This window comes from Mytilus trossulus, chromosome 13, assembly GCF_036588685.1.
Source record: "Mytilus trossulus isolate FHL-02 chromosome 13, PNRI_Mtr1.1.1.hap1, whole genome shotgun sequence".
Lineage (NCBI taxonomy): Eukaryota > Metazoa > Mollusca > Bivalvia > Mytilida > Mytilidae > Mytilus > Mytilus trossulus.
Window position 1 is genome coordinate 54,294,868 of NC_086385.1, and position 144,179 is coordinate 54,439,046.

At 31.8% G+C, this 144,179-nt stretch overlaps 1 protein-coding gene across 1 annotated transcript; it reads right to left on the minus strand.

Moving 5' to 3' along the window:
• Nucleotides 1–52,644: 52,644 nt before the first annotated feature.
• LOC134694807 (cardioacceleratory peptide receptor-like) lies at nucleotides 52,645–117,520 on the minus strand. The gene is made up of 7 exons (XM_063555869.1): nucleotides 116,863–117,520; nucleotides 65,874–66,009; nucleotides 62,132–62,329; nucleotides 61,283–61,422; nucleotides 59,661–59,823; nucleotides 54,825–54,941; nucleotides 52,645–53,679 (listed from the first exon to the last, which is right to left on the minus strand). Exons 1-7 carry the CDS (start codon nucleotides 116,950–116,952, stop codon nucleotides 53,438–53,440), a joined length of 1,086 nt encoding a protein of 361 aa, XP_063411939.1. The 5' UTR covers nucleotides 116,953–117,520; the 3' UTR covers nucleotides 52,645–53,437.
• Nucleotides 117,521–144,179: the final 26,659 nt, after the last annotated feature.

Sequence of the window (144,179 nt, forward strand, 5' to 3'; positions counted from 1 at the left end):
ATTAATAATACTTCTCTACGAAATGTGTTATCGAAAGATCCGAAATATCGTGAGCCTAAATCCATCAATTGGAAAGCAACTTTAAAATTTTGATGGATTCAGTGGAGGATGTTGCCAGGCAATGGGCTTAGCGCTAGAAGGAAGACGTAGACACTTTTTGCAAATAGCTTACGGCATTAAGGTCGTTGATACAAATCAGAAGAAACTGAATGGGTCTATCAATGCCCATGCTACGTCAATGTCTAAAGACCCAAATGTTGCAAATACCTATTCTAATTTTTCTTTAAAAAGGTCCTGTACCAAGTCAGGATATGGCCATTGTTATATTATAGTTCGTTTTTGTGTGTAACATTTTAACGGTGTGTTTCCGTTGTTTCGTTTGATTTCTCTTATATTTGAGTGTGAATTCACATTACTATAAGACGCGTCACGGTACTTTTCTTTTCTTATTCATGTATGTGGTTTTGGTGTTATATTTGTTATTCTCATCGGATTTTGCCTAATGCTTAGTCCGTTTCTGTGTGTGTTACATTTTAATGTTGTGTCGTTGTTCTCTTCTTATATTTAATGCGTCTCCCTCAGTTTTAGTTTGTTACCCCGATTTTTTTTTTGATAGATTTACGAGTTTTGAACAGCGGTATACTACTGTTGCCTTTATCTATTCTACCTCAATGACAAGTATGCCGTTGTCTCCGCAGATAAAGTCTTAAACAACATCGTTTTATTGTGTGAAACTTATAACATTAACTGCTCGATAAATGAATATGGTGTTTACAATTCACTTCGATACTCAACATATACCCTCACGACACTTATAAACAATGTACCACCGAGGAAATCCGGAATAATCATAGGTCTGTTCTATGTCCTTTGGAATTTCAACCAAAGATTAAGAACTGGATCTCCCATCACTGTATTGGATACCTAAACTACAGAAATGTCCTTACAAACAACGATATATATAGCTTGGTTGGGGCCCTTTATAGCTTGTTGTTCGGTGTGAGCCAAGGCTCCGTGTTGAAGGCCGTACTTTAACCTATTATGGTTTAATTTTTAAATTGTTATTTGGATGGAGAGTTGTCTCATTGGCACTCACACCACATCTTCCTATATCTATTCAAAGTGCTCCACGAAACCCCGATCTAAGTTATTAACATCTATTTTATCAGCAATCAAAGACTGGCTTCAAAGTTATTGTGAAATTTCCTATTTTAGAGGTGGTGTGAATCAGATGTGGATACTAAAAATTTCCAAAGATATTTTAGAGTACATACAATCTTACTCTCTTTCATCCAGTAACAGTATTGAAACATTTTACTTTTCTACTCTTCATACAAGTATTACAATTCCAAACTAAAAGACAAATTGAAAGAGTTGATACTGCTTTGCCTCATAAAAAAGAATGGCCAACGTAGATATAAATATCTTTTCTTAAGGAGGGATAAATCATACTTTGTAAAGGATCACTCTGATTCAAACAAAAAAATCTCTGAAACTGATATTATCAAAATGCTTGATTCTTGATTGATAACATGTTTGTTGCGTTCGGAGGACGTGTTTTTCAACAGACTGTCGTCATTCCAATGGGAACACACTGTGCCCCTCTACTTGTCGACTTGTTTTTTTATTATTATGAGGCTTCCTTCATGCAGAAACGTCTTATGGAGAAAGAGGATATCATTAAACTAACTCTACTTTCCGCTATATAGATGATGTTCTTTCACTAAATAATTCAAAATTTGGTGACTATGTGGAACGCATTTATACTATCAACCTAGAGATAAAGGATACTACAGATACAGTTAAGTCGGCCTCATATCTTGACTTACATCTAGAAATTGACAATGAGGGTCGGTTGAAAACAAAACTTTACGACAAAACAGATGATTTCAGCTTTCCAATTGTGAACTTTACATTTCTGAGTAGCAATATTTAAGCAGCACCTAAATACGGGGTATATATCTCCCAATTGATACGATATTCCCGTGCTTGCATTTCCTTTCATTGTTTTATTGATATAGGGTTGATGCCCACAAGAAAACCAAGAGTTCCAAATGGTGAAGTTGAAATCATCCCTTCTCAAATTTTACGGACGACATCACGAGTTGGTTGACCGTTATTGAATAACCGTTTCACAAATGATATCGGATATGTTCCTTACGTCCAACTACAATCCCCTTCCCTTTCATGAATGTGACTTACTGAATTAGGCTATGCCGGATTTGTTATCATATAAGCAACACGACGGGTGTCACATGTGGATCAGGATCTGCTTAACCTTCCGAGCACCTGAGAATACCCCTAGTTTTTGGTTGGGTTCGTGTTGTTTATTCTTTAGTTTTCTGTGTTGTATCATGTGTACTATTGTTTGTCTGTTTGTCTTTTTCATGTTTAGCCATGACGTTGTCAGTTTGTTTTCGATTCAAAAGTTTGACTGTCCCTTTGGTATCTTTTGTCCCTCTTTAACAGTGTTATCTGCCTATAAATACTTTCAACTATTACTCAAATACTCAAATTTTTTACATACTTTTTATTCATATTTGATTATTTTTTTTATATAAATGCTTGCAAGCCTCATAGGGTTGTTGTCTCTTTGAAACATTCCTCATTTTCATTCTCAATCTAATTATAACAATAGCTAACAGAAAATATGTGTCTTTGATAATTATGAGATAATATATTGGTTCAATTTCAGTTATATGCAAATGAAACATACAAATGAAATTGTACTAGGAGAGTTAACTGCGTAAATATCTCTTCAAATTGTTTGTTTAAATATTAACCTTTGCGTATTTCTTTGAAATAAAGCTTAAAATGATAAATCAAAGTAGGGATCTGGCACAGGTTTACCGATCATAATTATAATATACGCATGCACAATAAAATATTCTTTATTATATAGTCGCCTCTCCCACTGACTTAATGTAATACAGAATATCAATGCAATTATCTAAATTAAATGAAATGTTATTAGATAAGTAAATTAGTGAAATATTTTTGAGTTGGAATAATTTACAAAGAGCAAGTCTATAGTTCAATCTTTTTTCTTAAAATAAAATTGAGAATGGAAATGGGGAATGTGTCAAAGAGACAACAACCCGACCATAGAAAAAAACAACAGCAGAAGGGCACCAATAGGTCTTCAATGTAGCGAAACATTCTCGCACCCGGAGGCGTCCTTCAGCTGGCACCTTAACACAGCCTAAATACAGCCGAATTTGTCATTATAAATACACAATCTCTTGTTTTATCATCACGTTTATAAACGTATATATATATCGGTATATATATAATGTCTAAAAATAGCAAAAATCAATATTCAATCTAATTAAGCGTGGATCAGTTTGTGAAAATAAACTGATACAGTTTTTTTTTTTTTTCTTTAATCCTCTTCATGTTCTTGAACACATAAGGCATCAACAAAACTGATACAGTTACTGAATTAAAATTATATAAATGTCTAAGAATATAACTAAAACACACTAATTGATACATTAAAAAATTCTATTATATGTTAAATAGAAATACGCAATATTTCGCTAAACAAATTAGCTTCATCAGGCGTTTGCATCTCTCAAGGTGAAATCGGATGCATGACAAAAAAATATTTGTGTAGCTTAATCTATACAAGATTTGAGGGACAGTGTAACATATTAATTCGGTCATAAAATATGTTTGTTGCTACAACTAAATGAAGTTGGAATAAAAGTTTAACACATTTATAGATGTTCGATTAATTGTATGAATTTTTATAAATTAATTTGTATGATTTCAAGATGACTATGGTTTTGATTTGCTTTGAAATCTTTTTTCGTCTCTCTCATTGAGTCCATCAGGTTCAAGAGTTCGTAACTGGTGCATCCAAAATCTCTCTCTTTTTTGTCTTCCTTGTGTATCCCAATTTTGATCTTTCTCAATGATTTGAAATGTCATGTCCTGCTCTTAAAAGGTGTCTTGTAATTGGGCAGTTCCTTTCTTTTGTATAATATGACCGATGGTTATTTAGTCGGATGTTAAATGGGGTTTCTGTTTCACCAACATATTGTAATTTACAAGTTCCACACGTTAGAACATAAATGCAATTTTGCGTTTTGCAATTTGATGTTATAAATATGTTCTAATTTTTTTTGTGACTGTGCTGATGAACTGGGTTTATATATTGGCGACTTACAATTGCCCCTTCCGCATTGTTTATAACCTTCGATGGTTGATATCTCCCGTTTAGATACTTTGGATGATACTAGTATATCTTTGAGGTTTTTTGGTCTGCGGTAAGCCATAACGGGAGGTGATGGAAAAATCTCGTTTATATCGGTATATATAAATATATATAAGAAGATATGGTATGGGTAGCAAGAGACAAATATCCACCAAAGTCACAATTTGTAAAAATATGTCAAGGGACGGGCTTCAACACACAGCCTTCTCTCATACCGAACATCAAGCGATAAAGGGCTCCAAAAGTATTTGTGTAAGACAATTCAAACAGGAAAAGAAACAGTCTTATTTATAAAAAAAAACGGGGAACATGTATGAACAATATGAACGACGGACACACACTGAACATCAGGTTCGTGTATGTTAACAAGTCATAAGCATGTCGTATTACGTTTCAGTAAGTTCATCATTGTACAACTATATGTTGGTGCACATATAACATAGACGTTACAGGTAACTTAATGTACATCAAAAATCTTAACAGTACCATTATGTTCCGTAGGTGGTCTTACAAAACAAAATATATCCTGTGTAGGACAAAGATTATTAACAACCGTAGAACACCTTAAATATTTGTAGTTATATACAAACATTCACCTATTATGCATTCAGTAATATTATAGAAAATAAAAGAAGTAAATACACTACGGATTTTGGTTTCAATTATACTGAATTAGCATAATTTGTATTAAAAAATTAGCAAACTGCGATATGGTTTAATTATGTGAACTGCCGATACTAAGAAAGAAATATGCCACTTGTGTATATCCGTTCTGTTGGTGGTTAATGTTTGTCAGTGGTGATTGACCTCTCCTCGAATATACCTTGGCGTTTGATAGTGTTGTTGACTTTGTTTTTACTTCATACTGACCGATATGAAAAATTCTTAAATCCTAAATCAATAGCTCTAATAACCAATCGGATTTAGCTTATTTGTTTGAAATAATTTTGTCTTCATACAAGAGGACTTTCGATTGATGCCACTTACACTGTTGTGGCCTTAATAGAAGTAAATCCTCCAATGTTTGTACTATGTAATTATACCTTGAACTACTAGACATTTGCGGAAACTGTCATACACCTACGATTAGGATGACAATTACACTTACAGGTAGCATTTAAATCTTGGGCTTTCTCAGAGTGTAAATATAAACCGTTGATCCAAAACAATGTAACGATAGAGAAGTTTTCCTGTAGTTAAATACTTTTCTTTTAAATATATTTTCATGCAATCTGTTAACATTAATTATTGCATATGGTGTTATCCAAGGTTGAAAATGCTGCCATTGTACGAAGTATGATAGAATAAACTTACAGTATTTTAGAAATAAATTTAACATGACAGACACACAAAATATCGCAATTGTCGTCGCAGTTGATAGATTGTGACAATTGTTGAAAAAAAAGTCAGCAATACTTTGTGTAAGCTTGTTTATGCTAAGACATACTTTCTCTCTTTTATTTTGTTTTAAAGAAATGATGAAATACAGCAACGGGTGTTTTTGAGCTATTTATTCCTCATGAAAGTTCACTTGCCGTTCGGTATGATTTTTAAATCTTTTATTCTTCCTGAATAGGACAAAAAAACACACAACTATTCAAGAGAAAAAACAGTTATCGACGAACTTTTCTGTGTCGGAAGTATATTTTATACTGTTCGCCAGACTCCGTTGAAATGTAAAATAGTTGTATTCAAAAAGCTTAATCTTTGCTATCTATGTTATCAACAGCAACACACAGAAAATGACAAACGAGTTCCAATGCAAGTTGTTGGTTTTTTACATGCAATTATTACAACAAGATCCCTGGAATCATTAAGTATGGAGTTTTTTTTCGCGGTGTCGATAACTATCCTCCATGAACATTGGTGGAACTAGTATGCTCGAAACATGAGATAAACCTAACCCTGTTCCGAGACTGGTTCTGTTTTTATGGAATTGTAATATAGAGTGCACTGACGACGCAGGGGTCGATCCAGCCATTTCTTGAAGAGGATTCCAACCCAAGATAAAAGGATGCGACCAAATGTCTTTAATCAAAATCATAGATCGGCAAGAAAAGGGGTGTTCCAACCCCAAAAACAGTCCGTGATCTCTCACTGCGACGTTATTTATTTCAACACAAAGTTTATACTCAAATCTATTCAATTGATTGTTAGGAATAAAACAAATGAAAAGAGTAGCAGTCGAGAAGAAATTGTTAACAAAATCACAATCTATTTAAATCGACAACGCAACAGTTGCGAATACAAAGTTGTAATCGTGCAGTAGAGTATCATCTGAACAATATTTTTGCTGGTTTTCGTATTCTAACCATTGCATTAAAAGACCCCATTTTCGCGGGGAAATATAAAAAAGAAGATGTGGTATGATTGCCAATGAGACAACTATCCACAAAAGACCAAAATGACACAAACATTAACAACTACAGGTCACCGTACGGCCTTCATCAATGAACAAAGTCCATACCGCATAGTCAGCTATAAAAGGCCCCGATAAGACAATGTAAAACAATTCAAACGAGAAAACTAACGGCCTTATTTAAGTAAAAAAAATGAACGACAAACAAATACTAGTATGTAACACATAAACAAACAACAACCACTGAATTACAGGCTCCTGACTTTGGAACAGGCATATTCATAAATAATGTGGCGGGGTTAAACATGTTAGCGGGATCAAAACACTCCCCCTAAGTCAATTTCACTTGCTGATCATATCATACATGTCCATCTACACATTCGGTCCTTAAAAATCCTTGTCTTCAAGTATTCGGCTTTGAATGGTAAATGCAGAAAACCGCTTCGAACATATGATTTTTTTTCATAGAAAATTCAATTTGCTATTTTGTATATGTATTGTTGGTTTGTTTTTGTATTTTGATATGACCCCTTGTTTTTGTTACCTGTAATCGTAGGTCTAAAGTGTAATACTAGAGTTTCCACAAATGTCTAGTAGGAGATTGATACATGTCACAAACCATTGATAATCTGTCAGATAATTTGATAGATTTTCCCTGTAAAGTGGTCTGATATTTCTGTATTTTGAATTATTGTTCACCAAGCCATAGTTGCAAGCCATCTTTTATAAAAATCTGTGAGATAGCCTATCTTTTAACCTATTGACCTTACTTAAGAATTCATAAAATCATATTTTCTTTTTTCTTAAAAGCCAATTAGCCTAGAGCGCAGGTTTACTTGTTAGAAACTTGTTGCTTTCATAATTGGAGAGAATGAATTTGTTCACTTTTCGCTACCGCGGCAGTTATACAAATGAACTATACAATGACATATGAGGACAAAAACCAAAAGAAACCGGTCATATATATATTCTTATGTAAAGTAATCTAATATTACTGCACTTTTGATTTATAGTTCACCAAGCCAAAGTTGAATTCCAACTTTCACTAACATCTGTGACAACATGTTTCTTCTTACTTATTGACCTTACTGAACAACTCATCAGTCTAAATTGTTATTTTTAATAATAAATCAGTATAAAGCACCAGCTTACTTGACGGAAAGGCACTTTTTTTTTATAAATAGAAGAGTTTTAATTGATACCATTAACGCAACAGCTTCAATGATAGAAGTAAACCCCATAATGTTAATACTATATCGTTTAACCTTGAACTATACAACATGACTGTACTGTTTGATTTATAGTCAAACAAGTCAAAGTTGTATGCAATCTTTTACCAAAATATGTGACATTGCTGATTTACCAACTCGTTGGCTTTACTTAACAATTATTCGGATTAAACATTATTATTTAAATAGCCTATAAGCATTAAGCACCAACATACTTGTTAGACAGACATTTCTTTTCCTAAAAGGTGAACTCAAACTGATTCCATTGACGCTTATACATTGAAGTAAACTGTACAATATTCGTGCTATGAAATAAGGGCTTGAAATCTAAAATGATTGGTACATGACAAGAAACATTAGGAACCGGTCAGATAAATAAGATATATTTTTCTGGTGAAGTTTTGTAATATAACTGTTCTGCTTGATTTATAGATTATCAATCCAAAGTTGCATGCCATATTTTACCAAGAACTGTTACTTAGCATAACTAACAACTAATTTCCCTTACTTAAGAAATCGTAAAATCATTAATGTATATTTTTGTTTTACAGCAAATGAGCATAAAACACGAATTTCCTCGGCGGTCAGTATTTTTGTTATTAAGGGGGCTCCTCGGTATAAATAAAAAAAAATATAATATAGGATTTCGCTATAAATATTTAGAAATGAACTTTATCATATACTTAAAAGGGAAATGAAATACAAAAATGGGGTCACCGTTCATTTAAGCTCACAATCTAACTCCGGAAGAAGCATACATTTTTGTTAATGTCCTTGTTTCTGTTGAACTAAAAGGCGACAATGAGGTAATTTCGAAATAAAAAAATAACCTAATATAAGAAATGGCTTACATTTTACAATCATTTAGTTTATTTGAAAACATTAATAAAAAATATAGGTCACCGATGAGTTATAAAAGATATTTCAAATTTAATGACAAACAATGGCATTTGTGTACCAAAGGGAGATAATTTTAAGCTTTTTCAATAGTATAAACATTTTAAAAGTCATCTTGGGTCAAACCGAATCGTTTTTTTTTATTTTTTGCTGAAATTTTTGTACCCACGAGCCACCTTAAACATTTTAACTTTTTAAAAGGACACTTATTATCATAAAAAAGAAGCTTGAAGTGATTCCATTTATGCTATTACAACAAAGACACACGTGAACTCTGCAATGTCATGCCATGTTATCAGTCCTTTAATTATAAGAAGATCAATACATGACAAAAAAAATGAGTAGCCAGTAATACAAATTTGATAGATTTTGATGTAAAGTGGTCTAATATTGTTGTCTTTTAGAATTATAGTTCAACAAGCCAAAGTCGCATGTAAACTTTTACTTAAATCTATGATAAAGCCTATCTACTTAGAAATTGACCTTACTTAACAATTCCTCAGTTCATAAACTATTATTTATAATAGCCAATTATCATTAAGCACCAATTTACGGGTAAGAAAACCACTTCTCTTCATAACATCTGAGCTTAAATTGTTTCAATTTACGCTGCCGCAACACTGATAGATATGAACTCTACAATTTTCCTTCCATGCAATTAGACCTTGAACTGTAAAGAGATTGATACATGCCAAAACCAATTAGTAACCGGTAAGACAAATCTGATATTTCCCTGTAAAGTGGTCGAATATTACTGTTCAACAATCAAAAACATATGCAGATTTTAAACTGATAATTTATAACATGCGAGTATTTTCTCACGACAGTTGTCAAACGTGAAACATCGATTGAAGATAATTCCATTTGACTTACATAGTATAGTTGAAAATGACAATCAGATGCCATGTTAAGCACTAAGAGATAAGGCATACCATGATGTTTAAATGCAGCTTCAGTTCACTAATGTAAAATATAGTCTGGAACAGAAAAGAATGCAATCAAGGAATGACAATCCTGATTTAGGAAAAGGACCTCTCATTCAAAACAAAAACATTGTTTGAAATTGTCAAAAGTAACTGAAGAATTGGTAAAAACAAGCCTTATAACATGTATAAAGATTGTTAAGTTTTTTGAAAAAAATAATTTTGGAATAAAATACTGTGGATTCATTATTTTTCGTTGGATACTAACTTTCGTGGATTTCGTAGGTACAGTGGAACCACGAATTTAAATATTCGACGAATCACAAATTTTCTATAGGTTTTGCATGCATAGATTGACAAAATCACGAAATCAAATATCCACGAAAATGCAAGTTTTCCTCAATCCACGAAAATTGGTACCCACGAAAATAAATGAATCCACAGTATTTAAAAAATTCAATATGAGAATGATAAAACATCTCATAATTTTCAAGGAAATAGATATTAACAATAACAGATTATTGTTCGGACTTTAATAAATTAAAATTAACAAGAACAGATAACATATAGTAAGCTATAAAGGACCCTGTGTCTTAAAACTTTAAAAAACATCAAAATATACAAATAAAAGGCCTTGACAATGCTTCAACACATTTAGTAGACGACAACAAAGGATGATTATTAAGTGACAAAACTTAGATTGAGATTGACTAAAACTTGACAAAAACTTAATGAAATTGCGATGATCTCGGCTTTCAGTGGTAAATCATCCGTTTTACTTGGTTAGGGGCATTCGGTAGTTAATAGTCACAATAGTCAAAATACTGTATCACTAGCCAATCAACCCTGCGGTTGTTAGGTCTAATCCCGCATAAGACAGTTGTTCACACAGTGATGTCAATAATAGAATTGTATGGAACGTTAAGTTACCTATAACATCATGTGTTGTTTTCCATTTTTCATTTTGATGAAATTCATTTACCAAGTCAGAAACATGACACCATATCAAGCCTATATTGTCATTAACAATCATGAAACATATTAAGTTCACCGTTAATTGTGACAAACTCATTTTGAGTGATCAGACTGTGCATAGATCTCTGCGATATTAAATCCCAGATGCCATTAATTGTTAAAAAGTAAAACGGAATGTTTAAACACTCTAAGCTGAATAGCAATTGGGTATCCCTGTAGCCAGTTCTTCGCTACTGACCTGAAAACACAGATATTGTTAGAGTTCAACTGACACAATACGATCGTGTGGAATAAATCTCTTCAGAAACCAATGATTTTTTAAGTACTGTGTATTTACGGGAAAAAAGTTTTCGAGAGATTCTCATTTTTAACATTGAAGCTGTTGACATGTACAGGATATTCAACATTTAAATATAATTTTATTTGGTATTAAATAAAGGAATCCACACTTTTACAATACAACCAGTAACAGAACACACATATTCAAGAAGCATAACGTGATCTCTCAACGATTTTACAAATCTGTCAGACAATTCTTAAATATAGTATCAAAACAAAAATTCATACAAAAACAACCGGTTACTACATGTACTATGTATCGATCAATGAAGCTTGATACAAAAGCAAGATTATGAAATAAACTATGCATCAAATATCAGTTTCTTAGTAATAAAGATTTTGGAATTTACAATACGCTTAACCTTATCTACTATAAATCAACTTATTTTCGCGACCGATTTATTTTCGCGACATTCGGACGTAGAAAAATAACGCGAATATAAATATTTGCAAATATAGATTTTAAGTTTATAAAACTTCATCAAGTAAATAAGAAAATAACGAAATTGAATACTGGCGAAGTGGACTAAAAATCGTAAAACGCGAAAAAAAAGTATCCGCGATAATAAGATGGTTTACAATGTACGTTTATATTCAGCCGACAAAATAATGCCGAGATAAGAATAACTTTTATTATGAAATATTGGGTAACAATCGAAAACGAAATGAAAAGCAAAACAAAAAGATGATTGACACAAAATGTGTCGATAATATTAGAGAAATTACTTTACAAATGGTAGAGGCTACATGGTGAATGGAAAAACTTTGCTGAAAGCTGACGATGTATTGTTTGCAGGATACAACATCAAAAGTCATATGAATGGTATTTTGAAGAGTTCGAATTTATTGTTGACGGATGTGTCAACATAACAATAAATCAACGCCTAACTTGTGCATTCTCTATGAATCGATGATGGTAACAAAAGTATATAGAAATCGTTTGTCATAGTCGTTAAAGAAAGTGGGACAAATGTTAAAAATAGGTTAACTGAAAACAATGTTGTATGAATAATGTAAAAGAAAGACGAAAGATATTAAAAACACTCAAAAACATAAAAAGGAAATTGAATTGTATTGAAATGTTTCCTTTGTTTTGGACCATATAGTTCAGTTCGGTAAAGTAAAGGTGTGCGTTGATGTACAGGTTTTCCCTTATGTATTGAAATCACTAGTAGCACGATTTCAGTCTGAAACGGTCATTTTGGTCTGATCACATCTTGATTGACTGGATTTACCGCTAGAGAAATTCGTCAAGATATTTCAGATCGTTTAGTCGCCGTTCAGATCGATAGCCTCATCAGGTAAATCAGTTCGTTAAGGCGTATCAAGACGGAAAAGACTGAATCGTCTAGCGGGTTGTTTGGACCTGTTAAGACCATGTCAGACCAAAACAGACCATGGATACAAAGTTACGTCAAGATGTTGTCAGACCGTGTCCAGTCGTTTTCAGATTTTAATCATTTGGACACAAAACGAGTGAAACTTTCCCATTGTTTATCAGGGGTTGCTCCCCTTTTAAAAATAACTGAAAGTCTACCACGTCCCTTTAATCATGTTAATTAAATAAAAAAAATATTCAATTTGAATTCTTACTACATCCTATTTAACATGTTTTGTATATATTTTAAAAAGTAGCTCACAGTCTTACTGCTGAACAAACCGCCGCGAAATGACTAAAAAAAAATTCAACAGATTGCCGAAATAACATTTATTCATTGAATGTAAGCACCTAGCCTTTATATTAAAGGTTTACAAGTGATTACAATACATGTTTTTGCAATTACAGACTGTCGTGGGTGGTGAAAAATTTGTCATGTTGACGCAATAGATCATTTTTACACCCGTATTAAATAATTACGGATGTCGGCCGTGAACACACAGGCACTTGTCTCAGAAAAAAAATTTCCTATATACCTTAATTATTATAATAAGGTATATATAATTTTTTTTTCTGAGACATATACCTTATTATAATAAGGTATATAGGATTTTTTTTTCTGAGACAAGTGCCTGTGCATGAACACTTGAAAACGCGTGATCTTAATAATTATGTTTAATTAAATTTATGATGTAACATTTTTTAATATTGTAAATGAATGCATTCATTTAACTTTTAATGTTGGCTATATAAATTGCATTTGAGTGAGGCAGGGAAAAATATATATATATATAACTAGAATCTATGTCTTTTCTCGTTTTCCGTTTACTGTCATGCCATTGTCCGTTCATTTTTGCCAGACTCATGCGTTTGACTTTCCATCTTCATTTTTTAATTAGTCTATAATTCGAGAGCCTTTTTATAAAAAAAATATTACACACCAGAAGACTTTGTTAAAAGATAAAGTTTGAATATTATAGCAGAAAAAGGCCAGTGTACCTGAAGTACATTTGAAGACCAGGTTATATATATTACATGAATACAGCATAATAAAGCTGGTTTAATTTGGAGAACTATCCATTAGGGACATTTTCCGACGATAATTAATCAAATCTGACAAGTTTGATTAAAAACGGAAAATACGCCCGTAAACGATTTAACGTTACCGTACCCTCTTTACTTGTCGCATGTCGGCATCTTCAAATGGCAAATTTATTTTACACAAATTCGTTGACATGCCATGATGGTAGATGGACACTACAGCACAATATAAGCTGAGCTGGAAATTACAATTGGTGAGTAGAAATGAATAATATTTTAAAACATGCCTATCAGACATGAGAATAATCATTGATCCGGCCAAGAGTTTGAAGGAAAGATGTTTACATTTGTTACATTTGTGCATACAGGTATGAATAGGCTTGGGTTTGCATATGCAATAACCTCTAAATTGCCGGGGGCAAAAAAAGAGTATATTGATATTGTGCCTTGATTCCAAATGATGTGACAGCTTTGCGTCCTTAACGACAATTTTTTACACTTTTGTCATGTTTGTGATAAGAAATTTAAGATAATTTTCCAGGCATGTTTCATTAAATTGCAGGCGCAGATCCAGAGGGGGGTTCCAGGGGTTGGAACCCTTTCTCTTTTTGAGGATCAATGCATTGGAATTGGGACATGTAATTGAAACCCCCCTTTGTCCTGGTTTTCAAAATGGCTGGACTCGCCCCTGAATTGTTATCAATGATTTGTAGAACTTAAATATAGCATGTTATAATCTATGCATACCATTGCTTTGTCATGTATGTAGTAATATTCTACAAATTCTATTTTGAAATAAAAAAGTATTATTAAAAGAATTTGTTGAATTATTATTACTACAAATATCACAAATCAAATACATCTAGTTACTGTAAATTCAGAAATTATTGCTTGCAAATTATTGCGAATTTTTCATTTTAGACTTAAATGCGATTTTAATTTTTACGATTTTGTGAAAATCCTGTTTAATTCATATAAAATATCACAAAATGTGCGTTTATATTATTGCGTTTACAACTCAGTCGCATTTTTCGCAATAATAAAAACCTCACATTAATTTCTGAATTGACAGTAGTATATAAAATAGTATTAATGCTATTGACTTATTTAATTTTATACATGTTATAGCTAGAAGTCGCATGTAATACAAGTTAAAAATACTTAATTCTTAATGTATATTTTTTTTGTAGATAAGATATCACATTGGTTTGAGCATGATTCCCAGCAAGATTATGAAGGGGCATATATATCATATATACATAGGAAATATATAGTGTCACTAAATTACTCTCATACGGTACCTCACCTCTGTAGCTGTAAATTGCGAAACGGTGGATTCATTCATAATTTTGAGTTACTTATTGCAATTGGAAATAACGTTGATAAAGCTAACAGCATTATGCCATGATGTTGATGGGATGTTCTGATTGGACAAAAAGGAAATTGTGAATTGAACAAATAGCAAACTTGAAATTCATAGGAAAAAAAGTAGGAAATTGGAATAATGAAAATTCATAGTTTCAGTGATTATCTTACAATCATCATGATCATTGTCAATACTACAAGTGCATCATCATGATCATATTTATCTGAACTCACCTTGGATAATTATACATTTAAAATAAGAATTTGGATATAATAAGAATTTCTGTGCTGGCGTTGCTACTGTTGGCTTCATGTACCACCAGCTGGGAGTGTTAAACCTTTTTGACCTTTCGTGAGGGTCTGTCACGGTCCGTCACTATTGGTTAGTGTCATATATGTATGATTATGGAAGTTTCACCAACCTAGACAAGCTTTACAGCCCTTGCACGGTTGTTGGTTGGACTTAGAGTCAAATGACAGCTTGCTGTATACATTTGTAGTTCAAATAGTCTGAATGAATCTACATGTATGTTGACAATCTTCTAAATTACTGTTCATTCTGAAACTGGCATTTTATACTAGTACATGTAGTAGTCGAACATATTAAACAATACATGTACTTCAAAGTATCAATTTATTTTGTCTCGCCTTACATGAAAGTCATGAAAGTTGGTTGTATATATGCAAGAAATATGTATTACAGTCTTGGGGTGATGATGTAAGCTATTTTTAATAGAGGTTTACATTTATAAAAGCTAAAAGAGCTGGATGTGTGGTTCAGTGAATGAGTGTAAAATATACTGTTACATTTTATTACATGTAATTGGATACATTTTATTGTATATGAGTACCTTGCAAGGTCTACTTGTCTATCAGGTTAGGTTGACCTGACCTTAATTTTATTTCATGGATAATTTAAGTGATTAAGGTTATTTCAGTTTCATACAATGTTAACATGGTTAGGTTTGTTTCTCAGATACTTCGTAATGAAATTAGAGACTGGAAATGGGGAATGTGCCAATAAGACAACAACCCGACTACAGAGCAGACAACAGCAGAAGGTCATCAATGTTTGAATTGTTTCTCAGAAGCTGTAAGCTACATTGAACATGTTGGAAACAAACATATTTTTTTTTTGCCTAAGGAGATATGGTATCAGGGGTGAATCCAGCCATTTAAAAAAGGGGGGGTTCCCAACCCAAGACAAAAGGGGGGGGTTCCAACTATATGTCCCCATTCCATGATCGTCCAAAAAAGGGGGGTTCCAACCCCCTGAACCCTCCCCCTGGATCAACCACTGGGTATGAATTTTGATGAGACGACTTTCATAACTTAAACTATAAACCATGTAGACCAAGTGATTTTCTTTTTAGTCACTATATAAAAGGTCACTGCAGTGACTGCACACCCTTCAGCAAAGACCAAAAACTTAAACTTCATGATGAGCACCCTATAAATGGCCCTGCTTGGAAAGAGCTAGGCTTCTAACAGAGTTAATGTAAAAAAATCAGACGAGAAACCCAACAGTGATGACAACTTGATTTATACTAGTATACATGAGCTACAAACAAACAAATATGTGATAAACAGCAATCAACAAAAACACTACAGACAAAAAATTAAGGGGAGACTATTTAAATATAAAAAAGAAGATGTGGTATGATTGCCAATGAGACAACTCTCCACAAAAGACCAAAATGACACAAAAATTAACAATTATAGGTCACCGTACAGCTTTCAACAATGAGCAAAGCCCATACCGCCTAGTCAGCTATAAAAGGCTCCGATAAGAAAAAGTAAAACGATTCAAACGAGAAAACTGACGGCCTTATTTATGAAAATAAATGAACAAAAACAAATATGTAACCAAGGATTTGTATAGTGTCTCACAATACAAATCCTTGATGTAACACATAAACAAACGACAACCACTGAATAACAGGCTCCTGAATTGGGTTTATTTACTTTAATGTCCTGCGTGTCCGATAGTGATACACTAGTCATTACTGTTTATAAATAACATTTCTGGTGTAAAGAATATTATTCATAAAAATTTAAATAATTCCAAAAAAGAGATTTGATAAAATAAAAATTTGCTTACACATTTTTTCCAATGGTAAATTTGGGGAAATGTAAGTGCTCGTTGTCAAAAGTGAAGGCCAGTTTGAAACATACAAGAAAAATTGATTTAACAAAAATATATATATACGCACTTAACGACCATTCTTTTATACGCCTTGATAGAAAGTTACGGAACTATAGATAGTTGCAATTTAAAATTATATACATTTTTACATTGAACATGAGAAAGAAATAAAATTGAGAATGGAAATGGGGAATGTATCGAAGAGGAAGCGGAAGGTCACCAACAGGGTCTTCAATGCAATGTAACGAGAAATTCCCGCTCCTGGAGGTGTCCTTTAGCTGGCCCCTAAACAAATAAATACAAGTTCAGTGATAATGAACACCATACTAATTTCCAAATTGTACACAAGAAACTAAAATTTAATAATACAAGACTAACAAAGACCAGAGGCTTCTGACTTGGGACAGGCGCAAAAAATGCGGCGGGGTTAAACATGTTTATGAGATCTCAACCCTACCCCTATACCTCTAGCCAATGTAGTAAAGTAAACGCATAACAATACGTACATTTAAAATTCATTCAATTCAAGAAAAGTCCGAGTCTGATGTCAGAAGATGTAACCAAAGAAAATAAGCAAAATGACAATTAAACATAAATAAACATGCATTTTGCCCCCTCCCTTTTTGGGAAAAAAATTGGTTGCTTATATAGGGAATCACTGAACCGTGACTGGAGCGGGCTCTCTCTTAGGTCAGTCAGTGGGCCATCACTTACGAAAATTCCTGGATCCGCCGCTGAGCATGTTATCATGGGATGTCGATGGACTATTGTATACCAAAAGAAGAAGAAGAGAACCAATTTGAATTAAAAACAGGTCGATATTTAACCTGCTCTGGTTCGTCGAAGTAATTTGAACTGTACTATCAGAAAGGCTATATAAAACTGAAGTCTGTGCTGGCATTCAAAGGTGGTGTTTAATAAATCAAATGCAAATACGCATACAAAATATAAATATGCAAACACGCATAAAGAAACAATGTTATTTCACCAATTGTCATATAAAAGTGAACACCACAATTACCTATAAAGGTAAAATAATTTTAAATTTATACAACAAAAATAATACAACAAAATAATGCAAACAACATTTAACTAAAGTTGCAAGCTAAGACATGTCGAGAAAAAAAAAAAAAATTCAACATAATGCATATGAAATAAAACAATAATTCTAAAAGGGGTGGGTGGGAGGGATAAAAACGTGGTTTCCAAATTGGATCGATAATTGATGTGCTAAACTTATCTCTTTTAAGAAAGAGCTATATTGGTGAATCTAAAACATGGAGTACGCCCCGAACAAATTAAACAAAATGACTAGCCATTTTTAACCAATTTGAACTGTACTATCAGAAAGGCTATATAAAACTGAAGTCTGTGCTGGCATTCAAAGGTGGTGTTTAATAAATCAAATGCAAATACGCATACAAAATATAAATATGCAAACACGCATAAAGAAACAATGTTATTTCGCCAATTGTCATATAAAAGTGAACACCACAATTACCAAGGCAACGCAATGCCAAGCACAGAAATCAGAAGAGAGGACAAAATAAAAATTTATCATGGATGCTTATCAGTTGGAAAGTTTGCAAAAAAGTCCCATCTTGCTTGAAATGTAATAAAGTTTGTCAGTAGAGTGTTTGATGTAGCCCTTGTAGCAAGAGGAAGTCCAATTGCCTATTGTACAAATTTCTGAGTCTGAGCATCCAGCAGCTGATGCACAAGTTGCACCGCCTCTACGCAAGCTGTGAAACGAGTATTGTGAAGTGTCTATACCACAACGCACTAAGAGTTTGTGAAGAATTTTGTCTATGTCTGACTTTGAAAAGGCACAAATCTTTCCCTTACTATCACTTAGACCAAAAGCGGGTTCTCCTGGTAGTGCAGGCAACATTGTTACCATTCTAGAATAAGCCAGTACCGGGCATAGAATACAATCCTCGACTCTTTTAAGAGGAATCTGGTGAATATTTTTATGTTTTTGACTAGTTTTTGACCACTGTATATCGATAATTAATCCTTCCTCAGTAATTTGAATATCACCTCTGGTTAACTGCTCCTTAGGGTTAAACGTTGTCCTTGAATTGTTAGCGAATTGTGATTTTCTAAGCATAGCATAAAAGCTTATCATAATAACAGCCCACATCACAGCATCCTGTACACTTGTCATATCTAGGACTTCAAATATGCGGTTCAAATGATATGGTTCAAATGGTAATTTTATATTTGGAATATTAGTATTAAGCTTGTCAATACCTGACAAGGTTAGCCTGAGCGACGGTGAATTTAACTCCTCAGTATCAAAATTTAACAGAATGGCCCACGTTTTAACACCTGATAAGTAATTTCTAACGGATCCACTATTCTTTAAAAAGTTATCTGACAAAAAACACACATATCCGCAGAGTGTCTCTTGATCAACAGGAAATGCTGATCTACAAAATTTTTCACAAAACAAAAGGTATGTATTTAGTTGAGTCCTCAAATTTTTAAAAGTTCCCGGTCTGAAGGCTGCTTTTAAAACTGTTCTTGCTTTCCGACGAAGTGATAGCCATTCGTTTGATCTGGTTTCTGAAATTAAATTGAAAAGTCTAGCTTAAATAATTTGTCCAGCACTTCAATATCTAACATACAATTGTCATCTAAAGCAGTTGACAGTTTTGCATAAGGGTTTTCAATTGATGTCCAACGCGACAAAATATCTGCTGCTCGATTGTTTATTCCTTGAATATGAATCGCTTTGATTTGAATGTTATATTGAGCACAAATTAACCAAATGTTTCTTGCTATGCTAAGCATGATTTTATCACGACATCTACCTGTATTAAGTAGACTGACTGAAGATGAATTGTCACATTGCAACACAATACGTTTATTTTGCAGTTTTTTACCCCACACTTTAAAACTGATTAGGACAGCCAGAAGTTCATAAACACTAATATGGTGACCTGACCAAGATGTATGTATATCACTATGAAAGTACTCAGTGATGCCACTATTATAAAAAATACCACCTATTCCTGATAAAGACGCATCAGTTTGTATTAATTGGTCCGGTGTGGTCCAGATATGCTCTGGAATTGTGGTTTTTCCATTGAACCTTGTCATGAATTTTAAAAACCATTTCAAGTCTTTTTTGGCTTCGCCATTCAAATTAATATGATGACCTTTGCGTGATACAGTTCTGAGTAGAGCAAGCAAGCGTGCAATGAATAACCTTGCAGATCTAATACAATCAGCTATGTAGGACAACTTTCCAATAATTGATTCAAGCTTTTTTCTTGTGATAGTTTTCTTAGTCAACAATTTCTCAATAACTCCTTTTATTTCACATAATTTGTCCATAGGAATAGAAATTGTCATATTTACAGTGTCAAATTGTTTTCCAAGAAATACCATATTTGTGTTGGGTGCACAACATTTTTGCTCTGCAACTTTAAAACCAAGATCATCAATTAAATTTTTGAGAATGTGAAAACCATTCCCCGCAAATTCTGTCGTTTCAGCTGAACCTATATCATCAATATAGTTAACACCATTGTAACCCATGTTTCTGTACATGTACATTATAGCATTTGTGGTCCTTTGTGCTGCCATAGCCCCTGTACGCAAACCGAAGGGAATTTTAGTGTCAAAGTATAACTGGTCATTCAAGACTAGTCCTAATAAATGATAATCATAGGGATCAACCGGTAACCAACGGTAACATCTCTTTATGTCCACTTTGTACAATAGACAGTTGGGACCCTTTTCGTTTATAAGCTGTACTAAGTGATCAGTGGCAGGGTAGTGTAATGTGAATGGGTCAACCATGTAAGTATGTTTTGGTATGCCATCATTGACTGAAGTACCTATGGGAAAGGACAAGTCCATGATAGTTCTTCTCTCTATTGTATCTTTTTTGGGAACAGAAGACAAAGGTGAGGTAGCTAAAGGAACTTGAAAAGGGTTGACCTTAAAAGGGCCAACTAAGGCATTATATGATAATTCTTTGTTTATGTATTCGTCTATGTGCTCACTAAAAAACAATGCTGACTTGTGATTTCTAACAATAGTCTCTGGAAATTCATGTTTGCTATAGCCAACAGGCCAACCAAATTCTAAAAAATCAACAATTTTATAGTCATGATAACCATTTAAAAATTTTCTCCATATAGGAATGTTCATTGTTGAAGGAACATGTATTTGTGATCCAATATAATTTGGAACCCCTGATTTAAAAACAATATCATGAAGAACAACAGGATTTTGACACACCTGATTAATATCATCATTAACATTATTATCTACCAGTGTAAAGTCATTTACAATTTTTCTACATATATGATCTACACAAGTACCAATAACAGTACTTTTAAAACATTTATCAACATTTGATCTGCTTTGAAATTTTGAAGGCATAATAAATGGTTTTGATTTTACATTGATTTCATTATGTGTATAAGAATTGTCAGTTTGTGTTGATACATCAATAGTTTTAGCTGAATTACCACATACTTTTCCTAGTCATCTGTGTGCAGGAAAGTCATGTTGCCAATTTTGGACAAAGTCTGAACCTCGACCTCGACCTGCATTACCCTGGAACTGTTTTTGACTTTGACAGTCTTTAGCAGCATGATTCATTATAGTTTTTCGTTTAATCCAGCATGAACTACAGAAATGTTCCTCCAATAAACCCAGAGTATTTTTGTGTAATTATTTTTTGTTGCATGAACCTTTGTTGTAAGCTGAACAATAAAACCTAGGATGAGACTGATGCAAGCGACGTGCTTTGCAAAATTCAAAATTGTCATTCCATGAAGCACGACCAGTTTCTATTTCTCGTAGTACATCTTTGTGAAATGCAAGCACATCAGACCATATAAATTGTTCACTATAAAACAGAAGCTGTGTCAGATGTTCGGCACGTTTGTCTCTATATTCTGCGGGTTCAATATTATGTATAATGTAATTTTCTCCTCTGACAAGAGCAGGCATACTTAAGGACATGAATTCGATATCGTCACTCCCGGCAAACTCATGAGGCCATGCGATATGAAAAATTGCCTTATCACTAGATTTTCTAGACGAACCAGATTTTGAAAGGTTTTTATTCTTTTTGAGTTTGAATTTAGGATAGTTAAGTGTTTTGAATGTTTGTGTGAAATGAATCTCACCTTCTGATTCTGTATCACTATCGGAATCATCAGATATGAATAATTTGCTCACTAATCCTTTCTGTTTTTCTGTTATTTTCTGTTTCAAGTCTTCGTCTTTTCTCAAGGATTTTAAATCAATTTTGTTAGTTTGGTCCTGTTTTTGTTTCACGTTAAAGTCCGCTTGCTTAAGTTTCTTTTTCAGAGTTTTGTTCTTTTCGATAAGTTCACGCAATTTAATTTCTTCTAAAAGTTTTCATTCTCTTGCTCTAGAGCTGACAAAGTCTCGTCAAGGCTTTGTTTCGGGGTTTTGGGTACATTACCCGCCATGGTTTCCAGCGCGCCATTTTCACTTTTATCGGGGGTGGAAGAAAGATTTTCTAAAGACATAGCATTAGCACCCTGTCCCTGATTACGTGTATCAAAAGAAAAGTCATAAGATATGTTCTTTGGACATCTGATCCCCGTTGGTCCTCTATGATCAACAACTTTGATCCCACAAAAGCTACAAATCCTTTGAGACATAAAAACGTGGTTTCCAAATTGGATCGATAATTGATGTGCTAAACTTATCTCTTTTAAGAAAGAGCTATATTGGTGAATCTAAAACATGGAGTACGCCCCGAACAAATTAAACAAAATGACTAGCCATTTTTAACCAATGGACAAAGTAAAATCACAGATTTCTATTTAAATAAAATTGTTCTCGAACAAAGGAAGGAATTCGTCATCACAATTGTTGGGTATAATGTATTATAATGTGAACATCGTTCTTAAGAATAAGAATAAGAATAAGAATAAGTTCTGAAGTACTGTATGCCAAATTTTCTGTTCCAACATGCACGTTACATATATGCTACTGGACGTCCAAAGAGATTTTCTGTTCCGACATGCAGGTTACCAAGAGATGTGAATATTTTCTTGGAAAAGTATTCAGTAACAAAGTTTCAAATTAATATCGGGATTTATTTTCTTTCTTGGTATATTCAGTAACAGCAAAAAGAATAACTTGACTGCTTGTCCGCTAAATTGGGCTGTTCTTGCCAGATAAAAGACTTATAGTTATATAACTCGAAAAACTTTTAATTTGTATTTTTTTTTTTTTTTTATTTTCATCACTAGATAGCTGAAATTTATTGGGAAACTTGCATTTCGGGCATATTCTTTGCTTCTTAGCTCGAATTAAAGAGTTTTATAAACTTTTTCAAATGTCCAATACGTAACCAAATCTCCAAGTATTATTTATGTTTCTGGTAAAGGCGTTTGATTGGGTATTAGTTTGAGGTAGGCGTGTTTTCGGAAACATTCCTCCAATCAGACCTATTTGACATACATGTGTGCGCTGATGTCCATCTAGTAGTAAAATACGGAAAAATGAAAATAAATATATGCAAAATTTTCCCCTGGATACTGTGTTTTGGACACAAAGAAGCCAATGTCCCAATTTCCCGAAATTCCATTATGTTTGACAACGATTTTGATGTAAAACAAAACTTTAACCACAGACTGAACCTAAATGCTGAATTAGTCGGCGTGAATGCTGACGACGGAACCCTTATTTTTTACCAATTAATTAAATGCAATTGCGCCATATTTACCTGTAAATATTTTTTACCTATAGCAAAAGAAAAGCAAATGATATGTTGTCAGAGGTACCTTAAAAAAATAATAAATCCAGAGCTCTTCAAAATTGGAGAAGAAAGTTAAGAAAAGAAAGATTTAAAATATGTGCGTCAGTAAATGTATATAGAGAGAAGAAAACTTCACCGGCTCAACTTAAATTCCAGCAGAATTTCACTGAATAGTGGATGCTATTGGTGTTGTTACAAACAAAGATGATGACTTTGTATCGTGTAACGGGATCATTTTATTAGGATGCGAAGCTAATTTAAAATTTAAAATTTCTGTGTACAATTTCAGAGGAAGTTTTTGCTGGTATCTATAAAATTTGTCCAAAATATTTCAAACAACTTTATACTATACATGCATGGCTTCAAGATAGGACATTATATATGTGTCTATTCTCAACTACAAATACCAGCCTTTAGTTCAATGATGTACAGAGACATTTTAAGGTGTAACTGTGTATATATATACAAGTGAACGTTTTAATTCAGCATACTTTTTATTATTAAAATGACTTTAACTCCGCCAGTCGATAAACTGCCGATCCCAAGCCCGGATAAAGAAGGAGGGAAGTCAATCATTTAGTTATTTTATATAAATAAAAAAAAAATTAGATGATTATTTTATTGGCGCAAATGATACCTATAGTTTTGAAAATTAAGTGGCGCCAAAGAAGTATTGGCGCAATTAAGTTGTGGCGCAAATGAGTTACTTTTTGGCACAAATAGATATCGCCCGAAATAATAGCTTAAACCCTTTCAAACTATTCTAGTAATCTCTCCATGCCGTATGGCATAGGTTATGATTAGCCCTCGGGGAAAAACAGTCAAATGAATGGATAATTATTACAAGTACGTGTATTCCCGACAAACAATGACAATTACCAAATTCGTTCATTACGTGTAAATGAATGCATTTTGTAAAAACATTAAATCTGTATTTATATAACTGTACAAATCACCCATGCAGAAACATATATACACATGGAAAAAAGTATTGCAACACCTTGATTTTTTAAAACATGAAAAATTAGTCTCTTATTTTGGATGGAATATGATAAAATATTTGTAAAATAATATTGAAACGTAGTTAATGATAACATTGGCTTTAAATCGAACAAAAAATGTATGAAAAAAAAAAGGTTTTATCGAACCAAAATTTTTATCACAAAATGAAGTGTTTTTTGTACAAAAAAATGCATTTTACAAGTTTTACTGTAGTCGAACTTTACAATGTCAGACATTTCAAAATTAATCTTTAGAAGATTGTTCACATCATGGTTGGTCGTTGTACGCCAAAGAATTAGTACTTTGTGCGCAGCTTCCATTCAATACGACGAAAGCAAGCAATCCATGGTAAAAAAGACATTTAAAGGGCACATATTTATCTTTCGTCTGACAGCACGTATACACCGCAGTTATCGTAAATTATATAAACATATAAAAACAACAAAAAAAAAACCACATTATTTTTTAAGACAAAACAGAGAAAAGTGCGGGTATTCCATGCGCCTTGCCTCCTTTATGTTTCGATATTTTAGAAATTAATTATTCTTTTATCTATTATAACACGTGAAAACTACACCGGTGAGTTCCATTTATGTCTTCAACTTACAGCTGGTCCTGAAAATGCATGAAATATTTGCCACTGGACTTTTAACAACCAACAATCAATCACACTACAACTTAAAGTATATATAGTAGTGAAATACAAAATGAATATTATAATGATACAAATAGCAAAATAAATAGAATACAAATACACACTACTTTATTTAACTGACACAATTTAAAGGAATACTCTGTAAACTATATAAGTAGAGAAGCGAAAAGTTTCTTTTGAATACTTAACAAACTTCCGAACAGTTCATGTTTTTTTGCTCAATTTAAAAACTTGAAAACATAAGCATGTATATTAAAAACTGACGATCAGACATCACTAATACGTGTATACACAAATTCATTAATTCTTTATTAACGTTTAGCCCTACGGCACCTTTCTATTAAGAATGATGATGAGAGTAATTGTATTATATAATAGGCATGTACTTTCTTACGTAACGGATCATTGATTTTGTTACCTGTTGACCCGGTTGATTACTAGCACGTGCCATCGAACTCGACCATTTTAACTAAAATAGATTTTGTTTAAGTTAACGCCATATGTATACTAAGTACAATATACCTATCATATGGATTAGAAAATAAATATTATACGGTGATACTTTAACACTGTCCCGACAGAGACTGAATGAATGCAGTATGATGATCAGGTTTCGGGATCCGAGAAGTCTTTTTTCGAATTTCCGGATGTCGGGAATATTTTTTTCCAACTTAAATAGAGTAAATCGCACTAAATTAATAAACATGCAAACAAAAAGCAACAGCTTCAACGGTTAACTAGGACATATATCAACAGAAAACGAATTAAAGCAAATGTCATACATAAAACAAAAATATGCATGTGTTAATTTGCCTCCGGTGCATTTCTGTGGATCCTTAACTTTTTTAGGTTACGTTTAGGATTTTCCGTTACTAATCTTCAAACACGAAAAACATTTTCACCGGTGTTCACAACATTTTAAGGTTTATGGCATACATTCTGGTGTGTATACAATTAACATACTTCCTTGCATTTAATTACCAATATACATTTATATAAACTAACATTTATTAAAAAATAAACAACATATATAGACGAATAATTTATTAGTTCCTCGACAAAACAAGAAAAGAAATAAAGAATCAACAGAAGATTTAATTTTTCTTTTTAATTAATCAAAATATACTTCAAACAAATCCTAATATAAAAAAAAACAACATATATACAAATTAATCTAAAATGCATTATCGAGTAGAAGGGGCGCAACTCGTGTTATCAAACCGGTATACTAAACGGATCTAAACAGGGTCTGAACATGCTGAACGTAATTTTGTATCCATGGTCTGTTTTGGTCTGACACGGTCTTAACGGGTCTAAACAACCCGCTAGACGATTCAGTCTTTTCCGTCTTGACGCCTTAACGAACTGATTTACCTGATGATGCTATCGATCTGAACGGCGACTAAACGATCTGAAATATCTAGACGAATTTCTCTAGCGGTAAATCCAGTCAATCAAGATGTGATCAGACCAAAATGACCGTTTCAGACTGAAATCGTGCTACTAGTGAATGTTTCCTTTGTTTTGGACCATATAATCCAGTTCGGTAAGGTAAAGGTGTGCGTTGATGTACAGGTTTTGATCCGGTCACAGTTAATTGTAAACACATTAAGTACAATGCAATTATTTTGAAAAAAATACAACAAAGAAACTATAACTTCTGATGCCAATATGTATCCTGCAATTATGTGAATTACGTAAAAATACATAATATTTAGAAAGCAAACTACGAGATAATTGTTATTTTGAAATGTTCCACTTTATAGCAATTGTTTAGTAACGTTTTCGTTCAATCAATACGTCTTGTTGTTTTATGTCTAACTAATAAACAATTCCTCTCTAAAAAAACATAATACGATTAGGTTTGGTTTTATCAGCAATACGAGTCATTAGTGTTTCATCTTTTGAGAATTGAAGCGTATCGTGTGAATGAGGAAGTCTGTCATATTTTACAAAAAGCTTAGTTAAGTATCAAAATAAAGTGCATTGTGTTTATACATATTCTTCAATACATTATGGTTATTTTGGAATAATTGGAGGGGTGATAACAGTCAATGAATAAAAAACGCAATTTTAGTAACAAATATGCAAAACAAATAACAAAGTCAGATCATCCTATCATTGCCTAAATAAATATCCAGTGGAAAGTCGTGACATAATTCATGAATAAATTACAGGTGACATTTAATAAACACAAATGTTCTGAATAAATTACATTCCCATTAACAAATTACTTTACCAAACTTCAAGTGTCATACATGTACACAATGAATTTAACTTCATGAGACTATTGTATTTAGTGATATAAGAGTCACACGAAAGACATTTACCTAGAAGACATCGTTAGATACGTATTAATTGGAGACGACTAATTGATTTGAACAAACGTAACACAGAAAGTTTTACATGCTCAGCAGCTACTGCTGCACTTCAAAATAATAATGCTTTTTAAGTTATCAATTATTCATTTTATTATGACTTTTAATTAGATTTGAATAATGACTATCAAATAACAAACCGTGTGCTTACTTCAAATACATGTTCAACATGCTTATCAGCTACAACTGTGTTTCCAGAAATACATTATTATTATCACAATTTTAAGCATCAAGTTTGATGTTTTGTGGATAAGTGATTATTCTTGTTGTACCAGCTCCTTTTCCTTTTGAATACCAATTAGAACATTCATCATTTCAATATTTTTGATTTGACATAAAAGACGTGTAACAGGATATTTGACAATTTTTTGTCTGTTTACGCATTTCTACCTATTGTAATGTACTCAAGTCTTGTCATTGAAACAAAAAAAGTTATATATATACAACTCATTGAAGAGGTGTTAATTTCCTGTTTGATAGAAATGGTTAGACACCAAACAATATGACTAAGCAAACCAATAGCCTGCCAAGTCCAGAAACAACGTTTGAGTACTTCATTATATTTGTTAACTAGTGTGAGGTTTATTATACATTAACCTTATTTAAAAATTCAAAATTAAACATAATCTTGGAAATAATGTGAAAGATCATCGATAAAGTAATTCCCCAAATCAGCTCTAAAGGGCTTTGTAATTGTCTGATATATGTTAATGTTTTTTATACAGGCACCAGATAGATATGTTAGAATTTGGGTTAAATATATTTTCTTAACGTTTCGATTAAATCGTGATAGTGAAACTATCATATAACAATGTGTAATGGATAAATTCAATTGATCTTGTAAAGCTCTATTGGTCTTCCACTACTACTACTACCACTTTTATGTCTTATGGTGGTATTAGAATAGTTCTATTATTGGTAAAACTTTAAATTATAGAAAAATCAGTAGATTAACAATAGCATACATAAAATAATCTTTAAAAACTGTCTTTAATGATAAAGCGTATCTTTATTCATCAAACTTATGAAACCAATTTTCTTGAACTCATCATTTAAACTATGTCGATTGAATGCGGTGTTAATTGAAGAATATGTATACGTAATCTGTAATTTAAAATATGTTTGTAAAACATGTTGAAATTTCATCAATTTTATCAAGGATTAATTATATCTTTTATAAATCAAGGTAAAATGTTGAGGTCGCATAATAGCACTAAACAACTGTAAATGATCTTTAAATTGACTATGTAACAGGATAAATCTCTAATCATCTGATTGCTGTCGTGCAGTGCAAACAACATTTTAACAAGTGTAATCATTGTCGAAACAGGTATTCTCACTTAAAAGATTTTAAGTTCTTGGTAATGATATTGAATACGATTGAAATGAGCGAAAGCAGTTTCGTTGTTAAAAATGTCAACATATTTCAGACTTTTAAATATTGAAGAAGTGTTAAATTCTTGAACAAAGTAAAGACAATTACAAAAAGCCCGTCATCAAAATTGAGGATAAAACATCATTAAAATTAGATTCAAAATAAAGTTAAGAATTAAAGTCAAAGATTGCATATTTTGGTGTTAATATTGAGTCACTGATAAGGTCTTTACGTCGGAACTAAACACATTTATTCTAAAAACAGTTGGTGGCATGACACGGGTTATGTTCTTTTCATATATTTTATGATAGTATGATACTAAACCCCTGACGAAAGGATTGTGCCTGATATTCATATGATGAAGATATAATCTTCCAATCAGTTTAATTGAGGTTTTGGAGCTGGCATGTCAGTTAACTGCTAGTAGTCTGTTGTTATTTATGCATTATTTTCATTTTATTTAATTTCTTTTGTTACATCTTTTACCATTGGACTCGGACTTTACTTGAACTGAATTTTAATGTGCGTATTGTTATGCGTTTACTTTTCTACATTGGTTAGAGGTATAGGGGAGGGTTGAGATCTTATAAACATGTTTAATCCCGCCGCAATTTTGCGCCTGTCCCAAGTCAGGAGCCTCTTGCTTTTGTTAGTCTGGCGTACTAAATTATAATCCTGGTTACTTCGATAACTATTTAGTCTTGCATTAATTTTGATTTTAGTTTCTTGTTTATAATTCGGAGTTTAGTATGACGTCAATTATCACTGTACTAGTATACAAATTTTTTAGGGGCCAGCTGAAGGACTACTACGGGTGCGGGAATTCTCGCTACATTGAAGACCCATTGTTGTCTGATCTATGGTTGGGTTGTTGTCGATTTGACACATTCTCCATTTCCTTTCTCAATTTTATTTTAAGGTTTTATAAAATCAAAAGTCAAAGCACTATCAAATTGTTTTTTCAAAGCAAGAACAAAATCAAATTTCAAGGATCATCAAAATTACATTCAAAGCATTGACAAAATTGAAGTCAAAGCATCATCAAAATTAAATTCAATGCATCATGAAACTTAAAGTGAGACAATCATCAAAATAAAAATCAAAGTTTCATTAAAAATTAAAGTCAAGGTTTCATCAAAATTAAAGTTAAAGTATTTTTTAAAACCGAAGTCAAGGAAACATCCAAGTAAAAGTCAAAGAATAAATGTCAAGGAATCATAAATATCAAAATAAAAGTATCATCAAAATCAAATTCAAAGCATCACCAAAATCAAATTCAAATCGTTGAAAAACTTAAAGTCACAGTATCATCAAACTTAGAGTCAAATTATTATAAACAAAATAAAGTCAAAGCATCATCAATCAATCAATCAAACTTTAAGTCAAAGTATAATTTAAAATTAAAGGTACAATTCAAGTTATCATCAAGCTTAAAGTCAAAGTATTATCTAAATTTAAAGTCAAAGCATCATCAAAAGTAAAGTTAAACCGTCATAAAAATTAAAGTCAAATTATCATTAAAACTTTTAGTCAAAAGTCAAAGCATTATTGAACATTAAAGTTCAGGGATAAAACAACTAAGAAGTATTCAAACTGTTATAATCAATTGTTAGTTAAAACTCATTCGATTTGTACTTAGCTATAACAAAAACTACAAAATGCATAACAAGAACATTCGCTAGCAATGTTAAAGTAAAAACGTTTACTAAGATAATCAATGTTAAGGAAAAGATATAAAATGATTTACGGACTTGAAATATCAACCAGAACATTAATTGAAAACACAGATCCTTATTGCAGGATAAACAGTATAACGATTCGATTTCAAACCGTAGTGAAATAGTAATGCAATACGCAAAGGCTTGTCTATGTATTCTATCTTTGAAAGATGTGTTTTCAAGATTGTAGTGATTATCGCGAATAAAAAGACATTATATAACATGATTTAATTTAATTAAATAGATTTATATGAATTAATGACAATTTAATTTGCCTGGTAGTCTGTTTTAACTGCCCACAGAGAGCCTTTACAGTTCAAATCAAATCAGCGACAAATCACGACAAAGGAACCAGGACTGAAATTCGTGTTCTGAAAACATATACGACCCGAAAACAACATAGTTCTGATTCATTTTCTATCCGGAATACACATGTGTCATTGTATTTGTGAGTATATACCAACAATTAATTAAATTTTTCAACCGATTCAACGACATATTTCATTTAAAAAATTTAGCATGGAAATGTGGAATGTGTCAAAGCGACAGCAACCAGTCCATAGAACAGTCACCAACAGGTTTTCAATGCAGCCAGAAATTTTCGCACTCGGAGATTTTTCAGCTTGCCTCTAAACAATTATATATACTAGTTCAGTGATAATACACGACATACTAAACTCCAAATTGCACACAAGAAACTAAAACTAAAAATAATACAAGACTAACAAAGGCCAGAGGCTCCGCATGTGCATTTTTATAATCGAACATTGATTCGAATAAAATGGAATGAATAACGAGATGTAATGTTTTTGATTATACGCTTATAATTCCACAAAAGAATCACGTAGTATTATGACATTATTAGCCGTGAGTTATATCAACCCGTACACTAAACATAACCTGTTGAATTCAATTAAAGAATAATGATATATCTGGTAGCACTAATTCTCTGGTGAAGATCAACTATGTAATGGTTTTTATTCATTCATTAAGAATTAAGAAAAAACGTAAGCCATACAAGAATAAAAGGTTATGTAACTAAAGGTAAACCAATTACCACAAATTTACAATTTATCCCTCGTTATCGCCTTGTTTAATTTATTTTAATTGAAAAGTGAGAATAAATAAAACATCAAGAGATAATGGGTTTCTTTGAACTTGGTATTGTGTTTCAAGGTGCAGGCTTTTAATCACAACGACGTTCTGACTTCACAAAACAATGATTACATCACATTCACTGGTTTACTATCATGACTAATGGATTACATATGGTTGTTATTAGATAAATTTTTAAGATTCTTAAAAAAACAATTCTCAAAAAAACCTTTGAAACTCATTATTAGCTATCGATTCGTATCTAATAATATAGGTTTATTTACCCCAATTAGCCTTTGTTCAATCTGACGTTTTTCAAAAATATTTGGAGAAATTATCTTTGCTTCAAATAAAGTAATAATTGGCATTAGGTACTTTTATCTTGTCAACGTTTCACAAAATATGTTATTGCATATCAGAAATCAACCATCATTTGATGTTGCAATCAAAAGTTGTTTTGGAATTACTCCACTGTACACTATGTACAAGACATTAAAAATATTAAATAGGCTTTGAAGATTGCAATTGCAGAAGCATTGGTGCTAAAACATAATTTTATAGAGGAGGAAAATAAGAATTTTCTCTTTGACACCTCAAAAAAGAACAGAGAAGCTTTTTAATTGCCCATGATACAACTCTCAAAACGTTGAGACACGAAAGACATAGATCAAAAAATTTGCAGGTCACCGTACGACCGTCAACAGTGTACACCCTTATGATTTAAATATCATCGATTACACTTGAGTATTAAAGAGGGGGCAGTGTTTGACTCTGATAAAAGGCACACACATGCATAAAGTACACCATACAATTGCTTATGAACTTAAACATTATGGTTAAGGAGTCTTGCGGGTATACATTTTTTTATATCATTTTGTTTTCAAATCAGCTGTACATAAACTAAATAATTGTAAAAGTTAAGCGATTTCTGTAATTAATTTCTTTTTTTATTTCGAAATAACCGCTATAATTTTCTCCTGTTAGTTCAACAGAAAAAAAGGACATTAACAAAAATGTATGCTTCTTTCAAAGGCAGATTGTGAGCGTTAATGAACGGTGATCTCATTTTTTTTATTTCATTTTGCTATTTTAAGTATAAGATAAAGTTAATTTATAGAAAAAAATAGAGATTTTAAATTTAATAAGAACAAATTATTTAGACCTGCCAGCCCCCTTAAGTATAAATGCTATACCATTTCGCTTCACCAGAGAATCAGTAAAAGTGACTTCCCCGTAAAACTAGTACATTCTTTCCCTGATTTATTCTTTCATATTTGAATGTTGAACTAGTTTTTGATTGTGCATGCTGTTATAGATTGCATTTTAAGTTAGAATTGATAAAAATGTTGAGATAATTATCATGTGATCCGTATGAAATCATTATATTGACAAGCAATACAAGCTTGCATCACTTGTGTTTTAGTGTAAACGTTGCAGGTTCGGAAATAAATTGTCAATCAAATATATTCTTAGATCTGTGTACCAACAGAGTTTAAATCAGTTCACCGGATCCTTTTTTTTCAGATAAAGCAACAGTTTTTGAATAATGACTGCACATATTGAGATGGTTATATACAATAAACTCTAAATAATATAAAAATAAGAACATATGATAGGATTTTCAATGAGACAACTATTCACTAAAGTTCAAAATAATTAGATGTCAGCAATGTTAATCAACTATACAGCATTCGATAATTCGAAACAGCCATACCGTATAGTCTGCTGTAAAATATGTTATAAGTTGATCTTAGTCAAACAGTCATACAAATTATGGAAAAAGCTTCAGGGATCCTGAGTGGCGGCCAACAGACTGAACTGACTTTTATGAGGTTATATTATTCATGATCCACAAATTTAAATATCGTATAATGACTTAATCGGTTATCTTACGTCATTATTATTACCAATGTCATTTAAACTGATGGGGCGGAGCTTGAAGATGTGAGTGATTAGGATGATTGCCGTTATAATTATTACTGAATTTTAATCACCAATCAGTGCCATCAAAGGAATTTGCAAAGAATGACTGGACACTTCACTGATGAGTTTATCCTAAAACACCTATCTATAGATGGAACGGTTTATTATGAGCGAAACGGTTAAACTCCGCCCAGTCAAGTGAAATAAATGGAGTAATATCTATATATCAAAAATTAACCTATTGAATATTGTTTAATATCCACTTTGAAAATGTAGACTCAAAGTAATATATTTTGATTTCAATTTTTCATCAAGGGAAATAATGCTTAGATTTATTGTTTTGATTATGAGGTTTGTTTGTGTTTTATAACTCTAGGGATATTTTATAGTTAATATTTATACATAAATATAAAAAAGAAGATGTGGCATTATTGCCAATGAGATTACTATCCACAAAAGACCAAAATGACACAAACTTTAACAACTATAGGTAACCGTACTGCCTTCATCAATAAGCAAAGCCCATACCGCATAGTCATCTATAAAAGGCCTCCATAAGACAAAGTAAAACAATTCAAACGAGAAAACTGACGGCCTTATTTATGTAAAAATTTTAACGAAAAACAAATATGTAACACATAAACAAACGACAACCACTGCATTATAGGCTCCTGACTTGGGACAGGCACATACATAAATAATGTGGCGGAGTTATACATGTTAGCGGGATCCCAACCCTCCCCTAACCTGGGACAGTGGTATAACATTACAACATAAAAACGAACAATAAAAATCAGTTGAACAGGGCTTAACTCATCAGATAGACATAAAATACAAGGGGACGTGGCCGGGTACTTATACATCCCGACACAAAAAGACACAATGAACAGATCTGACAGCCAGAACATGTTTAAAGTGTAGGTATGAATACAGTTATCGTTACATTCCTGACTATGTATTACACGACAACCTTACTAAAAGTAAGAGAGTTTAATACTGTAAACAGGGAAATTCTCGTGATATATTTTATTTTCTCTATTTTCGCGATCAGAAAACAAATACTGTAAATTCAGAAATTATTGCGTGCATTTATTATTGCGATTTTGTCATTTAAAACTGAAATGCGATTTTAATTTTTACGATTTTGAGTAAAATTCTGTTTAATTCATAAAAAATATTTTAAAATGCGAGTTTAAATTATTGCGTTTATAACACTGTCGCATTTTTCGCAATAATAAAAACCTCGCAATAATATCTGAATTTACAGTATAGGCTTAGTTTAACCAATAAGCAAAGTCCACGCATGTGTATGCAAACGCTGTGGTCGATAGTTATAATTGTGTTTTTTTTTCTTTTTATAATTTCTGCAATCTGTTTACTTTCTTATAATTATCTGTACAAATATTCATAATTTTCATTAAATAAAGTTAAAATGCAATTTTTGAAAATCTTATAGAATCCTTGTTTTTTTTTTAACTATTTGATAAATATCCGTGTATCCAGCCCCTCTAAGCTTTGTTTGTCACGAGTTTGTTGACCGTCATAGAATACTAGTGTAACAAATGATACAATACATATACCCTTTACTTTTCATATTTAGACCGACCAAAATTCAACTATTCACCCAGGCTTTTAATACAATGAGCAGCACGACATTTTCAGAAAGATTTGTGTTGCTCAGACTTTTGTTTTCTATTTTGTGTCTTGTGTACCATGTTTTGTCTGTTTTTCTTTTTTACAATTTTAACCATGGTATTGTCAGTTTGTCGATCTATGAATTTGACTGTCCCTTATGTACCTTTCGCCCCCCTTTTTAACAACTCAATTTGTGAAATTAAAATCCACTTTTACGACGGCATAGCTTAAAAATCAAGATAGTTATCTCCTTATGAGATGATAAATAGTAGTCAATGAGAAAAGACAAATAGAGGATCAACATACAGTTTACAACATTTCTTGTATATGTAGAACTATTGATTCCTTTTTTTCGTATTCAGCACTGATCACATTTAAAACAATCATAAGACTGACATAATCAAATACGACGAAGTTACTCAATGTCCCATCTTTATCTTAAAAGCTCAATGAAAATACATTCATTCCAGTTCATTAGTTCACACTTCTATTTGTTCTGTTCTACAAATCATTGATGAAAACCATAAAATCTATAAAGGGAAAATGAACATTGATAATCAGCCTTGTTTGGTAATCAACATCAAGGATTAACAACTTAGGCTGTCATAAACAATTCTTTATAAAAGTCTGATATTATATAACTTCAACTTTCTCATTTATTCCTGTATTGGAAATTTTTCTATTATCTAACACGGGCTATTTCTTCCAATCTTATTACGCTGATTGAAAAAGTCCCCCAATAGAGTGCTGCTGAATTTCATTTAAAATTACAGAAAGTTTAACAGAACTCCTGTTCGTTTATAATTAAATTGATGGGTCTTCACATGTCAAAAGTTGCATTAACTGTATCTGCCAATTTAATCAAAGACATCTGTAATTGACTTCAATGATATGTGTTATATATAAGGTTCCTGACATGTGACACAATAGAAGTCATTAACTAAAATAATTAATATCAAAAGCAAAATTATGTCAAAACTGCCATTGCTTATACAAAGTAAAATCACAAAATGACTGAACGCTGAGGAAAATTTAGAACAGAAAGTCCCTACTCAAACGGCTAAATCAAAATCTCAAATACATCAAACGAATAGATAAAAATTCAATAAACCCATCATTTCATTTGCAATAATCATAATAAAATTTATAAACGGTCTATGTGAATAATAAACTCTCTTCGTCTAGATAAAGAGTGTATCCATCATGTACACCTTACTTGGTTCGTGCAATTTCATCCTTTTGCTCAGTCTATGGTTTTTATGTGCTATATTCTGTGTGCTGCAATTTGCTTTTTGTTTTTTGTTTTGTTTTTGCCATTGCCAGTTTATGTTTGAATTGATGAATTTGGATGTTCCTTTGATTCCTTTGCCTAGCTCTAAACTAACAATACATGTTATATTATAAACATGAAAACTTGTGATCATTTTTAATAAAAAGTTACATTGAAACTGCATATAGTTTCCAAAATAGGACCAAACTGTGTGTAACATGTAATTTGTGTTATAACTAAATAAATAATACCGATACAGCTTTTAAGAATATGTCTATTTTAATAAAAACTCGATATAGTACTAGAATGCAATTATTATAGCAGTGCAATAATTATGGCAGTAAGATTACGATTACCGTTACGATTTAAAACCAAATGAGTGATGAAAGTAGGATGGACAAAATAACAGATTTTATATTTTCTAGTATCTTTGATGAGCTTTACATTAATCTTTGTTAGAGCATATCCGATGTTTATTACTTGATGGAAAACTAAACGCAAAGAATTGCGTCTTTTTAAGGTGGTTAAATATTTTTTTCGATTTTCAATATCAAATCGTTTCTCAAACTGAACTCGCAGTTGATATTTTTATATTATGTAATTTATTATAAGGAATTCATCAAAACGATGTAATGATTTACAATATTCTAGTGACATATACATATGAATTGCGCAAAATGGTGCAGTATAAAACATGGAACAAGAAATCAACACCAACAGAGAAGGTGTAAATAAGTAAACTCATCATAGATACCAGGACTAAATTTAGTATATACGCCAGACGCGCGTTTCGTCTACATTTGTTTAAAAACAGAAATTGTTACTGATGTGTTTTAAAGGCCCGAACAAGTTTCTTAAAAACCTCTTGTTTATTTACCATATACTTATTTCATGTTATATATCATAGTATTCCAATATGTATTATCATATTTGAACTGACGGTTATGTAAAGATTTTTTCACTGTATAAAAATCCTTCTATCTTCCATTATTTCTATAAGATATAGGGCTTACTCATCTAATTAACATATCAGTCTCTCACACTTATCTTATAACGGTAATCTTAATTTCTTTATATTCATTTAAGTGATCGATTCTTTCATAGCAAGTCTGTTGATGACCCTTTAGACTGTTACCTCTTATGGAAACGTGTCCAATCCTTAGACGGGAGCGATATAAAAAAGTCCATCAATTCTAGAATCAGCATTACAAAAATAAGAGGAGATCATACTAACAACTCTTATCTAACGAATAAATATGACAACTTATGATGGTTATAGATGCATTCTTAATGTGTAAGATAAATCAAATATTGTCATTGTCGTAGATAATATTATACTGGAAAAGTCGTCTTATCTTTTTTATTTTATTGTTGCATTCTTTTCTCGATTGTAACATTTGGACTGAGTGTGAATTGGACTGCATGTGATGCAAACATCTTGTTCATAGCAGAATACTGTACTTTTTTTACCTGAATTGTGTTAATGATCCCTTCAATTTTGTTATTAACCTTATTTCTTTCCTTATATGAGTTGTATGAGACACTATCAATCAATTGAAAATATAAACAAGTCGTCCATCTTATACAAAATTAAAATCAAGTTAGTCAGGTGAGGTGCAAAATTATGTTCCATAGAAATGCCTTTTGGTACTGACCGTCTGCTCATTATCGTGTTATAACTTCCGTTAACTTACAACCATCAGTATCAACTTTGTCTGTAGCAAACGCATTGAGACAATCTATATTTATATGTTTTATTTTGTTTGATTCGAGCGTCACTAACGAGTCTTTTATAGACGAAAAAGGCGTCTGAAGAACAGAATAAATTACAAGCATTTTGTCTTTGATGAGTTATCTACCTAAACCAAAAACAGTTTACACGTCACTAACGAAAGATATATTGTCCCATTGAAATTAGGTAAAGACGCTGTGTAATTTGTTAAAATAAATAACGCCGCTGATTTTTTTTTTATGTCAAGGTTTCAATGATATAACGTTACTAAAATAGAATTGACAATAATCCAAACTTGAAAATACTTTGTGACATGGTTGATATACATGAACGTACGTATCATTTAAGTGCCAGTCTTTGTAAGAATCAGGCAATTTAGGTAAAAATCAAAACATGATCAGAAAAAAGCCACCGAAATAATCATACTATATAATACTAACCATCATCTCATCCTGAGTTAAAAATAATCGGTCTTTCGTTTGTGTATGCCTAGTAATATCAAATAACTGTTTAGAATGTTAGCAAATAACATAGTTATCTCCCCTTATTCGTTACTTTCTAGTGCATTTCAACCAAATTGTATCTTCTATTACCAGAACAGAAAACGGAAATGAATGTTTTTTTGTGCATGACTACATTTTATGAACAGAAATCAATGTAAAATTGGGTGGGTCTTTTTTTTGGATCATGTTTTCACCACTGCCTGATTCTTATGCAAACTGGCACTTAACACTTGAAAAAATCCAAGGAAAGAAAAATATATACGGAGAGAGGACTTTAAATTTGCAACAAAGTCAGGATACTATACATTAATTTACAATAGGAAGATGTGCTGTGACTACAAATGAGACAACTATCCACTTATGTTCAAATGTAGTACTAGTACATATAGCAATATTGACAAAAACTGAGGGTTATTAGGTAAATAAAGTGTTTTTATATTGTTTTCTCAATTTCAGAATATATTAATATTTATGTTGTCGTTTCATAGTCAACGTCTTTTTTTTAAATTTTGCAGATACATTCAACAAATACAAGTGATAAATATGTAAATCATTTATGACGTATATTCAAACATACGTATTGTTGCCTTTGTGTAAACTTAATGGAAACGTTATCAACATTGTGATATAATACTACACCAAACTATGCATGTTTCCAACTGGGAATGCATCTCTAAAAATTTAAGCCTGTATATGACTTCGTGTTTTGTCTTATTTAGATGTAGACATTCAGATAAATCAAAACATGAAACGAACATATAAGGGTATCATAACTGATAAATTCATCATATATATCATGAATGATTGTAATTGTACGTTCGTGCATTTTTAGTTTTTAATTAAGGAGTTATTGCTTTATAGGCTAATATATAGGTTTAGAAAAAGTGCTGCATATTATGACTTCTTATGAGTCTTAATTAATTCAACGTGTTTTCGATTGATGTTAAACCAATTTACAATTCGACAAGTATATCAAATGTAAAAAAAATATGTAAAACAAAATATTCATTATCTGAACATAGTTTTTAGTGTCAATTTTTTGTCTTTTTCTCAAGCGTTGTTTTTTTATTATCTCAATGGCAACTTCAATTCACTATTGGATTATGATATGTGAATGTCCCTTTGGTAAGTTTTCTTCTATTCTAAGAACTTTATGATACAAAGAATTTCATCCCAGATAAATTGACGTGGGACGTGCTTATTACATAATATGAAATAAATCAAATAAGTGCGCGTCGGTGTAAACAGCAGTTCGGGAATTAAAATCTAATAGCGCATGAAACATCAATGAGACATTTAAACAGCAATATCTTATTCTGAATTTTGTGCGAAATCTACTTATCTTAACCCTGTATCAAAGTTGCCTTAACTGTTATCAAAATCAGTTTTGTATTTGTTTTAAATCGGTCGTTAGTATTCTGATAGCAATCGAATCCATGATCAAACTATAATCAACAATTAAATACGCATACATACATCATGTACTATGAAGAAAATAGGATTAAGGTAAAGTACAATTTATTTTGTGAGAACCTTCTACTCTGCAGTCATTATAGATACAATAACTTGGTACATGTAGATTAGTTGGTGTTTAAAGCCTTTCGACAATTGTGTGCTATTTTGTGGCTGTAACTGGCTATTGAAGCCAGACAGTCCGAGGAGAACCACCGACGTTTGGTAGACAAATTAACAATCCTTGTCAAGTACGATTGGAGTTAAGTTCACTTCACGTGACCCATGCAGAACTTGAGAACATGATTTTAATTCGATAGTCCTTTTCGGTGGTTTATTATAATATTTCAAAGACTGAACTTATCTGATGTAAATGCTGATACATGTTTTGATCAGATATGCAGTTGCATCAAATCCTCTTCGATACTCATGTCTGTTTATAGAGAATTAAGAGATTAAAACGTTTCAAAACATCCTATTATGTATCATGTTTATTTAAAATGGTTTTGGTTCGAAGGCAAAGATTTTCAAAGATATGCAGATAAATGGCAAATACGTTTACCTCATGCACTATATGTTGATTATGTATAAGTCAATTAAAAACAGGAAAGATTAGGTCTGTATACCTTTAGGTCAGATTAAATGGAAACCTCATCAACACTGTGATATAATACTACACAATATGTTGAATTCTCCCAACTGGAAACGCAGTTTGTTGATTTTAAGCTTTGTATGTCTTCGTGTTTTGCCTTGTTCAAATGCATACTGTAATTTGTAAATGTTGAGATAAAACAAAATACCATTGCGACAGGCTTTCGAAATTATTCACTTATCATAAATAACATAACCGGTTGACGTTGGTGCTTCAACCTTTTTAGAACATACATTTGAATTCATTAATGACTTTGTCAAACGATGTCTGGGGCTTTTGAATAGAAACGTTAAAAGTAGTCATAAAAAAGCATGGGCTATGGGATATCATACATGTATTTTCGGCTCTAATAATGATTTGTAGCAGACACTATTTAAACACGTCAACATTTAGTGTTTAGGTCAATGTCTAATATAAATATATTTATGATCACATATAAAACAATACGTATTTGAAATAGAGTGCATGTAGTTTTTCTCTGTTCTTTTAATTGCAATTATACCCATCATATGAATGGAAACAACTGGTTTGTCAAAACTAGCTTTAATCAGACTTGGTTATACAGGCTAGCAAAGCCTCCCACTTGTATGATCGTCACAAAGAATTCCATTATAATTATCACAATGTATAATCAAAGTAAAATGTCTACAATATCAAACAAGGAAGTATAGTGTCATTGTTTTCGTCTGTAAAATTCATTTGATCCTGATCTATTGTGAATCATATACAAATAATACATATTGGTCGGTAAATGTCAACAGTCGTAATTAATGGTTTTTGTCTTTGCATTTTTATGAATCTTTATTATGCAGTTAATTGATTAATAATGAAGTTACATGTCTTGCGTTTTAGACATCACACAGCCTTTGTTGCAATATGGGTGCTTACCGTAACTAAACCTTCATGATCGAATTTCCCTACTATCCTTTATTGTAATTATATTATGTAGTTTAGCACATACTCACAATACTTAGTTGATCATTGCATAATGACTGCACTTACACAATTTAAAAATATATACAAGATTTGTGATCGATCTTTACTTATACAAAACTATTTTATTCAATAATACTGCTTTTTCTGTTAAGTCTGTTTTCTATGATATACATTTGACTTGAAACTGTACTTATGTATCTAGTCATACTTATAAATTTTATTGTTAAGTATTTTTTTTTGTTATATCTACTTTACATGACTCTGCATATATGTATGCCGGCATACTTTGAATGACAAAATTATTTAATGTCTACCTGTGCGAATTTCAAACGCGCAATTTTACACCAGTACTGAAAACCTTCCACCCGTTTACGGGTAGACTTTACATAGATATATAAAGTCGTATAAGATAAGCAAAATCAGTAAGTTAAATTTGATATATGCATGTTTGTGCTTCTTCGTTTCATTTGTTGTTTTTATAGTGATTAAGATGATAACACAAAATTGACTGCTGCAACCATATTTTTGACATTTTTACTCTTTGAGTATGTTTGTTTTGTTCATGCATCGTTGACAATGTAATGCAATTTGATGCGACTGTCATACAAGTGAGAGGTTTAGCTAGCTATAAAACTAGGTTCAATCCATCATTTTCTACATAGATTTGACTTTTGATTTTGGACTTTCCTTTCTGAATTTTCCTCGGAGTTCAGTATTTTTGTGTTTTTACTTTTTATATCTTTTGTTGTAAGTAATTTTTCTCATCTTCTGACATTACATATTAAGTATATAACGACAGGGGCCACATGTGTACCTCACCGCAGTTTTGAATAAAGTCTAGGCTATATGCATTTAATAAATGTACAATGCATTTCAAGTTCACTGTCTAAATGCATTTTTGAGAATCAGACTAAATGAGATGAAAAAGTAACATATTGTTTCATTTTCGTTTTGAGCGTCTTTTCGACTTAAGAGTTTGAATATCAAATTGGCATCGTTTCCTTCTCGGTTTGACTATTTATCCGTCATATACATGTATTTTTCTTTATGGTAATTTGTATTTCCCTCACTTTACAAGCAATTAAGTTGATATATGTGGTACTGTGAGTTAATCTTATTTACAAAACATAAAATAAAACAATCCTTCAAAATGAAAGCTTTAAGTTAAAATGGTATTACTTTTCAGCATTTTCAGTGACAGTTTATTCTTTAGTAGATTGACATTTGACGTTTTATCACCCACAATTTTAAATTGAAAAATTACTTCCGTATTCAAGTGATTTTGATAAATCAATGGATATTTAGCATTGCTTTATGACGTCGTTACATGATTTCACACGCACAAGTCAATTATTTTTCAAATCTTCAATTAAAGATGTACTTTGGTGAAATTAAAAAATCGAGAATCTACAATGCAACCATTCTTTTTGCGATATTTTACAAAAAAGGAAAAAGACTGACGTGGAAAATTACATTAAATTTGTATGTGGGTCTGACATCAAAAGAAAAAATCGCTAGAATCTGCATCAATTTTGGCTAATGACCTTTTATGGGCTAAATGAAAAGACAAAATTGGTGTTTTAGGCCACAATATTTAACCCTGTATGTTAAAAAAACAACAACTGAGGAGTCCAAACATCTGACAAAAATTTCTAAAACCTGGCAAAAGACACCAGAAGGACATTTAAATTCATATATCAAAAAAATAATTGACAAAGCCATGACTAAAAACGTAAAAGACAATCAGATAAAAAAAAAAGTACACAAGACACAACGACACACAGAAAACGAAATAATAAGCAACACAATCGCCACAATAAACTGAGGTTGATATCAGGTGATCCGAAAGGGTCAGAAGATTATGCACCACATTTGACACCCGGCGTGTTGCTAGTGTTATAAAAAAAACTTTGTAAATAATCTAACTCGGTAGATCACATTCGTGGAAAGTGAACGGGATTGTAGTAACGATATAAGAAACAGATCCGATATCATCTGTTAAACAGATATTCCATAACCGTCAATTAACATCCTTAACAGTAGGTATAAAATATATTGGTAACATTGTGATATTTAACTTAAATCCGAGGCATAAATTATCATCACAGTTATTTCAAATTACGAAATACATTTTCGTTTTTAAGATATATTTTCAATTAAAAGATTATTTTACTGAAGAATTGTATCAATTAAACCAGCTTTAATTAAATATAAATAAATGTTAATTATGTTAGTAGCTTTTTCATCTGCCTGTGATCATTGGATTAGAAACATAAACAGAACCTCTGCAATCCAATTCTTCCTTAAATTTTAAGGAAGGTAACTTATAATGAAAAGGTAATCCGAAATATTGGTCACATGGTACATGGAAAAAAACATAGAAAGACACATTTTTTTATTCCTTTTTTACCATTGAGGTATATAGATGAATAAAATAAGCACTTTTACATCAACTACATGTATAAAAGAGTTGCTTCAAAACCAATCATATAAATAGCAAAAGATGTTGAGTTATTTCATTAGACAACTGATTTGTGAGTTTCCCTCTTTTCTTACAAGCTCCGTGATTTTGTAAAGGTAGAACCAAATGCTAGCCTGAAATGTCTGTGTGTATAATATAATGTGCACAAATGAATAGTTAATGTAAATCAATTTACATTTTTTTTTTAAAATGGTTATGTTAACGTTACATTTAATTTGATTCTCATACATCTAGTTAAATGTCTTAATTCGGAAGATACCGAACAAGAATGTGTGTGTCAATAGGAATAACCAAAGTACCATACATAATTCGTTCTTATGTTGTACTGTAATACCACTGTCCCAGGTTAGGGGGAGGGTTGGGATCCCGCTAACATGTTTAACCCCGCCACATTAGTTATGAATGAGCCTGTCCCAAGTCAGGAGCCTGTAATTCAGTGGTTGTCGTTTGTTAATGTGTTACATATTTGTTTTCCGTTCATTTTGTTACATAAATAAGGCCGTTAGTTTTCTCGCTCGAATTGTTTTACATTGTCTTATCGGGGCCTTTTATAGCTGACTATATGCGGTATGGGTTTTGCTCATTGTTGAAGGCCGTACGGTGACCTATGATTGTTAATGTTTGTGTCATTTTGGTCTTTTGTGAATAGTTGTCTCATTGGAATCATACCACATCTTCTTTTTTATATGTCATTTGCATCTTGTTAAATATAAGTAAAAAGTGGTATTGCCAAAAATATTAAAGTGGTTTTGCAAATTAAAAAAACCTGACAAATCTAAAAGCTTGACTATAATTATTAACTATTGTACAAGTATGTTTTCTTTAATGAGGAATTTAAAAATAGAAAACGCACAAACATATTTGTTTGCCCTCCCTGTTGTTATATAAATTGAAATCAAAAATTACGATATCGGATAAGCTGTACGTATCAAACATTTACTGTGCATTCCTTTTTAATGTTTTTTTGTCAATATTTCATTCAAATCAGTCTGTAATAATCTTTAAGATACGGAAGTTGATTTTCAATACACTTTACATAGATATATTATAAAAAAAGCAATGTTCGTTAATAAAATGGTATGCACGAAATTTGCAAAATCTTCCCTAATTAGATAGAACAGATTAAAATTCCTTCCTAGAATGAGTATAATTCATATCATAAATCAAATTAGGAAGCCAACAAGAAACCTTTCATCATATCATAGGTTTTATAACGGCGTAGATGTCAAACTTAACAAATTACTTATTAATAAAATGAACGCATTTTGTTTTTATCGCAGAGCCGAAACACGGAATCCTATCATCAAATTATAGTCATACCAAAACCAATGGACTTTTATTCAAAATATGCAACGATTAACTGTCTAATTTTTCAGAATTATTTTTCTTTACTGACTTTAATTCATCAGTTAGGTTTATCTTCAGTTTTGTATTAACATACCTATTCACATTTTCTCTTATTTTCACATTTATATCCCCTTTGCCAACACAATCCAATTAGTTACTATTTGTTCACAGATGTCAAGCAAACTCTCAGTTTCACCATTCGCCGACCAAGTCGAGTGTCTTGCTTTTGCAATATAATGAACATTCTCTGGATGCATTGGATAACTGAAGTGTGTTGGTTGGGCAAATAAAGGCAACAGTACTTTACCGGTATTCAAAGTCATCAATCGATATAGAGAAAAAAATGACAGCAATATGTTATCCTTTTAAAAGTTTTAGATTCTCATAAATTCTATGTATAACTTTTGGACTAGTTTGAATCTCGGTCTATTTCTGTAATTTATTCTTACATACTTTATTTTTAACCCTGTATGCGTACATTGCCTATGAAAATTTTAAATTTTTTTGTATGCACATTGAACGACAAATTTATGTGACGTATATAATTTTTCTGACGTCAGACACTCAAATCAATCCATGTGTTCTTAGATAGTAGATGTTTTTTGTCCTGTTAAATTGTTCCTTTTAAAATTGTTATACGATGATGACTGATGTACCCATATTTTGACTATTTTATTAATTGTGACTGTTTATTTATTGCATCATGTAAATGTAGCGGAATTTGATGAGACTGTTATTAAAGTGAGACGGGTTAGCGCTATAGAACCAGGTTTAATCCACCATTTTGTACATTTGAAAATGTCTGTACCAAGTCAGGAATATGACAGTTCTTGTCCATTCGTTTTTGATGCGTTTTGTTTTTTGATTTTGCCATGTGATTATGGACTTTCCAATTTGATTTTACTTTTTAGAATTCAATAACAGTTAAAATAACTTTAAAACCCAAAGCAGATGTTTCTAACTGAACGCTGTTGACTCGAAGTAAGATTTCGTTACCCTAAAATTTGATTTACAAATAGAACGTCAAAAATCATACAGTCATAGTATGGTTTTTGTTCGATCAGTTTTTTTGCTGTAAACTTTTATCATGAGATATTACTTTCTCAGAGCGTTGTAAACGACATAAACTTCCATTGAAATTTAAATAACGGTTGAAACAACTTTAAAACCCAACGGTGTAATTTCTAACTGTACACTAATGATTCAATATACGATAAAATGTCTGATACTGTACAAGCTTCCACGCTTTCATTGTTTTGCTCATAATAGCATTACCCTTCCGGAGCACCTGAGATCATCCTTAGATGTTGGTGGGGTTGATGTTGCTTAGTCTTTTTTATGTTGTGTCATGTGTACAGTTGTTTGTCTGTTTGTCTTTGTCATTTTTAGCCATGGCGTAAACGTTGTCATTTTTTCAATTAATGAGTTTGATTGTTCCTTATTTATATTAGATGTGTCTATTTATTATGTAGTAAACTTTTTTTAACATCAATTCAATTAGAAAATGAACTGGCTTGTATAATAACTGTGTCAAAACAGGATGTGTTATTATTGTATTAGAGCTAACGTACGTGTAAAGCCTGACTTCGTTCTGATTATTTATAGCTATTAAATGAATCCGATCAACAGAGAAACTATTGTTCAATATAATCGTAATTTGGCACGACATAAGAAGAAGCCATTCAAGGCTTTGTTCAACATATAGATGCACAAAACTGGCATAAGATACTATCATGGTATTGTATTCAAAGCGGATACGTCGAAGTGAACAACACTATAGCATAAACTAGAACAATGAGAAGACTAATTATTATAAGAACATTCAGAGTACATCAGTATCTCAACGAAGTTGTGTTCTGTGAAGTGTTTAGAGAAGATCATATACATTATAATAAAAGTTATAAGCTGGAATTATTCTGACGACATTATTTCAGCAGCTCTACTTTTTCAGGAATCTACTCCACAAATGTTACTCACCACTTGTTTTCGTATACACTCATCAACAATATGGTGGTCATCTTTTATGTCTTCTCAGTATTAGTAGTGTTTTTATCAGATTGAATATATAATGACAATTTATCAAATAAAAAAAAAATCTCCGTATCCTGTTTGGTGGTACACATTTAAAATTTAAATTTCTTCGAAAACAGATGAAATACACACATGGTAAATGGACTAACGGGTATATATCAATTGCAATTATTGGTATTTGAAACTTTATTTTGGCGTGCGTAATCAATACATAAATCGTGACACAGAAATACCAGAAAACAAAATATTTATGTAGAAAAAAAGAAATGAGTAACTTTAATTTAATGTTAAGTCTGACGTAGAATAAAAAGACGGCACGATATGTAGCCAATAAGACAACTATCTACAAGAGGTTTAGAAACATATAAGTTAACAATTCTCATATGACGTGCTTCTTTCGCTTTGCAAACAACACTGTGATAAAATGCTTGATATATCTATACTTAGCGCCGATTCCGTGGTAAAAAAAATAATGGCTGTTACAATATACTTCCCACGTAAATCCACATGTATTGAAACCTATTTGCAAAACCCTTTGCCGATTGTATTGTTTTAAAAATTGCAATTTAAAAAGAAAAAATCCCTTTTATTCTTATACGGATGCATAATAAAAAGAAGTATTGCACAAGACCTCGGAAACCAACAACATAAAGATAAAATAAATTTCCGCGAAAGTCTAATAATGTTTTTGGCGCATTTAAGTCATATCAAAACATGACGTCATGCATATGAAAACCCTAGAGTTGAAAGTTTTCTGTTAAATACGTGTTGAACCATTGAAATGTTGTTTACTATTGTATTATTATTGATTATCAAGGTAGGTTTTGTTTGATTTTTTTTTCTATTGCATTTTTCGCATATTTTCTGATTTCAGCAAGTCAACATGGCGGCTCCTTAGTTACGAAATGTCAATTTGGAATTTGACGGTAGCTTACGAGAAAAACATGTAAATCAAAATGACAATTGTTGGTTTTGAAAATGAAACATATTTTTATTTTAGCGGTAACGTTGTTCATGAAATAATCCATGCAAGCTACGGATTTATTATAATGTTTGTGCTTCATCTAACAGGGAGTAAACCAGAACAGCCGCACACACAGCTTTCCCCACCCTCGCTTCAGTTTTTTAATGATTGTATTTGTCCTATTAGAAAGAAGAAGATAAGGCATGAGTGCCAAATGGGATATATTTCTATCCAAGACGCAATCTACTAAACTAAGTTTGTCTTATGGATTATTGTGTTGATCACTGTTGTTTGTGACTGTCTGTTTGACGAATATATAAAATATCCGTGTCATCACCAAACATATTTATGGCTATATATCGGGTAATTCAAATCGTCCTTCTTTGCATAGAAACAACTATTCGTTAATCTGAGCATGGAATGAATACTTTATATCACAAACTATAAATGGGGATGCAAAAAAAAAAAAAAATGTTAATCTCGCATTGCACGAAAAAATGTGTTGTATTTCAGTAATTAACACGTGTTCTTGTTTGATTGTAATCACGTGGTAGTCCATCAAGCAGTGTTACTCATTCAGTGGATTGGTCAAAAACCAAGGTAAAAATAAAATTGCGTCACACGTAAATAAACAATTACATGTGCGAGAACATATGTATGCTAATTCATGCATTTCCATATAACGTAGTGTTCCCGACCTGTTTAATAACAGATCTAGAGAATCAGTAGAACATGAACTCATGACAAAGCATCTATAAAAACACTGCCGGTTGGTACTTTATTTTCTGAAAAATTACTAGAGAACCTCAAGAAGGAAGAACATGTTCTTATATAATAAAATATCTACAATGATAAATAAAAAAAGTTCTATCAAATTAATTAACTTAATAATGAAGCGACTTGGTTCTTTGTCAGCATTATGAAAGACTGTCATACGGTTTTATCAGGAAGACAGCGCTCTTAGGTTTCTAGATATAGAAAAATGGTGCGAGTGCCAATGAGACAATTGTTCATCCAAATAACAATTATTAAACCATTATAGCACGTATAGGTCAATGTACGGCCTTCAACACGGAGCCTTGGCTCACACCAAATAACAAGCTGGCCCTAAATTACTAGTGTAAAACAATCTTAAAACGGGAAACCAACGGTCTGATCTATATAACAATACGAGAAACGAGAAACACGTAAAAATTACATAAACAAACAGATTCCTGACTTAGGGCAGGTGCAAACATTTGTATCGGGATTACACGTTTTAATGGTACCAAACCTTCTCCCTTTTTCTGAATTGTAGTATAACATCACAACATGAAAAAAAAAAACACACGATAAAATTTCAATATCAAACACAGCACTCTTACGTTACTTTTCATTTTTGTTCTATTAGCGATAATTACATAACATGTGTGTTTCCTAAAGATCCGTAAGTTTGATTGGTTGACAACAAACGCGAGGCACTCCAAATTTTATTTTTTTCATCTACATATCAAACTAGCCAATTCCATCTGAGATCAACTGTACCAGAGTGGGTTGAAACCCTGCTTTTCTTTATTATAATTTCTATACAATTCATCAAATAAAGATAATATGAACTGCATTAGAGTTAATTGATTTGACTTTTACTACTTTTAAACACTAAGTTTAGTTGGATGATTTGTTTTCCGACAGACACTTACATTTGAAAGAGTTGGAAGATAGCAAAGTAAGATTCAGAACTCTTTTGTCGGTGAGAGGCAACACAATCATAGCAAACAAATGCTTGTTTTATTGTCATCAGTCCTATAGAATATTATTATTCCGAAAACTTGTACCAGTTCAATAAACAGTACTACTTCTTGTTATCACAAATACACTGATTTCCGTAAAGTGAAAGTAATACAATCTGTCTCCGTTGACAATTGTTAAAGTTCTCTCAAAACGAAGCTATTAATTATTTGAACTCCTTCGGCTCAAACAAAATCAATAATTTTGACTGTTTTCAGAAGGTTGAAATAAGATAATAAATTAAGTAAGTGTCAGAAAGGTTCCGAATGAATTGGTTAACAAGAAATGCTGACAATATCGTTGTCAGTCAAACTCTTTTCTTCTTGCTTTTCTCAAGAAAAGCAATTTCCACTTGTTTGGATTCCACAAGATATATAGACTCGTGTGTTATTACTATATAAAAGAGGTGTTGAAGTAAAAGACTTAATAGAATTTCTCATCGATGTGGATCAGCAATCTCAACAAGAGTTTGAAAATAATTGTTTCATCCTTTTTAACAATTTTGTTAAGACGGAATCTGCCTTCAGACAGACGAGTTTTGTTAAATTCCTCTTTTGTACAATGTACAATGTTGTGCGATTATAATTATAATGATTAAAAGAAAATATCATACTAATGATGATAACATCAATAACAATTTTATGATTATTATAATCATTACTATTATATCAGTTATAAAAGAATATGGCAGTGAGTACAATAAGTCCCGAGATAATGAATATCAGCACGATATACAGTTCTGCTAATACATTTTAATGTGAAAGTGTTGAAATCCAATCTCATAGACTGTATAGACTTCCTATATGTTTTATATTGTGCGTAAAAGAATTCAATCACCGTGTATATGTCATTGATAAGACAGTCAAACAAAACACTATATATCAGGGCCAGTGATCTTTTTTTTAATCGTGTTGACTAATACTACGTAACAATAATGACAATAAATCAGAGACCAGAGATGAAATTTGTCCTGCCCCATTTATCCTTTCGAAACACCACAGATAGCAGCCATGTTCATGAAGTATTCGACTTGCTAAGTTGTTACTCTTGAAAAGGATTTGTTTTTGCCTAATTGCTCTTTTTTTAAAAACTTTTAGTCAACTGGCACGTCTTGCAAACCTCTTTCCTGAGCATGTCATATAATTTCAAAATATATATACTGTTTATGGCTAGTTACACTAAAAAAAGCCGTCAAGTAAATCGACTAAATATTCATCAAAATACAAAACATCGTTTAACTTTAATCCAATAAATCGGAAGTCAACACTTACAGCATACTTCGTCTCAAAATTTAATATCAATCTAAAAACCAATTTGAATCTTTATAATAAAACTATATAGTCATGATAGTGTAGCACCTAAACTCTTATATATAACTTAAAGATAGTTTGTCTGTGTTGAGTGATTTCGAGATTTAATAGTGGGGGTTTTAGTTACTAAATGGAAACAGATATTTAGTACACCAACTTTAAGTGATATCAACTCGTTATTTGATTTAAAATTGGAAAACAAAAAAGTTAAAATGTGTTTCGCATTGTGATATAAATGTTCGGCTTTACCACTTCTGGAAGTTAAATACATATGACCAGCACTAAACTAGTAAATATTTTGTTTATGGGTCAGCTAGCTGTGGCACAAGGTGTAGGATTGTCTCCCTGTACTCAAACCCATTAGTGGCCTTCAGCTTTCTTTTGCTATATGGTCGAGTTGCTCCCTTAAATCAGCAACTCCATCAGAGAAATATTTGGTTTGAACAGTCTTTTCAAGCTTTACAATGAAGGGTTATTCACGTATATTGGTGCATATTATCCGCTTAGTACTCATAGAATATGCATCGTATTCGCGATTTCGCAGGTATAAAACATCGAATGTCAAATATCATTAACAATGTCAATTACATATAAATATATGATAAAAAGTCAAATAAAAAAAATACTTAACTCAGAGGAAAAATCAAATCGTAAAGTCCCTAATCACATGGCAAAATCAAATAACAAAACACATACAAAACAAGAACTGAAATATAAGATATACAATACATGCTTTACAATCTTTCTTTATTAAAGTATAATTATCATGTATATTTCGATAAAACAATCTGTCGTTATTGACATGGTGTTGGACATATTACATATTGATGTCATGTGATATACATTGTTGACATGGTGTTGGACATGTTACATATTGATGTCATGTGATATTTACAATTTGACAATTCATGAAACACATCAAGTGGAATTAAAGACTATCCTTTGACTGCAAGAAACAGTGACACTTATTTATGTAAAAGGTTTTTTTAAAAAATAACTATTCATCCTTATTTTAGAAAGATACGTGATCATCGTCTAGTTTCCTGGTAGAGCACTCTCCACATCTTACTATATAAGCTGAGTGTCAGTAGAAACCAATCATACGCCAATAGTTGTAATAAGATGAATTCTTGGTAAATGACTGCGTTAATTTCAGGGATATCTGTCTTATTGTAATTATAAAAAAACAATTGGGTAGTTGTTGATGATCAGTAACAAATTTAACTCATGTTCGTTGTTACGCGGGATCGTTTGGAAATGGCGACTGTTTCCTCGCACTTTTTAGAGTTATTATACTAATTGTTGTAACATATGCGATTGTGCATTTGATCGAGTAAAGATGTCAACTGACAATCACCTGCTTCCCAGAAGTTTGTTGAATTCTTTGACTCATTGTTATTCTTTCTTCCTTTTTTAAAATTCTTTCACTATCAGAAGCATCACAGGGTAACTGTGTAATCCGAACAAAGGATTTTAAATATATATCAAAGTATAAGTGTTCTGCATGTGCGCTTGTGGTGATAGCTGTGAGTAAAAATGGCGACTCTTTCCACGTTGTTTTCACAGTTAATTTCAATTATAAATGCGAATGTGTAGTTGGTGGCGAGTACAGGTGGCGATTATGTCTTCCACATGCAGATTTGACGGTATTAAAATTGAAGAGCAGGAATATAAACGGATTGGCAGCGCTGTTAAGAGGTGCCAAACTTTGTATAAAAGTATTTATAGCAGTAATGTGTTGTGAATATGGATCAGGGATTTGTTCGTAAACAAATAAAAGGTCAAACACGAAATATGGACTCCAACAGAAAATGAAAGCTGTAAATATAACAAAAGAATATATAAAAATACAACATTTGCTTTAAATAAAATATATCTTTATATACTTTTCTTTAAATGTATAAGAATTGTTTGTCAAAGGTTCACATGTATTAATTTTCATCGGAATTTCCCTTTTACAGAATACGCTTATGTATTCTGTACAGCATGATAGTTCAACACGGACATCAATTTATTTTAGTTTAACAAAAGAACTCATTACTTAATTTTTAATGAATGAATGGCTTTAATAAAGACTAAACAAATTCAATAGTGCTGTTTGTTTAAATTCGCGGGAAGTTTCTGCGCATGTATGGAGATTATCATGAAAAGACTAATTCTTAGAAAGGTTTACACAAGCCCAGTTATCAACACTTGTGTCAATAAAGAGCTTGTTTTTTTTTATAAATTTCCTGTTTACAGAACTTAGGATTTTCTTACCCAAGCATAGATTACCTGAGCCGTTTTTGGCACAATTTAATGGAATATTGGATCTTCAATGCTCTTCAATTTTGTACGTGTTTGGCTTTATAAATATTTTAATAATAACGTCACTGATGAGTCTTATGAAGAAGAAACGCGCGTCTGGCATACTTAATTATAATCCTGAAACTTTTGATAACTATTTACCAGATCATGCGATGTTTACTCTTCTTTGTCTCTGTTTGTATGTTTGTTTAATTCAGAGGAAAAAACTTGAAAACAAGTTTATTTCGTTTGTTCTAACATATACAACAACTTCAATGTTTAGTAATATGCTATCATATTTTTTTCCTGAGAGTAAACATATTATAGTGGTTGTTTTCTTATTAGCTACATGTATTCTTCATTCTTTTTGACTTTTAGACTTAGACACATTGTAGGTATTCTAGTCTGGTTATACAGACGATTCAATCATATTGTAAATTCTTATAAATATACTTGTTTTTTATAACCCAAGTAACAGTTGCTCGAATCATCTAACTATTTTATATATAAATAAGGAAACACGTTATGATTGCCAATCCAACACAAACCCGCCAACATTAAAACGAATTGAATTCAGGGAATTTCAAAGCAATCGTACAGTCTTCAGCAATGAGCAGAACCCGTACCACATGGTCGGGTACAATAGAATTACTCTATAATAAATTCATTTTACTTACCTAATACAATAACGAATGTCATTTTGATTGTTTTGATTTTAGCCTTTGGGATAACACCTCTTGAACTGCTGTTCCATGTAACTTTCTTTGCCTTTTGTTGAAGTACAGTTTGTCCGTCTGAAATAAAAACACGGGAACATTGATAATATATCAAATACTTTATATAGTTATTTTAATAGTTGTTTTTCTTATTCTGAGTACGAAAATTGGTCTCCACATTTTTATTTCCGCACAAAGGAAGTCAGATAATATAATGCTATTGGAATGATAAGGAATATGTTATTCCTTTTTTCAATTTGTATTTAACTAAATGTGTGTACGTGTCTATTTGATGATTTATTATTTTAATTTTGTTAAATTCTGTACTTTATCTGTTGAATCGGTAAAATGTAACGACTTTTTATAAGAACGAACCTCAATTATTGCTTTTGTGAGATATGTAACAAAAGTATTGATTTGTTACTCCACTGATCTGGTATTGATCAAGTCTAGTCTATTCGCTTGAAATATTTGTACTGGTCTGATATTTGTAAGACATAATATAAAGATTTGCAATATCTTAATGTATTCATGGCGGAACTAATAGAAAACGATCTGAAACTAGGTCCGAAAAGTTATTAAAAACTTATGCTTTGAAGTCAAGAAAACGTGAAGAAATGGCTAATGAGACATATATCTACCAAAGACCGACTGATGTGAAAGTTCTAAAAACGAATCTTTAAAAACGCGCAAAACCCATACCTCATATCAAGCCATTCAATGCCATTAATGACAAATATAAAACCAAAACAAACGAACAAAATATCTATATACGAACAATAAACGAAAAACAACTAAAAAAAAGTAGACTTCAACCAAATTGTGTTGTACTTTGTTAGTTCCATGAAAACGCAATTTAAATAATTCCTTTATCGTCTGTTAAAGTTCAATTTAGAAAAAAAACATCGTATGAACCGTCCTTGATTTACTCATTTTTTTGGTATCCCCCCTAAAGACAACGTACATGTACATGTAGTGTTTATCAGTAACAAAATCAATTTCATAGTATATGATATACACCAACAAACAATCAAAGAGCAGAATGCTCTGAGGGAAACGATTGCCATAGTTTTCATTGACATATGTATAGCAGTTCTGCCAAATTTTCATTAAGCAAATGCATAAGAATTTGCCAAAATTGAAAAGATCAAAGAGGAAAAAAATAGATCTAAGGATACTGCCGCAAAAAAGCATGAACATGCGTGAGTCTCAAGCATTTTTGGCCGGTAACCCTGGTACAGCTGGGTAGTATAAAGTAAAATCACAAAAATACTAAACTCAGAGGAAAATCAATTTGGAAAGTCCATAATCACATGGCAAAATCAAAAAACAAAACGCATCAAAAACGAATGGACAAGAACTGTCATATTCCTGACTTGGTACAGGCATTTTCAAATGTAGAAAATGGTGGACTAAACTTGGTTCTATAGCGCTATTATTTTCTAAACTAATTCGACTGTACATGCAAAATGTAACAATCTGAATAGTCACTCAACTTTAAGAATAGCCAATCTCGGTTACAAGTGTATGAGCCATGTACTTATTTTGTTTTATCGAATTATAGTTATCATGTACCATTCTAAACTTGTACCACTAAAAAAACCTTGTACCAATGCAAACTCGTACCACTGCTAACTCGTACCAACTTATTTAAATGCATTTAAAAGGTGTTAAATGATGAATATACATGATATACGTAACTTTCACTCAATACTTCTTAAGTCTTAAAATTTATATAATTTGAAAGTACAATGACCAATTTGTAGCTAATGTTCCTTGTATATTGGATAGAAAATACTGTGGCAGATGTAGATAATTAAAGTATTAACAGTTTCACCTGAAGAAAATTTTTCATGAATAATTAAATCTTAGCAGCTAGTCAAAATGATTGCCAAATTATTTTTACTGTCTATAAATAACAATGAAATGTAACTGATTCCTGTTAAGGGGTCGGCATTTTCCCGCCAAAAAAGCACATGGCTTTCAACAATTGTAAACATAGCATTCAATTTGTGATCATGGATTACAGCTTTAATTAACATAAATTGGATATATATATATTCAATTTTAAGGTACAGTTAAACCAATGTTTTAACTTTCTTCTGGATTAAGTTCTACAGTGGCGGATCCAGATCTTTTCCTAAGGGAGAGCACGCTGACTGACCTAAGAGGGGGCCCGCTCCAGTCTTGCTTCAATGATTCCCTTTATAATCAACCAAATTTTTCCCACGAAAAACGGGGGGGGGGGGGGGGGGGGGGCTCTTTCCGCCTATGTTCTAGTTTGAAAGATCAGTTAAAACATTAATGCTTAAAAACATTCTTTATTTGTGTCTAAGTTTTCATTAAACTCCTGTGTAAAATTCAAGTTATTCAACTTTATTTTTATTAGGTTTACAAAGAAAAACCCATAAAACATCATATTTTTTAATATATTTTTCTGAATGGTACGACTTCCCATTAGTACAAGTTAACTTTTGTTGGTACGAGTTGCCGTGGTACGAGTCAACTTGCTTCTGTATCTAATCACCGTAATTCTATGAGAAACCCTAAACTGGACCCCTGTTGTGTTCACTTATCGCTACACTGACCTTCGGTGCGAAGCTATATATAGAACGGTGGACAAGTTTAGGATGAACCCCATTTCTTACTCTTTAAATATTGAAGTTCCTTTGGGTCAGAGGGCATGACTCCTTTTCGTACACACTCCTCCGTTTTAATTGAAATCGTTCTTAATATAATACGACGTTTATCGTTTATTCATTATGAATCAATGAAGCGGGGAATCACTGAATCTGATACCCCTTGAAATCAGGAAAACTACACGCATGCGGGGTCTCACTAATTAGCGACAAAAAGCGTCAAGAAGCGACAAGAAGAAATAATTTTGTGACAAAAAGCAACAAGAAGCTATGTAGCGACAAGAATACACTTTTTTTTTTTATCAAATACATCAAAATATTTTTTTATTATAATATTGATAGATGAAGAAATAAACAATTTGTGAGGAAGGGATTGTGTCCTTTTTATTATCATATTGATAGATGAAGAAATTAAACATTTGTAAGAGCAAAGGAAATGTAAACGCTATAAAATGAAAATGAAAACAAAGATTTGTCACCTTCCTTCCCTTTGAAGGATTTAATGAAACAAAAACATGAAATATTATTTCCTTTCTAACCGTACAATTATTTTTTCCTGATAGGACCAACATTAGCTGACGCTTCACTCTAAGGTAAGACACAATTAAGAGCATCAAATGAGATTAACGAGGCGTGTGTCCCTTGTTTTATTGCTACAATAACATCCAATTAACACGTTCATCAATCACACGCGTCAAAATATAAAATTATTTTACTGAATAGTGAACACCTGTTGAAAACTCAAGATTGTCATCAGTTTCCTTTAATCTTCAATCAATATGCATAAACATGATAAATATCCTTAAATGAGACGATATACTAAATAAAATGATGAAAAATATTCATATTTTAATTATGTTTTCCTCTTGTTTGATTTCAGTTCTTAATTTGTATTTAACAATTTGTGTATGTATTTTCTGGACAATTATGCACAAATAATGCATTTTGCAAGTTTATTATATATTGTACAAAAATAGTTTTAAAAACAAATTATAAGACAAAATATATTATTGTTCTAAAACACAAGTAAAAGTAATACCATAAAACGACAGGGTAAACATAATACTCCCTGTGATACCTAATAAAATATCATGTAAATAAATGTAGCAACTGAATTAGATTTACAAGTTTCATTTTTTCCCTATCAATATTAACTTTCCTGTCGTTGAAATTGTTTTCATTTGCATATTCTTTTAATATTTATTTCGAATAAGTAATTTAAATAGAAAAAATGTTTTCTTGTCACTAAATAGTTTCTTGTTGCTAATATTATTCTTCTTGTCGCTTCTTGACGCTTTTTGTCTCTAAAATTCTTTTTGTCGCTAATTAGTGAGACCGCGCATGGGTATTAATACATAAACAAACCGCAACTTGCTATTTGGGACAAGAACGTTTATTAAATGATATGATGAATGGTTCTCAATTTCTTTATGAGAGTACAGAATCAAATATCAGTTTCATTATGAACGGTAAAATATAGAAATACTCCACTTCAGTTCTTATGACAGAAATAGAATTATCGATCCGAATTCAAAGAACTCTCGCAAGTCATCAAAATTTTGGAATTCCCTCTGACGTGTTTCTAAATTTATAAAAACACTAAATATAAATACTCTTTAATTCTGATTTTCCGTGTTGTTAAAAACACGCATACATATAATTATAAGTCAAGGAAAATATCACACATGAAGATTATGAGAAGAACATTACAAGAAAGTTGTTTATGTTCAATCCTTTTGCTTGCTTTACCTTTTAAAGCAAGACAATCATAAGAATCTGAGATGTTGCTGAATGTTTAGAATAAAACGAATGACGTGAGGGAATGCAGCACGGGTCAACGGTAAAAGTCTACAGATTGCTTGACAGCAATCGTATCCCAAAAACTACTGAAATTCAATGTGGTATGAGTGCCAATAAGACAATTTGCATCTTAAAATAACATGGTATTGATGTTAACAAGTATTAGTCAAAATATGATATACAGTATCGAACCTTGACTTATACCGAACAGCCCGCGATAAAGGGCCACAAAAAAGACTAGTGTAAAACATCACACATAAAAAAACAACGTTCAAATCTATTTAAAAAGGAGAAACTATAAACACTTATGAATTTAAACATTTTATAAGTTAATTTTATTTAAGTTTTTTTTTTTTACCTTTGTTGATAATGTGTTGTGGAGAACAGCCGTTACTGCAGGTATCATTACTCATAGCAAAGTTCGCTTTTCTCCATAAAATAGTTACTATGACGATATAACAGAAAGCAATAATAACAGCTGGTATTATAAAAACGGCAACAGCATTCAAAGATAGGTACACCTGAAGGTACAAAAAGGAATAGTTAAGTCTTACTAACTTTATAATATTAAAAAAGTAATATCAAATGTGAATGAAATGAGAAACAAGGAAATAAACTCAACATAATCAATAACATTTAAAATAACAAAACAGAAAAAAAAAATGGTAATGCTTTCGAAATTTAATCTTTGACAGTTATTAAAAAAGTAATGCCCTAGACATTATCTCAGATACTTAGTATACATGTTGTAGCTGTAAAACCTCGACGTGAAACTCTGGCTATTAAATGGTTGACATGGTCAGTTGTAGCTATATATATCCATAAAAGATGAAGACAGCATACATGTATCCGCAATAAAATCTTATCTTAAATGGTATCTTTTAATGTTTGTAATTTGTAACTTTTTCAAAAGACGATGATTGACATGTTTTGATGGTCAGTTATAGGTATATAAATATTATTTCAAGTGTGAAAATATCCTATTATTTATGTCAATAATAATTCACAATGGACATTGTACAAATAATATTAAAACCGATATCCAAAATGAATATCATATATTATATGTTAAGATAACGAATGAGCGGGTAAATCTCACTGAGATATGTTGTTGGTCACATGTCGATCGTATTGATACACACATACAAATACATAGGAAGTTGTACTCAAGATGACACCAGGATTAACCACGATAAAGGTAGGTATTATAATTAACTACGAGTTAAAAATGTCTTCGGATGTTATTGTAATTACGTGACATGTTCTGGTTTTATTACTTTTTCTACGATCTGAATGGGAAAAAAAACAATCTCTTAATCTTGCTAATTAATTAAATTCCAACCTCACATGATTCCATCTTAACTAAAACACCATATGCTTACCTTTATATTTAATCTAAGTTTTTGTTTTTTTGAGGTCATAATATCAGGAGGTCGAAATTACGCATATCATATATGTTTCGCATGTAGTAATGTGTATAATGAAGTAATGTTAGAAATGTTTTTAAATATTTGAAGAAAAAAAAACATTAATTAAGCTTTGTTTATTCTTAACATAAAACAAGTCAGAAAATAGATATTTACTAATCTTATGTTTGTGTTAAAAGATGAACTAATGTTTAATGCTGCAATCCCTTTATTTTATATGAATAATTCATGATAACTAGAATAATTTGGCATTTGATATAATTATATCAAATTATAAAGAAATTACCTCTTTCTTGTTCATCAAAATGATAATAAGATTCATTTATTTTTGAATAATGGTGTTGCTGTTTTTGGGGTTTTTTGTTAAGAAGAAGATGAACAAGAACGTACATGTCGACAAAGTTATGTACAAGTGTGCGTAAAACAACTTATACATAGATGGAAAGGTTGAATCTACATACACATGTATCTGTAACAATAAAACAAATAAACAAAATTGTTAGAAGGCACGAGTCAGTTTTTTCAGACAATTGTAGTTTGTAAGTATGTTTACCTGCCACATCCACTGTTCGGTAAATTCGATTTTACAAAATTTCATATTTTGTTCTTCTTTGACGAAAAACAAAAGTAACATTGGAAATGCAAATAAGGCAGCAAAGATCCAAGCTAAGGCTATTAACGTCCAGCTTTTACCTGTAACACATAAACACATACTTGAATCATCTGTTAAATCGGAAGAGATTAAACAATATAACCACTTCAGAAAGAACATGATACAAAAATACCATTGAACATAGTTATAGTTGTCTCAGACGACAGATGAATAAATTTCTCTTGAACAATCACCAGAACTAACCGTAATATTTATAAATATAGGTATGTAGCTCAAAGATTGTTCGCGTTTAATCAAGCGCGTAAATGATAGAGTCCAAATAAAAATAAAGCGGACATAAGATGTACAGTAGTTGTCGTTTGTTTATGTAATATATACGTGTTTCTCGTTTCTCGTTTTGTTTATATAGATTAGACCGTTGGTTTTCCCGTTTGAATGGTTTTACACTAGTAATTTTGGGGCCCTTTATAGCTTGTTGTTCGGTGTGAGCCAAGGCTCCGTGTTGAAGGCCGTACTTTAATCTATAATGGTTTACTTTTTAAATTGTTATTTGGATGGAGAGTTGTCTCATTGGCACTCACACCACATCTTCCTATATCTATATAATATGTTTTATGTAAATTTCTATTTAAAATACGAATACGTCCGTTATTTTTCTCTTGATGAAAGTCACACATCTCTTGTGCATAGTTTCTCATTGACAATTATACCGTGGTCATACAAACCACTACATCGAAATCTAAAACACCCCACCCCCTTGAAATCTAGAACCTTATCTAAGATACCTACCATTCCCTGCTCTACTTAGTGGACGGATCACCACACTGAGACGATCAATGCTTAATGCAACAAGTGAAAATGCTGAAGCGTAAGTTGAAAAAGCCTGTAGAAACTTGACAATCTTACATCCGGGATCCGGGGTCTCCCACGTGATAGTTATCTTCGAGATTACATCAGTTAGTACCAGAAAGATTCCTACCATTAGATCTGTAAAAAATAATGATATCAAAATACTATGATTCCACCGTTATTGCATACAATGGAACAAAATGGAAATTTGACTTCATCGATAATAATATCAAGCAAACATTGTTATTTTTTTTCCATTTGACTTTTTAGTAAAGAATATGAACTAAACAAAAATGTGTGCGAAAAACTTATTTTACGCGTACAAAACGTTCTGGTAGTTGCTCGGTTGTATTTATTGAATTTGTGCGAATCTTATTGATAAACTGACGTTACACTTTTATATGACACCATTGCCTAATATTTTCAAGTATATGGTTCTCCGCATGATATTAATATCACGAAGTATAACAAAGGAAAATTGTTCAAATGGCAAATTAAATGTAGCATCGAATAAAAACCTATAAAAAAAAAATTAAAAAAAAACCCTATCACCCTGCCTCTTGGAAAAATTCACTCCGTCAAAGGACAACAAATGCCAAACAAATAAACAATTATGATAATTGATATAACAATTGTTAAAACAATTAGTTTCGTATAAGTACGTAATTAGTTTCGTATTTGTACATTTTTATAGAGATAGTGATGGTAATTACAATGCATGTATCATACATGGAAAAACTCGGACAGACATTAACAGCTAGAAGGCGAATCTCTTTTAAAATTGATAATTGCATTACTAGTTAATTGAGTGGCTGGTGGACAAATAAGGACAAAGTTCTGACGGTTTACATCTCGAGGAAATGTTTGTTTGATTACTGTCTTTGTTAAACTTGACATGCTTATAGGACCTAGCAGTAACATTACTAATTCGACGTTGTGTTATCCAGTGTATAGTAACCTCTGAATTCTCCCATATTCACAATAAAATTGAGAATGGAAATTGGGAACGTGTCAAAAGGACAACTACCCGACCAAAAGAGCGGAAGTCCACCGACAAGTATTCAGCACATCGCGAAAATTCCGCATGGAAGGTTGGTTTCCGCTGTTCCATTAAAACAATGTATACACAGCAAAAATGGAAGTCACACTAAACTCCGAAACATTTAAATGAACAATAAATCTAGGGTGTCTGCAGATAGACAATAATTGAAACACGTTAACTGAGATATTCCCTTCATTCCTTTAGCAAATGTGGAATAAAAACAAACATTTAACAAAACACACAGTAAAACGCATGTTGAAGGAGTCCAAGACTTACTTGTTTTCTGTAGAAAAGACAAATCAACCTTATCTTTTACGTTCCCTTTTGGTTCCGCTTGCATGACATATGCACACAATGCAGATGTTTGGAATAGCAATTAAATGTACATTGCTATTTTTTTTAAATTGTCGCTTACAGTTATGAGGTTGGTTTTATGGATTATTTTGTCACTTTATATGCAAATAATATCCAGTATCAATCGACCGCTTATATTAGTCAATATATTTACGATTTTTATAAGAGTACTGGCTAAATGTAGTTGTAGCAAACCCTTTATAAAAAAAAAATCGGCCGATATCAACTTTATTGTATTCCTTTTTTATATCGGCTTTTTGTTATCCCTTAGGTTATAACATATCTCAATGATGTCTTCATACCGATTGGATTTCAAAGACTGATTTCCCTTGCTTATTTTTCTTGTCAACCCTAGACTTTAGAATAAGTAAAAACATGTCATGACAAGAGACATTGTAATTATACAAATAACGATTAAAGGACTTCCCGTTCCCAGAGCTGGTCATACCAAGTCTAAGTAATCAAATGAGACAGTGCAATGGTTTATTAACACAGTCAATATATATAACTGACAGACGTAGTCAGGGAATTGCTTCAATAAACAACTGGTCGTCACACGACTTCGGTCTTTCATTATCACTTTACAATTTACAAATATATGGTCAGCAGATAACATAAAACAGATGATGTGGTATGATTGCCAACGATACAATTCTTCACACGAGACACAATGACAATGAAATCAACAAAAACCGTTTGGCTTTCAACAATGAACAAAGCCCATACCAATGAATCATATACAAAATGACCCAACATGACAAATGTAAAACTTTTCAAACGAAAACGTCATAATTAATGTACAAACATTGAACGAAATTCAAATATTTAACTCAGCTACAAAAAAACAACCACTGAATTCCAGTCCTCTCATAGGTGGATCCAGAGGGGACTTGGGGCCCACCTCTCCCTTTTCATGGAAAAATATGGAAGATGATATCGGGAATCACTGAAGCATGACTGAAGCAGCCTTCTCCTTAAGGTCAGTCAGTCATTATGTGAAAATTCAAACTGTTCATTTTTATTTTTTATTTTTGTTATATAAAAACCTGCCTTCTTGTTTAATAAGAGACTTACTAGTTAGTTTATGAACGGACTAAACCGGTACCATGATTTATAAAGTTCATTTTTTTTACCGGGCGCATCATTTTATCAAAAAATATAAAAATAAACCAAGATAAGTCAAGGTACGATGTACAGCCTTCAACACGGAGCCTACACAGCGAACAGCAAGATAAAAATGGCCAGAAAAATTACTAGTCTTAAACCATTCAAACGAGAAAACCAATTGTCTAATCTATATCAAAACGAGAAATGAGAAGTCTACTTATTTAAGACAAGTCATTGATCGTATATGTCCTGCCTTGTGCTATGTTTGCACATAGATTTTGGAAACAACACAAATTCGCCATAGATAAGAAATTACAAAACTCGCCATAGATTAGGGATTTGAGATGACATGACGTCACATTTGCCATAGATTATGGATCTGCCATAGATTTGGAACCCACCATACATTTGAGTTCTACATATTGACTATCAATCAGATATTGCTATCATCTTTTTATATAATTTTTATTCATATTTCTGTTATTCAATCAATGCTAATTAAAATATCTTATAAAATATACGTGACTTTGATAATTGTCTGATGCAATTATGTCCCAATTGCATTTTTAATGCTTATTAAATATACAAGTAGAAGATTTAAGTTGTAGTAGGATAATTTATTTACGTAAATATCTAAGTTTTGTTTAAATATTAACCTTCACGTATTTCTTTCTTTTGAAATCAAGCTTATTAAACAATATAAAATAATTATTCAAAGTAGTGATCTGGTACGGGTTCACCGATCATGATTATGATATTTGCATACACAATTGAATATTGATAAATAGGTAGTTGCCTCTCCTTCTGGATTAGCGCAAAAATAAAAGATCAATGGACTATCTACATTATAAGAAATAATATTAGATTAGTGAATTAATTTTGGGTGGAAATAATTTATAAAGAGCAATTATCAATACCACATCTTTGTTCAAACAATACTTCTTTTAGTTTCTTTTATAACCAATTGACAATTTAAAACATATTATAAAAACCCCAAAAAAATTTAGTTCTATCAGCAATAAAATTCATCATGTTCATTATTTTGTTTTCTGGGAAATAATACGTATCGTGTGTTTGTTTTCTTTTTTGTTTTACGAACAGTGTAGAATGAAACTGGCAGATAATGTTATGTTTTCTTTAAGAGGAATCTTATCATATTTTTTTTATATATATACATACCTGCACAGGCTAAATTCGCCATAAACAAATTCATCCGCGACCTAATTTTCCCAGACAGGAAGAGGACTGTTAGCACGGTACAATTTCCGGTGACAATAAGAGTGAACAAAACGATGAGAAATGATACTTGTTCTGTCTGAAAGAAAAATGGAGAAATCAATTATATTTGTTATTTGTACTGTCTTTGTCTTTATTGCAAACAAATGGTTTATATAAAAAACAATTGCATTGCATTTATAAATATTTTCCATAATGGCTATTTTCCATAATTGAAGGATAGATTACATTTACATAAATAGCAAACAAGGTTTCATTAAAATACATGGAAAAAATAAAACACGTCATATCAACATCGCATTGCCTAAACAAATACCAAGCGGCATGTAATTATATGAATGAATGAATTACATGTAATAGTATCATACTAAAGTGCGACTTAAATTTTAATAACTAATTACATTCAAATATACAAGTAATTTTCAGCTGGTCAAATGGGTTTATGATGCACAGTACACTGTTTTTCTATTATTGAAAATAAAATGAATAAATAAATAAATATAATTCAATAATTATATAATTTGTTAATAAATGACGGACGACATCTAAAATTAAAATGTGCTCAAAAAATAAAAAAAAAGGGACGAAAGATACCTTAGGGACAGTCAAACTCATAAATTGAAAATAAACGGACATCGCCTGGCTAAAAATGAGAGAAGACAAACAGACTAACAAAGGTCCATATGACACAACATAGAAAACTAAAGAATAGACAACACGAAACGCACCAAAAACAAGGGGGGATCTCAGGTGTTTCGGAAGGATAAGTATATTCTGCTCCACATATGGCACCCGTCGTGTTGCTTATGAGATATTAAATCCGGTTAATAGTCCAATTAGGTATGTTTCATTTTTGAAAGCGTCATTTCATTTAAAAGTTGGATCACCAAACTACACACGGCAAACCATTACACAGTAAGCTTAACATTTGGATACAGTTGTATTTTGTGATTCCGCAGAGTCAGAAGAATGACATTTACATATTACCGATTTTAACAGACGTAAATTACAGTAGTATACCGCTGTTCAAAACTCATAAATTCATGGACAAAAAACTAAATATGGGTAACAAACTAATACCGAGGGAAACGCATTAAATATAAGAGGAGAACAAAGACACAACACTAAAATGTAACACACACAGAAACGGACAAAGCATCAGACAAACACACAGAGTGTAACATGTTACTGCCGTACTTCAAGGTCAAATTTTGAGTTGTTTATTTCAATGTTAATCATTAGTTTTAGTGTTTGGGTGATTATCCTTTATTATCCCAGTTCCCTCCCCTTTTAAATAAAATATGAACATTCATCCTTTTAGCAGTGTGATTTGATCTTCTGCAACTACTTTTACTAGTACTACTATTTTTATTTCTTATATGAAGGTTAAGAATATTTTTCTTATTAATAATGATTGATTATAGAAAAGTCAATACATCATTTATAGCATACATAAAACAACCTCACAATAAATCTGTCTTTGAAATGAGATAATTTTATTCTAAAAAAGCAGATAAATGATAAAAAAAAACTTCATGAAACGAATTTTGTTGAACTAATTATTTGAACTTAGTCTATTCAATGTGCTGCTCATTTAAATATAACATGGAGTATACATATGACTTATGTGAGATCACGATACTCTGTTTTTCAACACAATGGACCTTCATCAATGTTATCAAGGATTAATTATATCTTTTATAAATCAAGATAAAATGTTGGAGTCGCATAATAGCACTGAACAACTGTTAATTAACTTTTGATTGACTATGTAGCATGATAAAACTCTTATCGTAGGATTGCTATCACGCAGTGCAAATATATTTTAACAATAGTAATTAAAATCGAAACCAAAATCTCACTTAAAAGATTTAAATTATTTTTAATTTTATAGACAAAGTTTAAAAGGATTAAAAAAATGAAAACATCTCAAAAGTCGTAGTTCCGTAGTGAAAGACTTTAAACTATTTTAAAACTTTTTAATATTCATGAAGTTTAAACTTTTAACACAAAATAAAAACATCGACAATACAAAATAGTTCACAAAGTACCTCATCTCAACTGAGATCAAAGTATCATAAAAATCAAAGGCAAGGTACTATCAAAATTAAGGTCAAATTATCAGCAAAATTAAAGTCAAAGCAACACAAACCTCTGACACAAACATGTTGATCTCAGTGAGTTCTATGTTTGTCAAATTACAAGAAGCAATAGCATCGCTTGTTTTATATAGTTTGCGTTCATCTTTGCTTTATTTTTAAAATAATATTTCATACTTGTTTTGTTCTATTTTGAGATTTGGTTGTTCTGATTAAACTCTAAAGGGTTGATTGTTTAGAATATTTTCATTTTATCATTTGGGTTGCCAAAGTGTAACTTCATTTTCTTAGAAAGATACTGCTGTAGTCAATGCTTTGTACCGACTTGAATTATAATATTATTGATTAATTGATCATCGTTGTGTGTGGTTTGCTTTTATAAAATGACCAGTTATTTAATTCATATGCACTAGGACAGTTCCAAAATATTAATAACAAGTGATAAAGAAGATAAGTACTGCAAAGTTTTGCGATAAAGATTCATTGTAAGACAGAAATTTGTTTGACAATAGGCCACCTACAAACCCCTCAAAGAGTTGTTGTTTAGTTCCAATTTATTCAGTTAGTTGGAAATAAAGTACAACAAAGGTAGAATATTTTTGTAAAATATTGATGGCCCTGAAAAGAACCGTTACTCTATAAGAGCTATCATTAGCTGCTGGCACTATATTCATGTCCAATGCTTTATTTCCTCGTCTCTCGGTGAGCTTCCAGTGTAACGTGAACGCTGCCATTTTGTTTATTTACATCTATGACGTCATTTTCATGGGAGATAACTCAATTACAAATCAATAAACCAAACTCAAAAGGTTATTCGCCGGTGAATAATAGGGTAATTTTTAGGGTTATTCATCCTTCCTTGCAATTGAATGAAAAACAACTGCATTAGTCCATGTCACGTGATAACGTTTCATCCAATAGAATTGTTTAAAATATGTGAAAGGTATAATAATTTTAATTTAAACCCATAGTTAATTAATAACCCAATATAAATATGCTTTTCTATGGATTCTAACATATAAACTATATATTTTCAAGATTGTCGTTTATATCTCAAATATAAGGACATATTATACAATGAATCACCTTAATTTCATAGATTTTTATTAAATTAGTGACGTTTAAATTTAATTGGTAGACTGTTTTAAGACTGCACACAAAACGCCCTAGAGTTCAGATCAAATCAACGACAAAACGTGAGAGGTAAACCACACCTTAAGCATGTTAAACCTGCTTATTAAAAACTAATGCAACCCGCAAAATTTGTACTTTAGATTCATTTGTCCCATCGAATACCAATTTATCATTGCATTCGTGAGTATAAACGAACAAATAATTCATTTCTTCAGCTGATTCCACGACATAATATATCGCATCTGCATTCTTATAATCTAACATTAATTCAAATTAAATCGATTATACGCTTACAATTGTACAATAGAAGCATTCACTGTTTACTATATAACATTATTAGCCGTGAGTTATTTGAACCCGTATATTTAAAGTAAACTCAAGAATCTAATTAAAAAAGACCCCTCTAGTAGCACTGTGTTAGGATGTTTTTAAACAGTAAGACGTTCACTAATATCATGTTATGTAACCAAAGGTAAACCTACAAATATATATCTTATCCCTCGTTATCACCTTGCTTAGTTTTTTTAATTGAAAAGTGAGAATAGATAAAACACCAAGAGATAATTGGTTTCTTTTAATTTGTAAATGTGTTACCAGGTGCATGTTTTTAATCACTACGACTTTTTTTACTTTAAAAAACAATTAATGCATCACATTTACTGGTGTGTCTAATGGACTACATATGGTTGTTATTACGTTACATTTAGATTTGTTTTTAAATATTCTCAAGAAAACCTTGAAATACATCATCAGTTACTAAGTCCTATCTTTAAAGGTAATATAGTTAAAATACCATAATAGATTTTCGCTATTTAGTCTTTGTTAAATTGGCATTTTTAAAAAAGTTGTGCAAAACGGATCTTAGTTTGAAATAAAGAAAAACTTGGCAAGAGTACAGGTGTGTTTCTGTCCATCATCATCAATATCATCTATAAATAAATAGATTTAAAGGATATTGCTCGCTTCTTATCTTCCTTTGTAAGAATTTCCTTTATGAAGTCAGCTTCATAAAAATATAGGGAAGGGTTGTAAAGAGGAAGGGCACACTTAGTTCCCATTGAAATGTCGGTAGTTTGTTGAAATACTTGTCCGTCAAACGTTACAAATATGTTGTCAATCAGGAAATTAAGCATCTTGATAATTTCAGTTTCAGAGAAGTTTTCGTTTTAATCAGACTGATTCTAAACACAACATGATTTATCCCTGCTTGAGACAAGATACTTGTATTAAAGTTGGTCATTTCATTTTGATAGAACAAAGTAATACCAACTCTTTCAATTTGTCTTTAAGTTTGGAATGGGGGATACTTGAGTAAAGTGTAGAACGATCAAATGTTTCACAACTATTGCAAGGTGAACAAGTCTTAGAATGTATTTACTTTTGAATGATCTGTATCTGTTGTTTTGTCAAAAAATGGTTTATATTTAGTAAACAATACACATAAATTCAATATAATTTTTTTTCCTAAAAGAAATAACACGTGGCATATGCTTAACCATGAAGTCAAAAACATATTTGTTCACAAAAGTTTGAAAGACGTGTTTCTCGTTTGTATAGTTTATCATATTATAGAGTATTCTTATGCTCAGTCTTGATTTTGTTATTTTAATAACTTTAGAAGAAAAATGTACATTGAAGATTTTTATGCTTGCATTAGAATTAAATAGGCTTGATTCACACTGATAACGTTAGCAGCTGCTAAAGGATCATAGTCTCTTTATACAGCATTAACAATTTGTGAAAAGACCACATAACTTAGCTTTGAAGATCTAAAATGCAGATGCATCGGTACTGATATATCTTTTTGCAGACTAGGAAAACTAAACAGCTGCCAATTAATAAAGACAAAAAGGAAAAAGACAAGAAAAAGTAAAGGTCACTGTAGGACCTTTAATGATGAAAAACAATATCATTTAACGTAAAAATCATCAAGTACGCTAGAGTATCGAAAAGGACATTGATTGACTCAGATAAAATTCACTAACAGTCATAAAGTACACGAACTATTTACTTACGAACTTAAACATTGTGGTTCAGTATAAATACAAATTACATGCTGACATGCTTTACCAGCGAAATAGAATTAGAGTTTTAATCCTTTTTCTTGATTTATTCTTTCATATTTGAATGTAAAACTAATGTTTGATTGTGCATCCTGTCATATAGTGTATTTAAATTAATAAATGATTAAAGTTTTACGATAATTAACATGTGGTGCGTATGAAATCATTGTTTCGACAAGCAATACAAGCTTGCATCAGTTCTGTTTTAGTGTAAACGTTACATATTCGGAAATGACTTGTCAATCAAACATTGGGTTTGGATGAATACATTCTTCAATCAGCGTACCAACATAATTCATATCAAATCACTTAAAGACCCTCTTAAATGTTTCGTTGTTCCATATCAAGCAAAAGATTATAAAAAAAGACTGCAATTCTTAAGACTGTAAGGTACATTTAGCAATCATAAAGGCCATATAGTAAACAAAATAAGGACATATGGTATGATTGTCGGGGAGACAACTAATGTTCAAATAATTAAATTTACGAAATTATAATCATTAAAACGGAATTCAACAATTATAAAAAGCCATATCGTATAGTCTGTCTTTAAAGGCTTTATGAGTAGATATCAGTTAAACATTCATACTAAATTCAAACAAGGCTTAAGGGATCCGTAGTGGCGGCCAACAGACAGACATGAATTTTATGAAGTTCTATTATTCATGATCCACAAATCTAGACATCGTATAATGACTTTATCGGTTATCTAACGTCATTATTATTTATATACAAAAGTTAACATGATGAATATTTTGATGATATTTACTTGGAAAATGTAGACTTTAAGTAATTTATTTTGATTTCTGTTATTCCTCTAGGGAAATAATGCTTCGATTTGTGGTTTTCATTGTAAGGTTTGTATGTGTTTTTTACTCCAGGGATATTTAAAGTTGATTTTCATGAATAAACATTCAGTGACAGTGTGAATACAGTTACCGTGACATTCCTGACTAGGTATAACACGACAAACTAATAAAAAGGGAAAGAAGCTTAATATGTTAAACATTTACCTAAATATCATTGAAAATATGTAAAACGACAATGAGTTGTGTTTATCAAACATAATTTATCAACATATTAAATCTTTAAATACTGCTGCTAATCAATTGGTGTCTATATTTTGTGAGTTTTCCTACTGTCAATTTTACGTTTCTGAAAAACTTCAATATACAGAAGTATAAGAAGTTTCATATTTCCATCATGGAATATGTTTAGTGAATTGACAGTTTTACAGTTTCTTTAACAAAACAGGAGGTAAACACACATACAAATATATAAGATATTCATAACTTGCATGTTTGATATATACACATAAATAATTTGCGCGCTACTCCCTTCGTTTCTTTGCATATAGTTAAAAATGCAAATTCTTGTTTTTTTTTATTTATTTGATGAATATTCGTTTACTTAGATCCTTTAAGCGTCGATTGGTCAACTCAATTTGTAACACTGAAATATACGTTTAAGGAGGCAAAGCTTAAACCAAACAATTCAGTTATCTCCTAATGAGTCAAAGAGAAAACACAAATAGAGGTTTGGCATACGGTTTCCAGCATTTCTTTTATATGTAAAAGTTGATCAATCTTGATTTTTTTGAGGCGCCATCTTTAAACTGCTGAAATTGCTCGAAAACGTCAAAAATAAGCCTTTTTTGGCATGTTTTGATGGTTTAAATAAAAAAACATGGCAATATTTATGAATTTTTGATAGTTGTTCCTAGTAATACATCACTTTAGGTGTAAGAATGCATAGAAATAACAATGCTGTCTATAAAGACACAAGCAGCGATACAACATATATGTTACATCTAATTGCAAAACGGAAAATAGTATTTATATTCTTACTTGTGGAACTTGCAAGCTGCAGTATGTTGGTGAAACAGAAACCACATTTAACATCAGACTAAACAATCATCGGTCGTTTTATACAAAAGGAAGAAACTGTCCAATTACGAGACACCTCTTAAGAACAGGACATACTTTTGAAAATATCACCTTTCAAATAATTAAGGTAAACCAAAATTGGGACTCAGAAATGAGAAAAAAGAAAAGGTTCTGGATGCATCAGCTACGTACTCTTGAACCTGATGGACCTAATGAGAGGGATGAAAAACAGTTCTATCCGAAAGCAAAGGAATAACTCATCAATTTTACTTCTATTTAACTAAAACAACTATTTGTTTTAATTTTTGAAAAAAAATGTTTATGTACAATAAACGGCAAAAATTTGTTTTATACAGATCATTAATCAATATGTTAAACTTTTGTGTAGCTCAAGCTACAAAGATGTTTTTTGTCATGCATCCGATTTCACCTAGATAGATGCACACGCCCGATGAAGCTAATTTGTTTAGCGAAATATTGCGTGAATAATATATAAAATATAACACCTAATTTTATAACACTCATTAGTGTGTTAAAGTTACATTCTAAGACACTTATATATATATATATATATATATATATATATATATATATATATATATATATATGTATGAAACGTCTTCTAAAGTTTTTAAAATAATGGTTTAAAAGAGAAAAATGTAAACAGTTGCAATATAGAGATGATTTTAACAGACACTTAGAGATGGACTTTTTTATGGCCCTTTGAGCCTAGTATGCTAACAAGGTAATATTTGCCAGGTACCTATATATCTATATATGTTGCTGCAATGTGGTCAATAAAAACATGAAAATCATAAATACATCTACTGTAATGTAGTCAATACAAAAATGATAATCATGAATGTATCTTAAACTAGATGTGTCAAAGCAACACGAAAGGCTACGTCTCAAAAATTTGAAAATCAGCAATTTCAATAACACATGTGGATACAAACATGATGGTTGTCTCACATATAAAAAGTCAGCTCTAAATATGGAGGCATATAGAAAAATGTCCATATAAATGTGATTTTTGAACAATTTTCAAAGTTTAAAACCCTTAATTCTGGAAAAAATTACACAGCGGAACGAAACTTAAACTTGATATGTAACTCATCATGGTTAGCTCACATACCAAAAATCAGCCCAATATCTGAAAGCATTTAAATACAAGAATGGTCCCTTTACTTTGATTTTCCTAAATTTTTCGAAGTCCAAAGCCCAAAATTACAGCAAATATTAGGGTAGCATGACGAAACTTAAACTTGATCTGTAACTCACATACCAAAAATGAGCCCAATATCTGAAAGCGTTTAGGAAAAAAGTGCATATAACTGTGATTTTCAACAATTTATCAAAGTCCATAGCGGGTAATTTCAACAGAAATTAGGGGAGTGGAACAACACTTATACTTGATCTGTAACTCATCATAGTCAACTTACATACCAAAAATCAGGCCAATATCTATGGCGTTTAGAAAAAAACAATGTATAATGGTTTGTTTCGGAATGACTTAATTATGGAATTACGGAAAATCTGAATTTTAGTACAAGGGTAAAACTTAAGGCACGGACTACTTTGTTACTGGCCATAAAAATCCCATAACTAAACGAAAAACAAATTACTTCAGTTTATATTTACTAGTGCCAAATTTTCAAAGAATTTTGAATGAAATTGAATAGCTGTTTAGATTACTGTCATGCCTGTACCTCTACATGACATCCTGAGAAATAACAAAATTAAAGCAAGTCATATGAATCTTCAAATTTCAATAAAGTTAAATGTTTTTTTGATACTTGAACAGCAAGGTTTTACTATAAAAACAAGTGTACATTAACTTTCTTGTAAAAGAAAATCCATAACATAAAAATCTTCATTAATGATGAACTGTTATTTTTTGGAACATCATCCCATGGAAGATGTAAGTAGTGTTTTAAAGATGCAAAGATTCTGTTACTTCTGTTCTGTAGGGCTGTTTGGTTGGTTGAAATTAATTCTGTCAGAAGCATTATCAGACTTCCAATCTGATGTTGACTGCTGTAAAAGTTCAGTTAGCTGTGAATCTAGATCTGAAAATCACAAAAGATACATGTACATATATATATCAGGCTGTGAGCTTTCATATGTTTTCATTTTCTAATTTTTTGGCCTTCTATGGCTGAATAGATATGCAGTATTGGTCTTGTGCATTGTTAAAGGCCATATGGCATATGAAGACCTATAGCTTACATATAAGTTGTATGTCATTTATTCTAATTGGCAATCATACCACTTTTTTTCATATTTTTCATTTACATGTTTACCACTGACAGGAAATAAAAATTACAACTTTTTTTTTGCCATCCTTGGTGGCCATCTTGAAAATGTAATAGTTGTTGAATGCAAAACATAGGAGCCGCCCTACATATCTACGAATGTACTACATTTATTCCTACTACAAATTGAATTAGTATAAAAGTGATTTTTCAATGGGAAAACCAAGATAACAAAGACATGTTCAATAAAACTGATGTATAATTATTATAAAGGTGATGACGTATATACTTTGTATGTCATGATAACCATATTTTCAAAACAGTTTTAAAAATTAATATATAAGTTAATAATATCTTACCAGTATCTTGTTCTTTACATGTATTTAGTTTGACCTGGCTATTTATTGTCACATTCACAAAAATCATCAGCATTGCCTGCACCTATTATCATGACAATAGTCCTACAAATGAAAAGTGTTAAACTATAAAATGATTCTTCAATTTTGTATCACAGGAATTGTAGGGTAGTGTAGCATCACTGTGCATGTTTTTTTTTGTTTCTTTTAAAAAGGGCTCTATAAATATAATTCATACATTTATACATACATGTACATCAATGTACATGTAAGGTCCCAAAATTGAACTTTATAAAAGTTTGCAATGCTTTTGATTTTGTAGTCACCATGGCCTACATTCATTGACATTGTATAATAGATCATTAAACAAGATTATTCTTTTTGGTAATTAAATGGTCCCAAGACTCATGCCATATACATTTAATATATAACTGTTGCATGGGTTTATTAATGCGGTTTTATAATTCAAGACTGAAATGTGATTTAAATTTTGCGATATTCAGAAATATCCTGTTTGATTCATATAAAAAATATTCAAAATGTGAGTTTTAATTAAATTGCAATTACAAAAAAATTTATTTTACATGATTACCCTTTCACATTCTAGCAATAATAAAAACATTACAATAATTTCTCAATTTACAGTATATTATTTGTTTGCACTTGGCTATAGGAAATAGATAAGATGTCCTAGAAACAGGTCAGGTGTAAAAGAATATTCACATGCCCTTTCAACTTCAACTCCTCTGTTCTTTTTTTCATCTGGCTATTGTATCAAATGTTGGTCCCCTAATTTTAGATTGACTATTTAGTGGGTCTCATTAGGGTCTAAGCGTGATGCGGGATTGCCAATTTTTCGTAAGCGTGACAGGGGTAAGTCAAATTATTGTGCCGTGAAAACAGGAATTAAGGTCTAGCGGGACAAGGGGAATTATAAAAAATGAGAATTGCTTAGGTGCATAGTATAGCTGGGATACTGGAATCTAACAAAACAATAAGCAGTGTTCCGGGATCAGAACCCCCCCCCCCCCCAATGAAACCCCCTTAAACGGCCTTTATACATGTATAAGGAACTAATAACAATTGATTGTTAAGAGTTGTACTTATGAAAATTGATTGTTAAAAGTTGTAAAATGTACCTGATCCTAGTAGAATGACTCGTCCTGTATACACCCTGTCACGAAATGATGAAGATCCTTGGTCAGCTTTCAAATTGGCTTTGCTGGAAGACGTTGGACGGGATGTTGACATCTTGCTTGATTATGATGTCAATGAAATCCATAAAAGTCCCTGGACTTCAAGCATATTCTAACATGTCTAAGACGAGATGATATAACAACCATAGGAAAATAAACCACTCCTCGTCTTCTATAAAACAAGGACTCCTGTTGGAAATTCTACACCATAGTTTTCATCATGTTTATTCACTAAGTTATGATTATTGTCTGGTAATTTATTGTCATGATTGGCAGATTCTTGCATTGGCAGTAACTATTCTTTTGGGAAATGCTAATTTGGTCTTTAGTGCATTCAGATATCTTAAATAGTTTGTAATATGAAGATGCATAATGCAATGCTGGGATAGCCCAGAGACATATAACATTGTATTATATGTCTCTGGATAGCCCAAATACTCCTCCTAGATTATTAAAGTTGCAAACTTCGCTGTAAACTTTGTCTGCCAAGTCCATCAATGGGAGCTGACATGTTGCCCAAGGGAGATAAGTCAATGGAAGAGCATAAAAGATGTACTCCCTGGTTTCAGGCAATATTTATTGATTTTTGCACTTGCAGTACAAAAACGTCTTATTAAAATTTTGAGACATATCTATTTTACTTTTTTAAATGATTTTATTAGCTATTTTATTACAATTGTATTTAGATTTAAATTAAAATCAAAATCCAAATGTGCCAATTCGGGACTAAAATCACCATTCTTCCAAGGCAAAAATTAACATGTATTAGCCATTTGCCAAGCTTAATATTTTAATCTATTATAAAATATACACCATAATTAAACTAATATAAGTTGTAAACATATACGGAATGGGTCTTGCAAGTTAGAAGCAAGTAAAAGTCATGTAAATTCATGTATGAAAAATCCAGCCTTTGTGTCCGTGCTCCTGACAATGTGCCAAATAGTTTAAATTTTCATTTGTATTGACCAGAACATGGTAAAATGAATGGGTTTCAACTGACATTACTCTAAAAACTCAACTCCCCCATTTAATATGCTTCTGGGTAGTTCTTAAAAAGCATTAAATGTTGGATTTTTCCTTGGTTTTCTAATGAATTTACATAATCATGCAAATGAGGCTGTTACTAAAAATAGATACAATTCTGGCGAAAATTAAGTAGCCAATTTTTTTTATTTTATGTCAAGGATAAAAATTTGTCAAGTTGTGATTGTCGATTTGGACGATTTTCTGAATATTGCATGGTTTTCTGGCGGATTGGCTCTTAATACCAATCAGTAGACCGGTATAATTAAATGCGACAAAGTTACCCAATGTCCTATCTTTATCTTTAAAAGTCAATGACAAAATACTTATTCTAGTTCATTATTTCCCACTTTTATTTTTTCTGTTCTACATATCATTTCTGAAAAACCACTAAATCTTAACGGGGCAAAATAAAATCTCTAATCAGCCTTGTTGTGGTAATGACCATCAAGGATTAACAACTGAAACTGTCAAATACTATTCTTAATAAAAGTTTAAGATTATTTTATATTATATAACTTCAACTTTCTCACTAATTTGTGGATTGGAACATTTTCTATTATCTAACAGGGGCTATTTGTTCCAATCTGATTACGCTGATTAAAAAGTCCCCCAATAGAGTACAGCTAATTTTCATTTCAAATTACAGAAAGTTAAACCGCACTCTTATTCGTTTATGATTGGATAGATGGTTCTTCACATGTCAGAACTTTTATTAACTGTTTCTGACAATTTAATGAAAGACATCTGTAATTGACTGGAATGATATGTGTTATATCTTCAGTTCCATGTTACACAATATATGAACTTCAATCAATAAAGTCAAACGCAAAATTACGTCAAAACTGTCATTCCTTGTGTAAAAATAAACTTACAAAAATACTAAACTTTGAGAAAAAAATAAAAACGTAAAATCCGTAATCAAATGACTAGATCAAAAGCCCAAACGCATCAATCGAATAGATACCAAACCAATAAACCTGTCATTTTATTTACAATACTCATTATAACATTATTCCTCATTTTTTGGTTTTAATGTGTTCTGATCTGTGTGCTGCTATTTGTTTTTCTTTTTCTGTTTGCCATGGCATTGCCAGTTTATGTTTGAATTCATGACATTGGGTGTCTTTTCCTATCTCTTAAATAACAATAAAGTTATCATTGGTATATTATAAACGTAAGAATTTGTTATAGTTTGTAATAGAATGTTATATTGAAATTGTCTATAGTTTCCAGAATAAGTCCAAAAACAAGTAATTTGTTTGATAATTTAAAAGATTATTACAGCTATTAAAAAACACAATTTAATTAAAATTTGTTATATGAAATTAATACAGCAGTGCAATAATTTTAGCAGTTATTTTACCATAACCGTTTTGTTTAAATCAGTTGCAAAAAACAACGAGTACTGAAAGCTTAACAGAAAAAAATTACAGATTAATTATTTTCTAGTAACTTTGCTGAGTTTTACATTAATTTTCCTTTGAGCATATCCAATATTTATTACTTTAATACAAATTAAACGCATACATTTAAGTAGTTTTAAGAGATTTGATCATTCTTTTTTCTCAATATCAATTCATTTCTAAAAATGAACTCTAAATTGATATTCATATTAAGCAATTTATTATAAGGAATTCATCAAAACGATGCAATGATTTACAAAATTCAAGTGACATATTCATTTGAATTGCGCAAAATGGTGCACTATACATAATGGACACAACAAATCAACACCAACACTTGTATACATAGGACGTCAGAAGGAGATTGAAATTTGTTTCTTTAAATTTCTAAAACAACAAAATTCAAATGTTTTAATTTATTCAAACTGTTGATAAGATGAAATCTTCTAAAGACAAACTTATCATTACTTTTTAATATTATTCTTGTGAAATCAAATAATGTTATGTCATGAAAATCACAGATTTCAATTCTCATAACGAAAATGATTTTTCAGAAGTGACTTCAACAGACGTTTGTTACATTTATCAAACCAATCAATTTTAAAATTTGTAGAGTATTTTGCAAAATCTATTTGTTCAGGTTAAAATGAAAAATGTTTGGCGTAAATATACGTATATAAGTATAATCTATAGGAGGTATACTTTTGTATGTTCTCACTTAAAAAAAGAAATTGTAATCATTTGTATCAACTTGTAAATCAAATTGTATATGGGCTGAAATAATTTATTAAAAATCTCTTATATCCTTTTTTTTATATGTAATAATTCTATTATCACAATTGTATGTGAATTGACAATAGAAAACCGAAATTCTTATTCTAAATGTTCATCCAATATTATGATTTTTAGCAGTACCTATTTGATACGCTTTAACATTTAGGTTTATGGTAAATACAAATACATGTATGATAACGTATAAAACGATACGTATTTAAATTAAAGTTACTCTAGTTTTACCTTTTGCTCAAGAGTTGCACCTTAGCCTTTTTTATTTGTGTACACGGCATTGTCATGTTTTCATCGACATATGATATTAATAGTATCTCGTTTTTTCTTCTACTTCTCCTTTTGTTTTAAACCCGTGTGTATACCAGGCTGTACTTTCCATTATTGAATGACGTGGGAAGGGTATATTATATAGTATGATGTAATCATTATAGTGGAAATAAATAAGGAATCTTTAACCCAACATTTATGCAGTGATATCGTATCATGAATTGTAAGTAAACAGTGCAAATCTTATCCTTAGGGTATTTATGTTGCCTTTACTTTCATTAAAATCAAATAACATGTTCGTAAAGTTTATAAGTTGATCATTAGTATCCTGTAATCAGGAAAATCCATGACCGAAATCAAATTCTGTAGAGAAAACACACTGAAACCATCGTGTACTGTAAAGAAATAGTATTTAAGGGCAAACGTCATTTATTGCTGTGTGATATGTAAAATTCTGCAGTCATTAAAACTAACAGAAAACCCCAAAGGATAAATCAAGACCATTGATCAGATATCACATTAAGTCGAGGATATATTGAAAACCGAAATCCGAAGATCAGTGGCCAGATTCCACAAAATTGCGCGAAGATATAAGACTAAAATACTCAGAAGCAATACATGAAGGACACCGATCATTGATTAGAAAAAGAGAAAAAAACAATATTCATATTATTACATCATACTAAATGGAAATGAAACTACCACCGCCATGATTTTAGAAAGTAGAATAAACAATCAAGTTAGTTTTGATTTCATTAATGAATAATGATGCAAAATTTAAAAAAAATCAAAATGTAAGAATATAAATGATTAAGATTATAAGACTCTTTGTCTTCGGTATCCTCTGCTATGCTGATTGTTGTGTTGGTTTCTCCAAGTTATGAATTATATTGTCCCATCTGCGTTTATTTTTTAATTTATTTCTGGAATACGGTTTCTGTTCATTGTATCATCTTTAGTTGTCTTCAACAATTTCGGCCTTTGTACAATGTTAAATAACAACAATAGCGAACTCGAACAATTCAAAATGAATAGCACCTCAACAAATGGCAAAATCAAAAGTCAAACAAAGCAACTAATTGGAAACAACTTTCTTTTTCTGATTTTGTAAAGGCATTTCCATATATAGAAAAAAAACTAGCTATGCAACCAGGTTAAATTATGGTGATAAAGCTAGACAAGCCTCCCACTTGTTTGACACTCGCATATATATCCATTATATTGACAACAAAGTGTGATCAAGATAAAATATCTACAATGTCAAACAAGGAAGTACAGGGTCATTGCTTTCTTCAGTAAAAATAATTTGTTCTTGATTTCTTTTATATAAACATTAATTATAAATATAGTTACGTAAATGTCAACAGTCGTTATCAATGTTATTTGTCTTTGCATTTTTATGAAACTTCAATATGTAGCTCACAAATTAATAAGGCAGTTACATTTCTTGCCTCTAAGACAATATATTGCTATAATTGTAGTCTGAGTTATTTCTTTAACTAATCCAACATGCTTATTTTTCACTAGCCTTTTTTATAAATGTTATCATGGTATGGAGTATCAAACATACAACTTCACCATGTTTACTGTTTAAACAATACATCAGATAATTATGACTACACAAAAGCAATTACAAAAAAAAGCAACAAAAAAACACTTTTCGGATTTGTTTTCGAATGCTATTAATACAATTTTTAATTTATTTTCCAAGAAGAACAGCTAAATATATTTTACAAGCATTTACAAAACGCAGACAATTCATTTATGTAAATAATTGAACTACATGACTCTACTATGAAATGATTTAAAGATTTATATTTTTTAAGTGACTTATAGGTCCAATGGGCCGGGTGTACAACTATTGTATTGACAAATATTATTATTATACTGTATATATACACAATGTCACTATAATAAACAAATTCGTATTCGTATTCGTATTCGCTATTCTCTAATTATTGAAAGCAAATGATGTATTACGACCTCAAATTTATAAGAGCAAAATAATCAAAATAAATAATATAGTTTTTTTGGTGTATCAGTTTTTATCGTTTAATTAGTAACAAGCATGTTACAATAGGGTAATAAATACTGTAATTATTCCTTATATTTATTGTTGCAATTGTTGGACAATCAAACTAATACAGGTTTTTGTATTGTGAGTATAGGAAATCCTGCATACAAATAATGCATTACAGTATTTCACGATTTCATGACATTGCTATTTCATACTGTATAAATTCATCGTTCTCTGTCTGTCCCTCCTATTAGATATAGAGTTTTCCAACTTTTCCTTTCTATAAGCAACATGTCTTTGTCTGTCTGTTTAATTCATTTACGTTTCAGTAATATGGATTGTCAAATTTTCTTTCAACATATTGCATTTTCCATAAAATGAAAAACTAGGAAAACTATATCTCCGAGGCTTTCTAATTTTTAAATACGTGTACACCGATTAAAAAAGATAATAGGGCTGTCATAGTGAAACCGTGTTATTTACAATATCTCTTATAACCAACGTTATCAATCTTTGAAAAGTATTTATGATCAAAGTCTATTAAGAACTTTCTTTACGTACATTCTCATCCGTTTCCCTTCTGTCATTATAATATTGTTATTATTATTAGAATACATCCGCGATATCGTGGGTCCGTGACTGAATTAAAGTATCGTACAATATGTTAGTCTATTTAGGCCTGGATGTTTAGTATTTGTACTGTCATCTGAGAAAGTCTTGCTGATAAAATGCACAGTTTTCTCTGCTTTCCAAATCCTGCTGTTTGAACCCGTCGACCTGGAACTTATCAATTATTGGTAATATTAATTACTTGGAAAGCATAAGGGCCTGCTTGGAATGGAGTATTTCTAATCAGCAGCATTGTCCTATATTAGTTATAAATAAAGTTTTATCTTCGATTCGTCGTTTTTCGGTCATGTCAGCTAACAAGTTGGACACTGTACAACAATAGAAAACAATGTAACAATAATAAAATTAAGTAGAGTCAATCCTGTGATTATGACCCGTGTATATAGAATACACCGTTTGGTGATGCGCCTGACAGATGCGGAACGTACAGATAAGGTAATAGGTAACATGTGACATATACTGTCATGACTAAAAGGAAATCAAATAGGAGAGTTCCGCAACTTTGGTATTTGTCTAATTCCTTATTGTTTGAAACAGTTATCGATGTAAAAGGGTTAAATTTCCGGTATATCCTATCAAGTATATATACCCGTATATAAGTTTGACTTGTAGCTTGTTTACGTTTATTAGGTGAACAATAAATTGTCTTTAGATTTAGTAGTATAGTTTATAATGACGACAGGTATCACATGTGCAGGAGGATTTGCGTACCCGTCTAGAGCACAGTTGTTTGTGGAGTTCGAGTTGCTCAGTTGTGAGTACTTTGCAATTTTTAAATCTAGCGATTGCATTGTCAATATATTTTCGACTTAAGAATTTGAATATTCAATTGGTATCTATTCACTCTCGCATATCTATTCGTCATATTTTCTCGAATGGAAATCATTATTTTCCCATTTTTTGCTAGCAATTAGTTTTATATATGTGGTACTGTGAGGTAATCTAATTTCAAAATAAAATTAAACAAAAAAATCTTGAAATAGTAAGCTTGAAGTTGAAATAATATCATTTCCAGCATTTTCCATGACACTTTGTTCTTCAGAAGATTGAAGTTTGACGTTTTATCACCCACAATTTTAAAGTGACAAATTACTTCCGGATCTAAGTGATTTATATAATTCAATAGGAATTCAGCAATGCCTTACAAATTCATTAAATGATTTCACACGGACAAGTCAATAATATTCTATTTTTTCCCTAAAGGATGTACTTAAGTGAAATTGAAAAAAAGTACAAAATTTAAGATACATGCTTTCAGTCAAAATACAATTGAAAAGTAAAAGAACTCCTTTTCGCGATAGTTAATATTTAAAATTGGCGGGAAAGAATGCGTGGACATTTACCTAATATTCGCATTGGTAATATTTGGGTCTCTATCAAAAGAACAGAAATCTGGATTCTGCGCACTTTTTTGCTGCTTACCTATTATGAGCTATTGAAGACCTATCTGAAAAGACTTTGGTGTTATTGGGCAAAATATATTACTTTTTATCGATACAAAAAAAAAACAGGGATTACGAACATGTGACAACAAGTTATAAACTTGACCCAAGGACCTGACCTTAACAGCAGGTTTGACAGACATTAGTTCCATTATGAAATTAAAATGATCTCCTAAGCCTAATAAGGTACCAGTCTTATAATTAAAAAAACATGTTTCTTCTACACAGGACATATCAGTGATACTCAGATCAAAAGAGTTAGAAAGCCAAACTAGTACAAAGTTGAATAGCATTGATGACCCAAAATAACAAAACATTGTTCCAAATACGACTATGGTTTTACATACCTAGGAAATAAAAAAAAAACATTTATTATAAATCCAATCATTAGAAGGAATTTTCTTCATTAAGATACATTATCAATTGAAGTTTTTTTATGAAGAAATGTATCAATCAAAACAGCTTTAATCAAATATATCGAAATGTTAATTCTGTTACAAGATTTGTCATCTGTATGTGATTGTTGTATTAGAAAGTCTGTAATTTGATTCTTCCTTAAATTATAAGAAAAGTAATAATTAATGGAAAGGTAATCTAACATATGGTATATGGATGACGTATGGGTCTAAAAATAGCATAGATTAAATATTAACCAATATCAACATAATGACCGTATTCATTCTTTACCAGTTGAGGCTGTTAGTAAGACGACATAAGCGGTATCATCAACTAAATTTAAAGAAACTATCACAAAGTTGTTATAAAACCAATCAAATAAATACAAATAAACGTAAAGTTATTCCGTTTGACAATTTCTGACAAGGTTCATGATTTTGGAAAGGTATAACCATATGCGAGCCTAAAATGTTCTTGTATATGTTACAAGCAGTTTCTAAATTCAGACATTTTGTAAGATGCCTCATTTTTCAGGCAATTTACAAAAATCTTAATCGTGATATGCATTATACAAAATGACTAAAAATAAAAACAATTATAAAATGCCCTGAATTTTTAAACAAAATTCAACGAATTGCCTGTTCAGTTTCAGACAATTTGTATAAGAAGGGTATCATTGAGATTCATATGCCAAAAGTAGACTATAACACAATACCTCTCAATGAAAACAAATAATGATTAGATGGAATTAGAATATCCTCCAAAAAAAAGCGGGAAAGGGTTGTTTGACATAATGTTCTTACGAATGACCATGTTTAACAGGAAAAGCCGCTCCTGCTATAGATGCATCATCCGTCAGGGCAGATCTACTTCAGTCCGTTAATAGCTAAAGTATGGGTCAACAGATGCAAGTCAAACTTATCATATCAATTTACTTTGCATTTGTTTGGGAACAGATGACTTAAAAGGTATGCATATGTGACGTGTGTGCTTATTTCCAACCCCAATGTTGTCAAAGGTTAAGGGTTTTATCAGTAAAGGCAATACACGAGCTTAATGTGTGATAATCCAGCTTTCTCTAAATGTGGTCGAAGTGTAAAAAACAGATTTTACGAAAAACAATGCATTTGCAAAAAGTCAGGACATACATTGTATATTGCGATCAATTCTGTCATCCAAACATTTTGAGAAATAACAAATAATTGTCGAGATATGTGCTTGCATGAAGTTAAAATAATTCATTTAAGATTATTTGTGATTATTTATCTCTCCTTTTTTAATCCATTATTATGATTAAAACTGCTCCGGCGTTCAAAGCTTTCAACCCCAATTTTACGGACGCCATCGCGAGTTGGTTGACCGTTATGGAATAACCGTTTCACAAATGATATCGGATATGTTCCTTACGTCGTAACTACAATCCCCTTCCCTTTCATGAGTTTGACCTACCGAATTAGATTTTTTACCGGATTTGTAATCACATAAGCAACACGATGGGCGCCGCATGTGGAGCAGGATCTGCTTACCCTTCCGGAGCACCTGAGATCACCCCTAGTTTTTGGTGGAGTTCGTGTTGTTTATTCTTTAGTTTTCTATGTTGTGTCATGTGTACTATTGTTTTTCTGTTTGTCTTTTTCATTTTTAGCCATGGCGTTGTCAGTTTGTTTTAGATTTACGAGTTTGACTGTCCCTTTGGTATTTTTCGTCCCTCTTTCAAATGATTTATTTAGCTTTATATTAAAAATATTTTGTAAATTGCCTAGAAAAAATGGCTTTTTTGTATAATGACTGAACCTTGCAGGCAATTTACGAAATGACCAAATTTAGAGAATGCCTGTAATATATATAACATTGCAAGGTGTACACTAGCATATTTTACAGTTTGGAAGTCATCAGTATGTTTTTCTCAAAGATTTCTTAAAAACATGTAATCATATTTCTTCTCATTTTTTACATGTATAATCCTTCTGCCATAGAAAAATAAAAATCGATGACCGGCACACTCTCAATTTCACCATGCGCCGATCAAGTCGATTATGTAATATAATTTGCTTACTCTGGATTCATTAGATAACTGAAGTGTATTTGTTTATCAATAAGCCTTACTTCATATGGACTGCTATCATCACAAAAAACATATCAGAAATCGTTCACCGAAGTTGGGTGCTTATATCAGTACAAAGGTACATGTTATCACTCCACAAGTTTATATTGCAACAGAGTGACTATGCTGGTAGAACTTCCATATAGAACTTCTTATTTCCTGGCGTGCGACCCCTTTTTCGGGTTATTCATATCAGATTTTTATGATTATTTGACAACCATTCTTTGATTTTCGATAAAATATCTCCGACGATTCTTCGTTTTAAAGAATGTTAGTTTCTAAATACTCGATTACATTAATTTATAAAAGCGTACCATAATCAAATTTTCAAATCATATTTAATTACAACAGTCTTGACTGATTGGATCTTTATAACGTATAATTCTTTTAATTATTAATTTCTATAGATGAATACAATCTTTTTCGAGCGGAGCAGGCTCTGAGTTCAGTATTTTTGTGATTTTACTTTTTGCTGTGGGTTCCATTTTATTTTGACACGGTAGTCAATGTCTATGAGACATGCTGTTCAGTAAAACATATCAAAAATAGTTTTCTCTCAATTGCGGAAAATAATACATGATTTATATCAAATTTGTTTTGTATTTTTAACCACCAATCCTGCGTAACCTATAAATTTATGGAAATTTTAACGATTCGGAAGTATTTTGTCAATTAAAGTTTTTAAGTAATTTAACCCAAAATATCAATATTCTTTAAGAACTATTATCGTTGGCAAATTAAATTGTACGCATAGCATACGACTTGATCAATTGAATGTTATAACACTCATGTTTTATATTAAAAAAAATTAATAATATTTATTACCAAACTCTCAATGTATTTATGTAGTGCTCTAACATAATGCAATAAATCATGTTAATAACAATTTATAAGCTATAAAAATATATAAAATCAACATCGATACCATCTTTAATGCGCGTTTCGTCTACCAAAAACTCCTCAATGACGCTTGAATCCTCACCAGCTAACATTAAATATAATAAAATTCATTGTTACTACTGTAATTCAGTTTTTTATCCTAGCTTTGAATAGTGAACATGCTATTGCGAATTTATACTATTTGTTATAGAAAAGGGAAAAGGTTTGGTATCATTTAAACGTTTAATCACGCTGCAATTGTTTAAACCTGTTCCAAGTCAGGAATCTGATGTTCAGTGGTTGTTGTCTGTTTATATGGTTCATAAGTGTTTCTCATTTTTGTATAGATAAGAAAGTTGGTTTTCCATTTGAATGGTTTTAAACTAGTAATTTTTGAGACCTTAATGATATGCTGTCCGGTGTAAGCAAAAGCTCTGTGTTAGAGGCCATACCATGACCTATAATGGTTTACTTTTATACATTGCTACTTAAATGGAGATTTGTCTGATTGGTACTTATACCTCATCTTCCTTCATATACCTATGTTGTTCAATTGTTGTCGCTTATTAATGTGGTTCATATGTGTTTCTCTTTTTTTCTAAATGTATTATACCGTTTGTCTTCATGTTTTAATTGATTAACACTAGTCAGTTCTGGGTTCTTATAGCTTGATGTTATATGTGAGCAGCGGCTCTGTGTTGATGGTCGTATTTTATATGTAATGGTTCATTTTAAAAAAAAAAGTGACTTGGATGGAGAATAGTCTTATTGACACTTATACCACATCTTATATCTTTATGTTATGGAAACAAAACAAAAAAGAATTACTCAACAAAACAGCATTGGTGTTCGAGACAATAAACGTTGCTATTTCATTATTTGCCTTTTTATACTCATAATTAAAATTAAATAGTATAGATAATGATAAACAAATAAAATGAATAACATACATAAAAAAGCCAAACGATGTTGATATATATGTTGTGTACTAGACGGAAGTTTGTACAAATTATACCAAAAATAAGCTGCAAATATATAGATAAATACATTATCGGAATTTGCCTTACATGATTTTTCTCTATACGAATACCTGCTTGATCTATAGGTCATACATTGTCCTCAAAACTTTGGGTGATATAGCCCTTGCAATTGTTCTTAATACATGTATGTTCCTTAGAACTTTCGCTTGTTCAATTTCAGAGAACGCAGTGTAAATTTTAATTGTTATATCATATTAAAATAAATAACCTCACAATATATCCCAGGATTAAATTTTAGTACGCAAGTCGAGCGTTTCGTCTACATAAAATTCATGAACGGCGCTTAAGTAAAAAGAATTAAAAGTCATATTAGAATACGATGTTGAAACGCTTTGAGAACTGACAATTCTTAAAGGTCTCGCCAAAATACATCTTCAGTCATATTTTCTTGCGGCAGAAATTCCTTAATGGTTATCTATGATTTGCCTAAATCTCTTTATTGTCATATTCCGTCTTATGATTTGTAATGCTGTAAATGATACTGTCAATAACACACTTTAAAAACATTTCAAACGACATGAACTTGCACTGTAATTTTAATAACATTTAAAACTACTTTAGTACCAAAAGGTTAGATTGTTAACTGAACACAGTATGATTCGCAGTATGATATTCCTGTTTAAATATCTAATAAATACTGTACAAGCTTCCACGCGTTAGTTTCATTTAGCAGATTATAACATAACCATAATATTAGATTTATCTATATATTATGTAATAAACCTTTCATCACCAATTCAATTAGGAAATGAACTGGCTTTTATAATGACTCTGTCTAATATGATGTCTTATTATTGTATTAGAGTTACCGTACGTGTAAAGTCTGACTTCGTAATGATTATTTACAGCTAATATGAATACCCGATTAACAGAGAAACTATTTTTCCATATAATGGTATCTTGACACAAAATAGGTGAAGACATCCATTAAATTGTTCAACACTCTGGAAATGAAACAAATAAAGTTATGACAAAAACAAGAAAAACGAGTTTAAAAACTTGTGTCTTATCCATTTGTCTCTTTTTGGAACAATCAAGTATGTTTAAACTAAAGTAAGAAAAACGAGACAACTAATAAGTATAAGAAAAATCTACATGTATACTACTAAAATAGCGATGTATTAACTCAGGAAAGAGATAACACCTTAAAAGGTATCTGTCAATCATAGTTGCACAAAAAAGAGGAAAATTGTACTACAGTGTATTAGTCAAATTGAAACACACAATTATATGAAAGAGAGCGGCGGTGTAGTGGTTAATGCATCGGACTAAATGTACTAACCCAAAGGTTCCTGTTTTAATTCCTGTACCGGCATGAAAACTTCAGGGACTGATTTTCGGCTATCCCTTGCCACATTTGAGAGTATGGTCTTGAGTAAACGATGATAGTCCATCGGAAGGGGACGATAAATCGCTGACCCGTGTTAATAAATAAACTCATCATAAGAAAGAGAGCCATATATTTTCCACGATAAAGACAACCTTGTAGATTTCGAAAAGAGCTGGCTAATGCCGCTACTAGGTAGCACTTGCACCTGCAATGTGGAATGGGATTAATATATGTTGCGAAGCTTTATCCCCAATCCACTATAAAATACATATGTGTAAACTAACTACCAGGACAAAGCGAGAAGAGGACTAGCAATTGATCATATACCTTCGGAAGGGCGAATAGTTAAATAAGTATTTAATCAAGGACTGTCTGGAAATTGTTTTCTGCATTCAATATAAGTGCTATCATCTGAGATAATTATATGTTCCATTAATCAACTGACCAACGAAAGTGCATAAACAGAAAGAAAAGTTTATAATTACAAATAATCCACTATTTGTTGACATTGTAAATCAGTCTTTAACCAAATGTAAGGTTTTTAGTAATGTATTACAAGACCTGTTTACGATTTTGACGTCGAAAGTCAATTGCCGGTCATTTCAAACAATTTTTTTGGTGATTTTACTGATCAGTTGTATATTAATAAAGACCGCAGTAGTATACCGCTGTTGAAACGTCATAAATCGACTGTGAGAAAACAAATCCGAAAACTAAAACCCAGTGAAACACTTTAACTTTAACATGTATAAGACGGAAGAACAGAAACACTGCATGTGAAAAACCACCTATAATATACATATAATAGATTTAATAAGATGGGGTATGAGTGCCAATGAAACAACTCACCATCCAAGTAACAATTTATAAAAGTAATATAATATATAAAATGCATATATTTAGACATTCCGTGAATTTTCAACTTTTTATCCATTAATGTATTATAAAAGATAGCTAATCCATTAATTTTAGTATTGACAAATTTCGTTACTGACCAACAATAATGATACCCCAATATCATATCCATCCATCAGTCTCTTGCTGAAAATTTGGTTCTTTGTACTTTTTACAAGATATGTAATCGGCTGAGTAATTTATGATGAATTGCAAAATATGTGTCATTTGATCGTCAGAAAATACACCTTCCGTTATGCGGCTTCTCACTTGCGGAAAATGTCACATATTTTAATTTTATATAGTAACCTGTTTTTTTTAATGAATATACAGATTTTTTTATAGAAGTACTTTATGATAAATTGGAACTCTGTGTTTGACATGATTGAATTGTAAAGTTTAAATGAATGATAAAACACATATGAGTTTATTATTTTTTTACTTTTATCGTCTCAGATATCATGAGACCACTATCTGTAATGTTTTTAGTTATGTATACGCATATTACAAAGAAAATCTACCCTGAATCAGAAACTTAGTGTTCTTCTTTTTCAAGGCGTTGTTTCATCAGATTTGTTTTTACAAAGAAATTACATCACGTGTGATCATCTTTTATGACATGAAAACATTAAAATGAAATTGTATATATGAATTGAATATTTAAATTTATTAAAAACATAATGAAAAACAAACATGGTAAATGGACTAACGGGTACATATCAATTGTAATTATTGTTATTTGCAATTTGATTTTTGCTTGCGTAATCAACTACATAAATCGTGACACAGAAATAACAGAAAAAAACATTAATGTAGAAAAATAAGAAACAAATAATTTTAATATATGTGTTCACATTAAAGTAAATAAAAAGACGGCATAATCTGATAGCCATTTAGACAACTATCCACCAGAGGCTGAAGAACAAAAAAGTAAACAACTTTATGTCATGGTAAGATTGTTAACAATGTGTAAGACATATGCTGCATAGTGAACGATAAATGCTTTAAAATAATTAAAACGGTGATTGTATTGGTCAGTTTAAAAGGACAAATAATTGCAAATATGATATACAGCAACAAACGACAAACGCTGAACTAGCAACCAATATATTTCGTACGAGGTTATTTTTTTTTTAAATTCATTCTTTTTATTGTATCTTGTCCTTGTTGTTGCATTGTTAGGTCCTGTACCTTTCCAATAATGATAACAGTCTATTGGTTTGCTGTATTATTACAGCACTCTCCTATTTTATGCAGAGGTTTGAGAGCTCATACACATGTGTAGCAACGCTATATTCCATGTCTCTATGATACATGTTAGATTCCAACAATTTCACTGCTGGAATGTGTTGCTGTCTAACCTAACTGTTTCCGTTTTTTACTGCTGTGTTTATGAGGTAATTAGTTTTTATGTGTTGCTTGTTTTACATCTAGACCTGTCGAAATCTTTAAAAAAAATAATATAACGTTTGACTGTTGTTCAATTTGGAAAGCAATATGTTGACCACTACTTATGATGGTCATTTTGTAAATAACTGTTACATTGGCATAAACGGGAAAAAATATAATAGAGAGAAAAAAATGGACTAAAAACATATCATTGAATAATGATAAAGAGGCTGGTTTTAAATAGAAGAAAAAAATTTCCAAGACAATCGTACAATAATCGTTGACTCTTCAAATTCCAAACCAACCGAAATCAAAACTGAAATCCCAAAAACCTAACAAAACATACGTGGCATTTAAAAAAAAATAAGATAAGAAAAGTCGATATAAGATAAACAAACTGTTGCCATCACGGCAAACTACAAGACTAACGACGGTTCAAACGATCTAATTTAACAGTTTATTGTGCAAAGTAATAGCCTAGACAGCATGATGACAGAAACGTAGTTTTAGCTGATTGTCAGCAGTAAAATCATTCTTATATCACCTTAATGTTAAAGGGCAAAAAAACAATTCCAGAAACAGCGGACACTTCCGTAATTTGTCAGGAATTGCTAAGGTGTATTCGATCACCACGTGTGTCATAGATAAGGCCTCCAACGTTAAACTCTAGACAAATATATCAGGATCAGCTACCAAGACTCAATCGGTTTATTTACTGATTAGTTTGTGTAGACTTTAATCCTGATAGAACTAGTAAATAAACATCAAATCCTTAGAGCCGATTCCAATATACTTGTAAATGGACATTTATAAAACAGTAATTGCTTTTAAAAGTGTTTGAAGTTACAAAAGAGACAACAAAAAGTAACATGTTTTAGAGAAAAACCGACAACGACATTTCAAAAGATGGGTGTGTGTTAATATCAGGACGTTCAGATAGACAAAAAGATGGCGTCTTATTGTTCATGGTACGTAGAACAGCGATGCAGATTTGGTTATGTCTCAAGACTGTTGTTAAAACAATTGGTTCATATTTGTATTGTTATTTGTGAAACAGATATTTCATAAAAGTCAACCAACTCCGTTTGCATTCGTAAAACGTTCGATGAGATTACCACTTAGGAACAAATGGTTTTGAAAGCTTTCTTGTAAGAAGTAGACCTCTGAAAAGTACATCATGATAGGATCAACAGATCTGAACTTATAACTTTTGATAGTCTCACTAACCAAAAAAAAGAAGATGTGGTATGATTACTAATGAGACAAGTACGCACTAGATTTCAAAGAACTTGGTCATCTTTCTGCCTTTAACAATGCGAAAACCCTCAACCGGAAAGTCAGCTAATAAAATCACATAACATTCGAAACAGTTCGAACGAGAAAGCTAGCAGTATCATGTATAGCAATATGTTTTAAGAAAAAATATATATAATAACTGACGACAACCAATTAATTAAGGCTCTATACCTAGCACAAGAATGTGGCTAAGGAAACAAGCATGCATGCGCTAAGTTTTCTTCCAACCGTTGACAGTAGTATAACTGTTTTAAAAATAGAAAGAAAAAACAACAAATACTGAACTTGATGTAGTGCCCTGAGGTAAATTCTAAATAAAACCACCCAGAAGTCCTAATCTCAATCCTCAATGCTCTTAAACTTTGTACTTGTTTGGCTTTATAAATATTTTGATATGAGCGTCAATGATGAGTCTTGTGCAGACGAAACACGCGTATGGCGTAATAAATTATAATCCTGGTACCTGTGATAAGTATATAGATAAAACGGGAATAAATGTATATGACCAAATGGAAACTGAAAAATAGCTAACTGAATAAAGTCAACGTTGTCTGAAGGAGCCTTGAAGTGGCTGGGTGTCTTTTTCGGTCTATAATTTTGAAGAAAAGGATGATAATTGGTCGAGATCTTTTAATGAAATTTGAACAAATTGACAGTAGTATGTAATTCGTGTGCCAGACTTTTCATGTGTATAGATGAACTTAGGGACGACATCAAAAGATCGATGTAAATTACGTTTTTTTTTTTTATCCTAGATTGAACTGTTGATGTCGTCCCTTTTGTATTTGAGCATATTCACGGTTGTGAATTTAAAAAAAAAACAGTATTTTTGTTTGATTCATTATTTTGTCAACTTTGCCACATAAGTGAAGATAACTCAGATATCAAGGTTGATAAGTCAGATAAACGTTCTTTTTAAAATAGATAGTTTTGTGAGTTTACCTACTTAGTTTAGTTGGATTATCTGTTTTCCGATAGACACTTACATCAGAAAGAGTTGGACGATACCAAAGGATGATTCAGAATTCTTTATTCGGCGAGAGGAGACACAATCATAGCAAAGAAATACCCGCTTCATTGTAATCAACCATAGTGAACAAATACATGCTTCGGCGAGAGACAACACAATCATAGCGAACAAATACCCGCTTCGTTGTAACCAACCATAGTAAACAAATACATGCTTCGGCGAGAGACAACACAATCATAGCGAACAAATACCCGCTTCGTTGTAACCAACCATAGTGAACAAATACATGCTTCGGCGAGAGACAACACAATCATAGCGAACAAATACCCGCTTCGTTGTAACCAACCATAGTAAACAAATACATGCTTCGGCGAGAGGCGACACAATCATAGCGAACAAATACCCGCTTCGTTGTAACCAACCATAGTAAACAAATACATGCTTCGGCGAGAGGCGACACAATCATAGCGAATAAATACCCGCTTCGTTGTAATCAATCCAAGAGAAGATCATACTAAACGAGGCGAGAGGCGAGAGGCGACACAATCATAGCAAACAAGAACCTGCTTCATTGTAATCCATCCTAGGGAAGATCATACTAAACGAGGCGAGAGGCGACACAATAGTAGCAAAAAAATACCCGCTTGATTGTAAACAATCCTAGAGAAGATCATACTAAACGAGCTCTTCAGAAAACTTGTACAAGTTCAATAAACAATAGTACTACTTGTTATAAAAAATATACTGATTTTCCGTAAAGTCATCTTATAACGAAGCTATTAATTATTTGAACGCCTTCGCCTCCAACAAATATCAATAAGTTTGATTATTTTCTATATTTTATGAAGGTTGAAATAAGATAATAACTTGAAGTAAGTGCCAGAAAGGGTCCGAATGAATTGGTTATCAATAAATGCTGACAATATCGTTGTCATTCAAACTCTTTTCTTTTTGGTTATTCTCCGGAAAAGCAATTTCCACTTGTTCGGGTTCCAAAAGATATATAGATTCGTGTGTTATTACTATATAAAAGAGGTGTTGAAGCAATAGACTTAATAGAATTTCTTATTGATCCGGATCAGTAATCTCAACAAGAGTTTGAAAATAATTATTTCATCCTTTTAACAATTTTGTTTTGAGGAAGTCTGACTTCAGACAGAAGAGTATTTTGTATTTTGTACAATTTTGTGCGATTATAGTTCTAATGATTAAAAGAAAGTATCATACTAGTGATGATAATAACAATAACAATTTTATGAATATTATGCCAGCTATGCTGGCACTTATGGTAGAAGCATCGTTTTGGGACAAAGAACGATAACTCTTTCTAGACGACCCATCTGAAAAGTTTCGTCACTCTCGTTAAATCTCGTACGATTATTTTTTTTTAATGGCGGCCAAATTTAACGTTTTAACGCGATCTTGACTAAACGGAGCAGATCGGAATAATTTCGATGTTAACTACGACATTAATTTTTATTTGTTTGATAAAACAAGAATTCAGAAATTTTGGTAACTTGTGTGGCTTATTTAAATTTTATTGTACCACGGAAATTACCGAAGTTAGGACAACAACATCTGACGCCATGTTTCGTCTGCTTCAACATTCCATTATCAGTGAGGTCAAAACAAATTACCTTCAATAATCACAGGTACTTCATTTAAAAGTAACAAAATCAAAGTAAACGATTACATATTTAGCGTAAAAGTTCCGTCCACGCATGGGAACACAGAAAAAACTTCTGCAGGCAATACATTTCGGATTTTTTGTTATGGCCATGCGGCATGCGGGGTAAACTCTGGTGCATTGGTTGACCTAGCTGCGGAACCGTAGCTCATAGGTCCTTATGTTATTTTTTGACTATTTGCGGACCATATGAGCTACGGTTCCGCAGCTATGGTTGACCATGAATACTTTTGTTCATCTGCCACATTATTCCCCACATCAAGGAAAAATGATAATTATACTGTTGAATGTGATCACTGTTATTTATGTAGTCAATGACGAATCCACGGACCAGCATTTGTCATAAGGAGGGCCTGCTGACGGGACGCTCTAGTCATGCTTCACTGCCTTCAGTGATTCCCTATATAGTCAACATTTTTTCCCATGAAAAGGGGGGGACCGTCCCCCCTCTGGATCCTATGGTAGCCCACAGACTAATTTAAAACTTAACAAAAGTTTTAAACATAAAAGAATATTCAAATAATTCACAATCTTCTTATTCTGTACTTCCTTTGGCAAACTCTCAACAAATCTTTTCATTGATTATGTCACACCTTCATGATAGAGTCCCAGGAGATGGAAACTGTTTTGTTTTCTCTCTCTTAGTTTAATCATAAAAGGAGACTTGAGTCTGAGTAGTACATTTAGAACTGACTACTGTATATATGGTATGCTCCCATATTGTCCAAAATTGGATTTTATGGGAAGATGGAGTTGTGATAACCAATGAGAATACCATGACTTTGATAGGTATATACAGGGCATGTTACTTGGAAGTGTGTGGGGTACATCTAGCTGCAGCAGACTAGTCACCTGCATATTTTATGCACCAGTTTAAACCTGTCAGATAAAAAAATTCACTCTACCAAGTACTTTATCACTATATCACTATATCACTATCAGGTTCACATTATATTTCAACCTATATTTATATTTAGCAATACACACTTATGGTAATATAACATCACAGTACCAAAATTGTACTCAGAAACCAAATTGCACCTTTTTAGTCAAAAAAACTTCAAAAATCTTGCAAGTTTTCTTTCACCATGTGGAGTTATCTTTTTATCATCTTTTTATAATGAGCAAATTAAATTTGTTACCAGCATCCTTTTCTTCAAAAAGTAATAGTTAAAGCATGGAATAATGTCAAATTGTTCGAAATATTTGAAGAAACAAAACAAAATCTGTTTATTTCCCAGTTTTGAGGATTTGAAATTAACCATACATGTAATGATGTATGGAATTTGGGAAATGACCTCATTACAGTATCATCATGATGGATTGTTTGGATGTAATTTCAAATCTATTTTTCAATGACTCTACATGGACTCAAAATTAAATTGGTGTAACTATATTGTAAACAAGGAAAGTCTACAAAATAGGCAAAGAATAAACTTTTGTCTGGTACAAAAAAAAAGTTGGTGACAATTTAGGTGCAATTTGGGTATTCTCATGTTAGCAACTTCACAACAGAACTACAAATTTATTTTAATGACCCAAAAAAAAAGTACAAAACTAAAGGCAATAAAATGTTTTGCCACGCATAGCCTGATAGGACCACAGATGTATATTAAGCATATAAAAAACACCAAATTTTTTATGTCAGTTGAAATCAAACATATTTTAATTTTGGATCCTTTAAACTTTAATATGGACTAATTTGAAAACAGTTATCAGGTGAATCCACATATTTCTATTCAGCAGATGTCTCTAACTACATATCTTCTTAATTTCATATGATAATAAGTCCTACAAAAATATTGAAAATGTGTACATTTAATTTTTTTTGTAGCTTCTCTCATGTGAAAGCAGTACCTTTTTGGTCACTATTTATGTGTTGCGTCTAAATAAGAATTGTAACACTTTATAGTGACCGCACAGGTTAAACAAATACTTCTGAAGAAACCGAAAAGAAGACAACTTGAAACAGCACCAGCCATGCCAGTATACATGTATGTATGAATAAAAACTCAGATCAGAATAGCATGGACAATACAGGGGCAGATCCAGCCATTTTTAAAAAGGGGGTTCCCAACACAGGACAAAGGGAGGAGGGGGTCCAACTACTATATGTCCCCATTGAAATGCATTGATTGGCCAAAAAAAGGGGGGGTTCTGACCCCCGGAACCCCCCTTTCAATTTCAATGCAATATGTTAGTTCTATGTCCTTGTGAATATATCTTGAGGAAAGTTATCAATAAATCTGCAGATAATGCAATTTTATCAAGAGTTTTGTACATTTTCTGTTATAATTTTCATACAATCAGTGAAACATTTAAACAGGCTAAACTAAATTTTTATTGCTGAAAGTGTCAAACAATGACAAGTGTTTTATTTACCACTCATGTGTTTTTGTGAGAGAAAAAAAATCTTGTGCAATATTTGGAATTAAAGGGAAAGAAGATCCTTTTGCCTCGCACTGGCGCATGTCAATTGTGAATATATACTTACCAAATATATTTTCTTTATCTTGATACTCACAGAGACATTATTAAGAAGTACATATCATAGGAAAAATACACAAATTACAGATAAAATATTTAAAACACCCTATTTTAAGTGCATCTCCTGCCAAATCAGTATTTATTGCATCTATATATATATATACTAGATAAGTATAATCAATGTAAATAAGGTAATTTTTGGAAGAAAAACCCAAAATTATAAAAAAAAAAATACCCCCAAAAATGTTGTACCATAACCCCAAAATCAATTCTAATCTTCCTTTTGTGTATTGAACCTCATAGTGAAATTTCATGGAGATCCATTATCTTATACTCAAGTTATTGTCTAAAACCAAATGTGTCTTCTTGAAAACAACTATGAAATGATTAAGCATTACTGGAAAGCAAATTTTTGACATGCTTGTATTTCCCATTTCCATTCTCAATTTTATTTTGCTGCCATATAAGAACTTGAAAAGTAAGCTACATCATGTACATGTATAAACAAAAACAAATATATGCAAGAAATGACATAAAACCATAAAACCGACTCTGAATTTAATAGTACATGATATTTATGTAGAACTCACAAACTTGAGATGATCAGAAATACAAATGGTTTTTATTCGAGTCAGATTTTTATTACCGAAACCCGTCAGCGATATCAATTAAAATTAATTAGTCAAAATTTAACACTAGTTTTAAGGTTTATGATAACAGTCAAATTGGCAAATATGGCCTTAATAATAATTATCACCTAAAAAATACTGTGTACAGACTGACATATGTGCGGTTTGGGAAGTTTTTTATGTTTTTAGATATATAAAAGTTAAATTTATTTTGCATACCTGAAAGATAAAATCATTTTTGGTAAAGATCTGGATTCAAAATTTTTTTTTTGTCCTATACTTGAACAGATTTTTTATTAATCAATTTTGGAATCAGAATTTTTTTCAGGAAAAATAGCATAACCCCACATGCCTTTTCAAGTTCTATGTTTGTTCCCTGAACATTTTCCATCTGAACTTTCTTTTAGACATAAACAATACGTTAATGTAGCCTTCGACATTCGTTCTGAACATGCATGAAATATTTGCCACTGAACGTTAAACAACAAACAACCATCAATACATAGGACATTGTCTTAGTATAAAGCTGGCATTAAAGGTAGCGCCTTCCTCATATTATAATCATTACTATTATATAAGTTATTAAAGAAGATTGCATAGAGTATAAAAATTCTCGATATAATGAATATCAGCACGAAATAAAATTATGATCAGAACTTTTAATGTGAAAGGGTAAAGCAACAATTTCACAAACTGTGTAGATTTCCATAATGTTTTATATTGAGAATCCAATTACCATGTGGTCATAGATAAGACTATCGACCCAAAAAGCATATACCAGGTGGTGATTATACGTCAAAAGGAATAACAAGATTAATTAATGCCAGCGAAGATATTTGTCCTGACCTGTTTACCTTTTCGAAGCACCTTAGGTCAAACCGGTTTCATGTGGCGTTTGACTTGCTCGGCTGCCCGCTTAAACTTTCGAAGCACCTCAGATCAACACGGGTTTTATGCGGTGTGTTACTTGATCATCTGCCCGCTAACCCGTTCAAAGCACCTCAGATCACCACAGGTTTTATGTGGCGTTTGATTTGCTGAGCTACCCGACAACCCTTTCAAAGCACCTCATATCATCACAAGTTTCATGTGGCGTTTGACTTTCTGAGCTGCCCGACAACCATTTCAAAGCACCTCATATCATCACGGGTTTTATGTGGCGTTTGACTTGCTCAGCTGCTCACTAACCCTTTCGAAGCACCTCAGATCACCACCGGTTTCATGTGGCGTTTGACCTTCTCAGTCTTTAGTTTTATGTCTGACGATTTGGAAATCCATGTCTTGAAAAATAATGGTAATAATCACAAAAATACTAACTCCGATGAAAATTCAAAAGAAAAAGCCCTTAGTCAAATGGCAAAATCAAAAGCTCAACCCATCAAACTTCTTTCTGAGCATGTTATAAAAGTTCAAAATATATACTGACTATGGCTAGTGAAACTGTAAAAAAAATCAGTCAAATGGTTATAAACTGACTAAATCTTCATGCAAATCTAAAACAAAACATTTTTTAACTTTTTTTTTAATCGAGTTGCCAATATGATGTCTCTTAATCGGGGGTCAACTTTTACAGCATCCTTAATCTCAAAATTTAGTATCATTTTTAAACCTATTTGAATCCTTATAATATATCTCTATAGTGTAACACCTGAACTCCTATATAAAATTCAGATATAGTACGACAAAAAATATCAATCTTAAAACCTATAGGGGTCTACAATAAAAGTGTACAGTGTAACATCAAAACTCCTTTAAATGATAAGTAGCATATTTCGTTTTCCCTTGAATTTTTTGGGCCTTTTAAAACTTACTATGTAGTATTGGGTTTTGCTCATTGCTTACGGCAGTGCGGTGAGCTATACTTCTAATTATTTGGTCTCTTGAAAAGATTTGTCCTCTTGGCAATATTTTACAATTACTGTCTTTTGATGAGCTAAATATATGTTTTTTTTTAATTTGAAAAACTGATATTCACAGAAGGCAACGGCCGAAGTGAATACCAGTTTTTTTAAAAGACAATTAATGGTCATATTTATCGAAAGAAAGACAGTCATTGTTTTATTCCATATTCCGAGAGAGAAATGCATGTAATGGAATTTTTACATGATGTTATTTTGCTTATGCCTTTTTATACCAAGCTATAACGCAAAACGTTAAAAATATAATACGGCATAACACAACCAAGGAGGGGCGACCAAATGAAAAGTTGATATTTGTCAAACATTAATCTAAAATGTTTCTATATTCCAGTTATCAAGTCTGTCAGTACATCAAATGACATAATATTTTCCTTTCAAAAATTGTCTGATTTCAATAATAATTATCAATTCATTAACATAGTATAATAAACAATCACAATCTGACATATAAATGTGAGGTATAGCAGATCAGTTTACTATATCATAGTAGACAATTATACCTCATCTTCTTCTTCTTTTTTTTATATAAGAAACAAAAGGAACTGTTACATTTGCAATCTGAAACCTTCCATACGTTAAAATCTAAATGGACCCTCACGTGCTGATGTTTCTCAAAAGGTTTCTTATTACAGATCTTATCACGGCTTTTTCAATCAGCCAATGTAATCTGTAAATAATAACGTATCAGACATCAGCTATTGACTTCCTTTATCAATTGACATTAATACTGTATAAGAAATAGCGAAAGAGAAAATTACTATCCTTTAATTAGTAATATAATCATGCTCTGTCTCAACAAAAAGAGTACGAAGTTACCACAATCTAATTAAAATTAGTTCTCCGCAATTTCTCCGTATTTTTGTCGGTTCTTTAAATGTCGCACCTGGGCGAGCACCAAGTGCAGAGAACTAATTTTAATTATAATAATAGTGGAAATGTACTGCAATTTTTTTGTTAGGAAAATGTTTTTCACTTATTACGGTCTTTATATAAACGATCAGAGATGTTGTGGCTTTAATGAGACAGCATCCAAACGAAATGACAAAAACAAAACCGTCTGGGCTTTTTAGACAATAGACAATAAACTCATCATAGATACCAGGACTAAATTTTGAATAAAGGCCAGACGCGCGTTTCGTCCACAAAAGACTCATCAGTGACGCTCGAATCCAAAAAAGTTAAAAAGGCCAAAAAAAGTACGAAGTTGTAGAGCATTGAGGACCAAAATTTCTAAAAGTCTCAATAGACACAAATATATAAGCTATATCCCAATATATCTAGCACTAAAATAGTCTAGAGCATGTATTTAGACTAATTAAAAATGAGCATATTAAGTGTACTGATACATAGTATAGAGATTTTTACCCAGAACAAATAAATGCGTTTATTTCAGTTATATGGGTCTTCGAAAATCGTCTGTGCTGTATATTTTTCTCTAGATATAGTTTAACAGTTACATTTCAAGTAAAGTTAAATTCGTTTAATTTTTTTTATTAATTAAGACAAGAGAGCCGTGGTGTAGCGGTAAGTGCATATGATCTTGCTACTAACAAACATGTTTATGATTCGATCTCTCCTTTAACTGACTTTTCGACTCTCCCTTGACACCATTTGCGAGTATGGTCTTGAGGAAACGATAATAGTCCGTCGTAATAGAATAAATGGCTGACCCGTATTAAAAGAGAGTCATATCTCTTGCACGTTAAAGACACCCTTGTAGATTTGGAAACAGAGCAGGCTAAAGCCGCTTCAAGGCAGCAGTCGCCCCCGCAAAGTGGAAAAGATTTAATATAATTATTGTACTGACATGTTTCCCAATCCATTTTAAATATATATGTTTAAACTAAGACAAGTATTGATAAATTAAGTGCTGAATTAACTAGTAAATCAAAGATGCACCAGACGCGCATTTTGTCTACATAAGACTCATCAGTGACGCTCAGATACAAAATTTATAACGCGAAAAAAGAACAAAGTTGAATCTGAAGATAAATAAACTTGAACTAAGACAAGTATTGATAAATAAAGTGCTGACACAGAGTATGTGGTATCTATAACAATAACGTGCCTCATTAATTAAGACATTTATTGGTATGTTGATTAAATTACCGATGCATCAAGAATTAACTATCTATTAATTGCTTTTATCTTTGACTTTAATAGAAATTAGCATCTTATTCTCGATTACTGTTATTCCATATCATATAAAAACTATACGTTGATATAACCTCAACAATGGATGCCAATTGTTAAGTTCAAACAGATACACTTGTGCGTGCATGTCTGTTTCTTAATTGTCGAAAATATATTTCTCATTAAAACTGTACTTTAACATTGATTGTGGTTGCAATGTGTATTGTTGTATAATTAACTACCAATAAGACAGCTATATTTAACTGTGTTCAAATGAAATGGACGGAAGAAATTATATGCAACCATATTGCCTTCGACAATGAATAAAAAAAAACTACCGTGTAGTCGGTATATAATAAGTAGCACTGACATGAAAAATCGGAAACAAATTTAACGAAAAACCAAAACTAACGGCATAATTTCAAAGAATCCATGGGGAATTAATACCACTCATGAACTAACGACAACAATAAGGCATTAGGCACATACAAATGTGGTGGGCTTAAACGTATTTGTTAGCGCAGTACATGTTGGTTTTTGTTTTTGGTAAACTTTGAAATTATCCGAGTACTCGGATCATATTTCTTTTGTTTCTATACTTTTGTCGTGTTTATTTACTTTAAAAATTTATTTGACTTTCTCTTCAGGTAGAAAATTGTAGAATATAAATTGAAAGTATACGTAAGGAGAGTTGTCTCATTGGCACTCATTCCTTATCTGTGTATGCCTATGTATGATACAGAGTTTTAAATATAAATGTTTAGTAGTATTTCAACACCTTTCGTATTTTAATATTCTCAATGAAACAAATACAATGTGAATTGAACCTTTTCAATGTTGTGTTGGGACAATCGTTGACAAACTGTGTTGTTTTGTAGAATTTTAAATAATCCTAGTTCTCGTTCTGTAATTATACATTTATCTTGTTATGTACTCACGTAGAAAAATTGAAAGTATACATGTATGCCTATCAATATTTTAGTAGAATTTCAACACCTATATGATTTCAAACTTGTGAGTGAAACAAAAACATGCTCAAATAACCCTTTACCTTCTTTATTAAGACAATCTTAAACAAATTGTTCTGTTAATCATGCTAATAACCATCGACTTTGGTCGATATGGTACGTTTTACGTATTTAATGGTAGGTGAAATAATAACACGTGAGTATTTAATGTTCAAATTGCTATTCTCGCACAAGCTGCTATCAATACTCTCTAAATAGGAAACATGGAACCAATAACTCGATATTAGCATACTATCATTGATATTTTACGATTCGCTAAACTTAAGAAGAAATAAATAATTCACTAAAAATCATTCTACATTCTGGTTGATCTAAGAAGGTAACAGTCAATAAAACAACTATCCAACAGAGTGTATTACTCTAAAACATACATTTCACTCTGATTTATTGCGTGTTATTAAAGATTCACGTTTCGAGCGAGATCGGTATCACGAGATTTCAATAATAACTGTGTTAAGTGTGATTTCTACAATATCAATTATTTCATGGCATCGAATTTCAAATATCTTTTAGAACAACATGTTTTACATTTAATTATTAGTAGATTATATCATCTGTGGATTTCAACATTATATTTATGAGATGTTGATTTGTACACAGCACGTGTCCCTTGATAATTATGTACTCTAACTCTGTAAAATCAGCTAAACGTTTAAATTACGTTGTGTTGTTAAGGTAAAATTAAGCTTTACAAAGATCAAAATAAGTTGTTGTTAAACTGCTATATAACCAGTGTAATTTTAATGATAAAACAGTTGGTTGAAATTTTTTTGAGATTTTAATATTTTTATCAAAGGGTCAAAGTAAATACTTTTTCACAATTTTAAGAAAATTAAACGAGCCAAATTAATTTTAGTTAAAGTGTTGGGTACCACCTTTAATGTACCACAAAGCAATATAAGAACTGATTTCTAGTTAAATATGCATGTAATGTGTTATTAACGCCGTATAAAGCAAACTTGTTATAAGCAATATAACATCCTAAGAACAAATTACTGGCTATAAATGTTATATATTGCTGCTGTTTGTCCATGGCTTATATACCCAATATAATTACGACAATTTATTGTACTGTGAAATTGAGGACGATAATTTGACATTTCACAGATATATTTGTTAATTTACAGCTTTTTGTCAGCAACTGAAATTCAAGCACAGAAATACAATATTTCTGACATCACGGCAAGTCAATGGTCACTGTTCAAAGTAAAAATCATCATTGAAAGGAACCAAACAAATACAGCTTTTAGTTCATTTTTGACATCATGATAAGGCAATGTTCACAGTAAAAAAATCATAAAAGGAAACAAAGTAGTATAGCCTTTAGCTCAAATATCTTCCCACTTATATTCTTTAATAGTAATAGATTTTCTTTCGAAGAATCTGACACGGCAGACTAAAAGTGCTTTTATGTTTTCAATCCATACTTTAAATTATCCAGTTCCATTTTTTAGAATCGTTATTTCCAATAGAATGATGTCTTTGTCAAATAACACTTTGTATTGACTTTCAAATACCGTAAAATGATTTTTTAATTACGATGTCGGCTTTAAATCCACCTCTACTATAATTATATGTAACTATTACTCTCTTGTTCATCTTAATGACAATATTTGTTGGTCAAATAGAAATATAGGTGTCAGTTACCTTGATTACTGGCATTAGTTTGAAATGTTAGGTATTTACAATAACGGTATGACTCCAAACTTACTCCGAACACGAATAAAAGCAAACCAAACAGGTAAACAGGGGTCGGGATGGGTGTCTTTTATTATTTTATCATTTATTTTTATGAAGAAAAAAATCTTGTGTAGGCGCGTTCTTATGTCAAATTAATAGTTATAAAAGGTACAAGGCTTGTTATTTGATACATCAGACGCTCGTTTCGTAGACATAAAACGCACCATGGACGCTCAGATCAAAATAATTGGACAGCCAGAACAAGTATAAAGTTGAGGGCATATAGGACCAAAAATTCCCAAAACATGTGCCAAATACGGCTAATTAGGTTATATACATGTATGCCTGTGTTAAAAACATCCTTCTTGATTCGAAAATAAATCATACATTTGCAAACAATTAAGCCTGATTCATTTTGAAAGGTGTAAACACTAGACTTGTTTAAAAACTAGGTGTATATGCAATGAAAGAGGGACGAAAGATACCAAAAGGGACAGTCAAACTCATAAATCTAAAACAAACTGACAACAGCATGGCTAAAAAGGAAAAAGACAAACAGACAAACAAGAGTACACATGACAATTACACAACAAAGAAAACTAAAGAATAAACATCACGAAGCCCACGACACATCTCCGTTTAGCTTTCGTCTATTGACAAACAATTTATAGAAATAATGGTCCATTTGGAACATAAATAGCCACGGATTGTTCCTTGTCAGATTACATTGTGCAGTTTTAAATTTAAAGATGTCTGCTAGATCAAATTTACCATTACACTTTTTGAGTAATTCGCACATTTAAAAAAAGAAATGGATCGAGTTTTCCACCAGTAGGACAGTAAGCCAATTTACCTATATTGTTATTAAAAGGTTTGGCCTTGAGCTTCCCTAACGTCGGTATTCTCAGAATAGACAGACGAGATGTGTAGATTCAAAAACAACAATGCCTCCCCCTTTTTGTTACTGGCACGTTACAGGTGTTTACTGGAAGAAGTAATGTTGATATAAATCCATGCACATATGTTCAAACATACTTGTTTCTTGATTCATTAGTCTAATTTGAAATACAAACAGTGTTTGTTTTTCTTTTTTTATTCAGTGCATTTAGGTAATTTTGAAAACACTCATCAATTAAAGTATATATTTAATTGTGATGTTACGTAGCAGAACAGAATCAGATATTGCATAAAAGAATCCATTCTACTATACTACTACCAGAGATCTGCCAGATATAAAGCAGACGACTATTTTCGTCATTATATTTTAAAAAGAATCTTCTGTGTTTTATCTATCAAGCTTTCATTCTGTCTAAAAAATTGAAAATATGCCTCCGAAAGTTTTCCGAGAAATTTCATAAACAAAATTATGTTTCTCATTCGTACATGTTCGTTGTTTATTCATATAATTATATTATAATCCTTCTATGGGGTTAACAGTATTTTGAAGTTCATAAAACATTGAACATAACATAACATCTTAATTTAATCCCCTTTTTTAAACTTTAATGAGTATCATTTACCAAAAAATAAATTAAAGAAGGAAATGAATGAGAAACAAAAAAGCATAAAAAACACAGGAAAAAAAAACACCATAAAAACACAGCCCCCCTCCCCCTATCCAAAAAAAACCTCAACAAAAAACATAAAAAAACATAAGAAAAACATCAAAAAAACAAGCAAAAAAACCCAAGCAAATACAGGAAATAACGAAAAGACTTCCACCATCAACTTAACTTAACTCAACTAAAGATGCGAAGTCAGTCTGTTAATATTGAGTTACGCCATATGTTATTAATGTGGTTAAGGAAAATATGATTTAATTAGAACTTTTAACGTTTTTACTGTGCAAGATGCGGTAACTTTTTTAAAGTATTGATAAATAACCTTAAGCATGCCTAACTATGCATTTTTTTGCAGTTAAAAGCAATTTTCCCTTGTTAACTTAAGCAGATGCTACATGTTGGCCAAAGAGATAATAAGGACAATATGCCATATACACGTACTTTTCATCGTAGTTTACTTTATTCGATTTAATTTTGTAGATGAGTCGACTATACTCTGCCCTTGACGGCAGACAACAGAATGTGTTGTCATGTTACTGTCAGTAAAGTCGCACCGGCACCAAAACAACGTCAATAATAGCTAAATAAAAATTGACATCATGCAATCCAATCGTGCACTTGTTCGCATATTTTCTATGTCACAATTTTAATGTTAGTATGTCACAGTAAGAACCGATTGTTTCATGACGCAGTTTAATGCGGGGTTCACACATTGCCGATGATTGCTCCCGTTTGAGATCAGACAGCGATACGACACGAAAAGTGAAAAAGTCGGATTAGTATCCTCAATTATCTGGAATGTCCTATTATTGTCTGAACGCAGTCGTTTTAGTTCGTAACAGATTCCTACTGGTCGGGAAGGGTCCGAATAGTTCGGCAAAGCACCCCGACAGTTAGGTGCGTCCCGTAACATTGGGGAAACTCAGCCGATTTTGTCTAATCGGATTACAATCGTGCCTATGTCGTGACAGGTTCTGCTCTATCGGATCGAATTCCTAACAATGTTCTGTGTATTCGGGACGGTGTCCTGTGGAACGGGAATGATCTGGAGAAGTCCCGACAATAACAGAATACAATACGACTGAGACCAGACAAAGCCGTTTGCAATGCGATAGAGCGGACCGTGATAGGATTACGTTCCGACAGTAACTGATCATCCCGATTATGTCGACAGTTTTCGAACGGATAACTTCCGTCAGCGTCGGTTCACTGTCTTGTCACTATCTGATCTCTGTCGGATTACATTCGGTAGAATCGGGACGCAGTCGTGACAGACTCGGTCGAATTTTACCTGGCGAAAGATACAAATCGAATTTCCATCCACGATTCACAGGACCTTGATCAGACTTTTGACAAATTTTAATCGGGAATGGTCCTGTCAAGGACGGCAGTAAAAATCGTGAATGTGTGACCCCAGCTTAAACCGATTGAACGCAAGTTTGCCGATGTAATACAATCATAAATAAAACTAAACTCGAGATTGCTGTAAAAGATGCCGTAACACAATGTCTTCTGATGGAAATGAAAATAAATCAGACGAATCAATAGAAAGAACAAACAACTAACCATAAAAACCAGGATAACATTTTCTCCGCCAGACACGTGTTTTGTCTACTGAAAGCTCACCAGTGAAGCTCGACTAAATAAAACACACACACACACACAAAATAAATTAACAAATAAAATACGAAGTTGAAGCAGATAACAGCCGAAGGCAACCAATGGGTCTTCAACGTAGCGAGAAATTCCCGCATATGGAGGCATCAGCTAGTCCGTAGATAAAAATATATACTAGTTAGTTTTATCGTTTGAATTGTTTTACATTGTCTTATCGGGGCCTTTTGTAGCAGACTATGCGGTATGGGCTTTGCTCATTGTTGAAGGCCGTACGGTTACCTATAGTTGTTAATGTGTGTGTCATTTTGGTCTTTTGTGGATAGTTGTCTCATTGGCAATCATACAACATCTTCCTTTTTTTTTATAGTTAAGTGAAAATGGATGTCATACTAAATTCCAAAACATATGAATGAGGTAAAAACATACAATACTAATAAGGCTACGGTTATCTAAATTGAAGAACTTTGGTTGAATTGACTCCCGTCTGGCAGTTTTACCTGTTCTTGTTTTGGTCCATTGACTTTGTTATATGTATCTTTATGCATGCTTTCACACATCAGATTATGACGTTTAACTCTACACCTACACGCTTAAAGAACAATTTTAACAACTCTTATAAGTTCGTATAATCTTTTACAAAGAGAAAGCCTACCCTTATCTAACATTCTTTCGTATTTCAATTGTTTTCTGACCTTCAACACGATCAACAAATTATACAAAACAAAACAATACGGGGCCTGCCTCTTGTAATTATAATTGATTTGATCTTACATCTAGTATATGTGAAATATTTTCCACTGGATTTACATAATGAATGAATGCACTATATAACATACTTGCAGATGTGGAATCATGAATAAGGACCTTGACGGACATATTCGCCAGATAAGGACCACCTCGGGGTGCGGGATTTTCTCGCTGCATTAGAGACACATTGGCGACATTCGGCTGTTGGTTGCTGTTTGAACGCGTAGTTGTTTCTTTTACATATTCCAAGTTTTAATCTAAATTGTATTTAGTATGAGATGACCACCACACCAACATTGGTTTGGCCTGCATTTACGCTACTTCTCTGATTTACAATTACACAATAAAGTAAATCGTATACTAGTCATGTAGGAATTGTTCGAAAAGATAACATTAAGGTGGTACCCAACACTTTGACTACAATTAATTTGGCTCGTTTATTTTTTTTTAAATTTTTACAAAGTATTTACTTTGACTCATTGACAAAAATATAAAAAAAAAATAGAAAATTTGAACCAACCGTTTTATCAGAAAAATTACACTGGTTATATAGCAGTTTGACAAACACCAATTTTGATCATTGAGAAGCTTAATATTCCATTAAAAAATACAACGTAATTAAAACGTTTAACTGATTTTACAGAGTTATCTCCCTGTAGTGTTAGGTACCACATTAAAACTAGCAAATAACAACAGGTGCTGGTTTTGTTATTGTCGTGTAGAATATTTTATATTTCCTGTATTTATAAAGTTTGATAATGCTTTTGGTTTGCACTGTATTCATGAATGCATAGAATAATAATATTCAAGAGAGCGAAATTCGAATCTTATTGATTTCATAGTAGCTAAATTTTGGAAATAAACAAGTTTAACGGGTAGAAATATGAAAACTCGTTGGTATATTTTGGTAGACCGTAACAAATAAAAAAGTTTAAGCCCCTTGATATCACATACATGTACATGTATATATATAGTAAGCTTTGATTTTTAAGATTCAGTATAATCCTGTTTATTCAGAAATTTGTATTTAAATTACTGTCTTTCATAAATTTTACTATTGTCCAACCTTTCTAAATCCTCCCCTGTAGATATGAAACCAAACGATATAGATTATGAATTATTCATGTTTATCTGTGTAACATAGATATAGGAAGATGCGGTGTGAGAGCCAATGAGACAACTCTTTATCCAAATAACAATTAAAAAAAAGGTAAACCATTATAGGTCAATGTACGGCCTTCAACACGGAGCCTTGGTTCACACCGAACAACAAGCTATAAAGGGTCCCAAAATTACTAGTGTAAAATTATTCAAATTTTGTTTATTCTTTTTTGTTGTTGTAAATGTTGCTAATTCTTAATGCACATACTATTAGGAAAAATCTGTCTTTTCGGTGAAATAAAGATTTCTTTATCGACATAATCAACATCGTTCTATTTCGTCAGTATAATTTAGTATTTATTTCGTCAGTACAATTTAGTATTTATTTCGTCAGTATAATTTAGTATTTATTTCGTCAGTATAATTAAGTATTTATTTCGTCTGTATAATTTAGTTTTTATTTCGTCAGTATAATTAAGTATTTATTTCGTCAGTATAATTTAGTATTTATTTCTGATTTTCGTCAGTATAATTTAGTATTTATTTCGTCAGTTTAATTTAGTATTTATTTCGTCAGTATAATTTAGTATTTATTTCGTCAGTATAATTTAGTATTTATTTCTGATTTTCGTCAGTATAATTAAGTATTTATTTCGTCAGTATAATTTAGTATTTATTTCGTCAGTATAATTAAGTATTTATTTCGTCAGTATAATTTAGTATTTATTTCTGATTTTCGTCAGTATAATTTAGTATTTATTTCGTCAGTATAATTTAGTATTTATTTCGTCAGTATAATTTAGTATTTATTTCGTCAGTATAATTCAGTATTTATTTCGTCAGTATAATTCAGTATTTTAGTATCTCAACATATGACTATTAACACTAAAATAGGAGGTTTTCTATATCGATACAAGTGAAGAAAAAAAAACATGCTAGAAACGCACCAACAAAATATACCTAAAACCTAAGCAGCAGGAACCGAACTCAAAGCCGCAAAAGTCGGGATGGGTATGTTTGATCAAACTCCATGTGTGGCACAAGTCGTGTAGCTTATGAAAAGGTGAAACTAGGATCATTATCATAAAGGTGTTTTGTGTTATACGTAAATGATACGACAGCTCAAAGACAGATAAAAAATAAAAAAAAAATAGATCTGTTCCTAGTAACTTTTTGTTGTTGGGATATACAAGTATCAGGCCACGTACACTTGTAGTTTTGTCCATCTGATGATTTAACCTTTTCCAACTGACTTGTATAGTTCGTTCTAATGTTGTACTGTTATACCACTGTCCCAGGTTAGGGGAGGGTTGGGATCCTGCTAACATGTTTAACCCCGCCACATTATGTATGGATGTGCCTGTCCCAAGCCAAGAGCCTGTAATTCAGTGGTTGTCGTTTTTGTATGTGTTACATATTTGTTTTTCGTTATTTTTTTGGTATAAAAAAAAGGTCGTTAGTTTTCTCGTTTAAATTGTTTTATATTGCCTTATCGGGGCCTTTTATGGCTGACTATGCGGTATGGGTTTTGCTCATTGTTGAAGGCCGTACGGTGACCCACAGTTGGTAATTTCTGCGTCATTTTGGTCTTTGTGTAGAGTTATCTTATTAGCAATAATTCCACATCTTCTTTCTTTAAAATTATTCAATAAGCTTTCAATCTCATTAAACCATGAATAAATTAAATAAAAATTAAATTAAATTTTCCCACCAAATCCCAAAAGGAAGAAGTAACCAAACCAATCTATAATCAAGGACAATGAAGAGATTATTGACTATGGTAAGACAATGTGACGCATTTAACCAGTTGGCAAGTCTGACAAAGTATAAAAAAGAAGATGCGGTATGATTGCCAATGAGACAACTATCCACAAAAGACCAAAATGACACAAACATTAACAATTATAGGTCACCGTACGGCCTTCAACAATGAGCAAAGCCCATACCGCATATAGTCAGCTATAAAAGGCCCCGATAAGACAATGTAAAACAATTCAAGCGAGAAAACTAACGGCCTTATTTATGTAAAATAATGAACGAAAAACAAATATGTAACACATAAACAATCGACAACCACTGAATTACAGGCTCCTTACTATGGTAACACAATGTGACGCTGTTACCCAGTTGGCAAGTCAGACAAAGTGTTTGCGACAAAAGCTTGCACACTATCGATAAATGAATGAAAAACGAATATTTTCTACAGCAAACAAAAAAATGGATACCCACTGATTTACAGGCACATACAGTTTGTGGAAAAGTTAAATAAATATATTCAACCACTTTTCCAGTGTGAAACGATATTTATCCACTCGAGATAGTTAAAATTAAAAACTTGAGGCATGCCGAGCATTTTAAATAAATATCGTATTTCACGAGATTTTGTGGTGGAATCTGTTTCTCTAAAAAAAATTCAAACAATATACAGGCAAATTTATTCCTTCTTTGAAAATGATCTGCAAACAAATGCAGCCACAATAGGAAATTGAGAGGAAAGCATGACAATTCGACGTAATAATCAAATTTTGACCAAAAAAAAACTGAGGTCAAACAATCGAACCAAACGTTGATTAAATAAAAGGAAAATAGTGTAAAAGTTAGAGAAATAAAAAAAATCAACTTTACAGGTTTATGATTTTGTGAAATATATTTAGTAGTAGTTAGGGAGTCCTACAGAAAGCATATACAACTTAACGTTGCGATAATTGCAAAACAAGTGAGACAAACTTTCAATAATATTTTATTATTTCTTTTGTTCATTAAAAAAGCCTTATTAAATAAAATTTGCTCGATTAACCTTGAAGTGAAGACTAATAAAAATTTGCGTGTATAGTGAACCCCCTAAATAAAATAATACTGTGTTCTAGACCACTTCCCCTTTCGGTGATCTACAGAAATGATTTTTTACTATATAGTATGTTAATAACACTATGTGTTTGCTCGTTCAACTTTGTGGATCTTAAACGGCGTCTGTTTTCTTTATTGCACATAGTTTTAAGTAAAGTTGTCGACATTAAGCAACAAATTCCAACCTTTGTGACTTTAAGACGAAGAAAGTTGTGTAGAGTTGATTTGTTTCTTTAGAGCTTTGTAAAGTGCGTGTTTGATTTTCTTTTTATGCATTATAATGAACGTTTTCCATTACTTTACATTAAGACAGATACCGTTGAAATGAGTAATTAAATCATTAAATACTTCTGTGGTATAATACATTCGCACACACACAATTAACAAATCTGTCTCCACATTTAAGCTTCTCTTCATTGTTACTGGAACTAACAATGACCTGAACGATGGATAAAATTGAGAATGGAAATGGGGAATGTATCAAAGAGACAACAACCCGACCATAGACAAAACAACAACAGAAGGTCACCAACAGGTTTTCAATCAAGATCAACTACTCTACCTAAATTTTCAATACCAGACAGGAAATAAGGAAAGATACAAGAAAGGCAGTGGCTATAAGTCTGGCTAGCCGGAAAAATAGTTAAAAATGTCTATTCATTCGGCAAGCCGGACAAAAAGTATTTTTACGGTTTTTCGCTATTCGTCCGGCCAAAATATAATGATGAAGATAGAACATTGGGTTTTGAAGGAGATACATAAAGCATGAGTAGTTTTAAAATTTATTGTCCAACATCGTTTAATGAAAAAGAACTCATTCAAAAAAATAAAATAAACTAAACATTTGATTCAGAATATTTTATTTTAAAGAACTTGAGGATGGGGTGGGGTGGGGGCAAAAATGATTCTCTCTTTTGTTGTTCTGTCTATGAAATTCCTATAATGGTAAATAGTCGGGCCAATGGTTATTGGCTTCATTAGACATCTATGATTCCAAAAGATCCTGAATTTATTGCTTCTGTGAAGTCTGGTTACTGTAAGGTCCTGAAACGATTATGCACGATTCATCCTTTTAATTGTTCGGCGATTTTCAATTCATAGGAAATTAGAGGAAAGAGTAGGCACGTGTAACCTGTCCCCAATAGTAGGATAGTGTTTCGATAGATTTAAAAAAAAATGTATATTATATACACCCGAAAAAAGGGGGGATATCCCAACCCTGGTTTCTCAGTCCAGACATATTATTGCATTTTCATAGATCTCCTTTATAGTATAACTTTAAAATAAAACAACATCAATGTAAGGTTGACATAGTATTTTTCTGAATGCGTTTTGCCTCAATAAGGTAAATGGGGGTAAATTATCAATTTCACTTTGATTTCAGGCTTATTCTTTACAGTTAACATGTACACGCTTTTATTCTGGAATCACTTCTATAGAAATTTGTTTAAAGCAATCACAATCTCTCGTGTTTTCTTTATGACAACTTTAAATACAAAACGTCCATTGCATACGCGCGTTTGTTATCTGACACCTCATCCGGCACACTTTCTGCGTCACATGTCACTCATATTGATTTTGAAGATTTACGAATTGGCAGACGGATGGTCGGACGAAAAGAGGATTTTAACTATTCGTCCGGCTTGTAGCCGGACGAATAGACGTACAAGAAAGGCATAGTTTACATGCATATTCAATGCTTCGTATGCATTTTTACCTACATTGTATAACATATATATAAGTATTACATTTTTAGCATTAAATATTGATCAACAGTTAATTAACAACAAAAAAGTCGGATCAAACATAATCCCCGATTTCAATCTTAAAGAAAGTTCAAGGCAATATGCAAGCATTCATAAAAATAACAAGAATGAGTCCATAGTACACCAGTATGGCCAGATGCCACACTCATACTATCAGATTCCATGTTCAGTGGCCCATGCAATTGGGATCAAACCTCTAATTAGGCATTAAAATTATAAATATTACACCTTACGCAGGCAAATTTCACTCACATCAATCTCACATGAATTTCACCTCAAACGAGCTTACACGTGAAACTCACGTGAAATCAGTTTTTGTGAGTTTCATGTGAATCTCATGTGAAACTTATGTGAATTTCACATGAAAAGCACGTTAATTTTTTTTATGTGAAATTCACATGAATTTTTAAAATAAAGTATTTCAAATAACATCTAAATTTTTTTTAGGTAAATTTCACGTGAAATTCATGTGAAAAATTTCACATCAGATTCATGTGAATCTCAATTCACAATTCACATGAAATTTTTCACGTGAGTTTCATGTATAAGCTCAATTGAGGTGAATCTCACGTGAAATTTTTCATGTGAATTTCATGTGAAATTCATGTGAGCAAATTTTGCCTGTGTAGGAAACATGTGTAATGAGTTTCAAATTAATTGAACTTCACCTCCATCGAAAACTACCTAGCCGCAAACCTTAAGCGGGACAGACAACAAAATGAACGTACGGACGGACAGAAAAACATAATGCCAATAAGTCGGGCATAACAAAAAGAGCAAAGGAGGCGGAGTGGAGGATTATTGAATACTCGAACTACAGAAGACATACATACACACATACACACACACGCGCATTGTAACTTACCTGGTAAAAGAAAATAGAACTAGAGTTAGAAGAAGTATTATCCCAAACTAAAGTCTGCCTAGGATCAAGTAGAGTCGTTGTATTTTCCATGTTTTCTTCCTTTATCCTTAAATAATCACTTAAATTTGCTCCGAAGATGACAATTAAATGCTAGTCCATAATGTTTACTATCTGTTATAATTAAGTAACCTCAGAAGATATACTATTTATTTGTTAAATCCAAAACCACTGACACTTCCTAAAAAAATGTCTTTGCACAATTTTTCAATTTGTTTTGATAAGTCGGTTCCTCTTAATGGACCAAACGCTAAGTTAAACTAGACTATTTTATTGTTTTTAATCAAATGAAATCACAGTTATATCTTCACTATCAATTTCAATTCGTAAAAGAGGTTGTACTTAATATTATAAACCATAAAAGTATTTAACAGTATTCAACCGTAGTCAGTTCATCATCTCGTCAGGACTGAACTCTCGCGTGGTTTGCTACAGTGACATTGTCATCTAAAACAGAAAATTAGATGTAAAATTGTATTTCTCTTCTTCCCCAGATGTCAATCAGACAGTCTTTGTACGCCTCTGACATCACGTGATTGGTTCTTTAAGGATTTTATTCCGCGAAATCATATCAACTGTTGATTCTAATTAATCACGAAGCGATACATAGTTTTCACTAGTATATGCTTCATGGGTAAACACTGAACAATAAATACCTGGTTAATTAAATTAATTATTACACAGGTGTATGTTACTGATGTCGATATTGATAATGATTATTTGTGTACTGCCCATACGGGATCAGTTAGATCTGATGTTAAATACTTATACTAAACGGAATAATGAGATTTATATCAATTTAAGAACAAATCTATCTTTGTTCATAAAGATGTTGTCACATGCTTGATTAATATATATATATGTAACGATTTAGTAGAAATACAATAGATTTCCTTTTCTTAAATTTACAGATTGGCAATTAAATACAAAGTTTGTAACATACACCAGTTTGTACAAGACCTGTACGTACTCCTTAATACGTTTCCGTTGGACATTTTAATATATAAAAGTATTTGTCAAGATTTATTTTCTAAAATTATATATAATAGTCTATTCATTACAAATTTAAAATAGACGATATTTTGCATGAGGCATGCTCTTATTGTCCTGTTTGCGTAGGATATATACATTGTACATATGAAAAATAGTTCTTGGTAATCAATTTTTTTTTTTTTTTTAATCGAATATTTTTTGTTTGACGAGTGCACATACACGAAGCTGCACGTTCGCGTATGACAAATGGACATAAAGGTGAGAATGGAAACGGGGAATGTGTCCAAGGAACAACTATCTGACCAAAGCGCAAAAAACAGTCAAAGGCCATTAATGTGGTTTCAATACAGCGAGAGAAAATTTGTCATGCGGAGGCGGGCGTCAGCTGTTACATTTGTAAAATGTTTCAATGTAAACAAAATGACTTTTTTCATTAAAAAAATGACTAATTTTGTTTATGTCGGATATTATATATCAAGATTGTTTGTATTAATCTTTAAGTAATCGAAGGATGTATATCTAACACAATACATAGCTCGATATAAAGAAATATTAGAACCTTTTAATTAAATTGTATATATTTAGATACAGTCTGTACAAAACAAAGACAAATATATCAACCTTGGGCGATATAAACTAATATTATATCACGAGCAATGAAATCCATATTGAAGGTCAACAACATTTTTTAAACTGATAATGAATAGGGAAAGAATTGTCAACGCGTACATGTAGAAGCAGAATTGTCAACGCGTACATGTAGAAGCAGAATTGTCAACGCGTACATGTAGAAGCAGAATTGTCAACGCGTACAATTGTACATGTAGAAGCAGAATTGTCAACGCGTACATGTAGAAGCAGAATTGTCAACGCGTACATGTAGAAGCAGAATTGTCAACGCGTACATGTAGAAGCAGAATTGTCAACGCGTACATGTAGAAGCAGAATTGTCAGCGCGTACATGTAGAAGCAGAATTGCCGTGCCTTTGCCTGTTTTGTTCGAGTATTTAGATTTATCAGTGCCAAACATAAATCATTTATATTTCATTAAATTGTCTATAAAATACGAGTTTCGTAACGAACCTAAAATACAATGCCCACTTGTACCATGCAATAGCAAGGAGAAAAGATTATTAATGTATAAATAAAATGGGATGAGACAAAAGAAATAATGATCGGTTTACTCAACGCCCAGTGGCAATTATGTCATACATATTTAGGACGAATCTGCATGTTAAAATGCATTTAAAAACTGATATTAAATTTTACATTTTTTTAAATAGAAAGTCATTTACTGTTGTTTTTGATTGGAAAAATATTAATTATGTTAAAAGTATTAACTTTAGTGAATCGGTTAATTGTGGAAGTTCCGAACAGAAATTTATGAGTAAAGGACAGTAGGACGAAATCCATCATGGTTTGTATTTTTGTAAATAACGAAACATGCGATAAAAAACAGGTTAGATCTCCACTTCTCAATACACTTTTCAAGAATTCTAAATTGTATTTCAACTCTGTTAAAATTTAGAAGTCAGTTGGTATGTATATAATTTTAAATAAACCCTGACTGAAATGCGTTAGGAATTCAGTATATTACTTCAAACCTCCTCTAAGTGAAGTGAAATTTAAGCACTATTACATAAGTCATAGATACGTATGGCCGTCCACGTACAAAATAGAATATATTTCACGCTTAACATTGGAAGACTAATTACGACTTAGTCTTATAGACGCTGCTTAAGTCTGCTTTAAAAAATCTGCCAGGCAAAAATAACACCTTAGATAAATGACAATAAATATTGTAGAAGTTCCAGGCTATTAAGATGTGGTTGGGTTTAATTAACGTAACAATTACACAATCGCGCGCTTTTTATATTAAGCCTCGATGGCCTTATGATCTTAGTAGATCGTACACTATATTATTAGACATATAGCACTGAGATCGTGAGTCCAAACCCCGCACGTATCAGGTGCGTTTGCCTCCAATCGCAATCGATTAGGATTGTCAGGTTTCATGCCGCTTGTCGTCGAATTGTGCAGGAATTTCTACTTCTCCTACATTTTACCAATAAACACTGTCCATCATTATATGGTCAGTGCATTGACAATTGAGCTGAAAGTGCTTTTTAAAATCAATGATCAATCTATAAAATTGTTGATATAAATAATAGGATCCTGCCATGTTAATGTTTTGGGACTTTTATTGTTAAACCACATATATAAGAATTTAACGTGACTGGACAGAAGTGTTATCTTCCGAGAAGCAAAAGCTTTTAACTTCATAGGAAAAAAACATCATACAGGTGGTGAAACATATAACTCAAAAAGAAATCATTATGGATTATCCCCTGATAGTGTTTGTAACTTAGCAATAATTTCCTTTATTGATTTAATTTTAAAAATGTTCATAATAAATTAAAAATAACCATTCAGTTCAAACATTTCAACTTTCCAGACGCAAATATTGAAAAACGGGACAAAAATAAAATATCTCACAAGACATAAACATGTCAAAAATTAATATATATTTCAGCCTACTAAAAATATTTTGCAAAAATGTTACTTTGACATCATTTCTTAAAACTAAATCCCAAAAACATACTTAGTAATTTGCTTAGTTGATATGTTTCATCCGTATGCGATACGAGATACCTTTTATTTGTAAGTGGAGACAGTTAAGTTTGGTTTGTCTATTTTTAGATTTTAGACCACTTTTTTAAACATATAAACCGTATTTATTAAGAGATAGTTCAGTCAAATTTTTCAATTCATCTTAAGATTGAGACGAGAATTTTTTTTTTTTTACATTTCAGCGTACATTTGTAATTATCCGGTTTTGAGTGAGCTTTTATCATCACTTGGCGTCCGTCGTGGTCGTCAATGTCGTCCTTCAAGTGTAAACTATTTCAAACATCTTCTCCTCTGACACTACTGAACCAATACCAACCGAACGTAATTCAAAGCAAATCTGACATGGGGTAAATTGTTCATTAGGTGAACTTCTCATCATCAGCCCGACAAATAATTTCAGATGAGAGTAGACTAGTATTCTCTGTGCCGTACGACCCATTAAAACTCGGTAGGTGGTCGTGGACGCCATATATATATTAAATTGGGACACGGACGACATATCCTAGTATAGGAGTAGTCTACCCTCTAAAGTGTACACGTATAATAACGTTACATTCTTGAAAATGGGTCAAGTTTTCGGATTAATCGCACTCACACCTCCAGATACCAGTTTTGGTTTCGGACTTTAGACCCGCTACACATACATGTAGAGGTTTTTACGATTTTTTTTATTGATTTATTTCATTATTCTTCATTTTGTTTTTGTACCATTATTTTTGCTTAAAAGTCAGTAGATGAACATTTGTTTATAATATCCTTCAAGTCCCCGACAACTAAATTTTTACGCAAAAAATGGTATACAGGCCACAGGTATCTAAATCATCGCGTTGAATTTGATTGTTAATAAGTTACAAGACAGTATTGCGCAGCATTAACGATGATTCCAATTCTAAAACAGCGTTGGTACAATTCAGGTTATCGGTCTGAGGATTTGAAAAAAAATGGAATCCAGAAAATGAAAAGCATCTTACTGACTACCCCTGTAATCACATTTGTACGTATTGACCACAAATATTCTGTCTCTCACATAACTAGGCAAGTCGTCACAGCAAACGGTCATGGGCAATCCGCCCAAAGCATCTTCTTCGTCCCTCTAAAAAACTAGAGCATTTAGAGGAAATCAGACAAAATTTTAAGTATTAATTGGGTCAGTTTATACCTGCTCTAAAGTTTACAGAAAATCGGGTATCTGATACTTGTATGTAGGTTATTGCTGCTGAAATCATCTAAGGACATTTGCAGTATTCGGGTTTTTTAATTAAATTGAATACTATAACAGACAAAGATAAACTGTAACGAGCAAACATGTTCAGCCAAAGGAGATTTACAAAAATAACTATATGACCAAAGCTTTCAATTGACCCCTTAAGGAAGCATGCTTGTCATGTTTTGGAATTTTGGTCAGATTTTCGGAATCCTTTGGTTGTATTCATTTGAATGCCTAAACAAATTTTGCCTGGTTACCCCTTTTTTCTTTTTATAATTCTTTTAGTTGTATAATGATAAGCTGTTTGTTTAAGTTTTATAAGATTTAATTATTTTTTAATAGTTTATGAGGACTTAATTTGTCAATAATTAAGCTATGAAAAGTCAAGAGAGAACATTTTCCCGCTAAAATTTCAATGGCTATTATCTCGAAAACAAGCACTGTGACCTATATATTTTATTTGCTCTTTTAATTCCTTTTTTAATCTCCTATCACTATATTATAGTGTTTTGAAAAGTTAATTATTTTTAAACTATTGAAGAAGTTATTGCCCCTAAAAGACAAATTTCACAATGTGATGTTCATCTAGTTTGCTAAGTTAAGAATAACTCCAGAAACTCCTTTGCACCTGCTGAATCAATTTCAGCCATACTAGTGCTGAATGAGTTTCAGAGTATCTTATATCAAAATCAAAGCAATTTTTTTTTTTTATCTTTTGAAGATTTTTTTTTATGACAGCTATAGGAACATTTAAATTGCATTTTAGCCACTCATTATTATATATTGAAAAGCAAAAATAATCATTGATGAACGATTTAAAAAAAAAGATGACAGTTGAGTGATACAGATGTTTGAGATCCTCTTGCTTTTATAGCTGCAGCTAAACTTTTCTGATTGGTCCACATTCTAGTGCGTGGATATAGATTGATACGCTGTTGTTAAGGACCTTAAAAAATAGCGATACACTTCATACTCAAGCGAATCGAGTGAAAATGAAACGATAAACGGAAAAACACACATACTAAATATAACTATAAAAGTAAAAACAATATTAATAGACCACTAATAAAGTAGCGTTGTTGTGTATGATTCAGCGTAAGTAGTATTTAAAAGTGCAATACGTTTGCGCGTACAATTTTAATCTTTCAATAATTAATCATTTATTCTTCACAAACCATGGAAAGGTACCGTTAATTCGATATGAATCAATACAAAGAGTTACAACATTGTGAAAACAAGTTCGCCTATGTATCAGTGGATAAGACGAAGTTAGGGATATATCCAGAATTTCAATCCAAATAAACCATTAAGATAGTAGCAAACAATATGAAAAAAGTAATAACGCTGACACGGTCTTCACACAGAAACCATAAAGACAGATGGTAACTTATAAATACTTTGTTCAGAAAGTGTAAAGGGATCCACATTATGTAGAATAAGAACAATTGCTACTCTTTGGAAAACAAGTTGTCGATTTTTGTATACATTAATTGCAGACCTCGCTTTGCCCGGCGATAAAAGGGGGAGGGGTAATCTTGTATTATTAAAAATAATCTGATATCGATTTTTTGGTAAAAAGATATTGTGGTTAAACATATGCCAATACTAAATATTTTGAATCCAAATTTTCTCCGACTTTAAAAGGGTAATATTTGAATAAACGAAGCATAATGTATTTAATTAAAAAAAATGAAAAAAAAATGTGTTGAAGTACTTGTTTGTGTCTTGAATTGCAATTAACAATAAGAGGACATCGTGTTGTAATGCGATGTGCTATACATGTATATCAAACAAACAATGATCCATATGACATGTCTAATTTTGTAGAAAATAAAAATGTGTGGTTCATATCCTGTTCCAGGAAGTAATTTCACAATTGTTGGATGATCTTACAATAAAGATGACAAACAAACAATTGATCACTAGACTGGCATAAATAACTTTAATCGACCTTGTATAGACTAGTAGATACAATTAAGAATAGAAACGGAGACTATGTCAAAGAGACAACAACCTGACTAGAGTGCAGTTAACAGACGAAGGCCACCAATGTGAGAAAATCACACACTAGAATGCATGCTTCACCGATCCCCTAATGTGTAATAGTTCAGTAATAATAGACGTCATACTTAACTCCGAAATATATAAATGAACTAGAATTAAAACCATACAACACTAACAAAGGCCAAAGGCATCTGACAAGTGACAGGTCTATTAATAACTTAGAGGTACAATTGCACCCAAATCAAAACATTTGAAATCATCTATATGAATATTAGCACTATAAAGGGGTAAATACGAAAAGACATTACATCTTTACTTTCGTGAGTTTGTCGATTGTTATTATGTGCAGGTATAAGCGTTATTTAATTAGTCTCGACCAACTTATTTTCAAGGACTCTTTTTTTTCATTTAGCCCTTCATGGATTATTCATTTATTATGTTTTCCTATCTTTATTGTCGTATTTATAGAAGGAATTTGAAAGACAAAAGTTGAACAAAACATAAGGTACGATAAGCCCCCGTTTTGCCCCGCCCCTATTTTCTATTTTTGTTTAGAGCTACTTATCACGTTAAAATATTCCCTCAGGTTTGAAGTTTGTTCGGGTGAATTTCAAAACCATTAATTTCAGCAACTGGGTGCGGTGAGGTAGGTGAAATTTCCGTTAGTATTCAAATTTCATTATTACGTACAACAAATCTTTTGTTTTTAAATGCCTGCGCCATCGTGAAACAGAATTTGTTTTTATTCCAATGTCATTTTGACTGCTTTTGCTGTCTTAATCGTCATAATTTCCCCCGGGTTACGTAGGCACATGCTGTTTTTTCTTCAGGAAACACAGGTACAAAATCGTAATTTTTCCTACTTTTGGCACTTTGTATGCCCTTTCACCCCCTCCTCTCACCAAGTTGAAACGGGGGCTTATTGTACCTTGTCTTTTGCTACAAAATATTTGTGTTAGTTTGCAACTCACGGAAGTCGGTATTTTAAACATGTTTGGTTCAAATCAAAATAAAATGCTTAAGGTGGTACTCAACACTTTCACTAAAATTAATTTGGCTCGTTTAATTTTCATAAAATTTTGACAATGTATTTACTTTGACCCTTTAACAAAAATATAAAAATTTCAAAAAAATATTTTTACTTACATAATACATATAATGGATACTACTCTGACAATTAGGTCCTTGTGCAGATGAGAGTTGTTTAATGTAATCAGGTGGACATGGTATTCAAACGTAAGGTAGACTGAGTGTAGGAATTAAAGAGCTGGTTAGGTGGCAAGTCATCGTCGTTATCTCAGAAAATTGTTTAATAATTTGGTGATAAACACCACTTTCAGCACCATTGACAAACAGGGTCTTCGGTCATCCAACTCCACTTATTACTTGAAATTAAAACTGTAAGCTCGAAACTCTAAATCTGTTATCTTGATTTGCTGATCTCTGGGTCTGATTACACATTTCGTGCTCGAAAGTTTAGAAACGCAAGGCAAGGTGCAAACATGCCTAGAGAGAACCACTGACAATCGGCAGAAATGATAGCAATCATCACCATTGAAGAGGGGATGGAACTCGTAACCTCATGTTTGGCAGCCTAATGGTACAGAAGCTGAACTACTCATAACACTGGGCCTACAAATTTATTTGTATTTGAAAAAATAACAAATGAACGTGTATGAGTGGACCAAACTATTAGCATAAGGACATTTTGAAATTAATAATTTGAAGTGCATATGACAGGTCTTGTCTGTTGTCCGTTTTGTATCGTTTGGTTGTCTCATTGATAGAAACCACACTCCCCTTTTATCATAATGTTCTACCATATGCCATTGGATTTTTATTTTTAAGGTATAAACAAATTACATGTATATAAGACGTTACAACTTAATTTAACTTCACCAGGAAGATTAAAAACTGAATAGTTGAAAGCCAAGATAGTATCATAAACAAGGGAGGAGCTTTATGACTAAAACGAAACATACGTTAATAGCATAGTGCATTCAAGGTCAACTTTGTGCGAGCAATGTAGAATTTTGAGACTTGATTTGAACACCATTTCGTGTGTTCAGCATTTATCAAATGTCAACTTGAAATGTTCTAAACGACGACAATCATTAGAACGGTACATTACAATTTTTAATCACCACAGATAAGTGTTTTGTTTTCCGCCAAAAATACATCGGAGATCTTTATGTTTAATCGCAACGAGAGACCCTAGTGTATATACACATATCTTAAGTATCGTGTGATTCTGCTGTGCAATGATTCCCACAGTTGTTTTTGTTTCTTCGATTTATTTCTTTCAAACCGATTTACGAGATTTCAACATTGGTAAATTACTATCGTCTTATTAATTTAACTTCACAGAAAGAAGGTGAGTTTATTTCCAACAAGATCAGAAATTATGTTATGTTCATACTAGTACTCAATAGTTCAAATTTACATAAATAATTTTGTCAAATATTAGTCGAAGGGTAGTCAACATCATATTTGACTACCAATCATGTCATTGTGACTACATACATATTCAATTTGAATATGTTAGCGGTCACAGCATCACGTGGTGTAAAGTATTGGGTTTTCATGCGCACTCGTCCGTCTTCCCCGTGTTCCATAGATCGTGTAGATGTAACCAAACCAGGAAGTCAAATAAACTAATTTTTCTAAAGTACATATCCTGTATATTTGTTTCACTTCTAACTTACAAAAAATAAATTTTAGAAAAAGAAGTAAAATGCATATAATATCGGCACATCAGACGTAATAACTATAACAACAGGGGGTGATATATATATATTTAGTCTTTTGGAAAGAGTATTTAGTGAAATTTGTTTTTCAACTGACCAAAACAGTGCAATCGATATTCACAGCAATGTTGTGATATATGATGGGTTGTTGTCAAAATTCTTGTTCTTACATTAAAATGGTTTGGTAAAAGATGGCTTGCTGCCAAGATCCGTGTGCTTACATTACAATGTAGTTGTTTAAGATGGGTGGCTATCAAGATCCTGGTGCCTACATCGCAATGTCGTGATATAAGATGTGTTGCTGTCAAGATCATTGGGCTTACATTTCAATATTGTGTTATAAGATGGATGGCTGTCAAGAACCCGGTGCTTACATAACAATGCTGTTACTGTGGATTCATTAATATTCGTTGGATACCAATTTTCGTAGATTTCGTGGTTATAGGAGAACCACGAATTTAAATGTTCAACGAAATACAAATTTTGTAAAGGAATGAGTGTAGACTTTGCCAAAACCACGAAATTAAATATCCACGAATATGCAAGAATTTCCGATAGTTACACTTCAATGTTGTGATATATGATGGATGGCTGTTAAGATGCTAGTGTTTACATTACAATGTCGTGATATGAGATTGGTGTCTGTGAAGATCATCGTGCTTACATTACAATGTAGTGGTTTAAGATGTATGGCTGCCAAGATCGTGTTGTTTACATTACAATGTTGTGGATTGGTTGATGTCAAGATCATGGTGCTTACATTACAATAGTGTGGTATATAAGATCGGTGTCTGTGAAGATCCTCGTGCTTACATTACAACAGTGCAGTATAAGAACCCGGTGCTTATATTACATTACAATGTTTGGTTGTAAGATGGGTGGCTGTGAAGATCCCGGTGCTTACACTAAAATGTTGTGGTATGCGATTGGTGGCTGTGAAGATTCTTGTGCTTACATAACAATGTTTTGAAAAGCTCAGGGTGTCTGTCAAAATCCTGGTGCTTACATTACAATATTGTGAAATAGAATGTGTGGCTGTTGAGTTCGTGTCCGTACATTGAAAATTAATGGTACTAGTATAAGATGAGTGACTGAATAACAGGATCAAAGACTTTAAAAAAAAAATTCTTTTGATTTTTAACATGACTGATATTCTTGTTTATTGTTATATTTAAGTTTCTCAAATGATAAACTAGTAATTATATTTTTCAACAAATGAAAACATTTATATTTGTATAAACACAGTTGAGAGATTTCTTTTACCAGAGAGAATACACACACTGTAAAATGGTATAACAAAATCACAACACAAATCAAAATAACAATCTATCAGTCGTGATTATTCACATTAGTTATGTTGAATAACAAATATGGTCACCTTCGACCATTTCAATAAGTCGAATGGACTGCATTTAATTGTCAAACTGAGTAATGTGCATAGTCAGTTGAATAATTCAATTCGTCATTTCGAGTATAACATATAGTTATTTTGACTTTCTAACAAATAGTTTTTAGTACCACCATACGCAGTATAATGTGACTGATCATCTAGTCAAACGATTAAGATCATAGTCAAAATTATTCAAGTGAATAGATAACTTTCGAGTTCGATGCATTCCCGTCAAAAACTCTGGTTTAAGTGAACGTCATTTGTGCGATTAGGGGCGTCGTCACTTCCATTCCAATGTTGAGCGAGCGGTTGGAAAACTATAGTTCAATATTGTGCGAATTTTCCGGCAAATTGAATTCTCAAAATTGACAATCACCACTGCCGTCACTGGGGAATTGTAAGGAAGTACCTACAGAGCAACCATTATTTCTAGTATATCCTGCACAATGACGATCAGAAGACGCCTGATGAACGCAAAAAGTGCAGGGATACAGGCGACCTCCTCTATCTGGTAAATGACGTCATAAAGTTGTTCATAATTGACGAATTTTTGCTGGTGACGGATGAACTCGAAAAGGTCTATTGTCATCTAGAGGACAATAATGACCGATCAAATTGGCCAAATTGAATAAATTAAGGTGTTTAGTGTATAAGGAAACATTGACACCTCTGTTTGATAATCAGATCCCTCCAACAGCACAGAACGCTTCCTATATTATAAAATAAATCACAAATGTTAAATTTGCTTTCATCGACCGCTGCCAATCACATATGGACACAATCTACAACAGAAAAGTATACAGTACAAGAACAAGATCTTTAATACAAATCACATATCTTGTTTACTATATAACATATGTATCTAAAGTAAAAGGTGTGTGGGTAGGACACGGTACTGTTATACCCTTCCTGTAGATAAACTCATCATAGAAACCAGGACTAAATTTAGTATATACGACAGACGCGCGTTTCGTCTACAAAAGACTCATTAGTGACGCTCCAATCCAAAAAAGTTAAAAAGGCCAAATAAAGTACGAAATTGAAGTGCATTGAGGACCAAAATTTCTAAATATCAGATTTGCATTCTTGTGACTGAGGTCAATAGCACTACAAAAATGGGAGCATTTGAGGATTATACTATCCTAACATAAAATACCAACCCTCCAATATTGTAATATCGCATTGGTATTCTTGTAACTCCGTGCAATACAAAAAATAATTTTCTGGGTCTTTTTCCTAGACAGTCTTTGGATAAATAAATAATTACAACCAATTGATTGAACGGAAAATGAATTAATATTTAATTATTTACAAGTTTTAATCATTTTGCACTCGATCCTATATGATTAGTTCAACGTGCGGAAAATATAATTAAAAGAATACTAAATAAGTGATCACAGAATATAAATTTGATTAAGTTTTTGTCATATATACATTTTTTTGTCTGTGTGTCTTTACATGTTATGCCATGACGCGTTGCCAGTTTATTTTCGATTTAGGAGTTTGAATGTTCCTCTGGTGTGATAATCTTCGACCCTCTTTAACATGGGTAACCCCGCCACATTTTATATGTATGTGTCTGTTCTAATTCAGGAGCCTGTTATTCGGTGGGTGTCGCTTATTGCTGTGTTACATATTTGTTTTCTTGTTCTGTTGGTGTTCATAATTCTGACCGTTATTTTTCTCGTTAGGATTGTTTTCAATTTGTCACTACTGACTATGCGGTATGGGTTTTGCATCGTTGAATATCGTACAGTGATCCATAGTTTCTTACGCATACACTCCTCAGTTTTAGTTTGTAGCCCGGATTTGTTTTTGTCTATCGATTTATGACTTTCGAACACCGGTATACTACTGTTGCCTTTATTTATCACAAGTGCTCATAGTGTTTTATGCACGTCATGCCATAGTTGTTTTGGGTTTTGGATGTACTTGAAGTTGTTTCATTCTTATGTGTACTCTTTTTACTTGTTTATTGTATGTTATTCTTTGTCAAAATGTGAAACTATGTTTTATTTATAATACAAACGACAATTTGAAAATCACAATGGCAACCAGATCAGTAGAAATAATTATCTCTCTTTAATTTTGTCACGTATAATTGTGTACCGTGTTACTTAGAAATTAGCTATATAATAAAACAAGAACAAGCTGCTAAACATGAATAATGGGATCCCTCTCTGAAGATCAATAAATATTGGAGGTAATTTAGCACATTTGGCATAAACTATATTATTTTACCTACTATATATTTATGGGTTTATAATTGGTTAACATACTACACGTGGTGACTATATATACTTGATATAGGGTGTCCTTAAAAACTTCATGGTGTGTTACCATATGGGGTTAGTAAGCAGTTGCTATGTTCTGACACTGTCAGAATGTTGTACCTTCCTCTCTCAATCTCTTAATCGTTAACACTGATCCAGTACTTGGATAAGACCTCAATTGACATACATGAAATGTTTTTTTCAATGTATGAATTGCATCACAAATTGCTTTATCTCTGATAAGTATATATATCTCAGTAAAACTCTTTTGCATTTTCCTAATTACGTGAAAAGTCTATAATATTAGGGGAAGGAGTTACTGTTTTTTTTGAAGATTTTTAAAAATTTTTCCCCACTCAGTGTTTGTGATGATTGTTCTGTTTGTTTGTCAGAATTATTTAGGGGTTCTAATGAAGTTCAATAATAACTTTTTGGTTTTTCTTCACGAAAGTTATCAAGTTGATATATAAGATCAGCACGGCAAAGTCTATATTTAGTTTTTCACGCTTTTTTTTGTATTTTGTTAATATGACAGTTCTTGTCCATTCGTTTTTGATGCGTTTTGTTATTTGATTAAGCCATGTGACTATCGACTTTCCGAATTGATTTTCCAATAAGTTCAATAATTTGGTGATTTTACTTTTTGCAGTAAAGCAAAAAATGAGGATCAAATATAAGGATCCCTGTTATATTTTTAAAATATCTTTTTTTTTTTATCGCATAACTATTTTTTTCATATTTATAATTGGTAGGTCTAATCATTTGGAGTGTTTACTTTTTTTCATTGTTTTACCAGTTACCTTTTTCTAAATCATTTTCTTGATATAAATATTAGCTGCCTCATAAAGGATATTATTCAGATCTTGTATCATAATATTTGAGTCAGCAGTATAGTTTGTGTTGTTAAAATTTATTATTTTTACTTGAATCAGTGGCGAAGCTAGTGCATTATGAAATTTCTCCGCAGAATTTTTTCTCATACATATTTACTTGGTATATAGTGAACATCTTTTCACACTGCATTCAATTAACAGGTAACCCATTAACATTGTGGATATCTGGCAGTGATCAGAGAGTTCGGCTATAAAATCATGAGCCTTAAAAACAGTATAAAGACTGAAAAAAAGACAGAAGATAAAAAATATCAGATACCCAATGATTCATATGACATTTCTTTTCAACCACATCGTTTAACGTACAAATGTAACAGTTAGAAGCAACGTGCCGTAATACGATGTAATTTATACGTGTTTTTTCGATTCTCGTATTTTTATAAAGATTAGACTGTTGTTTTTTCCCGTTTAAACGGTGTGATCTAAGGTTCCGTGTTGAAGGCCATACATTGACCTATAATGGTTTACTTTTTTAAATTGTTATTTGGATAGACAGTTGTCTCATTGGCACTTACACCACATCTTCCTATATCTAATAATTAATATGACATGTCTAACGTTGTAGAAAATACAAATGTGTGGTTCATATCCTGTTCCAGGAAGTAATTTAAAAATTGTGGGATGATCTTAACATAAAGATGTCAAACAAACAATTGATCACTAGACAGGCAGAAATAACTACTTTCGACCTTGTATAGACGAGTAGAGACTGTTAATAACTTGAAAATACCAATGCAATCAAACAAATATATTTGAAAGCAACTTCTTGCATCTAAGCATTTACAAAAGCACTATAAATTTGAGTGTCACTAAATTGTTCTATTTCAAAAGCGCGCCCGTACCAAATACAAAATTTCAATCTGGTATCTTTGATAAATTTATTCATACTTAATAATACGCTAGTCAAAAGTTAATGCAACTAAACAGATAAGACCGAACAACAAACTCGAAAAGATTACCAGGTGATGACAGTAGAGACATCACAATAACGATAGCGTGGAAATTCATTTCCAAAAAATATCGTTGTCTGATCTACTCTAGATCTGGAACAAACTTTCAAGTTTGACAACAGCACAAATACTGTAATTATATAATTTGTTAAAATAGAAATATTGAAACATTATCATGATTATTTAAATATCACCTGAGTTTAATCAATAAATATCGACTCAAAAAGTTCGTATCTGCACATGCAGCTAATGTACCCGTAAATAGCAAAACAGATGTTTTTTATCCTCATTGTTTTCAACACTTTAAATAACCTAGTTTATAAAGTTATGTGATTGACACCTTGTAATAGGTCCTCCACAACTCTTAACTGAAGCAAGATGACAGATTTTCAGCCTGAGAAAAGCAGGAATGTCGCTGTGACAACCGCACGAATGTTTGTTCATCACCATTTCCATATAAGTCGTTTTGATAATAATAATCTGGCAATTAACGATGTTAAAGATCTGCTAAGATCAAGAAGACCCCCTATACCATCTGCCATCAGGCATAATGAAGGTTGGTCATAAGGAAACCCATTGCATACAATACAATCCGACAAAGAGAGCGGTGGGCATACAGAAGCCTTTAAACAAGAACTGTTCGATATCGACTCATTGCTACTGATTATCGTGCGATAAGAACATTTCGGGGACCTTTGTTTATGAACAGACACACAGTTGTCCGTATCCAATGTAGTGCAGAGCTCGCCAAAGTTGGAAATTAGCATCGTGGAGGAAGATCCATTGTTCAAATGGAATTCGATCTATCTTCCTTGGCACGATCGTAGCCCGAATTTGAACCATATCGAGCATATATGGGACACTAATGGGCGTAAAGTGCGCGAAAGGACAACCCAGTTCAAACACGTCATAAGATAAACAATGCCCTTCATCAGAAATTGTTGCTGCTACCTTAGCAACAAATAAGTCGGTTTAAGGCAGGAATCAGAAGACGTTAATAGGAGGTTTTCCGTTTGAATGGAGGCTGCGCACAAAGTACTAATTATGTGGCGCATAACGATCAACCATGATGTGAACAATCATCTTAAGATTAATTTTGAAATGTAGGATATCGTAAAGTTTGACTAAAGTAAAAATTAATTTTGTTATTAAAATTGTGGTTAGATAAACATTTTTTTCAAACATTTTTTACTCGTTTAAATGCCATATTATCATAAACTATGTTTCAATATTATTTTACAAATATTTTATCATATTCCATCCAAAATAAGAGGCTGAATTTTCAAGTTTTACAAACCCAAGGTGTTGCAATACTTTTTACCATGTGTATATAATGTTAACGAGTCAGAAAACAGCCATCGTAGTGACTATTATTACAAGCCTCCCTTTTTTTCGACATTTAAGATCCCCTTGTCACACTTGGGCAGAGCTAAATCTACTGACCATTACAATCACAACGTTAACACTGCTTAGTCCAGGAAATATAGCACTCGGGAAAGATAAGGCACCAACAAGGATAAACGGAAAGATTTAGTTTGATTTTGAGCAGTGTTTTACATTAGTATAAGATAATTTATATTAGATACGTTTTATTACTACACTGTCAATGCTTCTATTTCTTGCCTTTGTCAAGTCTAATTTTGTAATTGTACCAGTTTAAATTGCTTGATTCTATTCATTTTGGAGGGATTAAGAAGTACGAAGTCGCGTTTTAATTTTTTAATCTTTCCTAACATATATTATACTTGTTTTCTTCATTATTAAACTGCTATTTATTTTGGATGTTAACATACGCAACCTCTGTTGTAACTACTCTACTGTTGTCAAATTTTAAAGATTGTACCATCGTTGATCAGTCGTATAAGACCGTACTTTAAACACTATTAAAAATACCAGCGAAATAATTTAGCCTGATATACTTAAACATATACTATGTTGTGTCATTTGTACTATTGTTTGTCTGTTTGTCTTTTTAATTTTTAGCCATGGCGTTGTCAGTTTATTTTAGATTTATGAGTTTGACTGTCCATTTGGTATCTTTCGTCCCTCTTTAATACCTGAGCCCTTGCACACACATGGAGAACACATGCCATCTTACTATTGAATTATGGGAAATTACCTATTAGAGGTTTCTCAACATCTTACGAACGAACGAAAATTGCCCTAACTTAACGTTACTTGCCGTAACGAGAACAGATAAATGAATTAAGTTATTCAATAATATTGGACTATCGGTTGTGTTCTTTTTCCCTTTGAAATTGCTTTAAATTGTTTTTAAAGAATATATACATGCTTTATTTTTAAGACTATTTTGAGTCGTAGACATATAATATTGACTTGATATATATTATCTAATATAAAATTTACGGTTCAATCAATGGCAATTGAAAATCTTATTGATCGAAAAGTTATGTGGAATAATACTAAATATTACGACCAAGAATATTTATAAAAATATGTACCTATAAGTGCTGTAGCTAGATATATGAAGATGTGGTGTGAGTGGCAATGAGACAACTCTCTATCCAAATAACAATTTCAAAAAGATAAACCATTATAGGTCAATGTACGGCCTTTAACACAAAGCCTTGACTCACACCGAACAACAAGCACCCATACTTTTAACAAGAATACGCAAAACTCTATTATCTAACGATTGGTCGAGTGCTCGTTTATATTTCTGTAACCTGTTGCTTATAGATAATTTTCTTTTAAATAACTAGTGGTGTTCACGACATATTTATCCAAGATACTTTTGGACACGTAAATGACGCTCGTGCGTCTCAGCAAGTTGGACCACTTGGACATAGTGCACCTTATCCTGTTGGGTGATTTATTCTAGGAGACAGAATATACCCAACAATCCTCCTTTATTCGTTCCATATTTATAAAAGATGTGTCGATATGATATAAGAAAAATACTCAACTTGTAATCACTTTTCAATCCGTATTCAAGCGCTAATTAATCTCGTCGTAAAATTCATGGAATACTTGCCACTGAACAGTTAACATTAAACAATTAATCAAATACAAACAAGAAATGCGAATTTGTTTAACATTAACATTACATCACACGTTTCTTTTAAAATAGATAAGGGAGATAAATGAAAAGTATAAACGACATGCAAACAAACGAAACTCAACGTAAGAATACCTAATATTCAACAACAGAAAATAAATGTTTTACCACAAAAATAAAATGCAAGGTTGCAAAAAGACTAAAAAATTGATAACTGTTGTCTTTAAACACACTGCAATATCAGGAGAAATTTATCGTCGATTTTATTTTGAACAAAATTAATGCTCCATAACAATCCGTCCGTATGATGTTGACAACCTCTATTAAAACAAGAAAATATATCAGGCCGAACTTATTAGATGGGTATAAATGTGCACATGCCAAAACAAACTGGAAAAGGATTTAAAACATTACACAGATTACATGCCTTATCTTTTTTAACGGACAAAGATATGCGATTAACGTCACGATTGAAAATCGGACACAGATTTGAGACCGAATCATTTTTACGGACATAGATAAATTATCCGTGTCAAGATGGGGCCTTGCTTTTAAAAAAAGGACACAGATCTTAAGTTTACATATACAGGACATTTAAATACAAAACAATGCAAGTATAAATTTAAGACAATGTTCAAACCTATGATTGCGTTGGATACAAATGTGTGCATGCAAAATAAATGTCTTGATAGAGGGGTCTAAATACAACACAGACACTATTTACTTAATGACCCACAAATGGAAAATGTATATTATATTTTTGTTATTTACCTTCACCACGAAAATTCAAAACCAAATAATTGAAGGCCAAAACATATATTCTAGGATAAAATATGTGACCAAAAAGAAACCCTGAATTAATAGCATACATGAAGTCTTTTTACGGTCAGCATTGTATGAGCGATTTGGAATTTTCAAACTTGATTTGTACATAAATTGCTGTGTTTAATATACATCAATGCTAACTGTATATGTTCTTGACGACACTAACAATTAAAAACGATACTTTACAATTTTAAATCGCAGACAAGTAATTTGTAATCTACCAAGAGTGTACTGAAGCTCATTATTTTCCATCCCAAAGCGAGAAATTAGCATACACATGTATCTTCAGTATTGTCTGATTCTATCGGTTCAAAAAGTCTTTTTCTGTGTCCTTGATTTATCTCTTCCTAAACGATTTACGATTTCCAACAAGATCAGAGATTCATTAATGTTCTTCAATGTTCTTATTCAATACTTCAAACTGACATAAATCATTTCAAAAGAAAACTCTTCACTTCTATTTCATAATCAGCTCGACCCGACAGCACAGAAAGATATGTCTTAATAAATAAAAAGAAAAATCACAAAAATACTGAACTTTGAGGAAAATTCAAAACGGAAAGTTCCTTATCAAATGGAAAAATCTAATAATATAACACATCAAAGAAATGGACAAAAACTTTCATTTTCCTGACTTGGTACATGCATTTTCAAATGTAGATAATGGTGAATTGAACCCGATTTTATAGCGCTAAACCTCTCAATGTTATGACAGTCGCATCAAATTCCGTTATATGAACAACGATGCATGCGTAAACAAAACAGACATTGCTAAAACAATCACAATATGGGTACAACCGTCATCAATGTGTCACAATCCCAAAACAAACAAACATTTAACAAATAAGCACAAAAAGCATCTATAAAATTTAAAAACCATATTCCTTGCTCTCCGTTTCTACCGTTAGAAAATATAAACGTCACTTACAACACACCTGCTCACTTTGCTCTCATTGACCTCTGCCATCACATAAGGACACAATGTACAGTAGAAAAGTTTTTAGGTTTAAGAACAAGATCTTTAAATTTATACAAATCTAATATCATATTTACTATATAACATATGTAATTTCCTCTGAAGTAAATGATATCTGGGTGTGAAACGATACTGTTACACTATGCCAGTAGAATATAATAATTTCTAATATCATATCAGATTTGCATTCCTGGGACTAAAGTCAATAGCACCTTACAAATTGAAGCATTTAACGATTATAATGTCATCACATCAAAATAAACAACCTTCTAATATGGATAAATCTCATTAGTATTCTTTTAACTCTATTGCAATACAAAGATTTTTTTTCTGTTCTGTTTCTAGACAGCCTTTGGATAGATACAAAATTAAAACCAAGTGATTGAACGCTAAAGGTATTTATATTTAATTATCTACAAGTTTTAAATCATTTTGCACTCGATCCTGCATGACAACTGCAACGTGCGGGAAATATAACTTAAGAATCACAAACTAGGTTATTTGTTGTTATTGATTTATATAAGAATATAAATGGAATCATCCTAAGTCAGGAGCCTGTAATTCAGTGGTTATCGTTTAATGCTAAGTCACATATTCGATTTATTGTTCTGTTTTGGTGTTCATAATGTTGGCCGTTAGTTTTCTCGTTTGAATTGTTTTACATTTGTTATAGCGAACACTGAGCTATAGGGTTTGCTCATTATTAAATGTCGTACAGTGACTAATAGTTGTAAATGTAAACGTCATTTGGTCTCTTGTAAAATTGTCGCCTTGGAAATCTTACTATATCTTCTGATGTTTATATAGGTTTAGTATGACGAAAGATCAGGTGTTTAAATGAATCTTGATTATAAATTATCATTTCTTCTATTATTACTTCTGCTCGCAAGATGCTTTCTGAAATGTATAGTATGGTTTTACAACTACATGTTGTCATTTCAATTCATTGTTTTGCTCATAGGTAGATATGTTTTCATACATTAAGTATGTAAAATTGAGAATGAAAATGGGGAACGTGTCAAAGAAACAACAACCCGACCCAAGAACAGACAACAGCAGAAGGTCACCAACAGGTTTTAAATGCAGCCATAACTTTGTATTCTGTTTCCTTCAGTGTCGTGTGCTGATATGTAACAATGCAACGCTTTATTGCACATACACGTTTGGAATCATTTTGTATTGATCATGTTGATGGGACGGTTCTTTTGAAATTTATTGTACATTTATTGTAAACAATTATTTCAGGGAAGGGATATTATTTTAACTGGGATGATTTCTCTAATGACTACTCGTGATATTTAGATGTTAAAATTATGTCACATCTCAAAAGGAAGACAGTAAAAACATTCTCTTGTCTCTTGTGGTGTTTTGTCTGATGATTGGTCTGTTTCTGTTGCGTTTCGGTGTTGTGTCGTTGTTCTCCTCTTACATTTAATGCGTTTCGCTCGGTTTTGGTTTGTTACCCCGATTTTGTTTTTTGTCCATGGACTTATGAGTTTTGAACAGCGGTATACTACTGTTGCCTTTATCTATATCATCAAACTAAAAATACACAAAAGAGATGACATTATACAAAAACGTAGATACGTATAAAGACTGTGAAAAGCGATCCCTTCCTTCGCGAACTGTTGTCACTTATTAAAAGGTGCATACGTGAACAAGTCGTTTCCATCTAATTCAATAATGAATGAACACAAAATATTTATCAAGTTAAGGCAGTTGGTGTAGTATTCTGATTGTAAAGGGTACATTAATTTGTACTTTATAAAGCCGTTTTCTTTTATTCGATCGTCACTGATTTCGTGTCTGGCACAACTACAAAATGTAAATCATGGTAACAGTCAATGTATACGTTGAAGAAAAAAGTTAGTTCATTATCTACAAACCACGATTAGAGGTTTTTGAGGCAGTAGAATTTTAAATTTATTTTGTAATTAGAAAATAAGTAACAGAGACATATCTTAAACTGGACATAAAGAGTGCAAAACGTGAATAAACTATCGCTTCATGTTACATATACTATTATTGATTTAAATTATGAGCATGTCTTCAATCTCCGACGAATAGACTAACAGTTTTCCTTTATTATACCCTTTAACGTTAAGAACTGATAATCATGAAGCTCAAATTAAGTAATATACTAATAGTCTTTTCTAAATTATTATAAATTGTGGTAAAACGGAAATTTACTTTCCTGTTTAGGAAAAACATTATACAACAAATGAGTGTCAGGACAAAAACCCATATGAGTTATTGAAGATCCCGGTGTTATAGTATATGCCAAATGTGTTAAGTAGCTTCGATGAATATTGATCTCGAGAGAGGTATCCCTTATTCATGTTAAGCAGCTTGTTCGTGTTTGGTTATATAGCTTAATTCGTAGTAAGAAGGTTTATAATTAAACGAGACAAAAGTTATATGAATGTAAACTACCGAATTAGACAATTTACTGGATTAGTTACAACACGAGCAACACGACGGGTGCCACATGTTGAGCAGGATCTGCTTACCTTTCTGGAGCACCTGAGATCCACCCTAGTTGTTGGTGGGGTTCGTGTTCCTTATTTTTTAGTCTTCTATGTTATGTCATGTGTCCTATTGATCTATTTGTTTATTAAACTTTTAGCCATGGCGTTGTAAGTATATTTTCGATTTATGAGTTTGACTGTCTCTCTGGTATCTTTCAAGATACATTTCAACATTAAGAGGAAAAAAACAAAAACAATGAAAACATTAAAATTCAACCAAAAATCGAACGTCAATGCAACACACACAGAAAAAAACTATAAGGTAACAGTTGTCATTTTTCTGACTTGGTACATAACATTTTAAGATAAAATGAACCTGGTTGTGCAGCTAGCCAATCCTCTCGCTTTTATGACAATGTTTCATACAACGCTTAAATGACACATTATATGACAGGACTACCATACACATACATGCACGAACATACAGATCATAGAAATACACAAATAAACAATACGTTATCAAACAAGACACAAGATCTAGTGAATTAACTTATTTGAATGATCTGGTTACCCACGTGATCGCCGTCCACTGATTGTCATTTGTATAAAAAATTGAATATAGTTTCATATTTTGTCAAGCAATAACAATAACGCATTGATTCAATACATGTATGTGATAAAACTATAACAACTATGGTTTGATCTTCAAGGGAATAAAAGTATACCGCTGAAAAATTCCGATTCACAAACCAAAACTGAGAGAAACATAACATTTTGAGCTCACACTTGTGATAAGATACATTTAGTTCTCATGTCATTTGATAGACAACGTTACGATTTTTTTCTGTTGAAGTGAAATTCATATTTCCACAATGTAATTATATGAAATAGAATATAAATAATTCATTTGGGCTTTAACCCTTGTTACCGCTCGCAGTAAAATGTAGCATAACAGACTAAAGTTAAGCCGTTTTCAACTGATTTTCATGGTTTGTTCTTATGTTATACTGTGTCACCATTGCCCTATGTCAGGGGAGGGTAGTGATCCCGCTAAAAGGTTTGAACCCGCCACAGTCTGTGTGTATGAACCTTACCCAAGTCAGGAGCCTATAATTCAGTGGTTGTCATTTGTTTATGTGTTACATACTTGCTTTTTATTCATTTTTTGTACATAAACTAGGCTGTTAGTTTTCCCGTTTGACTTGTTTTACAATGTCAATACGGGGACTTTTATAGGTGACTTTGCGGTATCAGATTTTCTCATTGTTGAAGGCTGTACGGTAACTTATTATTGTATTTTTTTGTGTCATGATGGGTAAAAAAAACAGTTTTCCTGTCCCGAAGAAGTCCCTATGACTTTCATGAAATATTTTACCAAAAATAATCCTTCCACATTTAATATACTTTCAACCACGCCCTGAATGCCCGCGATATTGCAAGTTCAATTATCAATACACATCCAGCAATTAGTCTAATTCGGTATTTCACATTCGTGAAATGGAAAGGGTATTGTAGTTACGACATGAGGAACATATCCGATAATATCTGTGCTTTTCTATAGGCAGACAAGCTATTGATACGTGATTACATTGTATCATTATTTGTACTGTAACATTTGTAATTAATGCAACAGTTCTTTACCGATTTGTTTATCCCATGAAAAAAACTAAAAAAGTTTCGATTCTACAGGTTTACGTGTGTATAATATTCAGACTAATAAAATGTAAAGCATTAAGAGTTGGTATTAATACTAAGCTCATTTCATGATCAAAGTAACTGTACTTTTCTAAACTTCATCAGTTAGTAGATCAAGTAAATATATCTTCCAATATAGTGAAAACGTGATCTATCAACACTACTGTTAGAAAAGCATGGGATTGCGAAATCATTAGACACTCCTGTATGTAAGTATACAATAAGGAAGTGAAGTTGCACTTAATACTACTTTTACAAATGATGATTAAAAATATTTATATCAGACACATTGTGTGGTATAGATTAATGTTATGTTGCAAAAATCTTACTAATTGATGTAGGCCTACACATAATCACGAAATGCACTGATATATTCTAGACAATAACTTAATTCCATATATCTGTATGTGCACGTGTTTCCCGTATGCCGAATGCTTTTATTATAAGTATATGTTTTCATCAGAAATACAAAGTTGAATAGTTGACAAGAATCTAGTTCGAAGACACTAAAAAACATTAAGGGTTAGTTATTATTATTTCTACAATTTCTTTATCAGATAGTGTACAATATTTGTTGTTTTGTCTTTTTATACGCTTAAACCGTGTATAGTTGTACATGTTAAATATAACTTTTTTCCTAAAATCAGGAATATCACATTGTCAAGAAACCGTTGATTTGTATTAACATATTAGATAATTTGATGGATGTGTTATTAACATTTAACACTTTGATTTCTTTAGCGAATGTACTGAAACAATAAGAACAAACCTAAGGGAGTTTGTGCATAATGTAATACATAATTAGTCTCATTTTGTTGTAGTTTGAATTGTTATTCTGTTTTTTTTTTTGGTAAAATGCACGTTTTGTTTATAGCGGAAACAGTCTTGTCTGACTTGTAAAAGGGGATATTTTTATGCACTACATCAGTTTTGGAGTAACACAATTCACCTGACCGATAGTATACAGTTATCAAAGGTACAAGGATTATCTAATTAAGTAAGCCAGACGCGAGTTTCGTCTACATAAGACTCTCTAGTGACGCTCATATCAAAATATTTATAAAGCCAAACAAGTACAAAGTTGAAGAGCATTGATTTTATCAAAATTCCCACAAATTGTGCCAAATACGGCTAAGGTAGCCTGTGCTTGGGATAAGAACATCCTTAGTTTTTTTTAATATTCAAACTTTTGGTAACAGGAAATTTTTGAAAATGACCACATAATTGATATTCATGTCAACACCGAAGTGTTGACTACTGGGTTGGAGATACACTCAGGGACGAAACATCCACCAGCAGTGGCATCGACCCAATGGTGTAAATAGTTATCAAAGGTACCAGATTATAATTTAGTACGCCAGACGTGCGTTTCGTCTACATAAGCATGATAAGACTCATTAGTGACGCTCATATCAAAATATTTATAAAGACAAACAAGTAACAAGTTAAAGAGCATTGACATGATTGAGGATCCCAAATTAAAAATAAAATGTGCCAAATACGGCTAAAGGTAATCTTTGCATGTATACAGGTATGGGGATATCTAATGGAAAGATATGAGTCAATTGCAAATATTCATTTGTGGAGTGACTTGTTATACAACATTTCTAGAGAAGTAACATTACAGGTGTCACGTGAGAAGCATAATTTATTTACCTGAGCAGAGCACCTTAGAATCCAATAATTGTTTATGGTGTTCGTTTTGCTTAGATTTTTAGAGTTTTTTTTACTTTGCGTTGGGTTAAATATTGTTTGTCTTTTTAGGTTGATTTTTAGAACATTACACTATCGATTTTGATAAATGAGTTTGTTTAACCTTTGTGTCTCTTTGATCTCTTTTTATAGTTAGAATTTACTTCAAAGGGTTAAGGCACTATCAACCAAAGCACCATTTTCATCAAAATCCGATCCGAAAACAGTGTCTGATTACTAAAGGAGGCTTGCTGGTATAACATTTTCAGAAAAAAATTAAACATTAACTTTTCATTACAAATTTTATGTTTTACCTTAAGTAGTTGTTACTTTATGTATTTCTATGACGGTTTTATCATATGGAAGAAAATCATTCCAAAAAGTCAATTCATGTTGGCCCCAGGTGACTTTTAAAATGTTGATATCATTGAAAACCCGTCAAATTATCCCCCTTTTGTGCAAAAATGCCATTTTTTTTTGTCATTAAAATGGAAATATATTTTTTAATTCATCGTTGACCTATATTTGTTATTTTTGTTTTCGAACAAGCTGTACATAAACTAAATAATTGATTTCTGTAATTTAGTTCTTTTTTTATTTCGACATTACCGCTATTTCTCCTATTACTTCAACAGAAACAATGGACATTAACAAAAAGGTATGCTTCTTTCTAAGGCAGATTGTGAGCGTAAATGAACGGTGACCCCATTTTTATATTTCATTTTATAATATAAAAAATTTAAGTATAAGATAAAGTTCATTTATAGAAAAAAATAGAAAAATTCTATATTAAATAAAAAAATCGATTTAGACCCACGAGCCCCCTTAAAATATAAAAATCCTATATTGAATTTTAATATCTTCATCAAAACTAAATGATATTTAGTTGAATGGTGCTTGTTGTTTGTTTTTTTGTTTTTGCTATGTCGCTATTTCAGGTGCTCCAAAAGGTAAAGCAGATGCAGCACCCATGTAGAGCAGGATAAGCTCTTAAACTATGTTAAAGCACTTTAACTGCAGCAGTAAAGACTATAAGGAAATATACTTTCTGGTATTGTACAAATGTGATCTATCAAAACTAGGTTGAATACAAAACATGTGATTTCGAATTAATAAGACACCCTCGTAACATAATTCACACATCAATAGAGTGAATTCACACAGAATACCTACTTCGTATCATTGAACTATCTTATAAAGCGAGAATGTATTTATTCATTTCAGACATATTGGTTTGATCACTTACTGTCCCACTAATCAGGTCCATAATTAATCGTGAAAATGCTGACATTTTCCAGGCAGCTAGTTGATTCTAATTTTATGGTTGCCAACGCGTTTCACGTCTACCAATTGTTGTTTGTATTCTCGAAATAAAATAAGTTGATTTTGTCTAGTAAAGGGAGTAAAAGTAACAATGAACTAAGTCAATAAAAACAACTACAAAGACATTCAAATACATTAATCGAATTACATAACGAATCCAATGTCACAAAACCA

Coding starts and splice junctions, on each gene's coding strand:
- LOC134694807 (XM_063555869.1), bottom strand. CDS start 116,952: ATGGAAAATACAACGACTCTACTTGATCCTAGGCAGACTTTAGTTTGG. Junction 62,330..65,873: donor GGCGAATTTAGCCTGTGCAG/GTATGTATATAT, acceptor TATTTTTTACAG/ATCTAATGGTAGGAATCTTT. Junction 61,423..62,131: donor ACTAAGTAGAGCAGGGAATG/GTAGGTATCTTA, acceptor TATGTGTTACAG/GTAAAAGCTGGACGTTAATA.